The 111,597-nt window shown below is 37.3% G+C and overlaps 15 protein-coding genes and 2 long non-coding RNA genes across 21 annotated transcripts; 9 read left to right on the top strand and 8 right to left on the bottom strand.

Annotated features, from left to right (window-relative positions):
* Positions 1-1,734: 1,734 nt before the first annotated feature.
* On the bottom strand, positions 1,735-3,957 carry LOC110861809. Its single transcript, XM_035845002.1, has 4 exons — positions 3,542-3,957; positions 2,953-3,114; positions 2,508-2,882; positions 1,735-2,101 (listed from the first exon to the last, which is right to left on the bottom strand). Exons 1-3 carry the CDS (start codon positions 3,779-3,781, stop codon positions 2,670-2,672), a joined length of 615 nt encoding a protein of 204 aa, XP_035700895.1. The 5' UTR covers positions 3,782-3,957; the 3' UTR covers positions 1,735-2,101; positions 2,508-2,669.
* A 3,551-nt stretch (positions 3,958-7,508) lies between these two features.
* On the bottom strand, positions 7,509-10,633 carry LOC110861817. The gene is made up of 6 exons (XM_022110957.2): positions 10,534-10,633; positions 10,148-10,250; positions 9,905-10,057; positions 9,761-9,817; positions 8,774-9,255; positions 7,509-8,331 (listed from the first exon to the last, which is right to left on the bottom strand). Exons 3-6 carry the CDS (start codon positions 9,995-9,997, stop codon positions 7,914-7,916), a joined length of 1,050 nt encoding a protein of 349 aa, XP_021966649.1. The 5' UTR covers positions 9,998-10,057; positions 10,148-10,250; positions 10,534-10,633; the 3' UTR covers positions 7,509-7,913.
* Positions 10,634-15,656: 5,023 nt separating this feature from the next.
* Positions 15,657-16,946, top strand: LOC118433259. Its single transcript, XM_035845003.1, has 3 exons — positions 15,657-15,811; positions 15,872-16,034; positions 16,687-16,946. The coding sequence occupies exons 1-3, from the start codon at positions 15,681-15,683 to the stop codon at positions 16,921-16,923; spliced, it is 531 nt and encodes a 176-aa protein (XP_035700896.1). The 5' UTR covers positions 15,657-15,680; the 3' UTR covers positions 16,924-16,946.
* A 1,505-nt stretch (positions 16,947-18,451) lies between these two features.
* LOC118433240 (oocyte zinc finger protein XlCOF19-like) lies at positions 18,452-19,857 on the top strand. The gene is made up of 2 exons (XM_035844955.1): positions 18,452-18,517; positions 18,798-19,857. The coding sequence occupies exons 1-2, from the start codon at positions 18,452-18,454 to the stop codon at positions 19,632-19,634; spliced, it is 903 nt and encodes a 300-aa protein (XP_035700848.1). The 3' UTR covers positions 19,635-19,857.
* A 1,109-nt stretch (positions 19,858-20,966) lies between these two features.
* On the top strand, positions 20,967-22,615 carry LOC110861822. The gene is made up of 2 exons (XR_004833278.1): positions 20,967-21,212; positions 21,302-22,615. It is a non-coding gene; the product is annotated as an uncharacterized LOC110861822 (long non-coding RNA).
* A 2,679-nt stretch (positions 22,616-25,294) lies between these two features.
* Positions 25,295-26,614, top strand: LOC110861821. Its single transcript, XM_022110962.2, has 3 exons — positions 25,295-25,517; positions 25,802-25,954; positions 26,506-26,614. The coding sequence occupies exons 1-3, from the start codon at positions 25,341-25,343 to the stop codon at positions 26,542-26,544; spliced, it is 369 nt and encodes a 122-aa protein (XP_021966654.2). The 5' UTR covers positions 25,295-25,340; the 3' UTR covers positions 26,545-26,614.
* A 5,216-nt stretch (positions 26,615-31,830) lies between these two features.
* On the top strand, positions 31,831-34,876 carry LOC118433257. The gene is made up of 3 exons (XM_035844999.1): positions 31,831-32,005; positions 34,192-34,408; positions 34,496-34,876. The coding sequence occupies exons 2-3, from the start codon at positions 34,196-34,198 to the stop codon at positions 34,685-34,687; spliced, it is 405 nt and encodes a 134-aa protein (XP_035700892.1). The 5' UTR covers positions 31,831-32,005; positions 34,192-34,195; the 3' UTR covers positions 34,688-34,876.
* Positions 34,877-37,870: 2,994 nt separating this feature from the next.
* LOC118433239 lies at positions 37,871-44,779 on the top strand. The gene is made up of 4 exons (XM_035844954.1): positions 37,871-37,956; positions 38,226-38,315; positions 44,373-44,447; positions 44,607-44,779. Exons 1-4 carry the CDS (start codon positions 37,953-37,955, stop codon positions 44,777-44,779), a joined length of 342 nt encoding a protein of 113 aa, XP_035700847.1. The 5' UTR covers positions 37,871-37,952.
* A 183-nt stretch (positions 44,780-44,962) lies between these two features.
* On the top strand, positions 44,963-47,868 carry LOC118433258. Its single transcript, XM_035845000.1, has 3 exons — positions 44,963-45,206; positions 46,159-46,267; positions 47,002-47,868. Exons 1-3 carry the CDS (start codon positions 45,118-45,120, stop codon positions 47,251-47,253), a joined length of 450 nt encoding a protein of 149 aa, XP_035700893.1. The 5' UTR covers positions 44,963-45,117; the 3' UTR covers positions 47,254-47,868.
* A 47-nt stretch (positions 47,869-47,915) lies between these two features.
* Positions 47,916-51,087, bottom strand: LOC110861820. Its single transcript, XM_022110961.2, has 3 exons — positions 50,648-51,087; positions 50,010-50,178; positions 47,916-48,707 (listed from the first exon to the last, which is right to left on the bottom strand). The coding sequence occupies exons 1-3, from the start codon at positions 50,675-50,677 to the stop codon at positions 48,358-48,360; spliced, it is 549 nt and encodes a 182-aa protein (XP_021966653.1). The 5' UTR covers positions 50,678-51,087; the 3' UTR covers positions 47,916-48,357.
* A 3,285-nt stretch (positions 51,088-54,372) lies between these two features.
* On the top strand, positions 54,373-56,899 carry LOC118433256. Its single transcript, XR_004833277.1, has 3 exons — positions 54,373-54,681; positions 55,442-55,725; positions 56,587-56,899. It is a non-coding gene; the product is annotated as an uncharacterized LOC118433256 (long non-coding RNA).
* A 1,680-nt stretch (positions 56,900-58,579) lies between these two features.
* LOC118433251 lies at positions 58,580-61,538 on the top strand. The gene is made up of 7 exons (XM_035844991.1): positions 58,580-58,708; positions 58,846-58,907; positions 58,975-59,045; positions 59,120-59,868; positions 59,934-60,390; positions 60,906-61,033; positions 61,106-61,538. Exons 4-7 carry the CDS (start codon positions 59,368-59,370, stop codon positions 61,193-61,195), a joined length of 1,176 nt encoding a protein of 391 aa, XP_035700884.1. The 5' UTR covers positions 58,580-58,708; positions 58,846-58,907; positions 58,975-59,045; positions 59,120-59,367; the 3' UTR covers positions 61,196-61,538.
* On the bottom strand, positions 61,249-65,667 carry LOC118433252. Of its 3 annotated transcripts, none has more exons than XM_035844994.1 (5): positions 65,565-65,667; positions 64,207-64,424; positions 63,767-63,892; positions 62,883-63,469; positions 61,249-62,364 (listed from the first exon to the last, which is right to left on the bottom strand). In XM_035844994.1, exons 2-5 carry the CDS (start codon positions 64,236-64,238, stop codon positions 62,063-62,065), a joined length of 1,047 nt encoding a protein of 348 aa, XP_035700887.1. In that variant the 5' UTR covers positions 64,239-64,424; positions 65,565-65,667; the 3' UTR covers positions 61,249-62,062. The 3 variants fall into 3 exon arrangements, with proteins under 3 accessions (XP_035700887.1, XP_035700886.1, XP_035700885.1); XM_035844993.1 differs by lacking the exon at positions 65,565-65,667 and adding an exon at positions 64,517-64,887; XM_035844992.1 differs by lacking the exon at positions 65,565-65,667 and having other exon boundaries at positions 64,207-64,887.
* A 968-nt stretch (positions 65,668-66,635) lies between these two features.
* On the bottom strand, positions 66,636-73,510 carry LOC118433263. 2 transcript variants are annotated; one of them, XM_035845016.1, is made up of 8 exons: positions 73,374-73,510; positions 73,109-73,294; positions 70,631-71,008; positions 69,863-70,197; positions 69,319-69,451; positions 68,225-68,723; positions 67,587-67,714; positions 66,636-67,508 (listed from the first exon to the last, which is right to left on the bottom strand). In XM_035845016.1, exons 2-8 carry the CDS (start codon positions 73,241-73,243, stop codon positions 67,395-67,397), a joined length of 1,722 nt encoding a protein of 573 aa, XP_035700909.1. In that variant the 5' UTR covers positions 73,244-73,294; positions 73,374-73,510; the 3' UTR covers positions 66,636-67,394. The 2 variants fall into 2 exon arrangements, with proteins under 2 accessions (XP_035700909.1, XP_035700911.1); XM_035845018.1 differs by lacking the exons at positions 73,109-73,294; positions 73,374-73,510 and adding an exon at positions 71,654-71,784.
* Positions 73,511-87,407: 13,897 nt separating this feature from the next.
* On the bottom strand, positions 87,408-97,400 carry LOC110861754 (gastrula zinc finger protein XlCGF7.1). Its single transcript, XM_022110877.1, has 5 exons — positions 97,235-97,400; positions 88,056-88,241; positions 87,806-87,919; positions 87,548-87,740; positions 87,408-87,423 (listed from the first exon to the last, which is right to left on the bottom strand). Exons 1-5 carry the CDS (start codon positions 97,398-97,400, stop codon positions 87,408-87,410), a joined length of 675 nt encoding a protein of 224 aa, XP_021966569.1.
* A 5,042-nt stretch (positions 97,401-102,442) lies between these two features.
* On the bottom strand, positions 102,443-106,333 carry LOC110861753. 2 transcript variants are annotated; one of them, XM_035844976.1, is made up of 7 exons: positions 106,094-106,333; positions 105,880-106,006; positions 104,897-105,804; positions 103,884-104,815; positions 103,639-103,807; positions 103,208-103,558; positions 102,443-103,141 (listed from the first exon to the last, which is right to left on the bottom strand). In XM_035844976.1, the coding sequence occupies exons 3-7, from the start codon at positions 105,737-105,739 to the stop codon at positions 102,983-102,985; spliced, it is 2,454 nt and encodes an 817-aa protein (XP_035700869.1). In that variant the 5' UTR covers positions 105,740-105,804; positions 105,880-106,006; positions 106,094-106,333; the 3' UTR covers positions 102,443-102,982. The 2 variants fall into 2 exon arrangements, with proteins under 2 accessions (XP_035700869.1, XP_021966568.2); XM_022110876.2 differs by having other exon boundaries at positions 104,897-105,800.
* Positions 106,334-107,837: 1,504 nt separating this feature from the next.
* Positions 107,838-110,918, bottom strand: LOC118433245. Its single transcript, XM_035844978.1, has 3 exons — positions 108,756-110,918; positions 108,493-108,626; positions 107,838-108,378 (listed from the first exon to the last, which is right to left on the bottom strand). The coding sequence occupies exons 1-3, from the start codon at positions 108,973-108,975 to the stop codon at positions 108,265-108,267; spliced, it is 468 nt and encodes a 155-aa protein (XP_035700871.1). The 5' UTR covers positions 108,976-110,918; the 3' UTR covers positions 107,838-108,264.
* Positions 110,919-111,597: the final 679 nt, after the last annotated feature.

The raw sequence follows: 111,597 nt of genomic DNA, 5'->3' as shown, positions 1-111,597 counted from the left end.
AAAAATCGATTTTTTTGAAATCCTTCAAGTATGTGATAGAAGACCTTAAAATATGCAGAAAAATCATTTTCCCCGAATTTTTGAGATTTCAATGTGGCTGCTAGGAGGGGGTGTGGCTTCCGTTGAGATACCACCTTTTCGCAGCCGCTATTGCACGTAGGGACTCCAAATTTCACATCAAGCTACCATTGGCCAATACAATTGCGGGTCCTTTTCTCTTTTTTGGAAATTAGGTCACGGTGACCGTTTTTAGGTCAAGATTCACAAAACGTCAAATTTCTCTGAAAAGTTAAAGTCTCAAATCACCCAATAACTGGGGTATCGTTGGAAAGGTCTCGGCAAGAGGATTAAGAATATTATACTTTGTAGGGTGTACGACCACTCCCCAGTCTTCCTGAGGCTGACAAATATTTTTGAGTTTGTCCCATCTCTTTCTATGTTAGCTCGCCAATCTTCTACTGTGTTAAAATCTGGAAGCAATGAAAATTCTCATTCTACTGCTTCTGGAAGGTCAGGGGGCAGCTATATGCCGGACAAAGTATATATATTCTGAATCCTCTTGCCTAGACCTATCTAACGATGCCCCATTTATGGGGTTATGTGAGACGATTTACGAAAAAATTCTACATAACGCACATTTTGACCTAAAAACGGTCACCATGACCAAATTTCCAAAAAAGAGAAAAAGACCCGCAATTGTATTGGCCCATTGTAACTTCATGTGAAATTTGGAGTCCCTGCGCGCAATAGCGGCTGCGAAAAGGTGGTATCTCAACGGAAGCCACACCCCCTCTTAGCAGCCACATTGAAACATCAAAAATTCGGGGGAAATGATTTTTCTGCATATTTTAAGGTCCTCTATCACATACTTGAAGGATTTCAAAAAAATCGATTTTTGACATCAGGTCCATTACTATAACTCGTGGAGTAACCCTTTTGTAATAAATCGCGTAAGTACAAACATCTTAAGCATGGAAAAGAAGTCGTCACTTGATGGAACCTTGTTTGGGGGATGAAGGACTTCATTCCTTCTTCAAATGTCTCTCAAGACTGTCTTTCTGCGTGTACGACGTCCCACAGTGGTGGGGGCAGGGGTGCCGGATTTTGTCAAATTTAATAACCAACCCACATTAATTACTCACTTACTATTAGATTTTACTACAATTTTTCTATTTATATAACTAGTCTCATTCATTTCTTCGGCTGTTTAACAATCCATTCTATTCAATTTGTCGTCATCATCGTCCAAGAATTTCCACCCCTCGTTCTTCTTTGTTATGAATTCAGTAGTACCAGAATTTTTCATGAACTTGATAAACAACTGGAAATGAGCTGAATCCAAGCCCAACTAACCAGCTTTAAGTGCATCGTAGACTACGATCTACGATGCGATGAATCTCAATCCCCAATCCTTAATCCGGGATTGACCAGTCTCTGATCGTAGTTAAATAACCAACCAACCCACGCTAGTTACGATTAGTCCTCCTCACAATTCCATGTACGTACAATTCTAATCTATTGTTTATAAATATAGATATCTTCTCATTTTACAACAACAACCCACTCAAAGTACATACACACACGCTGTAAATTTCCTGATATCCGAGAAGAGAACACATTCTCCAATTTCATTCCATGCAAAATTCAAGCTGGAACATTTCAATAAAAACTAATATTTGCATATGTAAGAAAAAACACGTCAAAATATGTTCCTTAAAAAAACATGAGTTTTGCTAATGTAAAAAGATCAACGGTTATTAGAATTTACTACTTTATTGACATTATTTTTTCAATTTGTTAACCAAATCTCGTAACATTTTAGAACTTTACCAACTTAAAAAGATTCATTGGGACTTTAATTATCTACGAAATAATTAAATCGTGTTAAAACTACAGTATAAAAATGCTCACTACAATTCATTTTTTAATAACGACACGACTAATGAAAATTATGGCCTAATTTACTATAACAAATTGTTAATGATAGGTAATAACTAAACCATCCATGAAAAAACACACGTGTAAATGGATCAAGAACTATAAAAAGGTGAAAATTATTTCCTCTCCCAACTTGAGATTTGCATAAATTATTAAGAACCACCTGAAATTAACCAAATTAATGATAATTAGTTATTAAATAGGACTCGAATCACCAAAATCAACACATTTTTAATGATTTCTCGCCTCTGGAAATTTATTTTAAAATTCTGGACAACAACTTTGTAGAGCAGGTCGTTCCCAATTTTCAAAAAATATACACTCCGGAATTGACACTTCTTGAAGGAAGAGAACTCAAGTTTAAGAACCCTTCAGAAAAATTGGAACTCATCGAAACTGGTTTAGAAACTCACCGCTATTCTATTAAGCAACTTATTGAATACAAATTTGTAGTCCAGAAATTTAAAATAAGCTCCCAGAGCCGAGAAATGATTAAAAATGTGCTGATTTTGGCGATTTATCATCCAGTCCTACATTAACCTGATCTCATTTTAAATAAATAAACTCACCACCAAATTATCCAATTATTAAAAACCCCCCAAAAAATCCAGTATTCCATTCCCTTTCATCATTACGAATTCCACCAGCGCGTCGAAAACTGCGGCACAGCCTTCCAAATCCTCTTCCTCCACAGGAGTGTCGACCTGGGGCGTTGCCTGCGAGGAATGTCCTTATGCAAGCTGAACATCTGGGGGCTTCCAATCCCACATCGGTCGAATTGCCCCCTCGCAAAATTCCTCCAACCCAGAGTCCCACATTTCCGGGGAAAGCTCCGTCAGCCAGCGGCCCAGCCCAAAGTCGGCCACGCGAGGAATCCCGCGCAACAAGGTTAACCATTTAGCCAGAGGGATGTACAAATCAGAAATCATTAGCTCGTGAACCGCCTAGCAAAAAATTAAAATAAATTTAATCCTATGCAAATTAGCATGCTTAAATTTGCAATATTTCACGCACTCTGACGATCCCGAAGAGTTCAGTGTGCGATAAGTTGGCGAAGAGGTCTTCTTCCCAATCGTGGTAGCGCCACGGGTTGATGACGTCCTTCTCGGGACGAGCGAACATGCTCAAACGAAAGTATTCTCGGGCACGCTTTTCCTCTTCGATGTCCTCCTCGACCTGAGAACATTTAAACAAAATAGCGTTTAATTAATTAATTAATACTTAAAATAGAGGTAGACCCAGCGTATGGGATCTGATTTATAGCAAATTAGTGTCAATCGATTACAAATTTAGCTAGTATGAAATTTGGAAAAGACACGATCTCCCAATGGGCACGTTTGGCAGAGATATTTACATCCAAAGAGGAGAAAAATCGCATACAAAAGCCGACAAATTTTACACTTTCCAAATTTACTGCGCCTTTTCTCCTCTTTGGATGCAAACATCTCTGCCAAACGTGCCCATTGGGAGATCGTATCTTTCGCAAATTTCATACTAATCAAATTTGTGATCGATTTACACTAATTTGTTCGAAATCTAAGACTTCTATTCTTTGTAATTTAAGGTCAGATTATAGCCTAATTAATTAATTCTTTGTACATACTTGATCGCGATGCAAAGCCATAAACTTCTCGATCCACCGCCACTCAAAAGTCGTTAATCCGAACATCCTCCAATTTTCATCTTTCACCTTGTACGCCGGCAACTCTGGGGGAAACTCGATGAGTTCTTTAAAGTCGGGGGACAAATCAGCCCCAATTTCTGCACCGACGAGCTTATCTTCACCTGATAAACGGGCCTCGTCGAGTGTCATGTCCTCTTCTTCTTCCGAGGATACATCCATCACCTCAATTTTTCCCTTATCCTCACCCCCTTGACTTCTAGGCGATGACGACACCCAGCCATTCTTCGTCTTGATAAGGTTCTTCACCAAGGTCCTTTTCGCACTGTTGCAGAGTTCATTGAGCCGCCTGATAAGCTCGCTGGATCCCGCGACGACGACGGGTTTACTCGAATCGTGTCGTTATCCGAAGTCTTCACAATAATGTCGGGGAACCAGTGGGTGTGAATGCAATTACAAAATTTTTCACATTCCAGGCACGGATTCCAATATCTAGTGCGAGTCAAAGGAAATTAATAATTAATTACTAATTAAACTAATTAATTAACCCCCTTTTAACTTACAAGTCGGTCAGTGAGTGTCCCCCAGGGCAGGGGGGAATTCGCCTCGCTGGAATAAATACGCCGGTCTTCGGATCGTAAAATATTTGTCCGTCGATCTTTCCAATTTTCATCGCAGGTTCGAGCGATTTCAAAAACGCCGATTTCTTTTTTTGAAACATTGTCGCTGCACTAAAAAAAGGTGAGGGAAGATCAGGGTGGCTTTACTTTTCAAAAATAGTTATTTCAACAATTAATAATTTAACAATTTTAAAAAAACTTCATCTACTGGGCAGAAGACTCGAGTGAATTTCGCAGACTGGGAAATCTCACCAGGCGGCGGTTCTTATAGTACTCTAACTCAGGAGGAGAGCTTCACCACCTGCCCTTCTCAGATCTTGATGCCTTTTGCATATTTGATAACCCAAACGAATGTATGATAACCCTAAAGTGGTTTCATGCCATGGCCACATTTGCGACCCTCCAAAAATGTGTGAAAACCACAAAAATGGTTAACTTAAAAATCCAATTTTGCTCGGATTTATGGTAGCAGATGAAGCACATGAAAACAGGGCATTTTTCGTGGTTTTCACACCTTTGAGGGGGTGTGGCCGGCGCAAATGTGGCCATGGCATCAAACCATTCTAGGGTTATCTACATTCGTTTGGGCTATCAAATATCTAAAGGGCATCAAGATCTGAGAGAGGCATGTAGAGAGTCTCTCCTCCTCAGATCGCTGTGATGTTAACCACTGTCTAAAACCGGTTTTAACCAGTTTTGGACACAGAATTTAAAACGTCCAAAATGTCTAAAATAGAAAATCTGGCAAAATATTACAAGTTCATTATTATTAAATCTTTTGATAATCCGTTGACCTAGATGTAATCTAATCTCTCATTAATTTCTAAGCATTTTTGCCTAATACTTTTAGATTTCGAAAATTTCTTCATTTCTCAAGTAACGAAACATCTTAAAAGAACAGTTTTTCCTAATTTCATGGTATTACAAATACACAAAGACGCTCAAAATTAATGCGAGATTAGATACCTGTGTGGACGGAGATTTGCAAAAAGTCGTTAATGAATATGCATAAAAAAACTTGTTGCATTTTGCTCAATTTTCCAACGCTTTTAGATGTCCAAAATTATTTTGAACGCTTTTGGGAACGCTTATATAAGTCCAGAAATACAGAAAAATAAAATGTAAATAAAATATTAAAGCGAAAATTTTTGCATGCATTACATTTTTGTAGGATTTACCATATTTCCATAAGATAGAAAATTAGGCGTTAATAAAATATATTGTTTTCACTAATTTTACTTACAAAATAAAGTATTTCGCCAGCAATCAAAAGTTAAGTTAATTTCTTCACGAAACAGGTATTTTCGTACGACTGTTGTCTTCTTCACGTAGATTTTCGTCTTTTTGTGGGTGTAACAACCCCGGAAATTTAGAACGGAGCTCAAAATACTGTACTTTGATAAAGTATTTTGCCCACCCCTGCCAGTACTTTACGAATTATTATCTTTTATTTTACTTAGGCGGCGACTAATGACGGATTGCTCCGTCAAAGTCACCTGGACAAAAATTAGGCATAAAAGCCAAAAATATAGATTGTGCATCCCTCTGAGAGGGAAGATGAATAGAAGTTACAACCTTTCGAGTCTTTCCCAACTCCAGTGAGGACAAAATGGGGTCAATTTTTCCTCTAATTTATCTCCTACGGGAACATAATTTAACTTGAAAACATGTTTCAAACTGGGTAACAATTATTCTAGAAATTGATAGTGCATGAAAATTTTCATTTCATACATTTATCATAAAGATATTATTGTAATATTGTTTTTCCAATCCAACTTCAAGATCATAATTGATTAAATCTATAACTTGTGGTGGTGTAATATGCAATTATTTTGTAACAATGAGCTGGGTTTTATTTTCATGGAGATTGATGTCCCCACGGTCTAAGTTATCTTATCCGCGGTCATTGCCTATGATGACCACAACTACGAAGGAAATCGCGATTGAATAAAATATTTTTGGGTGGTTTGGGGAATGCTCCCGATAAGCAAGTGAATTGAGTGAATGACTATTCATCAATTGTTAAGATGGGCTTATCATGATAAGATGGAAAGGGAGACTTCCTGTAGAATTATTACTTCCTCACCATCGTCAGTTTCGATATGCAACCCGAAGCACGATTTAAGTGCGATGCACAAAGTGACCTTTCTTCTCGTCACGATGAAATGTGTCGTCGTCACTGTTCCAGCCTTGCATTGATGTCGGCACATGGAAAAATGGGAGCGAGAAGCGAGCAGACTTTTATATAAAACAGAATGTCTTTACTAATTAAAAATCGTCATGGTCAAAAAGTAACAAAAATCGGGACATGTTTACACCTTAATAATTCAATTATGCTACATTTATCAGTCGGATGAGGATAACATCTTATCATCAATTGTGCAATGAGGAGAATATAAAAACATAAGTGCATGGATAACACGTGGTCATTTTATGGGTTGTTTGGGAGGACAAATGACTTTACTCTGGGGGATGAACCTTCCTCAAATGTGTCCCCAGATTGGATTTCTGCGTGAACGATTGACCGCAGTGGGGGCAGGGGTGCCGGATTTTGAGGTGGACGCTCCTCAGATGTCGAACCATGTCACCCTTCGTCCCGAACTTCTTTCCGCACTGGAGACAGCCGATGTCCTTCAACTTCCGGTGCACCGTCTTCGTGTAACTTGTCAGAGACTGTTTTTGACTGAACGCTTGGTCGCACTGGAACGGTCGCGGATCCGCGGAGTGAATGCGCGCGTGCGATTTTAAGCTGTTATTCCGAGGGAACAGGGCTCCACACGGGAAAGGTTTCTCTATTTCGTGTGGGAGACCAGGTGAGCATGATAAGTGCGGTTATCGGGGAAGGTCTTTTGACAGAAGAGGCAGACGTTGGTCGAATCCTGCTCCGCGTTCTCGGAATGTTCGGAAAATGTTTTTCGACAAGGGATAGGGAGCGCCTTTTCCTTTACATTGCTCAGAAGATGACTTCTGAGATTGGAAGAAGTTTTGAACCGTTTTTGGGAAAAGGAGGAGCCGTATCGCCAATTCTGAGACACTTATCACAGGTAAACCTACAATCACATAACACGACAAATCAATTACAATGCAGTTCACAGAAACATTTCTTTTTAATCTTTTCAAAATACTAATCATTAGAAAACATGGACTCACCCTTGCGGCAAAATAGAATTCGAGTGCAGGATACATATTTAATAACGTCATTCGAATCTTAATCATCTCAATCATCTCCGCCGTACACGTCGTCGTCTTATCCTTGAAGATACTGACTGCGATAATGCAATAAAAGGCTAACTAATTAATAAACAACGTATTAAAAATACACAACCATGTTTTAAAAATGTTTAATAAATCCTGGTTGATTCATTTATTCACAAGTTCATTTCAATATTTCGGATCCTTACTACATAAATTTTGATTAAGAAATCACAGGAATTGGGGTTAAATTCATATCGTTAAAGAGACTCATAATATAATGCAATAAAAGGTTAACTAATTATTAATTACTACAATTAATAAACAACGCATTAAAAACTACACAACCATATTTTAAAAATGCTTAATAAATCCTGGTTGATTCATTTATTCATAAGTAAGTTCATTTCAATATTTCCGATTCTTGCTACACATTTTGATTAAGAAATCACAGAGGATTGATTGGGGTTAAATTCATATCGTTGAAGGACTCATAATTGATGCAATAAAAGTTAACTAATTGATTAAAAATACGCAACCATTTAAAAATTTTTGCAATATCTCTTCATAACTTCCGAGCCTAGAGACGAAGTTTGGTTTTTAAACAGGAATTGCTCAGCCATTCCTTTTATTTCGGCACGTTCGAGACTGCAGACGTGCTTGTGACCGTCCCTCCAGCCCTGGCGTTGACATTTTCTCGAGCAGTAGTACGCCGTCTTGCATTTAGAGCAGTGAGCATAGGAATCCCTGTTCTCCTCAATTTCAAGGCAGCCTTCCGCCTCGCAGATCTTCCTATATTCGAACATTTTCGACTTCATGAATTGGTTGAGGGCGATCTCCTCCTCGTCGTCGTCGTCGTCAATCTCGTCAGTTTCGTCGTCGTAGTCTTCCCCCGATTGGTACCGCACGATGATCTTCTTTGCTAGTAATCCAAGCACGCCACTTCCCAATTCGGGCAACCTGGGGATAAAAAAGGAGAATTTTAGTTAAGATTTAGTTAAAAGTAGGAACCTAGGAGTGGATGATGCATCGTGAAAATGAGCATTTTTTAAAATCATTTCTTCTCCGCTCTGGGAATTTATTTTAAAATTCTGAACGACAAATTTGTAATGCAAATGGAGTTGCAAATTTTTAGAAATATATACTCCAGATTTTGACACTTTTTGAAGGAGGAGATCTCAAATTTAAGAAGCTTTCAGAAAAATTGGAACTCAACTGGCTCAAAAAACTCGACGATATTCCATTAATTAACTCACTGAGGACAAATTTGTCGTTCAGAAATTTAAAATAAATTCCCAGAGGCGAGAAATGTGCTGATTTTGACTATTTTAGTTACGCTTCATCCAGCCCTGCGTTAAGCAGAGTTATAAATTCATCCTCTTTTTAAGCGTAATTCACTCACGGCAAACTCTCAGACTGAACTTGGAAGATCTTCCACCTTTTGTCGAACCTTCCCGGGTGCAACCTCCACAGAACGATGTCCTTCAACATCACCAAGAACGGGCGCTCCATCCGCTGGATGTCCTCAATCAGGGTGTCTTCAGCGAGATACTCGATAATCTTGCGCAATCCGATGCAATTATGTCGGAAGAAACGCCATCCAATCATGACCGCGGCGCAGAACGTTTTTAACTCGTCGATCTGGTTGACAAGACCCATGCGCAGGTAAGGTGGACGATAGAACAACTTCAGTAGGAGCTTCTCATACTCGTCCAGGTCCAACATGTAGGTGGGGCGGTCTTTCGTCAATGGAAGTTCGACCAAGGCTGATAAGTATTGATAGGTGGAGATGGACTTATCAAGTTTTGCGAGGTTGTCGATGTACTCCTTCTTGGAGTTGAATCTCCAGTCGGAGTCGGGGGAGAGGGCGACAAACTCGACGAACTGAGAAGAAGAAAATGTTAAAGTTAGATTTAGATTAAAGAAGGAGGAAAATGTTTTCAATGTTTTGAATCCTGGGGGTAATTCATTAAGCAAAACATGGATGGAAAAAGGGGAAAAATTGTTGTTTTTGAAAAATCGTCGTTATTTTTGGAAATTTAGAAGAATTGTGAATTGGATTTACACAGAAGTTTTAGAGGAAAAAGAGGAAGACTTATTTGTCAATATTTTGAATCCTATTTTCCATTCGTTATCAAAACATGGGTAGAAAAAGAGGAATAAATTGTTGTAAAAGATTTTTGAAAGAATTAGTGCCTAGTTTTTGGAAATTTAGGGGAATTGTTGTCATGTTTGGACCCAGGAGGGGTTAAATTTTGAAGGGATACAAATGTAAAGTTAGATTTGAATCAAAATTCGGACTACGATTTATAGGAAATTGCAGAAAAAGTCAAGGATTCGCAGGTGGAAATATTGTAGTGATTAAATTCATAAATTGTATCAATCTTACCAGCGGATTATCCAACTCAATGATGGTAATTTCACCGACCACCAGTTCAGATTGGGCCTGTAGATTATAAAATAGTTAAATTAGTCGAGTTAAATATGGACGTTAATTAAGGTTGACAGGAATTAAATACTAAATCCCACTTACTTCGTCGTTAACTTCATCATTCACCTGTTGTTCGGGTTGGGCCTCTTCGTCACAAAGTAATCCGACTAATTTGCTTACTTGTTCCTTATCCATTTTTCGAGTAGTTTTAGTTAAGTAGCGAGCTGCTCCTTATCTGCTTATTAGATAATGAATCTGTCGGAAAAGACATTAGTTTCATGGGAATTGAGAAAAAAGATAAGGTTAATTAATTAAGATAAGGGGAAGGAATTAATTAAAAATTACCAGGGTGAAATTCCTGCCTCGGAAAGAAAAAGTGACGGTTGGAAGTTTGGAAGGGACGAGAAGCGTGATTAACTTTCCGCCTTTGCTTAATCACCAGCCAAGTCTGAGAAATATGCAAATGTTCTGGGTTAAATTATGAAATTAAACTTTTTTTTAAAATTAAAATAAAATAAAACTTTAATTTTAAGTCAGTAATTAATCAGTAATTAAGTTTTAATTTAGTGATAAATAAGTGATGTAGAATTCTTGTTGTTCTTTGTTTATATTTCGATTTATTTATTTCAAAAGTTCAAACTGAAGGTTTATTTTATTTTATATTTCAGAATTTGGGTTTTTCGTAATTATGTAATTATTCTGAAAAAAGTAAGGTAAATTGTTATTCTTACCTTTTTTTACTGCAGAATCTCGGTTTTTTGTAATTAGTTAATTATTTTAATTGTTTTGTGAGAAGAAAAAGAGCGATGAGAAGATGCGTAAATAAAATTCGGCACACAAAAATTCGCTACTGTTGACTATTGTTTTGAGATGGGTGGTGAGGAGGCAAATTGAGACGGATGAGATGAGACTGGTGAGAATGAGACGTCTCATATTTCCCGTCGCATTTTTATTTCTAGTTTGCCCCCAAGATAAGTGTCGATGTGAGAAAGTGAGACTGCTTCTGCTGTCCTTCTTCTATACTAAGGATAAAGGAAAATTATTCGGAAATCGAAATATTTCATGTTAATTAAGTAAGATTTAAGTAATTATTGGTCAAAATCATTGTTAAAAATCTGGTAGAGTTACATATATACTCCTACTGGTATTGATTTGGTATAATAACTTCCTACCGCATTGGTAGTAGTTTGTTCCCGAGTGGTAAATTTTGCTTTACCATAACATTAGTAGTGTTATGGCAGTAATGTTACATTACTGAACGGTAATGCCTGTTAATACCGGTAGGGTCATATGCATCATACATATGTACTCCGTTCAGTAATAATTTAATACCATGCAGTGTTCTAAGAGTGATCTTTTATTTAAAAACTCCAGTAAAATTTGCATACATACATTTTTATCTGAATATTGGTTTTATTTATTTTACAAAATTGTATAGCTGATGCGATGACAAGAGCTTCTGATAACAAGTCGTTCTGCTGGTTGATATGAAGCGATGCTATTCGGATTGATAGCAAAAGCAGGGTTTTAGTCGTGGGCAAGGATAGGCTTTTAAGAATCACGTCCATCAAAATTGTGGACTTTGTTCATCCACAATTCTCAACATGTGTGAAAAGTTAATGCATGGATATTTTGCTTTAAACAGTGGCCGTGGAAGTAGTGGGGATTTGATTTATAGACCTTTATTAATAGCTTTATTAATAGTTATCAGTTTACAAAACTGGGGCCATGTGGAGACAATGACATTTTAGGATAGGGGAAGGATGGGTTCATTTATTTAGCAGGGGCAGATGATATTGGATAACCGTGGGGACCTTGCCCCCCTGTCCCCACGCTTCGGCCGCCCGTGAAAATTAATATCATTACCATAAATTGTCCTTCATGTATTGTATTGTCATGACCAATTTGTCGTTCAGAGTATTAAAACAAATTCCCAGAGCGGAGAGGAAATGCTTAAAAGTGTGCTGATTTTGACGATTTTAGCGATAAGTCATCGAGTCCTACGTTAATCTGATGCCATGATGACAAGATGATGATAATAATTAAGTAATTAGTTAGTAAATTGATGTCACGTTTAGTTGTTTATTTATGGTACGAAAAACTATTATTATGTAAAACACATCACATTACAGTAACAGGAATAAGAAATAAGATTAATGATTTGTTAATTCTAATCTCGCCAATGATGGCCACACTTTCTGCTGCAACATTCATAGAAATTTGTCATGGGTAGAGCAGGGAGTTGCCTATTTAAGTATTTACTAAATAGTATTAAGCCAATTTCAATGAGTTCCAATTTTCTGAAGGATTCTTAACCTTCTTGAGATCTTCTCCTTCAAAAAGTGTCAAAATCTGGAGTGCATATTTTGAAAAAAATTGGGAACTCCCTGCTCTACAAATTGATCGTTCAGAATTTTAAAATGAATTCCCAGAGACGAGAGAGAAATGATTGAAAATGTACTGATTTTGGCGATCAGTCCTATGTTAATTAATATGCTGCATTTCACAATTACATAAATATCTAACGATCTTAATAACCCGACAGTTTTCCGCGTTCTACAAATTCAGAACAAAATGCATCCAGTGTTTCGGCCTTTGGGTGGTGCAAATAAAGTAATCACTTGCAAGAAATAACTGCAAAAAAGTGGTTTCATGCAGGTAAATATTTTGACCTGGGAGAAATTCGAGGCGTTAGAAACGACGCCCCGCCGCTGTAAATACATCACACAGCGGGTGGCTTGATGGTGTATATTTATCACACTTTCTCCCAGTTTCTTGCACCTCGCATTTCTTGCATGGCTTGCTTTTGCAGTGCAAGAAATGTATGTAGCAAACCTTTAAGAAACGAAACACTGACGAAACCTCGTTAATTACTGGAGCACCAGGAAATAGTGCAACATATTTAAACTGCATCCTGCAACCTTTCCCAACCTCGAATGTTACACGGAATCCGTGTTACCAGGCACTTCTTGCATACTAATTCGTATATTCATACATAAAAAATCGTAACAAAGTTTACATCCTTATTTGCATGTGATTATTTGCATACGACCAGTTTTTTTGGGCTTGCACTCACTCACTCCGATTGCGATTGGATCACTACTTCCTCCATTAAAAACTCAGGCAATGTATTTCACCGTGTGGATGTGGAATCCATCCACACGAGTTTAGTTAACGATTGGCAAGATCTTTTCCTTGTCCAGGCTCAAATATTTGCATTACATTGAGACGTAAGCGTTAATTCTGAGTCGTATCAGTGATGTGATTACTGCAAAAAAATCATTAAATTAATGGGCTGACTTTCATTTCATTGTGCGAATGATATCTTTAATTTGGTAGCAATACATTATCTTTGAATGGAGGTCTCTCAGCGTTTGCTCTCCGATTTGGAGCAAACTAGTGGCAATCTATGTTAAATTTAATTAGTATGAAATTTGGGAAAGACATGATCTCCGAGGGCAGATTTGGCTGAGATATTTCCATACATCCGAACATACCTGTTCAATAATTTAGTTTTCAATCAAAGTTCAGCCATCCCTATTTCTGACTGAAGATTTTCATCCACCTTCAATCATTTTCTTTCAAATTCATTTCATTTCACATCATCTGTCTTCATTTCTTACTTCGTCCCATCTATTAATCGTAGGATGAAGAATGTTTGAGAGAAATCTTTCATTCACAATCACTCATCTGAAATGACGAAATCTTTCAATCATTTTCACTCAAATCATAGGAAATTCATTTTCATTCACTATCACTCACCATCATAATCACTCAAATGAATGAAAGTGAACAGGTATGCATCCGAAGAGGAGAAAACGCACAGTAAATTTGGAAAGTGTAAAGTTTGTGGACTTTAAGGCACGTTTTCTCCTCTTGGGATGCAGCCATCTCGGTCACACGTGCCCATTGGGAGGTCGTGTCTTTCGCAAATTTCATATTATCTAAATTTGTTATGGATTAAGACTAGTTTGTTCAAAATGGGGGAGCATACGTTGGGAGACCTCCATTCTTGAGTAGGTTGGGATTGCACCGACTGTTTTTATGTTAATTTACTAATTCACATATCTCTCCAGGAACTCTGGTATCCAGGAAAATGTGTGAGGGCAAAGATGTCACGCTTTTTTCCAACCCAACAATGTATCCGTCCATGCTAATTACTTATAAATTACAAGAAGCTGACTAAATTAATATTCTGCAGAATTCACCTTGATTAACCGGGGTTTGATTTTTCCCGATAGTTGTTACCAAGTGGGGTAAATTTTGAACTAATTTCCTGAAGAAGGAATATAAAAGCGGGCACATTTGCGACCATGACTTCAATACGATTCCAGTTGTCGCATCCGCATCCAATTCAAGAATTGAGTCGTCATACTACCCACCGATTTTTTCTGAATTTGTAATAAATAAAAATTTGTCTGTAAAATTCTTAATCACCAAAATCGTCAAAATTAGCACATTTTTAGTAATTTCTCCGCTCTGGGAATTTATTTTAAAATTCTGAAATATGTACAAATATGTAGGGCAGGGAGTTGTTTATTTTTTTGAAAGCATACACTCCAAATTTTGAAACTTTTTGAAGGAGGAGATCTCAAGTTTAGGAAACCTTCAGAAAAAATAGAACTCTTCGAAACTAGCTCAAAAAACTCGACGCCATGCCATCAATCAACTCACTGCCTACAAATTTGTCTTTCAAAATTTTATAAAATCAGTTCCCAGAGGCGAGAAATTCTTAAAAATGTGTTTATTTTGCCGATTTTTATGATCAATTCCTAAGTTTTTATAAAAAATTTTCTAGTCCAGGATGCCCTCCCTCGTTATTCCCAAGTATCAACCCTCCTCAATAAATGGCCACGTGGAATTTGAACTGCCCAACATTTCCCACCCATCCTTCGGCAAGGCGACGATTTCCGGGCGCTTTCCGCGCATCCAGCCGCGCTTCTCTCGTCCCGAAGTGGACCCCAAGATCATTTCCGGTCTGATCTCGAAGTACACGAAGTTAGTGGCGGAGTGCGGGATCGGGACGGCGTCGTTCGAGCGCGCGGGCGACATCACGACGTCGGTCGCGGCCGCGGTGCAGTTCACGCTGTATTGGAACCCCACCCTCGCGCTGGACTCGAAGGGGATCACTTTCTACATTTGGTTCCTCCTCTTCGCCTGGTTTTTTGATGATGCCCTCGAAGATGGCTAGTTTGCGGGGCGGTTGAACGTGCGAAGGGTGCAGTACGTGCATGAAACGTATGTCAAGATCATCTTGATGCAGGAGGTGGAAGACCCACTCCCGGAAATTGAGGGGTTGCCCGGGTTTCAGGGGATTTGCAAGGTTGGATTATGCGGAAATTTATTGTTTTTTTTATTTTTTAAAGGGGAAATAAGGTTTTGGGCGATTGACGCAGTTGTTAGTAACTTTGTAAAGGACGACTTAGATCTACGAACGTTTACAAAAATTTGTGAACTGATTTTCCTCGGAAATATTTGCAGAGCTTTACTAAAAGTTTGGAAGTTTATGGAATTTAGGGATTTTACAATGCTACAGAATATACATTATGGAAGCAATTCACGCAGTGCTTGGTAATTTTGTAAAATCCGCAAATTCTGTAAACTTATAAACTTTGATAAAATGGTACAAGCATCTCAGAGGAAATTTAGTTTACAATTATTTTGTAAAGTTGTTTCGATCTCTTTGTTTTGTAAAAATTTGTAAAATTATTTTACACAATGCGCGGATTTTACAAACAAAGATACCAATATTTTATTTTATTCGAGGTTTGCGAAACTTATCAAATTCCACGTTTTTATTTGGGAAGATTATTTTGCAAAATATTTACATTTTGCTGTAATGCGAAATGTGATATTTAAATTTCAGGTGTTGCAGCGAATGGTGGTCGCTGGGGTGGATTTTGTGGGTGACGCGGACGACTATGTCGAATACATTGAACCATTCGCGTCCACGTTCCAAGTCTGCTTCCAGAGTGACGACTGGTTCACGTGCTGCCGACTCGATAAAAGGTTGGCATTTATACATTTCCTGAAAAATTAAATTTCTGAAATTGAAATTGCCGTTTGAAGGTTCAGCCTACGAACGTACAACTCTTGGCGTCAGTGGAACGCGGGTCCGGACGTGTGTTTAGAAGGTCAGCTTTTCGTTCGGGGAATCCGCATCCCGCAAAAAGTGAGACGACATCCCATCTTCAAACGGATCATGACCATCGTCATGTCAAATGTCGCCTGGGTAGGGTTACAAAAATAATTAGTAATTGATGACAATTAATGACAATAATTAATAATTTTATTTAGTCAATAATTAATTAGATTAGTTAATGATGATAACGTATGTAGGACTGGATGGCTCAATATCAAAATCTCCACATTTTTAAGTATTTCTCTGCTCTGGGAATTTATTTTAAAATTCTGAAAGACACATTTGTAGAGCAGTGAATTACTAATTTTTGAAAAATATGCACTCCAGATTTTGAAGAGATTTCAAGTTTCAGAAAAATTGGGACTCATCTAAACTGGCTAAAAAAACCTCAGCGTCATTCCATTAATCACCGACTACAAATTTGTCGTCCAGAATTTTAAAATAAATTCCCAGAAATAATTAAAAATCTGTGGATTTTAACGATTTTTAGTATGAGTCGTCGGATTTTTTTACCTAGTTTCAAACAGTTTCATTTTTTTAACGTTTCTTAAACTTGAGATCTTCTCCTTCAAAAAGTGTCAAAATCTGGAGTGTATATTTTCAAAAAATTGGCAATTCCCAGCTCTAAAAATGTGTCGTTCAGAATTTTAAAATAAATTCCCAGAGCGGAAAAAATAAAAAAACGTGGAAAGTTTTGACAATTTTGATGATGCCACGTTAAAAGGGAGCTTATCAATTCAAGGTAAACGACATGTTCGGGGCGGGGAAGGACCTCTCGACGGCGGGCAACCATCCGGACAACGAGCTCGTGTTCCGCGTGCTGGAAAAAGGGGAGGCCATCCAGGACGTCGTGGACGACATGTGTCTCCTCATCGGCGAAGAGCTGCACGATCTCATTTACTTGAAACAAGCCCTCCTCGACATTTTCGGCGAGTCCGAAAATCTTCTCGGTTTCCTTCGGAAATGGTCGACGTCCTGATCGACGGTCAGTTCACGGTGTATGTGGACAACATCCGGTACAAGTGCAATCGCGGGTACGTCCGAATTTTCAGGGATGCTGAGGAGAAAGTGAAGATTCCCGCAGCAGTGATGGCGGCCTAGAATTGCGATAGAAGAAAATCGCTAAGGGAAATATTTGGCTTAAAATACGGTGCAATTTTATGATCGGAATTATTAGTCGTTCCCATAATTTCAGAAATTACTGATTAAAAGTTTAAATTAAATTAAATTAACAGATTAAATTAAATTAATAGATTAAATTCAGTAATTAAAAGATGAAATAATTTCAATGGAAATTAAACCACTTATTTTAACAAGTTTTGCAAAAGTTTTTTGCAATACTAAATTTGCAAGGTTCATCTGCATGCATATTATTTCGAAGAGGAATGACCAACTTAATTTGCATAAGTAAGTACTTTAATGATTGGTCAAGGTAAGGTGCTCATTTGCATTAAATTAAATGTGCATGGGGCACATTGTATGAGAAAAAGATTAAGAAATCCAGACTCAATTCGATCGCATGCAGAATTCCTTTTCTTCAACTTTCCTTCATATTCGTTTAAATGATTCATTTTAATGAAAATGCGGCATAATAAATTGTATTCTGCATGTATGTAAAGGCAGAAAGATAACACTGGCGAACACGAGAGGAAGACAGGAATTCTGATTGATAACCAAATTTGAGAGATTGTGGACGCACCCAGAGGTGGACGGCAATTTGCATTGAATAACTAATCAATGAATATCCTCACCACCGTCTTAATACAGATATTCGCAGGTGCCATTATGATTCTTAAAGTTTGAGTTAGGGAACAGTCTGGGCATCCTAGTGAGCGAGTTGACTTTTTCTCCTCGCCACTTACCAGTAATGTAAATGATTTTTGTCACTAAGACTTCTAATTTGCAGCTAATACAAAATGGATTGATTTCGTTTTGGTGGCAATAAATTCCCAAGTTTGTGCTTTACAATTGCCATGTTGCATAAATTCCATAATAAATCTCGGTGAAAAGTATTGGACTGAAACATGATATGAGTCCATGTTTCAGTTCAATACTTTTCTCTGAGATTTATTATGGAATTTATGCAACATGGCAATTGTAAAGCACAAACTTGGGAATTTATTGCCACCAAAACGAAATCAATCCATTTTGTATTAGCTGCAAATTAGAAGTTTTAGTCGAAATTTTTCTCCTTTTCTGGTTCGCGATGCCCCGTTTGGAGAGTGGGAACGGTCACTCTCAAAACCCAAAGCAACTTTTTACATGCAACTGCCTGCATTGTTTACATGAAAATCAGCTGCTCTCTTCGCCCCGCCCCCCCTCATTAGCAAAAAATCTCTCGGCACACAAGGAGACGCAACCGTCGTCTCTGTCTTTTAGTTATGAGATTTTTTCAACGTATATGCATTCTTAATTCTGTGCACATAAATTATTCTGCATTTTGTTGCCTATTTGGTGCATATAAGAGGAGGCCTGACTTGATGGGACATGCAGATAAGCGAAGCCATATGTATCCTCAGTCCGAGGCAGACAGAGATCAGCAAGCTCCCCGTCAAACGAGAGCTCACTTCCTGGTCCAGAAATTTCCCCAATTTTAAACACTTCCATCAAGTTTATATCGAGAAAAAAGAGCAGACCGTCGCAAATTGAGGACACGCGTCACACCAAAATTTGAAGAACGACTCGTTGGTAAGATTGCATTCTTAGTTTTCATATAAAATCTGCTGTTCAACTCGATACGCTGACCTTCTGCTGATATTCTGTGCAGCACAAAAAAATCGTAGCGGAGGAACTTCCGAGCAACAAAAAGATGAAGGGGAAGGTCAACCAAGCGCGGCCCCCTTCAGATAACAGCAGGTATCCAAAGCCAATGAGAAAACCTTCAAAATCTGCCTTTGTCCCTTCACCAACAAAGAGAGCGCTCGCCGCCACGCCCACACCCACCTCTCCCGCGCCGAGCTGGAACAGTCCTCAATTTTCCATGAGAAGTGCCCCCACTGCGAAAAAACATTCTTCCTTCGTCGCGACTTCACCTTGCACCTGAATGTGCACCGCTTCTCCCATTTGAGCCGCGCGGAGGGCTGGCGACACGTGTGCTACTTTTGCCAAAAACGTTTCCCCACTCAATCTCGTCTCACTCCTCATCTGCTGCGCCACACCCAGGAAAAGGCGGACGGAAGGTGTGACATTTGTCGAAAAACGTTCGCCTCCAAGTACGCCCTGACCCTTCATCGGTTCCGCCATCTCTCCGAAGACGAGAAAGTGAAGCAGGGTACGAGTCGCGTGTGTTTATTTGGTGGGAAGAAATTCGCCAACGACAACCGATACGAGTCCCACCTGGTCACCCACACGGAGGAGACGCCGTTCCCCTGCGACCAGTGTGGCAAGCGGTTCGGTCGTAGTGGAGACTTAAATTTGCACAAACGGAGTCACACGAACAACCCGAAATGGTACAGGTGTGACGAATGTGGTCAGTCTTTTAGTAAAAGACAGCATCTGACCAGCCACAAGAAGACGGTTCACCGGAAGCGGAAGGACTTCGCGTGTCCCGAGTGCGGCAAGAAGTTCGGGACGAAGAGTAACATGGTGCGACATTTGAAGAGTGTTCATGTCAAAAGAAGGCACCCCTGCCCCCACTGTGTGAAATGCCATCTTGGGAGGCATCTCAAGAAGGTTCATCCCCCGGAATAATAAGTCCTTCCTCTCGTGCTAAACGACGTCCCTTCAAGTGACCAAGCTTTACTTTATGCTTTTACATATATATTCGTGATTTCACTATCAATTACAAGAAATTATTCTCGTACGACTGATAAAACTGATATAATTGAATCATTACGGTGTAAACATGACATGAATTTTGTTATCTTTATGACCGTGACGATTTTTAAGTAAAGTCATTCTTTTTCATGTAAAAGTCTGCTCGCGTCTCGCTCCCATTTTTGCATCTGTCGACACAAATCCAACGCTTGATCAGTGACGACGACACGTTTCATCGTGACGATAAGGAAGGTCAGTTTGTGCATCTCACTTAAATCGTGCATGGCTCATATTGCAGGTTGCATATCGAAAGGGACCAAAGTGAACAAATAATTCTGCAGCAGGAAGTCTCAGTCTCCATATTATTCTGATCCGCAGACCTCACTAATTGATGAATTGTTGTTCATTTTCTTATCGTGAGCATTCCATCAAAACTCTAAAATTCCACCATAATTTTCTCACGGTTGGAAAATTTCGTTGTATTTAAGAAAACCAGGCATTAGATATTTCTATCCAATTTAAATAAACCCCAAGTTCAGTTCAGCCTGAGGCGGATGAGAACAAATCAAGCATCATAAAGATGAAAGGTTTGCACTAAATTTTCTTGATTCCGCACGCATTTTCCGTGCAGGAGTGGTCAATCAAGTAATCCAATGATTGATCAAAGTGGTCATTCCCATTAAATTAAATATTCATGCGTATAATAACGTTGTATTAGAAAACTTAGGAAATCCGGACTGGATCATATGCAGAATTACTTTTGTTGATCTTTCCTCCAAGTGTTTCGTTTCTTGTCGCATACAGTTCTTGCACTTCAAAGCAAGCAATGCAAGAAATGCGAGGTGCAATAAACTGCGAGAAAGCGCAGGAAAGTTGCGCCACGCACGCGTCGTATGAAGTGTGGACAGCGGTGGGCGTCATTTCTTACAGGTCAAAATATTTAGCAGCTCAAAAAAGACTTTCTTCTCTCCGCTATTTCTTGCAAATGGTTATTTGCCTAGGGCAGCAAATAAAAGATGAAAACAAGTTTGATTCATAGTCAAATTTGCGAGATTCTGGATGCATATGCATATTTCGTCAGAATTGGACAAGCCGTGCGTCTTAATTTGCATTGAATAATTGATGGATGATCAATTCACCAACGTGTTGCTCGTCCCATGAATTTCTTGCTTAGTTCTCTTTACATAAATTATTATCTGCATTTTTGCATTAATCTGCATTTTGTCACCTTTTTGGTACGTCTTGCTATACAAGCGAAACCATCTCTCACTCCGAGAGAGTCAGACACCAACACGCTCCCCATCAAACGAGAGCTCAGCTCACGTCCTACAAAAATTTCACAAATTTTCAACATTTCCAACTTTCCACCAAGTTCACAAGAGAAGAACGCTGGAGGAGTTGAGCATCGCTTAAAAATCGTGAAGGACTGAAAAGCAGGATTCCAAAAAGAAAAGATTTTCCTCCTGAACTGATTGGATCCCGAACACGCCAAGTTTTAAGGAGGAGCCGTTGGTAAGATTGTATTCTGAGTTTTCATGTAAAATCTCTTGCTCCACTCCACATTCTGTTCTAATACGGATAATAATTGTGTGCCGAGACAGGTTTGATTCCGAGGGTAGTTCCCAACAGAGCAAACCTTGGACGGGATGGAGGTCAACCAGAAAATGCGCAGAGGCCAGAAAGCGCTCGTCCCCACAACGAAGAAAGGAGTCATCTTTCACGAGAACGGACGACTTCCTCCTCACCCACAACCAACAGCACGTGACGATAACCAAGTGCAATCCCCTTCGTCCAGCAGCAGGTCACTAAACACCAAGAAATCACCGCAAGTTCGCAATAAGAAAATCTTCCTCTGCAAAATCTGCATTTGTCTCTTCACCAACGCAACCAGTGCTCACTTCCACGCCCGCACCCACCTCAACGCGGATGAGCTGGAGCAGTCCTCACTGTTCCATGAAAAGTGCCCCCACTGCCGAAAAATGTTCTTCCATCGTCGCCACTTTACCCATCATCTCTTCGTCCATTTGAGTCGCGAGGAGCGCGCGGCGGTGCGACAGGGCTGGCGACACGGCTGCTACTTCTGCAGCAAACGGTTCAAAACTCCATCCCATCTCAGTCATCATCTTGTGACCCACACGAAGGAAAAGTTGGGCGGAAGGTGTCCCACTTGTAGAAAAACGTTCTCCTCCAAACGAACCCTCACCAGTCATCGGTTTACCCATCTCAGCGAGGACGAGAAGGTCGCCCTCGTGAAGCAGGGGAAGAGTCGTGTGTTTATTCTGCCAAAAGATATTCCCCGATAACCACACTTATCAGGCTCACCTCGTCTCCCACACGAAGGAGAAACCTTTCCGCTGCGACCAGTGCGGGGAGCTGTTCAGTTTGGAAAGTAACTTAACCAGGCATGCGCGCATCCACAGCGCGGACCCGCGGCCCTTCAAGTGCACCGAATGCGGGCAAGCCTTCACTCAAAAAATATCCATGGCCAGGCACAAGAAGACAGTTCACCGGAAGCGGAAGGACATCACCTGCCCCGAGTGTGCCAAGAAGTTCGGCGAGAAGGGTAGCATGGTGCGACATCTGAGGGGTGTTCATGCCAAAATCCGGCACCCTTGCCCCCACTGCGGGGAGACGTTCACACAGAAAGCAAATCTTGGGAGACATTTGAAGAAAGGTCATCCCCAAGGATCAAGTCCTTATTCATCTGCCAACTGACCTTACGACACACTTCCGATACTTTATATAGTTTTTAAGTTTTTCCGGTTTCACTACATATTTATGACGAGATAATTGTTCTCGTACGATTCGTAAAAATGGCATAGTTGAAGTATTAATTTGCAAACATGACCCAATATTTGTTACCGTTTTGACCATGTCGATTTTTATGTAGTAAAGTCATTCTATTATGTGTAAAAGTCTGTTCTCTGCTCACTCCCATTTTTTCATGCGCCGACATAAATGCAAGGCTGAAACAGTGACGACGACATGTTTCACCGTGACGAGAAAATTTGTGAATTTGGTCACTTTGTGAATCGGACAAGGCTCAGGTTGCAGGTTGCATATCGAAAGGGACCAGGTGAACAAATAGTTCTGCTGGAAGTCTCACTTTGTAAATATATTTTCATGATACGCAGGCCTCAAAAATTGAAGAATGGTCGTTCCATTTCTTATCGTGAGAATTCTATCCAAAATATAAAACTAAAATTCCACCATAATTCTCTTTCATGGAAAAATATTTGACAAAAACATGCACTGTTTCGGCCGAATGGAAATAAAATCATGCTTCGGCCGGACGATGAGAAAAAATCTAGCTACACGAGTACTTAAATGAGACAGATTTTGCATGCATATTTCTTCCAGTAATAGTAACATATTTAGATAAATTCAAGAATTGAGGATCACAAAGCTGACTACGAAATTTGTGAGATTTTTTATGCATACTTCGTTCGTATACCGAGTGGTCAATTTGCATCGCATAACGTGTTTCATCCATTGATACACACGATCCAAAAGCGTCCAAAATAATTTTGGACGGACAAAATGTCCAAAATCGTGGAAATTCTACAGTAGAATGAGGCAAAATACTACAAGGTCTTCTTTATTAATTCTTAAGGTCGTCGACGTCCCATCAACTGACCACGTGTTGTCCATGCTTTATGTTTTTATATTTTTCTGGTTTCACCCTTTACGAAAAGTTAATTATTCTCGTACAACTAATAAAAATGGTATTTTGTTCTGGTCACAGGGATTTTTACGTAGTAAAGTCAGAAAACCATGCATTGTTTTTGCCGAATGGAACTCATAAACTCATGCTTCAAGAGGAGGATGAGAAAAAATCTAGTCAAATAAGTAAATGATTTACTTATTTGACTAGATTTTTTCATTTACTGTAAATGAGACGGGTTTTGCATGCATATTTCTTCCAGTAATAGTAACGTAAATCCATATGAAATCAAGAATTGAGCATAAACAAGCTGACCACAAATATACCAAATTTGCGACATTTATGCATACTACGTACACCGAGTGGTCAATGTACTTAGCATAACCAGTGTTTCGTTTTAACCGTGGAAAACTACTTTTGGACTGGACAACGTCGATGAGCGTGCAAAACTGGGCAAAATAATTTTCGACGGCCAAAATAGTCGAACATTAGAGAATTGGGCAAAATGCTGTAAGTTCTTCCTTATAAGGAAGTCCTTAATATATTAACGATATCGATCAAATTGATGAAATTGGCACAAAATTCTAATGCCAATCTTAAGGTGAAAAGATCACAAGAGGATAAACCCAGAGGAAATTCGTAACCAAATTGGAGAGATTTGCATTAAACTGCTGTTCATGATATTTAAGTGTTTAATTACCGTGTTCATGATAAAATTAATGTGCATATTTAGAAATATTTGTCATCACTCATGAACAAAGTAGTTATACTTTGGTCCTCTAATTCCAAGAAGTTAACGTTGTTTTGAGAAGAGTGAACTTTAAGATGGAGGTCTCCCAGCGGATGCGATCCGATTTTGAGCAAAGTTTTGCAAATCTATGGCAAATTTAATTAGTGTGAAATTTGCAAAAGACACGATCACCCAATGGGGTTTACGTTTGGCGCAGATATTTGCATCGGAAGAGGAAAAAACGCGCAGTAAATTTGGAATGTGTATAATTTGTCAGCTTTAAGTCGCGTTTTCTCCTCTTCGGATGTAAATATCTCAGCCAAACGTCTATAAACGCCATTGGGAGATCGTGCGTCTTTTGCAAATTTCATATAAATTTGTCATCGATTCACACTAATTTGACCCTCAAAATCGGATCGCATACGCTGGTCCACCTCCATTCTTAAAGTATGATATAACGTGTCAACTAAGCATTTTGTTCAATTAAAAAGAATGTTGTTTTATTGAAGTTTACAAACGTCATGAGAGGATTTGGTTGGATTTCATGGTATTAATTTTACTCTGTATGATGATTAAAAGTGCAATTAGACAGAAATATGAGCCCTTACATAAAAGCTTTCCAAAACAAGATTCTTACTTTGCATGAACTATTTTATGTTATCGCATTTTCTCACATTTTTAGAGTCTGGTCTCCATGGGACTTCATGATAACGGATGTAACGCTATGTTCCCAAATCCTTCCTGTCTCAGGAGCTGTCCATAAATTATGTAATGCAAAAATCGCGATTTTCTAGACCCCGCCTCACCCATACCTGTTCACTTTCATTCATTTGAGTGATTATGATGGTGAATGAAAATGAATTTCCTATCATTTGAATGAAAATGATTGAAGGATTCCGTCATTTCGGATGAATGACTGTGAATGAAAGATTTCTCACTAATTTCATTTTTCACCCTATGCTTAATACATGGAGCGAATTAAGAAATGAAGTCCGATGAAGTGAAGTGAAATGAAATGAATTTGAACGAAAATGACTGAATGTGTGTGAAAATCTTCAGTCAGAAATTGGGATTACTGACTTTTGAATGAAAACTAAATTTTTGAACAAGTATGCGCTCCCCCCCTTTAACATTTTGTCATTTGTACCATAGGCACGATATCATTGGAGCCTTAGACCCCCCCCCCTTCCCCCTCTTGCCTTACGTAATTTATGGACGGCCCCTTGTGGACACGTATTTAAAGACAATGTCTCTTCTCCAGGCTTATCATTCGTGTTTCTCAACTGGAAGTCAAAACTACACCGGAAAAATGAAGGTTATCCAGATGTCCAGCGTTCTGAAGACCTTGAGGGGCCTGGCGGCCCTTCAGGGTCCCACGCCAGCCAAGACTCGCCAGGAGATTTTGAACAGGCTAAAAATTAAGGTGGGCAAATTTTTATGTTTTCATGCTAAAATTATTATTTTTTTACAACTTCTGTAATTTTTTTGACCACTCACCTTTTTTACAAATTATTTTCAAATTATTTACTTCATTCTAGAAATTTATACAGATCCATCACAATTTTTTGATGAATTTGTTTTAAAATTATTTTTGGCCAATTTTCTTTGCTCGCCTTTTTTACAAAATATTCCAAATTAATTCTAGAAATTTATAAAGATTCAGCACAATTTTTTTATAAATATGTTCTCCTTTTTGTTTTATGACAGGAGGCGGAGCTGAAAGCGGAGGGGAAAGAGCTCCCCCAATGGGTCAAGGCTTATCGGGACGGCGACTTCGTCCGGGCCGGGACCCTGCTTCATTTGAAGTGTGCGAAAAAGGCAAAGGAGACTGTGGAGGATCAACCAAAGGAGGAAAACATGGTACGAAATTTAGGGGCCGTCCATTAATTAACCTCCTGGCTACCAATTACACACACAATTGTGTAGTAAAACTATTTCTCTTAGGTACCAAAGTATTTTTAGAAATTTTACGTTGTCCGGAATTTTTCAACTTGATAGATTTCCATTGACTACCAGAATTTTAAAAATCCTCGATATACATAATTACCCAAATTTGTGTAATTGGTACGCAATGGGAAACGATCTCGTGTGTAATTGGTAGCCAGTGGATATAATTTTGCTACACAAATATGTATATTTGGTAGGCAAAGTAATATTTTGAAAAATATTTTATGGTAGTCAAGTGATCAAAAATCGTTACACAAATCTGTCTAATTTGTTACGCAACGGAATATTCCCGAAAATTAACTGGCAGCTAGGAGGTTAATCATGTAGTATCCCGAGTTTCTAGACCCTTTTTAATAAGTGTCACACATAATTGGAGCCCCTTACCCCATCTCGAATGTTATTTGTGGGCAAAAAATTATCCCCAATTTATAAAAATGTTTCTAATTTTTGTATTTGTTTTACAGAATTCGTCCCCCTCCTCCTCCGGCTGCTGCTGCTGCTAAATATTTAAATTGAAGGGACAAACAATTTGTTGCAAGAAAATTGTAATAAAGATATCAAATTCATTAAACTTGATTATTTTGTAGTAATTGAATCAATTTAATTTAGCATAAAAAAGTTCATAATATTCGAGAAACTTTGTAATTACGAGGAATCATGGAAATTAATTGCATTTTCTTTTTCGTCTTTTTACTGGTATAAATTCCATCCATCATTTTGTGCATGCAATCAGAAATTGAGTTATAAAATAGCTTTGCAATTTTGTCTGTTCATGAAATAAATACTTGAAATCAAAAAAGGCATGCATTGCAATAGAATAGATAAAATCGATCAAAAAGTTTTTTTCTAGGTGAAAAATTCAAATTAAATTTCAAAAAATGTACTAAATTGGGATAAAAAAATGAAAATCTGATGTTGTTTGGCATCATGCAATTAATGACATCCATCAATATGCGAAATCCAATAAAAATCCACCCCTATAAAGATTTTCATAATTTCGTAAAAAAAAATTTACATGAAAACATGCATGAATAATAAAAAAAGGAAATTTAATCCACCGACAGGAACAAGTCTATTTTAAAAACTGTAAAATTTCATAACAATTGTACATTAAATATACAATATATACAATATGTGCATTAAATTTATAGAAAAACTCTCGACAATTATTTACAGAATTTAACTTCATCTCATATTTTCTTCTAGTTTATTTATTTAAAAAGTGGGGGTTTCATTTTTAAAAAGCGATTTTACCAACGAGCAGATTTACATACGTATTTTTAGTTCAGTTTGCACACTAAAACAATTACACTCACAATGGAGGCGCAAACCATGTTCAGCCCAGATATTTTTTTGACCTTATTAGTTTGAAAGAGCAAGTCTTTACAAACAACATTTGGTTCGGCACTTGGGCAGATGCGCAAATTTCAGCACGTTATGGGCGCCACAAGTTCGCAAAAATGCACGATTTTTCGGGCAATGCCCAGCGCGAGCTCAACTTCGTGCGTTTTGCGGCGCCCATAACGTGCTGAAATTTGCGCATCTGCCCAAGTGCCGAACCAAATGTTGTTTGTAAAGACTTGCTTTTTCAAACTAATAAGGTAAAAAAAATTTTCTGGGCTGAACATGGTTTGCGCCTCCATTGTCAGTTTCTCGGGGTGAGAAAAGCAGTGGCCAAAAAAGCATACAAAATTAATATTTCTCATTTACATATTCGACTCTCTAGATTTGTTCTCATCCACGATTTTAATTGTATATTTTCATTGGACAGAAATATCTATGTAAGTCCCCCGATATTTTAAAATAACGGATTTCTCCCACCGTATGTATGAAAGCATACCTGTTCACTTTCATTCATCTGAGCGATTATGATGGTGAGTGATAGTGAATGAAAATTAATTTCCTGTGATTTCAATGAAATTAAATGATTGAAAGATTCTGTCATTTCAGATGAATTAGTGTGAATGAAGGATTTCTCACTCATTTCATTTTTCACCCTATGCACGAGAATATAAAAAAATACAGCCATATAAATAAACTAGCGTATAAGCCCATCTCCCGCCGGGCGAGAGCTTATTTGATTTCCCTGAAAATTAAGTGGATTGTTCATGATTCCACCGAATTATATTTTATTTTATCTATATAATTGGCTGGAAATGTCTTTTGGAAAGGGAAATGAAACTTTCGCTACTTTCACTTCCGTCACGGAAAATTACTTGCACTTCCGTTGCAGACAAACATTTCCAGCTTATAATATAGATTAGAAGGATTTTGCATGCATATTTCTCCCAGTAATGTACATACATCAGAAATCAAGAATTGAGCATAAACATGATGAGCTGACTACAAATGTGCCAAATTTGAGAGATTTTGCGTCCAGATTTCGTCCAGGGGTGGTCAATTTGGATCGCACAAGTAGTTTAAAACTACTTTTGGACTGGACACCGTTCAAAAGCGTTGAAAACTGGGCAAAATAATTTTGGACGTCCAAAATGTCCAAAATTGTCCAACAATGGAGAATTCTACAAGTTCTTCCTTATTAACGACTTTTTTTAAGTCTATCAACAGATATGTAATCTCACATAATTTTTGAGCATTTTGGTTAGTCTGTAATGTGATTCAATTTTGAAAAACTTTTAATTTAGCATGTTTTCTTAAGAAATTTTCTAAACCTTGCCGTGTTACAGACCAAAATTCATAGGAGATTACACACACCCACGTTATCGGATTGTTGAAAGATTCAATAATGAAGGTGCAAATTTTGCCCCATTTTCTAATTTGGACGCTTGGGCATTTTGATCGGGCCAAAATTCGGTGTCCTAGAACTGGTTAAAACCGGGTTTGGATAGTGGCAAAAAAACCACAGCGAGCGAAATATGGGGCAATAAAACTTAAATGATTGCTCAAGCTGCATATTTCCTACAAATTAAATATGCACGCGTCCTTTTGCATGAGAAAAACAGTAGCCGCAGAAGTTTGAGGGGACAGAGGGACAATGTCCCCAAGGTTGTCCACATCATCTGCCCATGCCCCTCCCTACCTTCCACCCTATAATTTTAATGTCCCCATGCACAGATCCCACGGCTTCCGCGGCCATTGGTATTACTGGAGGAAATTTGCATACAAAATCTCATGTCTCATTTACTAGATTTTTTCTCCGGCTGAAACATGATTTTATTTCGGAAACAATGTCTGATTTTCTCAAACAAACGGAATTTTTCAATGAATAGGAATTATACTGGAATTTTAGTCTGATCTTTTCGATGTGATGCTCACGATAAGAAAGCGAACGCCCAGCCATCAATTTTTGAGGCCAGCTTATCATAATAATATGCAAATCGAGATTTCCTCCAGAATCATTGAGTCGCCGTTCAGATAAGCGACCCGAAACCTGCACGATTTGCATGTGCTGCACAAACTGACCCTTCTTCTCGTCACGATGAAACATGTCGTCGTCACTGGTCCAGCCTTGCATTTATGTCGGCGCATGAAAAAATGGGAGCGAGACGCGAGCAGAGTTTTATATTACTTTACTACATAAAAATCGTCAAAAAGGTAACAAAAATCAAGTCCCGTTTGCAAATTAACAATTCAATTACACCCATTTTTACCAGAATATGTATATACCCCGTCATAAATCAGGAAAATAAAAATACATAAAGCATGGGAACCACGTGGTCAAAATGTTGTTTGGCAGGCATAGGAGGACTTTATTGTGAAGGATGATCCCTCTCGACATGTCTGCAAACGTTCGAGAACGTTTTCCCACAGTGGGGGCAGGGGTGGCGGATTTTGTCAGGAACATTCCTCACATGTCACCCTTGGTCCCGAACTTCTTGGCGCACTCGGGGCACGCGAAGTCCTTCAGCTTCCGGTGAACCGTCGTCTTGTGTCTGGTCAGAGAAGATTTTTGACTGAACGCATGGTCACACTCGTCGCAACGGAATGGTTTTGGGTTGGAAGCGTGAATGATTTGGTGCGATCTGAAGGCACCATTGCAACCGAACAGCGCCCCACATTGGACGCAGCGGAAAGGTTTCTCCTTCGTGTGGGTGACCAGGTGCACATGATAAGCGCCGTTGGAGGGGAATTTCTTCTGGCAGAAGAGGCAGACACGACTCGTCCCCTGCTTCACGAGGGCGACCTTTTCGTCCTCGGAGAGATGGGTGAATCCATGGTTGGTCAGGGCTTGCTTGGAGGAGAACGTTTTTCGACAAGTGGGACACCTCCAGCGCACTTTTTCCTTGGTGTAGTTCCTCAGATGGCGATTGAGTTGGGATGGAATTCGGAATCTTTTGGTGCAGAAGTAGCAGCCGTATCGCACCTCCGCGTGCTCCTCGCGGCTCATGTGGAGGAAGAGATGACAGGTCAAGTCTGTTATCCGGGTGAACTTCCTCTTGCAGGTGGGGCTTGCGACCTTCGTGCGCAGCCACGTGGTCGATAAAGTGGTGACGAATGAAGAACGATTTTCTTCGGCAGTGGGGACATTTTTCATGGAAAAGTGAGGACTTCTCCAGCTCGTGGGGGTTGAGGTGGGTGCGGGCGTGGAAGTGAGCACTGGTTGCGTTGGTGAAGGGACGACGGCAGATTTTGCACGGGAAGATTTTCTTGGGGCAATTTCCAGGTTTTTAATGACCTGCTGGTGGTTGAAGGAGAGGACACGTGGTTGTCGTCACGTGGAGTTGGCCGTGATTGGACGGAGTGAGGAGGAAGTCGCCCGTTTTGTTGAAAACGGACTCCTTTCTCCGTTATGTGGACGGACGTTTTCCGTCCTCCCAGCAATTTCCGGTTGACCTCCATTCTGCCCGAAGGGAACGTATCGTTCTGCTCGGAATGTTCTCCCGTTTGCAAAAATCGATCCTTGCACAGAATATTATTACGTCAGGATTCCGAGTAGAAGGACATATTTTAGATGAAAGTTCGAAATGAAATCTTACCAAGCGCTGGTTTCTTAATTTTTGGCCTAACGCGTGTGTATGGACTTTCCGTGCTTTTCAGGTTGCTCTTCAGATGCGCCTTTTTGTAGGAGTGGAAATGTGCAAAATTGGTGAAATTTCTGGAGCAGGGGACTGAGCTCTTGTTTGAAGGAGAGTTTGTTGATCTGTGTCTCCCTCGGAGTGAGAGATGGCTTCGCTTATCTGCATATTTTCCATGCACCAACCAAGAGCCAAGTCTCGTATAGGCAGACCTACCAAAAAAGCGACAAAATGCAGAATTAAATATGTCTATGCAGAGAATTAAACAAGAAAATAGTCGTGAGCCCTCAATATTTTGCATGCATGCATATTTCTTCCAGTAATAGTGACTTGTAAGAAGTGAAAAATCCACTTTAAGGATGGCAAGCTGATAACAAATGTGTCAAATTTGCGACAATTTTGCATCCATATTTTACCCAGGAGTGTTCAATTTACATCGCATCGTAACTCAATGCTTGATCAAGGGGGTCATTTCCATTAAATTAAATATGCATGGGTCACGTGTCAGTCACGTGGTATGAGAAAAGTTAAGAAATTGAGACTCGATCGTGTGCAAAATTTATTTTCTTCGCACATATTGCATTTCAATGCTTATTCATTTTGATGAACCAAAAATATATGTAACAGTAGCAGAAGAACGGAATTCGGATTCGTAACCAAATTTGCGAGATGGTGGAGGGACGCATGCACGCAGATTTCTTCGCAATTTGCATTAAATAATAATTAGCGAATGGTCAATAAGCATCACTCCCACCTGTTTGAGTCAGGATTTTCTTGCTAAATTCTCCACACAGAAAGAATTCTGCACTTTTTGGTACGTCTAACTATTCGAGACTTGGCTCTTGGTTGGTGCGATATGCAGATAAGCAAAGTTATCTCAAGGGAGACAGAGACCAACACGCTTCCCGGAAAACGACGGCTGACTTCCTTTCTCTAGAAATTTCTAAAAGTTTCTAAAAGAAAGTTCGAAAATTAAATTTTTGAACAGGTATGGTCACTGGTCAAGCGTTTGTATATTTGTGTCGCCACATGGAAAAATGGGGGCGAGACGCGAGCCGAGCTTTATACAGAACAAAATTACTGTAAAAAATCGTATTTTGGTCAAAACGGTAACAAAAACGACATGTTTACAATGTAATACTTCAATCATGTCATTTTTATCACTCGTACTATTTATTCGAAAATATTTATAAGAAATCAAGCATACATGGAAAGGTTAGGTTAGTTATGGTGTCTGCATTTCTGAACTTGTCACTTGTTGCGTCTCAACTTTCTCTTTTTCCCTATTCAACTTGGCGTTTTATCCTTCCATCCAGCGACGATATGTTGGAGACAGAGTGAGATTTTGAGAGTGAGATTTTGAGGCAGAGTGAGATTTTGAGAGTGAAATTTTGAGAGTGAGTGAGATTTTGAGAGTGAGATTTTGAGGCAGAGTGAGATTTTGAGAGTGAAATTTTGAGAGTGAGTGAGATTTTGAGAGTGAGATTTTGAGGCAGAGTGAGATTTTGAGAGAGAGATTTTGAGAGTGAGTGAGATTTTGAGAGTGAGATTTTGAGGCAGAGTGAGATTTTGAGAGAGAGATTTTGAGAGTGAGTGAGATTTTGAGGCAGAGTGAGAATTTGAGGCAGAGTGAGATTTTGAGAGTGAGATTTTGAGGCAGTGAGATTTTGAGAGTAAGTGAGATTTTTGTGCAGAAATCTGCTGCAGCTAGCCGGCCACCACTGCACTGTTCCTATTGACCAGCATCTTTTCTCGGGGTGGTGGTGTCTCACTCTCGCCCGAAAACATGGACAGGACGAGCAAGTGAAGAGAGCTACCCAGCAGATTTCCAAGTTTTTTTTTCCTATTTCCAATCAAAATTTGAGCTCGTTTCTTCATCCCACCCTGGGTTTTTTCATTTTCAAGGCGGCGTTACACCCACAAAAGGTCAAAATCCACGTCGAACAGAGTCAAAGTCAGTCAAAAATACAGGTTTTGTGAAGAAAACAACTTTTTTGTGTGGAAAAACACATTGTTTTCACAATTTTTCAAAAATACAGTGCCCCAGTTCATTAAAAACTCGTAAAAAAAACTGCCTTTTATCCCATCATTTTACAAAGTTTAACAAAATAAGAAGACATCCTTGATCTGAATAAACTATAAGTAAGAATTTGTAAGTCTACACAATTCACTAATTTTTCAATGTTTTACCCGCCTGAATTGCCTTTTAACATATTTTTCACCTCTAAAAAAGTGAATTTCTTCCAAAAACCTGTCAAAATAAATACAATATTTTAATATCCATTCTTCCCACTGAAATTTAAATTTCCTATGCTGTCACACCCACAAAAAAAACGAAAATCTACCCCGAAAACCCAACAGCCACACAAAAACACATGATTTCTTCAGAACTCAACTTTCTATCTTTGCCAAACTAAATTGTTTTCACGATTGTTAAAAAAATGCAGTATTTCTCACTTTCCTTGTTAGAAAACCTGCATTTTCGTACAAACAACTTCCACCTTCTCCTCCGTGCAGATTTTCGCCTCTAACTCCTCCCACTTAATTTATTCATGATAAACACTAACAAATAAATAATATTTAATAATTAACTAAATACCGTAAAAACTCAAATAGTAGCCGGGGGCTACTATTTAAAAAATCGGTGGCTGGGACCCGGCTACTATTTGAGCAAGGCTACTATTTGGGCAAGGTCACTATTTATAAAATTATGAAAAGATGCACGGCTACTATTAGCATACAGCTATTGTAATTTTGTTTCCAGAATCAAACTCGAATTAAATTTTAATAACAGCAACAAATTCTCCTTTAGATTCGTATTAGATGACAATTTTATAGGTTATGCCTGCTCTTAATCTTAATAATTTCTCGGATGAGCCGAATTTCATGTTCAATTCGATTTTGTATAACTGAGATTAAATTGAATTATGATTTAATTACTTAAATTAGCTGGCTAGGAGATGTCTGGTTATATGTATGTACATTGGAAATTGACGAACGTCTATGATTCGAATGAGGCTACTATTTGAGCACGGCTATTATTTAGGCACGGCTACTATTTGAGCAAGGTCACTATTTATAAAATTATGGAAAAAGGCACGGCTACTATTTGAGCAAGGGCTACTATTTGAGTTTTTACGGTAATTACGTTAAACTTTAATTATTTACTTGCAGACCCATGGCGTCCTCCAACTCCAAGTCGTCACCTCAACCTGCCCAAAATAAGGGGACCACAACCCGGCCCCCAAACGGGGTCAAAGTCTTCCTCGACACAATGCGGCTCGCCGACCACGACGCCATTAAAAAGGAATGTGAGGCCATCCTTATCCGGAAGATAAGCCCGGAAAACGCGGTGTACCTGGCCCAAAACGCCCCCTCCGTCAATGCATTGGTATGATTTCCACGTCACCTTACCTTATCAAGGACCGATAACTTACCTCTGTATGATAAGTCTAATTCAGTATTATCATCCTTTCAGGCCTTGGAGGAGAAGGCAATCAATTACATTTTGGACAACGACGTCCTCGATAAGAGAATGACGGCGACTGAAATGTCCAATTTTTTAGGATTGGATCTCTTCGAAAGGTTGGGGATTGCTGTAATTTCACGAATGATGCTGCAGAACATGAGGCAGCGGATGAAAATGAGAGGGGGGAAAGGGTTCCAATGATATGTGATCCATTGTTTTAAAATGTTGTCTAAAAATTTCCTATTTTTACGTATTATACATAGTTTATCCAGGTCTAATGAAATTTTACTTAATTTTCACATCATCCATGCAACTTTAAATTCAGTAGAACCTCAATTAATAAAAATATCTAATTGATCATCATCAAGCAGTAAAAGTTTAATTAATAAATACCGGATTCTTTTTTTTAATGTTTAATCAATCTTGGTTGATTTATTTGTTCATAAGTTCATTCATTTCAAAATTTTCGATCCTTAAGGCATATTTTGATTTAGAAATTACAGGAATTGGTTAAATTCAAGATACTCATAATATGCAATAAAAGTTTAACTAAGGGATTAAATTTTAAAAAAATGTTACATAATTCTAAATTTGAACATTTTAAACTTTATGAACTGCTTGAGGGCGACCTCCTCCTCCTCCTCGGCGCCACATACCTGTTCACAGTCATTCATCTGACTAATTATGATAGTGAATGAAAATGAATTTCCCCTCATTCGAATGAAAATGAGTGAAAGATTTAGTCATTTCAGGTGAATGAAAGATTTGTCAGTCCTTTCATTTTCACCGTATGCATGCATGCTTAATTAATACATAGGGCGAGTAAGAAAGATGAAGTCAGATGAAGTGAAATGAAATGAATTTCAACGAAAAAATGACTGAATGTGACGTTTGACCGTCATGCATCAAATGAAAAAAAAACATATCCGACCTCGGTTAATTAATTAGTGAATTAACTACATCAGATTTTGCATATTACTCCTTAACAAATGCAAAACATGGCAAAAACTTGTCACGTCTGACGAGGGAACCTCTTATAGTGCCCGGAGCTCCCAGCATATCCACTATATACATTAGATGCAGTTTTCAATACTAGTCCTATGATGTGACAAAATCTCCGTGTCAAAATGACATTTGGTCAAGTGGTGACGATTTTAGTGACGCGCCGACCGGTCACTTTCTCCCATGATTTCAATAGCGCATCTACTTTTCGCCACACGTTCCTCATCTTGCTACTGAATTCCCAACTAATTTACTCACTGAGCACACTAGTACTTAATTTAACTATATATTACAATATCATTACAATTTACTATTTATAGCTTATCAATATTATTTTTGCGTTCGAATTTAAAAGTTACAACATATTCACGACTCGTAAATCACGAGCACTTTTTGAAGAACAAATCCCTCTACTTGTTTAAATTCATAAGAAGTTGCTATATTTTTTCCGAATAGTTTTTAAACTCAATTATTTGAAAGGAAAAAAACAATATTGAAAACTTGTAAATGGTGAATAAATTGTAATGATATTATAAATATACATACATAGTTAAATTAGATGCCAGTCTCATGGGTGAACAAATGAGTTGAGATTTCAGTGAGATGAGCGGGGAGCGTGTAGAGAAGAGGTGAAAGTGTACCTGCACTACTAAAAGCATGGCGACCGTGACCGTTCCGCGCGTCACTAAAATCGTCACCACTTGAGGAAATGTCATTTTGACACGGAAATTTTGTCACATCGTCGGACTAGTATTAAAAACTGCGTCTAATGTATATAGTGGATATGCTGGGAGCTCCGGGCACTATAAAAGGTTCCCTCGTGAGTGAGATATGAAACCTGACACTGTCTCGACTCTCATGAAGCTGCTCCAGTTTTATGCACATCCATCCACCCAGCTCGAGATAAGTATGTACTTTCATGAAATTCTTCTCATGAACCAAGTCAACACAAAGCGTGTATAAAAAACGGTAATAAATAACTCATGACACAGGTTTGCTACACTGGGAAGCAAGAAATGCGAGGTGCAAAAAAGTGCAAAAATAAGTGCCTTGCATTTCTCCCAGCTCAAAAATATTTCCCTGCAAGAAAACACTTTCTTTTTCCCCCCTGTATAGGTATTTCACAATTTTCTGCCCAAAACCTTTACGTATGTAGAGCAAATTGTAGTCATACCTGTTCACTTTCATTCATTTGAGTGATTATGATGGTGAGTGATAGTGAATGAAAATGAATTTCCTATGATTTGAGTGAAAATGATTGAAGGATTCCGTCATTTCAGATGAGTGATTGTGAATGAAAGATTTCTCACTCATTTCATTTTTCACCCTATGCTTAATACATGGGACGAAGTAAGAAATGAAGTCAGATGAAGTGAAATGAAATGAATTTGGAAGAAAATGACTGAATGTGAATGAAAATCTTCAGTCAGAAAGAGGGATGACTGAGTTTAGAATGAAAACTAAATTTTTTGAACAGGTACATATGATTGTAGTGCAGAAATTAGATGTCCCTTAACTTCCGCGGCCACTGGTTCTTTCCTTCAACTTATGGTGCATTTAATTTGCTGGAAACGATATGTCGTTACTTAAATGTGTCCAGATTGTGTCTTCTTCATATCTTAACGTTTCTGGTTACTGAGTATGTAGTAATTAAAAAAATGCTTACTCTGCTTTATCAAAGTTCATGACAAATTTACTACGAATGAAACTATGTATGTCTTGCTCCTGTTAAAGTTGCAAATTTTCTCGTCCATGGAAATCATGGGCTTTGATGGGAGACGAAATTGGATACTTTTATTTTATGCATCAAACAACCAGTGTTTCGAACATATATTTGGACATATATGTCCACAAAAGGTGTTCAAAACTATCTATATAACACAATTTTGGGCGTCCAAAATGTACAAGATTGAAAATGGGGCTAAATGTTACAAGTTCTTTATTAACGATTTTTTTTGCAAATCTATGTCATTTCTCATTAATTTCGACCATTTTAGGGTGTCTTTAATACCACGAAATTTGGTAAAACTTTCCTTTTAACAAGTTTTATTACTTTTCTTAAGAAATTAACAAATTTCCCCAACCGTGCCGGATTGCATTACAGGGCAAAATTCTCAAAATTATTTCGAGATTAGAAATCTGTGCATACATATATTTGTAAAAAAAAGTCGTCTTGTAACATTTCACTCCATTTTGAATTTTGCCCAGTTTTTTTACATTTTGCCCGTCCAAAATTTCTTGTCCAAAACTGGTTAAAACCACGGCGAAACCCTGGAAAAGACGAATGCCTTACTGGGAAAAAAGATATGTGCTGATGTCTCAAAATGTATGCATGCATGCATAAATAACTTCATCCACTCGTCACTTGTCACTTATTTAATTCTCTCTCCAAGGATTAACTTTGCTCGAGATACATAAATCTATATTTTCTTAAAATTTCAAAATTTACCAAGGTTACACAAAAATGGGTAAATACTTTTTATATATTTTTTACACGCACTTTCTACCGTATTTTTTAACTAAAAATATTAATAAGACGCCTAAAAACTGATATTTTAATTTCTTTTGCAACCCTCACTAGCTATTCCAAACTTTAAGCTTTAAATTCTTTTGTAAACATTTTTACATATATTTTAGTACAAAAAAATATTCATAAAAAACATTTCTGCCAGTTTTTTCAAAAATACAAATTTCCAGGCTTAAAAATATTTCTGATAATGATTCGAAATATTTCCAGCCAAACGATGTCCTTCTGCCGAATCGGGGAAAACGTCCCCGGCCCAACTGCCAAATCCGACCACGCCTCCCTCAGTTCAGGATGAAATCGGTAAGAGTTTGGGCATCCAAAATCTTTAGTTTTTCCGATTTTACAACTGTTCAAAAACCGGATTTTATACACACTCAAAACCCAGTTATCGATTTTTAATAAAATAAACTATTTCGGAGCTAATTGTAAATATTTCTCATTATTGAAATAAAAATTAATTGTTCCGAAATGCCTCATTACCAAGGCAATATTTAATTTTAATTTTGCATTACATTTTTAGTTATTACAGAGCGTGATTCAGCCTTTTGAACTCACTTTAGTTTAGTTTACTACAGCTTTATTTTTGCACTGTGAATTTTGTCAATTGCTTCAATGAGTAGCCCATTAGTTTGCCTAACGAGGTGCGATCGCTTTTTCCACGCCATTATCACCTTTGACACTTTTTTGGAGTGGTTTTGTTCCACCCGCCGTTGAAAAGTTTTCCAAAACCCATTTAACGCCCAAGCCGTCAGCTTGAAAATCTCTGCTTCAAGTACTCAAATCCAAAATAATCAATCAGAATAATGTCAATTCAATCAATTTACCTGTATTCAAGTGTTAGTCACATTCAGACTGGTTTACAAGTTATAACACAACATGTGCATAAACATCTGTCTATACTAATCAACTAAACCTATATTTCTCAAAAATAAATAAATTCATTATCTCTACTCTTCACCAAAAAAACCTTGCATTTTTCAACAAACTCATTATACTTAAGGTCTTTTATGGTCCATTCCCTTGGAAGGGAGTTCCATAATTTTATGCTGCGACAATTTATATTATTATTAGCGAAAGTCGTATTACATGCAGACACTGGAAAAAGAGGCCAACTTCGTCCCTGTCTACGAGTCTCATCATGCTTGTACAAATTAGCAAATGCATATTTTAACAAAAACAAATCCCTCCTCTCCTCCAACGTTAATAAATTACATTTCATTCTTAGATCATTAATATCAATATTAACCTTAAATCGGCATTTCTTCTTACTCTTTCTGACCTTCTTACATATAACCGGTAAGTAATATTGTGTTAAAAAAGTGTCAACCTTTGCTTGAAGTGGTGCTAATTGTGCACGCGTCTGAACCGCCCAAATATCACTGCAATAGTCAATTATCGCATGTACATTACAATTAACCAGAATTGACACAACATTTTCCGTTAAATACCTCTTTATACCATACAAATATTTTAAAGCACCAGACACTCTACTCGTTACACTACACAAATGATCTTTAAAATTAAGGGTGGAATCTATAATAATACCTAAGTACTTAAAAGTAGACACTTGTTACCATTTATATTCAGTTTAAAATTAACAAATTCTTTGGGGATCTTATCCTGGGGCTTGAAATGATTGGAATTTGGTTTTACTGTAATTTATAGTCATGCTATTATCCTCATACCATTTCTCAATCACTTCAGCCTGTCCCTTAATAATTTTAAGCATTTCACTGACATCTGTACCATATATATAAATTACTAGATCGTCACAATATAACAAGAATGGTATATTAATAATTTTACTTATGTCATCCTGAAATGCTGCATAAAGAAGTGGACAAATCGCTGCACCCTGAGATAAGCCTGAAGGGTTATCATAATATTTTGAATCACCTTTCATTAAAATACAACGATTATTCAAATAGTTATTTAGCAATTTAATGTAAACAGGGTGAAGTTTAAGCTGTAACATCAGTTTCCTCAAAAGCAATGATCTGTCAACACTATTAAATGCAGATCTAGCATCGTAGTACACAGCTATAACCTTTCCATTCGGTTTATCAAGAGAGTTGTACAAATAATTGGTAAATTCAATTAATGCCGTTTTACATGACATATTTTTTCTAAAGCCGTGCTGTTGTTTACATAATTTAGCATCTATTCTTTGTTGTATTCTATTAAATAATAATCTTTCGAATAGTTTACAATATACAGTAAGACAACTAATAGGACGGTAGTTATTCGGGTCTGTCTTTTTACCTTTACCTTTATACAATGGGGTAATTATAGCCGATCTAAAGCTTTGAGGAGTGAAATACGATTTAAATATCAGCGAAAACAGTAAAGCTAACTGAGCAGCAACAATTACTTGACACAATTTCAAGATCTTCAGTGGTACATACATATCACTTCTCGTGTCTTTTTTCGATTCAAACATCACTTTGTCTACTTCCTCAGTACTCACTTCACAAATCTGAGCTTCGGTCTGAAGGACTGAGTCATCATTGTTGTAATTTCGACAATAGTTGTTGATTTCTAAATCTAAATCATTTGCCGGTAATTTTGAAACCTGACTCACAATAAATTTCTCCGCCAATTTTTCATTAATCCTCTCTGGGCTATCAATAACCACATTATTCGGCAGCACAAGTTTCGGTATGGATATACATTGTTTCTTTCTAAATCCTGTTAAATTATTTACATTATTCCATAAACTAACAGTACATTTAGCACTCTCTTTAAATTTAACATTATAATAATATTTCTTAGATTGCGTAAGTTTAGTATTGTAACGATTTCTGATCCATCGAAATTTCTTGAAATCACCATCAGATTTAGTAGTGTGAGCTAGTTTATGAAGCTTATCTCTTTGTTTTCTTAAATTTGATAACTCAGAAGTATACCAATTATTGATTTTTGGCTTAACATAACGTTTCTTAACTGGGGCATATTTATCCAACTGAGTTAGTACACAATTATTAAAATCTAACATTTGTTCAGAAATGGAAGCACTAACGTCAAATCTATATTTTGCAATATCTGTAGAAAGAAGAATTGGATCAACATTTTGGTAATTCCGATAAGAAATAAGCATTGGTTTCATTTTTTGTCTAGAAACCTTCCTGACTACAAATGTTAAGTCATGGTCAGACCCACCCCACCCATTTTGAATAATATTAACTTTTCTGTTAGTATACATATGATCTAATAAACTCTGACCTTTAAAAGTTGGACCGTCAATTAATTGCCATAGACCAAACTTTTTACAAGCAAAAAATAACTGGAAGGTCTCTGGACATTTCTTAAGTAAGTCAAAATTCAAATCACCAATTATAAAATATTCTAAATTTTGAGAACAGAGAAAGGAGTTGACATTCCTAAAGAACACTACAACATTTTTCTTTGCAATATTTGGGTGTATGTACATACAGCAAATTAACATTGGCTTAGCATTAGCAAATTGCAACTTCAATATGTTACATTCTGAATGTTCCGGAATTGCAAAATGTGTATCCAGAAACTCAACATTGTAGTGCGACTTGATATAAAATAGAGTTCCTCCACCTGAATTATAAGTACGGTCAAATCTATATAAACTATAACCATCAATTAAGTACATATTACTTTTATCTCGTAAAGGGTCTAGTTTACTTTCAGGGGACTCGTCAAGAATAATTTCAGTTTAGAATTTATTTCTGGAAAATTATTTTTCATAGAGTTTTGGCGAAGTTGCTTTCAAATTCTTGATGTAAGACGGCTTGGGGGCGTGCATCGGGTTCTCCTCCGTGTTCGTCACATTAGATCAGAGTGAATCATACTTTCCCACCACCCACCCGCACGGCAAGCGTAGACCTGCATACGGAAAAAATTGGACTTAGACGCCTTCGGCGACCTGCAGTGTAAAGGTGGACTTGCAGTTCGGCGAAGCCGACCTGCAGTGCCGGGCGTGCACGTCCTGCAGTGCACGTCCAACTATCCCTCGTCACTTTATGCATAAGAAACTAAAGTGCTTGAAGGCCTCATATCTTCGTCATGGAGTGTTTAGTCTCAAGCCTTGCTCAATGTTTTGAAATCCTATTTCTAAAGCGGAATTCATTTTTGGGGAAATTTGAAATTTAATGCGAAAAATGGGAAACGAATTTTTTTTTCATCGACTTGTTTGTAGTACCAGAAATTATGGACTGGTCGCTGAAAAAAGTGTCAAGTTTCCCTCAATTGGTTCGACCAGTTAAAAATTAATTTTTCATATGTAGAAAGCATTAAAAATGGCAAATTTAATAAGCTTTCTAAAACTGAAAACAGAACTTGATTTTCTCATTTCGTTAAAAAATGACAGCACAAAATTTGGAGGAAGTGGAAAATTTAGTTTGCCACTCGAGTGCACTCGTGCGAAAAAATGATTTTCTCGGATCGTAAAAAGGCTCGTGACCACCTCATTTCACATGGGATGCACCGGACAAAATTTATCATACCCTATACATATCTAAGGATCGTGAAAGTGCAAAATATAAAATTTGGCCTTGTCAACCTGTCCGCCGGGAGACCAATATACTTACGCGGAACATGAAAAAATCTTTTCGGGGCAATTCCAACATATCCTTGGGGGTCACACCTAGCCAAATAAGAATTTCAAAAACCTGTCTCCGCAAGAGCAAAGCCAATATAAGATGGGCTTCAAAACTCAAGAAAACTTGAGTTTTTTCCCATAAAGAAGTTTGAAGTTTCCGTTTTCCTTTCAGTTGGGCGATGGTTGGAATTTGTCAAAATATTTAAAGTCAAAGATGAAAAATGGGTGATTTCTCCCTTAAGAAGGGAATGGGAGTGGGGTTAGCTTAATCCGGTTGGTAAAAATATTTTGTCAAATTCGAACCATCGCAAAGTGCCCCAAGAAACGCTACTTGTATTTACTTGGACCACATAATTTTAAAATTACGAGAATTTTAAAACTAAATCGGAGGGTTAGTGATAAAAAATTGCTTAGGAAACACTGACAATGGAGGCGCAAACCATGTTCAGCGCAGATAATTTTTTGACCATGTTAGTTTGAAAGAACAAGTCTTTATTTGGTTTGGCACTTGCGCAGATGCGCAAAATTCAGCACGTTATGGGCGCCACAAGTTCGCAAAAACGCTTGATTTTTTAGCAACGTCCATCGCGAGCCCAACTTTTTTCCGTTTCTTTCGCTCGCTCTCTCACTCCCACGCGAGGACATTGACCCCGGAGCCCTTCATCATCCGAATTTTTCATCAATAATTCCGGATTGTTATATTTGTAACTACAAATTTTGGAATTATTCATACAATTTCGTAATTTTGTAAGATTTTTTTCATAATGGAAACCATCAATATCACTTTTTCTGTCTTTCCTGTTGTCAAATATTTTTAACCCTTGTTTGGAACACGACCATAATGAGAAAATCCTATAAAATTACAAATTGTGTAAATAATTCCAAAATTTTGTATTTAAAAATATAACAATTCGACATTATTTATTGATGATAAATTCGAGTGGTGAAGGGTCAATGTCCTCCCGGGGGAGTGAGAGAGTGATCGAGAGAAACGGAAAAAAGTTGAGCTCGCGATGGACGTTGCTGAAAAATCAAGCGTTTTTGCGAACTTGCGGCGCCCATAACGTGCTGAAATTTGCGCATCTTCCCAAGTGCCGAACCAAATGTTGTTTGTAAAGACTTCCATTCCATATACAACGACCGACGGTCAAACTTTTTCCGTGTGTTCCTACTTTTTTACAGATCACAAAAATTTCAAAATATTTCAACAAATTTCTATTTTTTCAAACATAAAGATAAATATTATGTTGTTCAAAAATACATATTAAGAAATTAGACATAAAAAAACCTAGGCATTAATTTAAAAAATATTAATTTGTGAAGATTCTGATTTCGTTTTTTTGTACATTTTTCGTGAATATGTTTGCATTTTATGTTTAAATAGACATCCGCCCTCAAGATGAATCAATTCGTTTCCTCTTAGGCACGCGGCCGTAACGTGGTCAACGAATTAATTTTTAATTATTTTCTAATTTGTTTTCCAATAAATGACAATGAAGCCCGAGTCAGGGGATAAGTAGTTAACGATAAATTCGATATCACGTGCATTACATATTTTACGTATGTATTTTTTATTATGTATTTTAATTTGTCATTTAATTTCTGCGTTAGTAAAATTGTGACGCACAAGCGTTTATGTAAAAGTGTGAATCTGTGGAGTTTATAGCCAGACAAACAGACAGACAGACACATGGATACACAAGGCTGGATATTATAATATCCAGCTTTTCAAAAAAATTAAAAACTCATTCATCCAAATATCATCTCATTTATCCAAATATTTCCAGCTCAACAATCTCCCCTCGTCTCGTCGCCTGCTCAATTGCCAAATCCGACCACGCCCCCGGTGCAGGATGAAATCGGTAAAAATTTATAATTCGAAATATTTTCTAATTTAACAATAATTTTGAAATATGGGAACCCTCAAACTTGTTTATATCGAGGCAGAGTTGAGTTGGGTCCCCATTTTTTCGGGTTATTCTTGGCCCGATCCGTTTTAATCGGATCGGCCTTTTTTTTAGTGTCCACAAAACGGATCGGATCGGCTTTGCGGAAAATCAAGAAAACGGATCGGGTGTCAAAACGGGCTTTATTTTTAACCCGAAAAATCGGATCGTATTTTCAAAACCTAATCCCTGACTCAACTCTGATTAAGAGGTGGGTGGGTTTGGGCCCCTTATCTTACCCGTGTTAAGAAAAACATGAGTATGGGAGGATTTTGGGTGGGAGGCGATTGGTAAGGGAGGTTAATTTCCTCAGGAAGCTATTGGTCGGAGGCCATTGGCAAGGGAGGCTTATTTCCTCAGGAGGCTATTGGTCGGAGGCCATTACTGGGAGGCGATTGGGGGGAGGCGATTTTCCGTAATTCATAGATGGGATGGGTGGTCTAAAAAGATGCCTTTTTTGATGACGTAATATATATATGGATGACCCCTATTTACAGCCCAACCAGGTCCTTCCGCCGACACAGGGACCACGTGGCCTTTTAAATTGCCGCCGCCGCCGATTGAGGACCCCTGCCCGTTCCAGGTTATGAGGACGCTGCAAATTCTGAGCACGGCGATTTCCTCAAAAAGACAACAACAAAGACTACTTGGCACGTATTCTGAGACATCGCCGAGGTGGGCAAAATACTATACGAGCCCAAAATATTTCGACCTATTAAAACATTTAATATATGAAATATGGGACCATCCATAAATTACGTAACGCGGTCTTACTCTAATGATATCGTTACACATGTTAAACGTGGGTCTGGAAAATCGCTATTTTTGCGTTACGTAATTTATGGACGGTCCCATATTTCATATATCAAATGTTTTAATATGTCGAAATTTTGAGCCCGGTTCTTCCCAGGGTTTGGATTTCCGGGGGTTCCGGTAGTCCGGCGACCTACAACAAAATGACGAAAATCTACACCAAGAAGACAACAATTCAATTAGTCGAAAATACAGGTTTTGTGAAGAAATTAACTTCTTATCGCTGCAAAAACACATTTAGCGTATTCACGTCAACCTTCCTATATCTCGCAAATTGAACATAACATGCAAATTGCAAAGTTTTGCGAGATTTACAGTTAAAATTTTACTGGAAAACCATGCGATTTTTTTTCGTAAATTTACCCAGCATTTGGGCATGTTCTTATTTCGCAAAATTATTTCATAAACTCACCCTCTCCCCCCCCCCCCAACAGCAAGAGAAATTACAAAAATCCATGGAAATAAGCATTTTTAATAGATTTGCGAGATTGGTTAGATTTGCCAAGTCATATTTTGCGAATCCCATCATGCACATAAATATTTTGATTTCACAAGTTTGCTAAAAGAGTTATGATGCGAAATAACGCTCTTTTTTCTTGTTTTTTCAAAATTTTTCAAAAATAACGCATTTTTCCACTCGTAAAAAGTTCATTTCTTCATTAAACCTGTAGTTTCGTCTAACTACCGTCTTCTCCACGTAGATTTTCGTCTTTTTGTGGGTGTTCTACCCCCCTGGAAATACAAACCCTGGGAAGAACTCGGCTCAAACTACTGTAAATTTTAACAAAAGATATATTTTACCCATCCCTGCCAGTGTGTCAGTTCCCTGTCCCAAATGTCACACCCAGGTCGTCGTGACCTCAAAAATTCTGGAAGACGCCAAAAAGCCGAGGAACAAAGGTTTACAAAATATTAGAAACGTGGTGAGTTATCCAGTGTAAAGAAATCACCTTCAATGCACAATAACTACTAACAATGGAAATTTCCCAACGTATGCTCCCAGATTTGGACCAAACTAGCATCAATCGATCACAAATATAATTAGTGCGAAATTTGCAAATGGAACTGTCTCCCAATGCCCAGGTTTGGTGGAGATATTCGCATCCAAAGTGGGAAAAATGCGCAGCAAATTCGGAAAGCGTAAAATTTGCCAGCCTTGGGGGTGTGTTTTTTCCCCTTTTTATGCAAATATCTTCGCTAAACCTGCGCGTTGGGAGATAGTTCCATTTGCAAATTTCATACTAATTCCATTTGTTATTGATTGACACTAGTACAAATCTGTGAGCATCTTGGGAGACCTATATTGTTAGTCATGAACTTGAGGCACATGGTATTTTCAACCATTGTTACACACTCACACCCAGAGATAAATTTGAACTGAAATAGTACAAATTTCAAATGAATTCAAAAGTCTTAACTTTTATATTTTGAGACTAAACTGTTCAACGGCCGTGAATGAATCGGAAACAAGCTGCTGGCTCAAAAATTTGCAATTTGAAATTTTTGAATTTATTTGGGATTTGAAAATTTGCATATGAAAACATGCAAGAAGGGAAAGTTGAGACACCAAAATTTTATTTCAAAACCCGCATGTAATGCACCCTTAAAACTGAAAAATTAAAGATTTCAAACCTTTCGCTTATTACTTTTTTTATAGGAAATCGAGCTACGCGCTAGAGGCCAAGAATTGCCCGCGTGGATGAAGGCTTATCGCGAAGGAAAAATGATGGACGCGGCCAAGTTGGTGCACGAGCACTACGTTGCGCGCAAGAATAGCGCAAGTACCAGCAACGTCGCGGTTCAAGAGGCCACCACGTCGTCGTCGGAACAGGGGCCGCCGTCCACCGTCGGGCCAGAGGAAAACGGGCCCACGCAAGAGAAAACCGAGAAGCGTTCCAATTCGGAATAAATTTGATATCTGCGATTTCGAATTTCACGATTTTTTAAAAGTTTCCTTAAATTTCTTAAAAACTTTAAGTGTGCATTTTTTAAAGTAATTTTCTCAAGATTTTTACTAGATTAAATCTAAATATATATTTTAATTTTACGAGTTCTTCCCCAATCCTTAGATTTCTTAAAAATTTGAATTGTGTATTTTTTCAATTAATTTTTTTGCTTTTTATCAGATTCTAAACGCGTCAAAAAACTATCTCAAATTGCCAGAAATAGAGTCAGATTTAAACTCGGTAAACTATGGTATTGATTTTTTGGTCATAAATTCCTACCGGATTGGTAACAATTTGTTACCAAGTCCCTCCCCACTATATTTCATGAAGCGATAAATGTATAAAATTTACATATAAATAATCTTTCCTTGGCAATCCTATTGCTCGTTATGGAATAAATGATCGCAGGATATTTTCGCGCGAAAATCACGTGCCCACTTGATTACATTGGGAGCGGGGTGAAATTCAATTTAAACCTGCGATCATTTATTCCTTACTGTCCAATATCAAGCTCTTTTATATTTATTTTTTTTCTGTGCAAATTTAATTCAAAATTCCTTCGTGTTCTAAACATTGTTCCGGCATGTTTGTCAAAGTTAATGAATAAAAAGTCCAGACTTTAAAATTTTCTTGTCAGAGAAACATTGAATTTTATTTTTTATTAAGCACAGCATTTTTTCATGGATACAAATCTTATAAGCAACGTATGTACATATGTTAAACTTTAAACCAGCTCCAATTTGCGAAATGATATGATCTGTAAGGCCATATCAAAGCACGAAATGCATCGTGAAAAAATTCTCTTTAAACCAAAATTTATTAACTTTTTCTATCAATTAATTTCATAATTTTACTTTTAACGTCATATCAAAATACAAAATGCATCGTGAAAAGTTTGTCTTTAAACCAAAATTTTTCTTTACACCAAGATTTATCAACTTTTTCACTTAATTAATTTCATAATTTTACTTTTAACGCGATCACAAAATTCATTATAAATTTTTTTTCTTTAAACCAAGATTTATTAACTGCTTCAACTAATTACTTTCATAATTTGAATTTTCTTTTCAACGTCTCCTTCTTGCCAATTCGTTATCCTTCATCACCTTCCGTATCACGAGCCCCGTTCCAACGCCGGCCGCCACCAAGACCGCGGAAGCAAACCCCACCGGCCCCAAAATCGCGAACCCCCCAAGCGCCCCGGTCGACTGGAGGGAGGCGAATAACGACCCCGCCGCCACGCTTCCGATTCCCGACTGAATCCCCGCCGCCATTGAGCCCGCCGCAATTCCCGCGCTCGTAAATCCCGCCGAGGTCAGGGCTGCCGTCGCCACGGTGCGGACCACCACGCCCGCCGCTACGCCAGCCCCGGTCGTAATTGCTGCGATTTTTGCGATACCATTGTCCGATTCAAGTTCTAGGGACGGGAATTTTCCGTGGGTTCGATTTCTGAAATTGTCCGGGAATCGGGGAAAAATAAAACTCGGGTAAATTGGGGCCAAAAAAGGTTCCCCAACGGAAATAATCCCTTCCAGAGGCATGTCTCGGGTTTCTTACGAGTGTTCTCACCAACAAATTCGTAAAGTTTGCTCAGAAACTCGGAAATTTCTGGGAATTTTCCCATATTTTAGAGAAAGCTTCGAACAGGGCTGTGGTACTTAATTACTTTTGTACTTAATTACTTACTTAATTACCGAACTTGAAGTAATTGGTAATTGATAATTGATTTCAATTACTCCGGTATTTGTCAAAGTAATTAAGTACTTAAGTACTTGAAGGACCTGGAGTAATTAAAATTGGAAGCACTTAATTACTTGGCCAAGTAGTAATTAGTAATTGAATACTCAATTACCTTGATCAATTACTTAATCGAACATACTTGGAATGAAATACGACAAGTCTCCCTCTCCCGAAGAACTCGAATTATGTAAATATTTACATATCTTTTGTTGTGAACACTTTGGTCATCATTCCCATTCAGCTTTTGCACTTCAAGCTAATTACAATTTTATATTACAATTGTTTCAGCTGGCTATGTTCCATGGGCTGCAAAAATTACCTGAGCAATCTCGTTAGTCAGAGTCAGGTAAAATACAATAGATAGAAATGTACGCATTAACAACTTTAATGTTGTAATTATGGAAAGAAAATGCCATTATCTCTCTGGAGTAAAGATCCACGGCAATTTTAAACTTTTGGATCATATAAATGAACTGTTTACTGTACCAAGATATTTATAAAAGTTTTATCCTGTTCGAAAATGATTTTTTTGGTCGAAAGTTAGCCTTTAAATAGCGTTTAATTAATTTGAAGTATGAGTATTAAGTAATTAGTAATTAAGTAATTGCCTTTCAATTACTAATAAGTAATTGGTAATTGAATTCAATTACATGCTTGCAAAGTAATTGTAATTGATAATTAAGTTCAATTACTGGACAAAGAAGTATTTGTAATTAGTACTTAATTCCAATTTTCGCAAACGGAGTACTTAAGAATTAGGAATTAATTACTCCCATTTGTAATTGAACAGCCCTGGTTTCGAATATTTCTGGGAATTTTCCCATATTTTAGAGAAAGTTTCGAATATTTCTCGGGAACATTGGAAAAATTTCTCTTCGTGGCTCAAAGTGTTCTCCAGAAAATCCCCTCATGCACCCAGGGCTTTGGAAAGTTACCCGATTTTCGCCCCGGAACCCGCCATTTTCACCGGGAATCGAACCCTCAGAATTTTCTTCGGAGTCGTCTTCGGCGCATATTTGTGCCACTTTTTGTCCCCGAATTCTGGGTGTCACATAGTCGCCAATTTCTCGAATTACGTCCTCATAGGGGACACTTATGAAAATTTCATGTTCTACAAGTCTCCCATTTCCATCTGGGACTTGAATAACCTGCAAGTTTTAGTTATCAGACAATTAAATACAGTGGCCGCGGAAGCTTGTGGATAGTTATTCGATGTCCCCATAAATCATCTCCCCTATAAATCATCTCCCCGGGTTATATGAATCCCTCTCTCCCCTATATCCTCCTACAACGCTATTGTCCCCACCGCTTCCGCGGCCACTTATTAACTAGATATGCTAACATACAGGGTGGTTAAAATGTCACGATAAATTTTTCGATGAGAAAAATTCGTAAATTTTCATTACTTACTTACGAAATTGTGCCTCTGAAATTCAACATTTTAAGAATTTCGTCATCAGTTTTGATAATAATTATAAAAATCTTAATTCAAAATCTTATTGAAACTAATGGAAATTTATGAATTTTTCTACAATCGAAAAAGTTTCCATTGTAACCTAACATTTAAACCACCCTGTATGTATTAACTTATTTGCAATAATTAATGATAAAAAATACCTTTTTGACATAATAAGTTGTCTTCTCCATTCTGCTTTTACTTTATTTCATTCAAATTTTCACCAATTTTGGTAATACTTTCTTTTATTACGTCGTACTAATTGTAAGAACCCCGGGTTCCGTTGTGTATATCGATGTGTAGATAAATATTTAGAAATCTACGATTTTTTTCGAATTTATTTCCTTCTTTTCTCTCTCTCGCTTTGGCTATTGACGATTTTAGAAATTGATTTTGTGAGACTGCTACATCCAGTTTTTTTCACAAATTTTCTGTAACCTTGTTAAACTTCTGCTGCGATACACTATTTCAATTGTATGAATAAATTAAATTAAAATAAAATCGAATCATTTAGTAATTTAGAAATATAAAAGTTCACTATTGTTGCAGTAAAAATGTGGTTGTTACTGCTGTTTTTACATTCCAAGATCTGTAATGTGCATATGTAGGATTACGTAAAAAGCGTGTTACTATGATAAATAGTAAGGCCATCTTTCTGCGATGAGAAGGTGAATTGCCCTCAAGCATGACGATACAAATGTCTTGAGAAGAACATTCTCCAAGCCTTTCTTTGTCTGTTAAGGTGGCATTGTGTTCTGTGCTATGGTCGAGGAATTAAAATTAAAGACATTTTTACATAAGAAATGCAGGTAAAACTGGCCTTAATAATCCCGATTTTTCCCTACATAATTTATGAACTTAAACAATTTCATATTCTGGTTTGAAATAATATTTATTATTTCCTTATTTTCATAGATATTGGAACTATGTCGACAACTTTGACTTTGAAAATTTCGGGCTATATTTATTAGGTTTTATCCTCAAACTGAAATCAGTAAATATTTTGTACAATTTCAAAATTTTTTTTATTACATACTGCAAAATGTTTATAAAGTTTTATGCTAGAAATAAAGTCAGTTTTAGAAAAATAGTAATAATAATGCAGATTTTTTGCACGGTTATTTACATATTTACTTTATTTGCATACTTACTTAGGAGGGGAGCTTCATCACCTGCCCCTCTCAGATCTTGATGTGCTTTGCATATGTGGTAGGGTCCCATGAGTGTACTATAACCCTGAAGTGGTTTCACTCCATGGCCACATTTGCGCCCGCCACACCCACTCAAAGGCGCCAAAAACACGAAAAAAGCCCTGTTTTCACTTGTTCAAACCCTCGCCAAAAATCCAATTTTGCTCGGATTTTGGTAAAATTTACATTTTTGTAATCCCAGATACTTGCTTGATCATATCCAGTAGCAATCTCAACTTTTTTGAAATTTTAGGGAATTTTCGGGCTGATGAATTATTTGAAAAAATTCAAAATTTCAAAAAAGTAGAGATTGCTACTGGATATGATCAAGCAAGTATCTGGGATTACAAAAATGTAAATTTTACCAAAATCCGAGTAAAATTGGATTTTTGGCGAGGGTTTGAACAAGTGAAAACAGGGCTTTTTTCGTGTTTTTGGCGCCTTTGAGTGGGTGTGGCGGGTGCAAATGTGGCCATGGAGTCAAACCACTTCAGGGTTTTAGTACACTCATAGGGGAGTGTCCATAAATCACGTGATCGACAAGAGGGGGGGAGGGGTCTGAAATTTGTCACCTATTATCACCAAGGGGAGGGGGGGGGGGGTAATGGCCGGCAGTCACGTGACATGCCACGAAAAAATTTTCTTTTAACTTCGGATGTAAATAGTAAATTTGATAATATGTATTTACTTACATCATTAACCTCTTTTATCTTAAATCCGAATACGCCGGCTTTTTAAATTTTTACTTGACAATCTTACGTAGGTCTGGTTTGCGTATATATACCACTCTTCCAAATTTCAGTGCACATTCATAGAACTCTAATTATTCTTTCAGATAATAAGTTTACACAGTTGTCCTTAAGATGTCATGAATGTTAAATTACTTAATATACTTACTGATTAGTGTTACATAGTTCTTTCAATAATTTTAAAATTTAATTTAACTGCGGATTTGAAATGGCCCAGGAATATTATTTTTGGGTTAATTTGTGCCATGTGTTTTCCTGTCGGAAATAGGTCAGTTTGGCGAAAAAACTTTTTGCGAAAAAAAAATCCGCCACAAAAAATCACACCTGGCGAAAAGTTGGTTTAATGTGTATCCTGTCACGTGACCGTGGGGGGGGGGGGTAATGAATTTATCACCATCGGTCACCAAGGGGGGGGAGGGGGTCAAAATTGTCCAAAAATCGATCACGTGATTTATGGACGCTCCCTAGGACCCTACCACATATGCAAAGCACATCAAGATCTGAGAGGGGCAGGTGGTGAAGCTCTCCTCCTTAGAGATGGTAACCTAGCAACCAATAATGACGTACTCACAACTCACAAAACAAATTACTCTTTATTTTATTACATATTCACATTTACGTTGAATTTCTGAGGGGACAATGTCCCCCCGCTTCCGCCGTCACTGCTTGTCACGAAGTTATCTTTCAGCAGTGACGGTGGAATCGTGGAATTGTCCCTCTGTCCCGATTATTATTCTATGTCCGCATCCCCGTCCCTCCGCCATCCTACAATGTTAACGTCCCCACGGCTTCCGCGGCCACTGGTTTACACGTGCTATTTCATATTTTGGCATGCCATTTCCAAGATGTAAAAATTGGAACAGCTTTTCTGCCGAAATTTGGCCCAATTTTGCAGAGAAATTAGAGATGTCCCCACAGCTTCCGCGGCCTCTTCCGCATTTCCTTCCCTTTATTTAATTCCTGTTTCGCTGCCACTTTAATCATGTCCAGATTTTTAAGCGTGTCTTCCTCTTCACATTTTAACGTGTCTGGTTTATTACTTACCGAGTAGCAATTAAAAAAATGCTGACGCCACTTTATCAAACTTCATGAATGACAAATCTCGCTCGAAATGAAACAATGTATGTCTTGCTCACGTTAAGGATGTAAATTTTATCGTTCAAGGAAACCATGTACTTTGATGGGAGACGTAATTAAATACTTTTATTATTCATTAAAAGACTTCAGACAAATGCCCAGGGTTTCGTTTCTTCTTTCAGGTTTGCTACACACATTTCTTGCATTGGAAAGGAAGCCACGCAAGAAATGCGAGGTGCACGAAACTGCAAGAAAGCGCAAGAAATATATGAAGGCGCATATTGTGCGCCTTCATGCCACGCGCAGTACGACATAGCGACCAGAAAGTAGATTCTCGCGCCGCGCATTTCTTGCAGGTGCAAAATATTTACCTGCACGAAACCACTTTCTTGCAGTTATTTCTTGTCAGAGTCTCTTTTCTTATGAGTTTGCTCCATTTCTTGCAGTAGAAAGAAAACAAGCAATGCAAGAAATGTGAGGTGCAAGAAACTGCAAGAAATGTGCGCCACGTAGCCACAGATGTATAGCGGTGTCGTGGAGTTTCTCGCTCCGCGCATTTCTTGCAGGTGCAAAATATTTGGCTGGAAGAAACCAATTTTTTGCAGTTATTTATTAAGAAACACAAGAAATGGGAGAAATATGCGCCATCCAGCCACGTGCGGTATGAAGTATTTACAGCGGCGGGGCTTCGTTTCTTGCCTCGTGCATTTCTCCCAGGTCAAATATTCCCCTGCAAGAAATCACTTTCTCCCCCTTATTTCTCCCACGTGGTCAAACTTCCACCCGAAACCCTGCCAATTCCTTGCTTGGTTGGAAATATGGATGTGCTCAAGTCTAAAAATTCATAAACTAATAGAGTCTAGATAATCATCCACATCCGTCGCCAACGTTATTCTCACAACCCGAAAGATTTTCATCGCACCCTTTACAATTTTTTTTAAAAATCCGTCACCTTTTTAAAAATTGGGAAAAAATATCAAGTTAAAATTTTGTAACGAATTTTTCATGAAAATATCAAATTTTACCACGTGCTCACTTCAACGTTTTATTACTCACCAACCTTGCATTGGATCTCATTTAATAATAATTTTTTCATATTTTCAGCCCAACCATCTCGTTCCGTCGGGTCGCCTGCTCAACGGCTAAATCTGACCACGCCATCCGTCCTACATCAAACAGGTGAAAATTAGGTTAAAATTGTTTCAGAAATTTTTTTATGCAAATCAATTTTTCACGTAACCAATTGCAAGAAAGTGGTAGATATTTTGACCTGCCAGGAATAAATTCAAGGCGCTATTATAAAAACTTATTCGCGTGTCTGGATGGCGTATATTGGTATTTCTTGCAATCATCAATTTGCACTTCTTGTAGTTTCTTGCACTTCTCACTTCTTACAAAATAACTGCAAAAATTGGTTTCTTGCAGCGAAATATTTTTCACCTGCGCGGCACGAGAAACTCCGCCGCTATTAATACTTCATACCTGTTCTTTTTCATTCATTTGGCTAATTATGATAGAAAATGATAGTGAATGAAAATGAATTCCCCGTGATTTGAATGAAAATGAGTGAAAGATTCCGTCATTTCAGATGAATGAAGGCTTTCTCACTCCATTCATTTTTCACCCCATGATTAATACATGGGCCGAAGTTAGAAATGAAGTGAAATGAAATGAGTTTGAATGAAAATGACTGAAAATCTTCAGTCAGAAATCGGGATGACTGAATTTTGAATGAAAATTAAATTTTTGAACAGGTATGCATACAGCGCGCGGGTGGCTACATGACACATATTTCTCCCACCTTGTATATATTTCTTGCATTTCTCACTTTCCATCCAGTCCGATAATGAATTTTCTTCAAATTTTAAGTCCAACCTGTGAGAAACGAAACAGTCTAAAATTTTACAAAAATCACGTAATAATTTCATCATATTTCCAGACCAACAATCTCCTTCCACCTCCTTGTTGCCTGCTCAGCGCCCAAATCCAGCCACGCCATTAAGCGCCGACGACGAGGAGCCCTGCGTTGGCCGGGTCATAGCGATGGTCCACTTTGTCTCGCAGGAGACGCGGGTTAGGCGACGCGCCCTGCTCGCGGCCGCATTCCCCCCACCCCCGGCGGGGACGGATCTCAGGTCCGCGGAAAAAATCCGGCGGGAGAAGGAACTTCGCGCCATGGAGGCGAAAAGGATGAATAATCTTTCCGAGAATTTAAAACTCCTGGTGAGTCGTGAAACTCGATATTCTTCTTTCTTAAATTACGTAACGCTTTCATACCTGTTCAAAAATTTAGTTTTCATTCAAAACCCAGCATTAAGCAGGATTTCTGAGTGCAGATTTTCATTCACATTCATTTTTGTTCAAATTCATTTCACTTTACTTCACTTCATTTGACTTCATTTCTTACATGTATTAAGCATAGGGTGAAAACTTAAATGAGTGAGAAATCCTATCATTCACAGTTGACAGTCATTCGTCTGAAATGAAGGAATCCTTCAGGATTTTTAATTCACATGACAGAATTTCGTCTCATTCACTATCATAATCAGTCAAATGAATGAAAGTGAACAGGTATGAATGCTTTTAGGAGATGGTGCGGGTGGAAAATTCCGTTACTAAACGATCATGAAGGCGGATTTGAGGCAAACGTTACACAACGTTTTTTAGTCCCTCCAAAATGCAAATTTCACAAATTAAGTACATAGTTTTACACAATTTATTTGCAATTTTACGATTTTTAGCATACCTTTTTATTCTCCTTCTTCAGCTTTATTTTTAAAATTTAAATATTCACGGCGTTACGAAAGGTATAAAAAAAATCACATTAAAAATAATCGTAATTTTACAACGTTCCATTTTTGAAATGGAGACAAATTTCGTGGAAAGTTGGAAAAATTATTGGAAAATTGGAAAAATTATTGGAAAATTGGAAAAATTATTGGAAAATTGGAAAAATTATTGGAAAATTGGAAAAATTATTGGAAAATTGGAAAAATTATTGGAAAATTGGAAAAATTATTGGAAAATTGGAAAAATTATTGGAAAATTGGAAAAATTATTGGAAACTTTTTAAATTTTTTTTAGGAAGCCGAGTGGCGCTCGCGGGGGATGGAGGCACCCGCGTGGGCGGTCGAATTACGCCGCGGGAATAGATCCAGTCTGGATCATCCAGAGCGGCAAATCTGTTTCATAAAAGCTTTCCGGCACGAATGTAACCCGCTCCAGCGAACTTCAAAATTTTTAAATTCATTATTAACCTTACGGAATAATTATTATTGTATTTTTTTAAATTGTACAAATTTTTACCACAAAAACCCCCAATTTCTCATGTTTTTTAAGAAAAATTAAAAAAAAATAAACCATTTTTTTTGCCGGGGTTTCATCCCTTTTGATCAAATTTGTTTCAGTTTTTACTTTTTTTTAAATCGGATAAATAATAGTAAATAAAAAATTGAAAATAGAGTAATTTAATAATAGTTCAGCTTCAAAATAAATTTTCTAAATAATTTTTTTACCAGAACTGCGGTAATAAAAATGCACATTCGTTTATTACCGAACGGTTGGTAAATAAATACATACTTACTTTCCCGTGGCAGTAATAAAATTGTTTACCAAAATTCATTATAATGAAAAAAACATTATTTATTATTCCCTGTTTAAACGATGAATGAGAATACCTTATTTGTTGAGAAATTGTTTCCAAAAAATTAGAGCCAGCTATTCCCATACATACAGGGTTTCGATTGGTAGAAATCAAATTGGCCAGGGCAGCGGGAAAAAGTGGGAAAAAGGCATTTTTACGACCCACCCAAAATGGGTGGGAAATGGGAAAAATGGAAGAAATGGGAAAAACTCTGGTTTTGGGGCAATCCGAAACAACTTCTTTAAAACTGAAGATTTTCAAAATTTGACTTCATATTCGTATTCTCCATCAAATTCTGAGAAAATTAGTTGGTAACACGGTTAAATTCGAGTAATGTTTAGAATTAACATGTATTCATATGGGAAAATTGGAAAAATAATTAAAACTGATCAAAAGTGCCCGTATTACATATCAAAATTTTCAGAAATTCGCGGAGATCACGAATATGAAGTCCAATTCCGGAAATATTGATTATTAAAGAAGTTAGCTTTCCCCATAACTAAATACATGGGAAGCCATATTTCCAATTGTGGACGGTAAAAACCGTTTTTCCCGGTTTTTACCACTTTTTCCCACCTGCCGTGGTAAAAAATCGTTTTTGACGGGAAAAACGATACCCTGCGATACATATTTACAATGACAACAGGACCTGTGCATGTAAAACAGGATTTTTGTCTATATAATTCTCCATATTTATGATTCTTTCAAAGTTTTTAATCTCATGTTTTTCCACACAACTTATTTATTCTTATGTAAATACACACATACAGGATGCATACCTGCCCAAAAATTTAGTTTTCATTCAAAACTCCTCAGTCACCCCGATGGAAGATATTCATTCACATTCAGTCATTTTCGTTCAAATTCATTTCATTTCACTTCATCTGATTTCATTTCTTACTTCGCTCCATGTATTAAGCATAGGGTGAAAATTGAAATGAGCGAGAAATCATTTCATTCACAATCATTCATCTGAAATGACGGAATCCTTCACTCATTTTTAACTTAGATCACAGGAAATTCATGTTCATTCACTATCACTCACCATCATAATCACTCAAATGAATGAAACTGAACAGGTATGCATACATGCATCTCTTTTATTGTAAAAGTATGCATTTGTGTGTACACACACACATACCTACTCAAAACTTGTAAGGAAGTAGTTAAATAAATACATGACTTATGTATCATCTAATAGTAATAAAAAATAAATATTTACAACAATATTGATTAGTCATATTCCTAAGGGTTCAAATTTTTATGACGATAAAAGCTTATCTTAATAGCTTACCTAGTAAGAAATCAATGATTCGAAACGCTATAAATATTAAACAATTTTTTTTGCACATTCCTATAAAAGCTAAATGTGTAAATAACGTCAAGTCAATGGAGACATTTTCATGCAAAATTGTCGCTCGGGCAACAAAGAAACCGCGCAAACAGGCAGCACACGAAATTTACATATTTAATCAGCCGGGTTTGCAAATTTTTCGCTTTCTTTCCTTCCTTCCTTCCTTGGTTATTTAAAATTTCTAATTGTACAAGTTTACATTTTCGGTGGTGAGCAGTTAATTAACTAATTGTCCTGAATTAAATATCTTTAATTTATAATACAGATTTTGTATCCGATTTAAAATTAAGCAGTTATTTGTCATTAAGAATTTAGATTTTAAGATTATATTTATTTCTGATTTTAGACCTAGGATGCAGTTCCAGTTGCAGTCATCATCTTCTTCGACCCCCACTTTTCCCAATCTGAGTATGTCGTCGTGTATCCAATATTTCATGTTAATTTAAAAACCAAGCTTCTACTTAATTAATTCCAGGCACGGCAGCAGCTCCCCACAATTTGTCAGACGATAATACCCCCATCTCAAAAGCTTTGAGCAATCCATTGGTCAGTTATAAACAAAAATTCCTAAAAAAAATTTAAAAACCTTTTTCCCTAAGGAAATTCTGAATTTCCACCAGATTCGTGACCTCATATTTGCCCAGCTGACCGTCTCCGAGCTGAAATCGGCTCGCCTCGTGTGTCGCGAGTGGGCCGAGGTGGGCACCAGTTTTCTCGGAAACCGCACCTTTCTCAACCTCACCCAATTTTTCCGCTACGTCGCCCCAAACTTGTACGAAGTGACCCCCGTGGCTCAAAATCTGATGCGGCACGTCACCATCACGGATAAATTTCACCCCTCCATCCCCCCCAAAAGGAGGCTGCCGTCATGACTCAAGTTTTCGAGCACGTGTCCCAATCCACTCGCCAAATCCACTTTGACATCGAGCAGATTAAATTCGTCACCAGCTTTGTCAACGGGATGAGGAAGCTCGGAGATCTCCCCAATTTGGAACATATTTCCATATCCGTCTTCTGGATGGGGGGGATAGGCGTTTACCCAGCCTATAAGAAGCTACCCCTGCTAACTAACCTCACCTCACTCACTTTCCACCTTAACGGTCACGTTCAACAGGCAAGTTACGGATTTCAGCCCCTCCTCCAAATCTTGATCGACTCGGCACCTAACCTCACCTCTTTAAACGTCCGCTCGTCTTCCTACCCTAATCTGGAGGGGTGCAAAAAAAACCTTAAAGTTCTCAAATTCGTCTTGGTCAAGCCTGCCCCTTCCTTTCTTCTGGACTTCAACCCTGCCATCAAAATGTTGGCGGAGGTGAAGGATTCTCTAATCGAGATGGAATTTAGGGATGAAATACCGGCCATGCTACACGTAAGTAAAAATTATATAATATTTTACGGGTTTTTTTAATAAGTACGATATATACTTTGCCGCAGAGCCATAATCTGGAGGAGTTGGACGTCCCCGTGATGTCGAAAATGACCTCTGTCACCATCCACCCGGCAGCAACGTACTTATTTCCCGACTTCTTTAACGAGGACCACCTCCCAAGACTGGAAAGTCTATTTCTCAGCGTCACCAATCGGTCAGAGGGGTTGGCTTTGTCACCCCATTTAAACCTGTGGAAGCCACATGGCGGAGTTAAATCTCTCAAGTTACAACTCGGTGAGGTCGATGCAAATGAGATCGGGCGACAGATTGTCGCACTATTTCCCTCCGTTACGAAATTTGAGCTAATATCCTCCCTCGGGTGTAACAATTCCGTCCTTGGGATAAACCAGATGATGCCCCCGTACCAAAAGTGGGACCTGGAAGAAGCCCTCGTTTCCTGGGAAGGGGTTCATACAGCCGATACGTTAGTGGCAGTCCTGAAAAATATGGCAGCTTGGAAAGGTGCGGATTTAATCTTTCTTGTACTCATACATACCTGTTCAATTTCATTCATGACTAATTATGATACTGAATGAAAATGAATTTCCTGTCATTTGAATGAAAATGAGTGGAAGATTCCGTCATTTCAAATGAATGACTTCACTCCTTTCATTTTTCACCCTATTGGGGCGACGTACCTAACAAATCAAGTCAGATGAAGTGAAATGAAACGAGTTTGAATGAAAATGACTTTCAAATCTTCAGTCGGAAATCGGGATGACTGACTTTTGAATGAATATTAAATTTTTGAACAGGTATGCTTGTACTGCCTTGCAAAGAGTTGTTCGCCATGCATACATATGTATTTTCACCTCACTGTAATCTTGTTTATATCGCTTTATTATCAACCAGCTTGCTTGCTGCAAGAAAATATGCCTGCAATTAAAAGAACAATTTATTCTTATAGTTTCTTAACCCTGTTCATTAGAATGTCATGAAAAATGACAATTCAAAGTGTTAATAATATTATATTTCAGGGGACAAAAGTATCGAGTTCACGTCCACCTGGGTCATGAAGGATGACTTTTTTCCCTCCATTAAAGATCTCATCGTACACAGTACGGGATTTAAAAGTGTCCAAATCTCCGGTGGTTATTGGGGTGTGGTACGTCAGTTTTTGAACAAATTTTAAAAATGCACCTACATACTAATTAATTAAGTTTAATCATAAATTCAGGTGCCGGAAATTCTGGCAGTAATACAACCAATACTTGAAGGTAGTGGTGCTCCAATCCGTATCACGGGAGGGGTCGTTTCCAGCGCGTAGCCAGGGATAAGTTGGAAAAGGCGACTTTAAACCATACTTCGTCAAGATTTTTGGCATTTTTTATTTTTTCTGAGACTCAATTTCAAGGGCAACCATTTCCATTCTTTGTATGCATAAAAGTTACATTCGAATTATTATAGTTCTAATTAGACATTAAAATTAATACAACATTTTGTCAACATTCTAACTCTGAATGAATTATGTACATAGTTACACATATATAATTAATGTATGTACAAATTAAGAAACAAATATGTAAGTTAAGAGTATCAACGCCACACACAACTACATATGTGTAAATGTTAAATTTAAATGTTAAATAAACTTTGTAACAATAATTTAACCCCTTTGTCGTATATACATTGTCTTCAAAATTATTATCTTTCCTTGAGATGTATGTATGTATATAACGGCCGGCCCAGTTTTGTAATGTCTCACTAAACAAGTTATTATCATTTTCATAGTGGAATTTCAACATATAATTTCTAATTTGGAAAAATTACCGTAACCTCTAAAGTGCGCAAAGTGTCGCTGAAAATGTGAAAGTATGCAAAGCAACTGGTCGAAATATGCACAGTTGGGGAGACCAATTGTACAAAAATTTGACGCACTAGAAGAAATGACGATAGACCACGGAAACTCTTTAGAAAGAGCCTTTTATCGCGAAAATTTTTCGAAAAATTCAGCAAGTTTTAGTAGTCACTGGTCGCTAAAATGAAAATTAAGGCTCCACAAGTTTTCCAAGTTTTACTTTAAATCAGGAAAAGTTACAAATTAAAGTAGCTAAGTCAACGCAAAATAAATTAATTACCCGATTTTTTTTACAAGTTTAACTCTTCATTTACATTATTGAAATACACGAAACAATTAACAATTCGCAAGTACATAAATTTGCACTTTACGAGAACCTGGAAATTCTCGCTTCTGGAAAAGATTCCAAACTCGATCCATCATTTCATCCCCCGGCTCCTCCTCCCTCTCATCGAAGCAAATCCGGGCCAAGACCGGAAATCTGGCCGGAGTTGTGTGGGCGTCGAGTAAAATCATGTCCCTCATTAAGGCCACGCTTATCTCGAGGTAGCCCAATTTCCCGAAAACTACTCCATCAGAAGGAGCCTCGATAACCACGCCGATGACAGTCACACCAATCCCGTAAGATTTGTAGAGCTCTAAAAAGATTAAGAGAATAATTAGGAATCATCAGGGACAAATTTCTAAATACTTAGCTAGCGAATTTTTTGTGATGTGTGGGACAATGCGACGGTGTCAAGCGTAACGCTCCGATTTGGTTGAAATTTCGAAATTACGTGGTCCCCGTCAATACAACCAACGTTTCTTGTGCAATGGTCAGAATTTGCCAAAATATTTGAGGTCAAAGTTGAAAAACGGGCGATTTTTCCCATGCGGAGGTAGCAAACTCATCTTCCCGTGCTAAAAATTGCATATTTTTCAACTTTGCCCTCAAATATTTTTCCAAATTGTCACCATCTTACAAACTCCCTCACGAAACATTGATTGTATTGATGTGGACCACATAATTTCAAAATTTCAACGAAATTAGAGCGTTACGCTTTACACAATCGCATTAAGTATAAAATTCAGCCTCAATCTTCCTTTCAAACAAAAGGGTAAAATTATTTTTTAGAGTGCGCATAACCTAAAAATTTAACAACCCAAACCCACTCACCTAACTCTACCAAATTTGGCATCACCGGAATATTAAGAACTCTTCCATGGTCATTCTCTTCATCAAAAATACGCCCCAAATTGATCACCAGCTTGCTTAACGATTTCTTAAAGTATTTCAGAATCCCTTCCCCCTCGGCGCTATTCATATCATCAATATTCAACGTTAGGCTCCTTAAAGCCCCCAAATTCCCCTGAATCCGTTCAAATACGGGGGTCACGTGGAAATAATGCGGCGTGAAGAGGAGTTCCTTCATCATTTCCGGTCTTCCCGGAATTTTTTCTAATTCTTCAAAAAACAATTCCGCGATCATGTGACACACTCCGTTGTTGATGCCGGATCCTTCGAAACTTTCCAGATTTTGAGAAATTGCAAAAATCCGTCGTAAAAGAATCCGGATTCCTTCTTCACCCTCTTCGTTCACTTCGTCCGTCGAGAGTCGAAGTTTCTTCAAGCTTGGGAGCTGGATGGAGGGCAGCGCCGCGACGAAGTTGACGTCAAGACCACACCAGTTTTTGAAGTCGATACCTAATTCGACCAAATTTACGGCGAGAGTCAAGATTTCACGTGATTTTGAGAAGAAATTCCTGCAATATTTTAAAAGAAATTCAGGAACGAAATTGGTAAATTTTGGAGAAAATAGCGACGGAATTCATACAATCCTTGGTAACATTGTTAAATCCATAAATTCTGAAACTTTTACGAAATGTTGCAAATATTTCTAAGGAAACTTATTATTTTTGTGAATTTATATACTCCTCGGATCAATGGCGTCTCTCTATTTGGTAAAAGTTTGTCAAACTATTTTACAAAACGCACGGATTTTACAAAGTTACGAAGTGAACTGCCTCAAAACGTATCTATTAAATTAATTGCTTGCTTACTTTGTCATTTCTACGTGCATCTTGAGAAATCGAACCTTGTCCCCCCCAATTCGCCGCACTATTTCCAAGGCCACGTTACCAAAACGTTTCGGAGGGGAAACAATAAATCCGGTAGTTGCATCGTACCTGTTCAAAAAAACTTTTTTCATTCAAAGGTCACTCATCCCGATTTCTGAGTGAGGATTTTCATTCACATTCAATCATTTTTTTCGTTCAAATTCATTTCATTGCACTTCACATCATCTGACTTCATTTCCTACTTCGCCCTATGTATTAAGCATAGGGTGAAAAATGAAATGAGTGAGAAATCCTTTCATTCACAGTCATTAATCCGAAATGAAGGAATCCTTCAGTAATTTTCATTCAAATCACAGTAATTTCATTTTCATACTCTATCATAATCAGTAATATGAATGAATGTGAACAGATGTGTTGCATACGTTCTTAGAGTGCCGATCGTCATTTCGACCATGGCCCTGGTCGGGATTCGCCCCCCTTTTTTCAAGGTTTCGAAATATTCCTGGAAAGAGTTCGAATCCAAACAGATTTTTGACCTTTTGTCCAAAAGGTGGGTCGCCTCCGAGTGGAAAATTGAGTTCGTAGGGGCGCAAGCCTTCAAACCGTGAACCGACAGATTTTCCAAAATCAGGTGGACCAACTTGAAAAAAATTAATAAACAATTAAAATGACGATTTTTTAATCAAAAACTTTGATATATTTAAATTGGATTGAAATTTTGCATTTTTGTACTAAATAATTTGAGGTAGGTAGGTAGGTTTATTCAAGATTGATATAGCGCAAGCTCTTACAATCATCATCGTTCATTCATTTCATACAAAAGTTCATTCAAATTACATACATAGTTTCATAATGATTAAATCTAAGAATTAACAAAGTATGTGCTCAGTTGTGGGCATAATCCACAAGTAGCACACGGCATCCCAATACAGGCTAATCACACACTATGATAAATTTATAAAATCTAATGATAATATGTATGTAGCAGTATGGGTGTAGAGGAAAAACCGGAGATGGTCTCGGAAAACCTCTACATGTATTGGGAAGTTGGCCCAATACACCATTCGGCCCATTACTGCTGGACACCAGGTAGGAAAATGAATGGCAGGGATACATAGGCGGATTCCGTGGGGTGGTGGTGATATTCAAATGAGGGTGGCGTCTGCATGCGGAAGTAGACGGTTGAAGGTTGTTGGGCGGGGGCTGTCCACGGACCGCGGGATCTTGCCCACGTCCCCCATGGAAGCCGGGGCCGACGACACCCCCACTTGCCCCTTCTCCCATCACAACACAATCAGGTCATGGGACCCCCGTAGACCCGACTATGCCGCCCTCCGACATGCACGACCCCCTCCTCCACTCTTCAACCAACCACTCCCCACGGTCACCACCCCGATATGCCAAACAAAAACCTACCTGGGGGAGCCCCTCCAAGGCGTAGATCCTCCTGTGCACTGGGTCCTGCGAATCCATCTTCGCCTGTTGGCTCAGCTTGTCGTTGCTGGGACGGGTGTGGCAGGGGGTGTCACTAGGCACGCAGGTGGGGGGTGTGAGTGGACGAGGCTCACGTGGCGAAAAGCCCTTAGGACACACTTTACTTGCCCTGGCACACCCGCGACCCAGATGGAAGAGGATACAGATGCAGAGCGAGAGAGAGATACGTCGTGCACGGAGGAAGCCAAAGAGGAGGTTGTATACCAAACTTTTGTATGAAATGAATGAACGATGATGATTGTAAGAGCTTGCGCTATATCAATCTTGAATAAACCTACCTACCTACCTACTAAATAATTTGAGAAAACGAGTTCTTCCGGCGTGCCATTGACCAAGACTTGGACCTCCCCCACTTCTACTGTCGTCATATTTTTGTAGAATTTGTAGAAATTTTAAGTTTGGAAAAAATTAAAAATTTAAATAAATGTTGGAATCTATAGAAAGACACGAGTTTGTTTTGCATTTTTAATTTCCCACGAATCAAAGTCTGACTCAGGGTGTCCTGAAATGCAAAATATTCATGCCTATACCTGTTCATAAATTCAGTTTTCATTCAAAAGTCAGTCATCCCAATTTCAGACTGAAGATTTTCAGTCATTTTCAGTCAAATTCATTTCACTTCACTTCATCTGACTTCATTTCTTACTTCGTCCCATGTATTAAGCATGAAAAATGAAAACCTTCATTCACAGTCACTCATCTGAAATGACTGAATCTTTCACTCATTTTCATTCAAATCAAAGGAAATTCATTTTCATTCACTATCATAATCAGTCACCTGAATGAAATTGAACAGGTATGATTCATTCGCAATTAGGGTTGCCGTCTCAATGAGACGGTCTCATTGTGAAGATGAGTTTGAGATGAGATGAGAACTCACGTGAGACAGGCAAAAGTTGTGAGATGAGATGAGTTTTTTAGTGAGACGAGATCAACTCATTACCAAATATAGGTCATTTTTCTGGGTGTTTTGTGTTTAGCTAGTTTTATCTGAGAAAATGTGTCGTATTATAAAAACAATGTTCGGATAATACACATGTTGTCTACAGCATTAGTTTATAAGAGGGGCCGTCCATAAATTACGTAACGCGAGAGGGGGGAGGGGGGGTCTAAAGCTCCAATGATATCGTGCCTATGTTACACATGTTAAAGGGGGGAGGGGAGGGGGGTCTAGAAAATCACGATTTTTGCATGAAAACAAAATATTGGCTAAGGTTTCAACTTTTTCCGCGGAATGATTAATTGGTATTGTTGTAATGCAAAATGCTATGAACGTGGCCAAGTTTCCAGGAAATTTTGAGATGTACAATTAAGATTTATGCAAAGTCAGTTATACTAATTAGTTAAACACAGTTAATTATTTTAAACAGGGTTTATTTAGCCTTAACAGGTTGCTTAATAAAAATTCGTACAAACTTTAAAAAAACGCAGAGATCTTTAAATTTCCACAAGGCTGGGATTTTCTAATGTTATAAATATTCTTACTTACATCTATACTTTTAGTTATTCCACATATAATATTTTAACCATTATTTTTAAGAAAATATATAAATATTTTAGATTCTTTTCAAAATACATAGCTTTTCATAACGATTTCAACTATTTCAAATCCAGAGTAAATTACGTTAAACAGTATTTTAACATCAATTTTCCCACAATTCGTACAATTTTTTGTTAAAGTTTCGTTCACATTTTTTTATAAATTTCTAACTAAATTGCTCTACAAACTCGAAAATTACAAAAAATTTGTCCAGAGCTGAGAAGAACTGAGTAAAAATGTCTTGATTTCATAAATTTTTAAAATTATACACCCCAGATTTTGACACTCTTTGCCGAATCATATTTAAACTTCAGAAAATCTTTCCGAAAAATCGAAACTCCCTTAAAAAATCAACTCACTCACTACAAATTTTTGGTTAAGAATTTTAAATTAATTCCCAGCGTGGTGAAATTATTAAAAATGTTCAAGATTACATTAACGTACAAAAGGTTTACAAAATAAATCTAAATTTTGGTAATTCCTCATTCATCCTGTCCTACTTTACGTTCACGTTACATAAATCTAAAAAACCTAATTAATGAATCTTCTAATTAATCATTATTCAGAAGATTAAAGTTAATATAAATCCCGACGCTTGCTCATCAGGGACGAGGCACTATTCGTAAATATCACGTTTCCTTTATGCTTCGCCACATAATTTGTTATCCGCGGACCACTATCGCCACGCAGCTGGAATTTCAAAGATGACAATAACTTAGCAAAAATTGTATTTCATAATTTTATCAAATTTCAAAAAAAATTGCTTACCTTAAATGTAAAGTTTTCCAAAATAAGGAGTCCGATGACGGGAAACGTTACGTCTTCCGGCGGGTCGTCACTACCATCATCCTGAGTTACCGTCTCGTTATAGTCCACAAGTTTCAACGTCTTGAGACCTAATAATAATCGGATTGAATTACGCAGTGGCCGCGGAAGCTGTGGGGACATGTCCCCGTGTCACCACGGCTTCCGGGGCCACTGAATGAACACACTAATACTGAGAAAACCTTCTTATTTTACATACATAAAACTCCACTACTACTTGTCGCCGAAATGGTCAAAATCCTCTCCCAGAATTTTAAAATAAATTCCCAGACGGGAGAAATCATTAAGAATGTGCTGATTTCGTCACCTTTGGCGATGAGATGTACAAACTTTTTCGCACATACGTACAGAAAATAGTTTAAAATTTAAGGGCAAATTTAATGGCAAATTTTTAAAGGGAAAAACCTCCACTAACTAACCCGCTACAAGATTTTGGATTGAAATTTCTACCAATTATTATCAACTAAAACCAATTTACTAAAATCCTTGATAAAACCTTTCATTTCATTGACAAAATTCCCTTAACTAATGCAAACTTAAACCAGCTTTGCCATTTCAACATATTTAATTTACTAACTAACCATCCAACTCGGGCAGACCCGTCGCATGCATAACTTCCTGCATCGACTTCACCCAATCCAAGCGGACCACGAGATTCTCCACCTTATCAAACATGGCCACCAACAATTTCAACAATTCCGCGAGTCCCCCACTCTCCGTAGGCCCGTCATCCCCCAACCAGGTGTCAATAGTGATGAAGAACGACTTCAGGTTCGGGAAGGCGGGTTCAATCGGTGGGAAATTATCCAAGACAAGGCGTGATTTCGCACCGATGAGGAAATTCGCCATCCCGAGTGTTTCCACGTGACTTAAATGGGTATCAACATCCATAAAAGTTTGGTAGAGGCGCCCATTCCCGTCAAACTCGGGGTCTTCCCGCAACCATAACTTCTTCAGGGATGGAAAATGCTTCTTGGTCAGCCTTTCGAGCCCTATCCCATAAATGTTGACGGCATTGAAGTAAAATTCCCCCAGTTTTGGGAAGAAGGGGAGCCGGAAATTAGACACTTGATCGACGACCTGTGTAAACAATGGGAAATACACAATATTAAAGCATACCTGTTCAAAAAAACTTTTTTCATTCATCCCGAGTTCAGTCATCCTGATTTCTGAGTGAAGATTTTCATTCACATTTCAAACTCATTTCATTTCACTTGACTTCATCGGACTCCATTTCTTTCTTCGTCCATGTATTAAGCTTAGGGTGAAAAATGAAATGAGTGAGAAATCTTTCATTCACAGTCATTCATCGGAAATGACGGAATCTTTCAAGCATTTTCACTAAACTCCCAGGAAATTCATTTTCATTCACTATTCCATCATAATCACTCCATCATACTCCATCATAATCACTCAAATGAATGAAAGCGAACAGGTATGACCAAATAAAGTAAATTTTTAACAATTTCTTTCCCCTCGGGGAACTTATTTTTCAATTCTGGACGACAAATTTCCCCTCTGTGAGTTTTTTTTACCCAGTTTTCCTAAACTTGAGATACCTTCGGCAAAAAAAGGTTAAAAATCTGGAGCGTGTATTAAAAAAATTGCTCTTCAAATTTGTCGTTCAGAATTTTAAAATAAATTCCCAGAAAAGGATTTTGAACAATTTCCATACATTTACGACGGTTGGTGTCTCCTTGAAAAGCATCTTGGAACTCGACGACCCCAACACAAGCTTTTCCAGCCAACCCGAAACTTCTTCCAACATGCGAAAGACCTTCACCAGAGAGAAGTCTGGCCGAATATCTCTAAACACAGAAAAAATAACTTTATCCAATATTTCCGAAAAAGTATGTACGAAAAGAATCAAAATTTCCCAACAATCAACTCTCTCAATCTTTGTGGTCCAATCCAATCCAATGTCTTTGAACAAAGAAAAAATTTTCACGTACAAAATACCTCAATATTTTTGAAAAAAATACCTACTTATTTTGTAAACATTTCAGATATCTTTTCAAAATTGGAAAAACAAAAATTTTCAAAAATATCCACATTTTTTCAAAGAGTATTTAAATGTCTGAAAACAAACGTAGAAAGATTGAAAGCTTGACCCACGGTCGGAATCAAATAAAAAAATTGGAAATAAATACATACATATCTCCCCCCTCTACAAGTTTGTTAGATAAAAAAGATATTCAAAAAATTAAATATTTCCGAACCTATGGGTATCATCATCCTCATCATTGTCTATAAGCTCAAATCCGTACGGGTAACCACTAAAATCCACAATTTTCAACTTGCTACATGTCGTCAGAACAGGATAGAAGTTATCTTCAATCTTCAACTCCTCCAAATTGGGTGATTTTTCAATAATTTCTTCCAAGAAGGGATGAAATGTAGACGCATTTCCGGCGTTTTCAGGGTTTTCGATGCTCCCTTCGGCTCTACAAAACTCCAGCCTTCGAATATGTCTCATTATCTCCGGAGTTTCCAGGGCTTCCGGCATTAAAGGGGTGAAGGGCCCTTCGGGGTGGCGCTCGTAAAGGGACAGGACCTGGTCAAACAGAGGGAAAATTGCATGAAATTCCCAAGGGCCGAGATATTTGCATCCGAGAGGAGAAAACGAACAGTAAATTTTGAGAGTGTAAAATTTCTCCACTTTTTGAATGCAAAATATCTCGGCCTAATCGTGTCCTTTGCAAATTTCAACCTAATTAAATTCGTGATCACGTGAGAAATTTAATTAGTGTTACAAATTTTGGCAACTTGTAGAGCAGGTCATTACCAAATTTTTAAAAATGTTGACACTTTTTGGCCGAGGAAATCACAAGTTTGAGAAAAAATTGTAACTCGGCTTCAAAAACTCACCACCATTCCATTAATCAACTCACCACCGACTACAATCCACAATTTTTAAATAAATGTCCACCACGTGTTCAAAATTGAGTAAGAAAATGTCCTCATCTTATCACCACAATATTAAATACCTCCAGGTTGGGAAAGAATCCGCAATCCACGATAAGGTAGCGTAATTTCGGCAAAAAATAGGGGTCCATCTCGACCTTCAGGTCCCCCACGAGGACGCCTTTTTCCATCAAGAACACCGCAAACTTATGTCCAATACTGTCCCATTTGGCGAGATCCTTTTCCTCAGCGTGGTCATAATCGAGGTAGATCCGTCCACAGAACCGGTCGTCGCAGATGGGCATCAATTTGTGGAGGGGTCCCGACCCACAAAATTTGTTCAGTGAGAGTCTCGAACATTTTCCGAGATGAAACGTGGCCTCCCTCTCCCAGTCTTTACAAACTTGGCGACACGCTTTTAACGCGGATGGTGGCAAGAATCCGAAAATGGCGGATTGAACCTGTCAAGATTAAAGGAAATTAATTTAGCAAAATATTTGTATTCAAAATTCCTTGGGAAAATGTATCCTATTTTGAGCTCGGTTCTTCACAGGGGGTGGATTGGATTTCCAGGAGTGGTACAGCCACAAAAAAAATGAAAATATACATATGGAAATGCAGGTTTTTTTGTGAAGAACTGGACAGTTAATTGTTGTCAAAATACTGTATTTTTAAAAAATCGCAAAGAAAAAGATGTATTTTCCCACCGACAAAAAGTTAATTTCTTCACAAAATTTATAATCTCGTATGACTGCCTTAGCTCTGAATTTGTTCGGGTATTTTAGACGTCTACAAAAAGACGAGAATCTCCATCCAGAAGGGAACAGTCGTATGAAGAAAATGCACATTTTTTGTAAAAAAATGGACTCGTCACAACTCAAGTTCTTAAAATACTTCTTATTTTGATACTCGCTATAAAAAAAGGTTAAAAATGCATATTTTCATAAGACTACTGCCTTCTCCGCGTAGATTTTCATCTTTTCAGCCCTTAAGGAAATCCAAACCCTGTGTAAAACAAAGCTCAAAATATTCCAAATTTTAAATCTCCCCTCTTCCCAGGGCTGTTACACCCACAAAAAGCCAAGAATCTACCCCAGCAGTCGTACCAAGTTACACATTTTATGAAGAAAACCCTAACTTTTTACCACTCTCAAAACCCTACACATATTTTAAAAAATCACGAAAACAAAGTATTTTTCCAACCACAAAACTTATATAATTTCTTCACAAACAAAACCCTTCCCTTGTCCACGTAGACTTTCTCCTTTTCGTAGGTTTCACACCCCTCAAAATCCACACCCTGGGAAGAATTGGGCTCAAAATAGGGTCCATTTTCACATCATACTTTCATCATTCCTAATTACACATTATTAAGTAGCTTCAGCTACTTTATGTGAAGACTTTGTCTGTCTGTCTGTCAGCAGGATATCAGGAGAACGGATCGAGATAATCGAAATCGGTTTTCGCCATCATACATAGGACCCCAGGGGGAGGATCCTATCAACTTTTGGGGGCAACCGGACCACACCCCCTTTGGCGACAGGGGGTGTGGTCGGGGCAAAATGAGATTTTTAGTGCAATTTAATCTATAGGTGAAATAGAGTAAAATTATGTGTTCCGGAGTTGTGCCACACCCCCTCGGCGCCAGGGGGTGTGGTTGGGGCAAAATGAGATTTTTAGTGCAATTTAATCTATGGGTAAAATTAGGTGAAATTGAGTGAAATTAAATGAAATTAAGTGAAATTAAGTGAAATTGAGTGTTTCCCCGATTTTGCCGCACCCCTTCGGCGCCAGCGGGTGTGGTTGGGGCAAAATGAGATTTTTAGTGCAATTTAATCTATAGGTGAAATAGAGTAAAATTATGTGTTCCGGAGTTGTGCCACACCCCCTCGGCGCCAGGGGGTGTGGTTGGGGCAAAATGAGATTTTTAGTGCAATTTAATCTATGGGTAAAATTAGGTGAAATTGAGTGAAATTAAATGAAATTAAGTGAAATTAAGTGCTTCCCCGATTGTGCCACACCCCCTCGGCCCCAGGGGGTGTGGTTGGGGCAAAATGAGATTTTTAGTGCAATTTATTCTATGGGTAAAATTAAGTGAAATTGAGTGAAATTAAATGAAATTAAGTGAAATTAAGTGAAATTGAGTGTTTCCCCGATTTTGCCGCACCCCTTCGGCGCCAGCGGGTGTGGTTAGGGCAAAATGAAATTTTTAGTGCAATTTAATCTATAGGTGAAATAGAGTAAAATTATGTGTTCCGGAGTTGTGCCACACCCCCTAGGCGCCAGGGGTGTGGTTGGGGCAAAATGAGATTTTTATAAAAAATTAATCTATAGATGAAATAGAGTGAAATTAAGTGTTCCCGAGTTGTTCCACACCCCCTCGTCGCCAGGGGGTGTGGTCGGGGCAAAATGAGATTTTTACAAAAAATTAATCTATAGGTGAAATAGAGTGAAATTAAGTGTTCCCGAGTTGTGGTGGGACCGTTTGGGGTGAAGTACGTCTGAAGCTACTTCCGTATGCGCGTTTGCGACGGTTTATATAATACTTAATTTTTTTATACCAGTGGATTCAGGAGAGCCGGATGATTTATCTCCGTTTGCGAACCGACGGAAGATCCGCTTAAAATTTCGGAACGTTCTTCGCCCGGCGACAGGGACATGTTCTCTTCAACATCGACATCCATTCGGGAATCCATTCTACGATTTTGAAAAGGTTGACTTCAAATGACCCAAGTCAACTTAAAAAACTGAAATAATAATAAAAAATGTACAAATTTATTTCACCATATATTTACCTGTGGTTAGGATTCAAAAAAGTATTGTCACCTTCCGTGTGGAATTAAAATTAATTATGATAGGGTCAAGTAATTTCCAAAAGATTTCGTAAAATTTTCACCAAAAAATTCGATCTGCTGCGGCTGCTACTGTTTTTTTCTCACAAATCAGAAGAAAAAATTGCGCACGGACTTCAACCTACTTGTCCACGTCACCCCGTAAATCGTCTCAAGTTCTAGTCAAAAAGCGATTATGAAATCTGTCATAATCATAACTGTTCAATCTACTTCATGTGACTGATTATGATGGTGAATTAAAATGAATTTTGAATGAAAATGATAATGAATTTTGAATGAAAATGAAAATGAATTTTGAATGAAAATGAAAATGAATTTTGAATGAAAATGAAAATGAATTTTGAATGAAAATGAAAATGAATTTTGAATGAAAATGAATTTTGAATGAAAATGAAAATGAATTTTGAATGAAAATGAATTTTGAATGAAAATGAGTGATGTGAATGAAAGGATTTTCTCACTCCTTTCATTTTTCATACTATGCTTAATACATGGAGCGAGTGAAGTAAGCAATGAAGTCAGATGAAGTGATATGAAATGAGTTTGAAATATAATGATTGAATCTGAATAAAAATCATCAGTTAAAAATGAACGAAAAAAGTTTTTTTTTTGGAACAAGTATGGTCATAATTTACATATTAGGTAACTTAAAATAATATTAAATTTTAAAATATATATTTCAATACAAGTCCTTTATTGAAAATGCATTTTGCAAAAGATTTCACAATTTTTAATTTTTAATCCAAACTGAAAATATGACCGTTTGAGACTTAAAATATAAATATGGAAAGTGAACAGGTATGGTCAAAATATATTGTTTTTTTAAATAAAGTAACTTGTTAAAAAGTTACACACTTAAAACAAATAAACCCATACCGAGTAAAAGTCAATCCGTAGAGTGGTAAAAAGGGCGACGACGCTGTACAGGGTTAGCGAGCCCAAAAGTGCAAAGGGGTAACCAACTTTACTTCACGTTGAGTTGGCTATCAACCCAAAAACGGGTTATTCTGTTTTACCCTATTATGGGTAACCTTTACTCAGAAACTCTGCAGCGTTTTAACGCGGGCCGGGTTACTGTTACTTTTTTATGGGTTACAATACCAGATGCGCCAAATGCAAATAAATAAATATTTTTAAATTATTGATGAATTTATATTTGATTTATAATAACGTTTAAATACTCTCAAAACACATAAATTACATAGTGACATTACATATTAATTGACAATTTATAATAATCATAATTTGATAAATTTAATTCAATTAAGCCGAGGAATTATCTGGCCAATTAGCGCTTGAACAACAGGAGTCAGTGTGAAATTCTCGCAAGGTTTTCCTGTAATTCCGTGCTGGAGAAACTGCCAAACATTTTTCGATTCCACTGGGGGTGGTAAATAAAATACTGTGAAAGATTTTAGGCAAGTATCCAGCGCCAGGAGAAAACTTGATCCACATGGGATGGCGAATTTGTCCAAAATTACAAAGAAAGATTCAATTCTCAAATCATAGGTCGATCCTAGGGCCAAAATGAATGGTGCAGCATTCCTATTTTCACTCAAAATATCCGCGACGTGGGTATTTTTCTGAACAAAGTATCAAAACAAAAGATATTAAAAAAATATGGACAAAATATTCGGTAAACATATAATACAACACTTCGCAGAATTTTGTATAAAATTCTCACCGATCGGAATAGAATCAAGCTATCTCGAGCATCAGAGTTTGATGCTTTGACAGTCCGAGCCCTACGAGGTTTTTGAGCCACTGGGCGTTGCTCATTTTCTTCATCCGAAGAACTGCCTGCAATGCCTAATCTGCTTCCTGTAACACCCGGAAGTTGCAACCTCGCCCGCGTTGCTCCTTTATTTTGCCCACTTGTTCCTTCTTTAACGGAGTTTAAGCCAGTTGAAATCTTGCGTGCGCAGGAAGGCAGCAAATACGGAAGAAGTGAATAAGCCAACAATGAGATGTCATCTGTCAAGACATATTAGCCATCAATAAAGGGTTAATTAGGATCGCACATTGATAGCGTCAGTAGTCAAAATAATTATGTTTTCTTTACCCTCAGACAAATCTGATTTTGGCTTATGAAGTCCCAGGGTTTTCTTATAATCGATTGAGCTTTCTTCGGCGTATCTAATTAAAAGTTTTGAAGCCGGCCATCGCTCATAAACGATTAGGTTGAGCTGAGGGTGTCGCAGATTAAAATCTTGAACGATCTGGAAAAAATGAATAGAAAACCATTTAACCACATTAAATTTAATTGCTCGTGCAATTCATAAAGAAGTTTTTTGTGTTTATTTATTGTCTTCATTTTTCTTAAACCAATGAAGGGTTCTTACCATTCCTTCAACATCAAACAAACGAGGAATAATTCCAGGTATTCGACGAAAACCAGCGAGGTTGTCTTTCATCTCATCTCGAATAACTGTTCGGCGCATAAACACGGTGGATTTCATTGTGTCAACAATATCTGCACCTCTATTCTGTCTTAAAAATTCCAGCATTTTTTCATCAGGTTCGGGATTTTCTGTATAAACGTAGACAATAAATTAATGAGCGAACTGATTTAATGAGATGTAAGATAAAGAAACACCTACCCTCTTCAAGTTCAGAATCCCATGATAGCGAGCTAATGTCATCCTCGACCTTGTTTTCGATTGCCTTCTTCTTGGTCAGTTTTTTTCGTTGGTTTTTAATTCTTTCTTCCAAGAATCCCATAGGTCCGCTCGAATGTGCAGAATTAAAATACCACATTTCAGCCCCCAAATTCTTCCTACGAGGATCTCCAAGAAGTGGATATTTGTTTACCAAATCAAGGGCCAGCTGCTCCATTGCCTGCTTACTTGGGCTAAAAAACAAGTAGTGATGAGACTAAGGATATTAATTCGAAATCCCAAAGCATGACAATGCAAAATAATTTAATTTGATTTTCATTATGTTTACCTTCTACCTAAGTTTTTAATTAATGCGTCCACGAGCGCATTACAAATAGCTTGGCGATCTTCACGAATTATGAACATGTTGGCAGGAACTTTATCCAGGATAACCCTTCGTGCGGCCTCGCTTTCTAGCAAGATTGATTCCAAATTCAGTTTCAAGAATAATATTTAATTGTTGGTAATAAACAGTAACTATTAATTAATAATTGGCACATTATATTATACACACTTGGCCTGATAACTTACAAAACTATAATACTTTATTGATGTCGAAGAACAATCACCATGAAGAATCTCGCGAGTGTTAGCCTGCCGATTTTCTGCAAATGTATGAAGCACTTGAGAATTTCCTGGCGACAAAAGGTCAAGCTCAAACTCCACGCTCTTGGAATTTGGACCAGGTGGACTTCCGAGAATTTGTACACTTCCCTTTGATACAAATTACGGAATGTTTATATAATAAACGCATAATGTATTTTAGATGCGTTGTTCCGCAATTTACCTGATGATTCATCTGCACCAAAGCTGTTTCTGGTAAGATTTCGCAGACATTGGAACAATGGGGGCCAACCTTTGGGGTGAATGATTTCCGGAAAAGACCTGGCGAAACTCTCAATCCTCGTTCTCTCATTTCCTGTTCACCTAGCAATGCACCACTAAAACCGGATGACTGAGAGTCCTATTTTCAATAAAAAACAAAACCAAATTAGCTCATACATTTATTGGTTTATTTGTCGTTAAATACTCTATACAAACAATATATACATAAACAGTTTCAATAATCTTAAAATTTAACTTACATAACTATACAAATTTTACGGGTAGTATGATATACCTTTCTAAATCATTACAGAATGAAATTGACGGATAAAAACACTGAAAGTACTTAACGTCATTACAATCTAATATAGCTAAATTACCCGAATCAATTAGCTTATAACCACAAAAATGCTCCACATGTTCTGAACTAAAATGTTGCAACACGAAATAACATTCGTCTTCCTCATTAATAATTGATTTAATTAAACCGAAAATGGGATATTGAGTACAACGTTCCACCAAGACAAATCCACCCACCTCAAAGATGGAACCATTTTTAATTATTTTATATGAGACAGACACTTTTTCGGAAATTTCTTTGCAAAGATAACTTGCAATCATACCACCACAATCCATATCAGACAAAAAATTATCTTCCGTATCGGAGCATTCAAATGTGTGTGGGGTGAATTTATCTACTGCTAGTAATTTAAAACATCGAGCGAGTTGAAAACGATAGGCCAACGACTTGGAAATGTTTCTAAAATTTCCAATCACATGAGCCGTTGGTTTAAAAAATTTGTGCCTAGCTTCGAACGCCATGCTCCAAAACTGTCGAAGTGGACCTATCTGCCTAATTGCTGAACTATAATGAATCATGTGGTGGTGCTTAGGTTTTAAGGGTTTTCTAATCAAACCTGTGTAGGAATTCAAAAATTCTGAAATCAGCGAATCCAAGTAAATTAAGCCACTTTTACTGATCTCATTCGAAAGCAGAATTCTAGCTATTTCATTTAGCAAAATATAAAGTGACCACACTTTATGTTTTTGATCAATTAAATCACCTAAAATGATTGGCAGAAATAATAGTAAACAAATATTTTCGGAAGCATTCTGACCCGACTTCGTGTCACCTTTCAAAAAGGACTGCTTAATTTGGGAGGGTCGGCTTCCACAATAATGTCGACCAAAATCAAATGATTCTAAACGATAATTTAATTTATTAATAGTAATTAATTTTTCCGAAACTAAACTACTAATTAATGCATGAAAAAGATCTGGACCAACTCCCTCAAACAAATCATACATAATATCAAACACGTAATTTTTTGTGACATGAAAATATGGCAAGTCATTAAAAATTGACCGAAAACTAATTCCTGTCTCGCGTAAATTATTAATTTCAACATCCTGCTGGTAATTAACTTCTGAACGAAGCTGCACTTTTTCTTCGATACACTTAGTTTGACACTCTCTTTTCTGCATTTTACATCTGCGACAAGGATAGTTTGCATTAAATCCCTCTGAGAAGCCGAGAATAGTGTGCAATCCTAAATTGTCCCCTGATAGCTGAGCTAAAACGATTTTAATATTAATTTGTTCACCATTATGATGAATAGCCACTCCCTCTTTCCATAACTGCAACAATTCGTTAACAATTATTCGAATTACAGCGTTTGGAGAACAAAGTTTAAGATCTTCCGTTTTTAGTGAAGCAACCAAAATGATGTTTTCAAGTTTTGAGTTGTAATGCTGTGGCAGATTAAGGATTGAAAAGTAAAAATTAGCCAGCTTATGTTTTCCGCTTTTCGATCCTAACGGATTGGCAACTTCCGCATCATCATAATATAAATTAAGAAACAAGACATTTTTATCAGATTGAAATTGCTTAGCCAATTTACCACTATAAAAATTTGAATAAACCTCACCATTGTAACTAGAACGATTTTGTAAGATCGAATAAAAACCTGGTTTCTTGAAGAGTTGGGCAATTGATAACTTGATTGGGATATACTGCATTACTACCGATTCGTAAACTTGACCTCGAGTCCTTAAATTATGTGATTTAAAACAAATATCACTGTCTAACACAATTTCTTTGGGGGCTATCATAAAATCATTTTTAATTAGAAACTTGTCCATTTTATATTTACTACTAAACTTATTGAACATTTCCGTCAAATTATGGAACGAGTTAAAACCAATATCTATTCCAATGCTATTTTGTTCAAGCTCTTTTTTTACTTCACCTTTGCAAATATTTATAACTTTATCCACCGTTTCTTTCACTACAGAGATGATTTTAAGGCATGTCGACATTGGAATTTTGCCGGATTCTAAGATACAGGCATAAAGTTTCGATACACAATATTCTAGCTCTTTGGTTGAATTCTTTAGGTATTGAACATTGGTCTCCTCTTCCTCATCATTTGTCGTATCAAGGACTGACAAAGAATTACGAACAAAATTTTGCTGCGGGATGTTAAAATGCACATAGCCTTGTAATAAATCTGGATGGAATTTAAAAAAATTTCTATAATGATTAAGGTACGACCGTCGTTGGAAATGACCCTTGCATTGTGGGCATACATACTCACTGTGTATCTTTAACTGGTGAGAATCGGTCAAATGTTTCGATAAGCTATTTAGATTTTTATATTTAGCAATGCACTTGAAACATACATATACCGAGCCAGCGTTAATTTTGCTAATCGCGTTGAATAATTTTGTCCTGTGTTCAATGCTCGGAATAAGTTCTGCGAGGTCCTCCTTTGAAAGTTCCAGTAAATCTTCATCAGTAATATGATGCTCTGGAAGAAATTAATTATTAAAAATTAACTACAATATTTGATTATGATTTGCATGCCAAATAACTGAAGTAAGAATGTTTAAATTGCCTTACCTTCAAATTTTGTGATATATTCGGCCAATCCACACTGAGTGAGAACTCGATGCACCTCCGTTTGACTCATGTCGATCAATTTTGAATAGTTAAATTGATTAAGAAACTATTTTCTCTAAAGTCCTGCATCAGCAGGAGACGTACTTGAAGACTGAATGAGCGGCATGGTCTGGCTTGCGGAATCTAATTACCCGCTCCACTTTTTACTTGAGATAAAAAACCACAACTCCTTATGAGGTTGTGGCAATACGCCCACGAGTAAATCGGTGGCTTTTACCTGTATCGAGGTTATTTTGTATGCAATGTGGCATGGGGTTATGAATTTTACTCACCCACGCATTGACTTTACCCCCGACAGTATTAACCAATTTTTAACCCAAAAACAAGTTAAAGTCATTTCTTAGAGTGTAATTTCTTTACAAAAAACGGAATTTTTGACTCATGCACTGCTGCATACACTCTTTTATCCAGATCTTTATCATTTTGTGGGTGTAACAACCTTGGAAATCCACCACGTGAAGACGCCCTTGGTGTGAGCCAATTTTCCAAAAAATATGAGTTCTTCCCAAAAAAGAAGTGCATACATACCTACGAAAGAAAACGTACAAATATTAGCTTTGCAAAATCATTCAAAGCTCAGTTTTCAATCCAATTTTTTACCAAATTTATTTCGTCTAAATCTTGGCAAATTTTAGGTATACAAATGTGGTTAAAAAATACGTATGCACACAATCAAAATCCTTATTTTTTTCATGATTTTGATTTTGACGAACAATTTTATTTATTGAGATCCAAAATTATACCCTTCGCTTAACCTAGATCGTAAAAACAACCTGGCCAAAGCTACAGTTTCTGGCCGCTTTGAAGCCAAAATCGAAGGGGTTAGTATTTTGCATTTCTTGAAATTTAAAAAAATAGTTGGAAATTATTTTAGTACAGCATCTCTTTTTGATTTCGCGTTTTGGCCCCATTTTTGCAAAACTAACTTATCCTTAATCTCAAAATAAAATTGTAATAATTGTCCAGAAAATTTTGTATGTATATCAAAATTTACTGAATCTCAAACATAATCTGTTTTCCCTTCAAATCAATCCTCATTAAATGTCCGAAGCTAATTAATAAAATCCTTACGCATAATTTTTCATATCATATCATAACCATATCATAAATTCGGAAAATAATTTCACCCTAAAATTGCATCCATTCATACGTATGAAACTAATCCCAAAATTTAGTCTGTGCCAAAAAATTCCACCAAAAAATGACACGTTACTTACATACCTGCAACCTCCAATTACTTTTACATTCCAATTCAATTTCTCAGTATATACATACATATTTAGCTCGTGAATGAAATACACATGCATATTTAAAAAATAGAAAATTAAATATTGAAATAAATAGATATTTAATTATTTTATGTATCTTTACATGAAAATGACCCGACAAAATTTATATATATACATATTTAGCACCCGTTAAATAAAGTGACGTAATATCCGTCCAGCTACACTTTTAAAAATCTGGTAGAGTCACTCCGTATTGATTTGATAATAATTTCCCACCGGATTGGTACTAAATTGCTGCTCCTGAGTGGTAAATTTTTCATTACCACAACATTACTGAACGGTAATACCAGTTCCGGTAGAGTCACATATGTACTCCGGTCTGTAATGATTTAATACCAGTTTTCTAGGAGTGTACGAGTGATATGTGATGACAGGACACATATTTTTAAGATGCTGCCCCACGAAATCTACAGATTCATTCAGGCAAGCAAGAAGAATGAAAATGAAATCCCTGTCATTCCGTCATTTCAGATGAAAGACTTTTTCACTCTTTTGATATTTCACCCAATCCTTAATACATGAGAAATGAGAAATGAAGTCCGATGAAGTGAGATGAATTTGTATAAGAATGACTGAATGCGAATAAAAATCTGGATGTGAATAAAGCTACCCCGCAGCCCGTACCAAGCTATCCCGCACCCCGCTGGTCCGTCACGTCATCCGCACCAGGCACCCCGCATCTAGCTACCGCGCAACGCGCTAATAAAGATACCGCACCACCCTCACAAATTACTCCCAAGGAGGTGTGGTCAGAGTTGGTGGCTAGAGTAGGTAAACGTATAAATCACCTGCTGGATGATTTTTTGTTGATGATTCAAAATCCTTCCCATTACTACACCTTATCAACTCCCCCCATTTAATTTATCACTTGTCAGCACTAACAACTTTTTTTGCAATGTGGTCTTCCACCTTATCACATGAGGTCATTCCTGCCGGGGACAAGTTGAAGCTTTGGACCGTCTTTCGCAACGTGGGAGTGGAAGGGGAGGGGATTTTGAAGACGGCGAAATTGGTCCATGTTCACGACAAGGAAGGATTTGTCGTCACCAACATGGACGAAATGTATCACTTCAGTCAAGAGCTTGGCGATATGAAAATCATCGCGATATGAGATATAAGAATTCCTGAACTGTGCCACGTTCGGGTGAAAGGTAGTATCCATTTTTGAGGAAGATATTAATGAAAACTAGTTGTCTAATTTTCGTGCCTGCTATTATGTTTGTCATTGGATCAATTAACCTCGGAATTAATTAGGAATTACACCTCTACTCTTGGTGCAGTGAATCCCGCACAACCAAAACTGATACACCAATTAAAAAGGAAATGGCCGCTGCTTTTATTTCGAGAAGGAAAGGTACACGCCAACGCAGGTGGTGGGTCTGAGGAAAAGGGAGGTACGGGAGGCGGCGTTACAAACAATGGGGATGTGTATCACTGGGGTACAATTTGAGGCAATGTTGATGGACAAGGAACAATGAAATTTTAAAATAGGCAAGGATTTCTGGAAGGTTATCTCGATAGGCTGTAGTTTTGGGCTAACTTTGGTAAAATTAATATAGTTTAAATTATAATATAATAAATAAATAATAATATGGATAATATAATACAGTATATAAATAAATCATAATATAAATAATATAATGTAATATAGTACAGTATAATAAAAATAAAAATATAATTTACAAAACTTAAAACAGTCTTCTTAATTATAATGTACCCTGTATACTATGTATAATTTTTATCTGGAACCATAATTATTAATAATCTCACCATACATTCTCGAATTGGTTACTAGTATTAAACTGATGCAGAATAAATTAAAATTGATGATGATCTTTCGGCAAATTTGTCCCAATACACTTCTTGCAAGTTAGGGTCAATTTTGATACAAAATAATTTGTGTGCTGATATGATTAATTTGTACTCATCATTCATGGGAGTTCATGAGTTTGAAATATCATTCTGGTTGGAGTAGGGAGACTGCTACGTACATATTCTATTCCATAATTGACAAACCAGATGGATGGGGTTCACAGGGTAACCGCGTTTAGTTTGAAATATTTGAATGATCTGGTAAAAATAATAAAACCGTTGCATAGTTATTTCTTGGAGATATTCCTTGTTTTTATTTATTCGAGGTTCTTCCAAATTGGCCTCTTAAATATTAAAAGAGTTGATAGATACGTATTACATAAGCGGATCATGGCGTTGTTAAAAACTGAACAGTATACTTTTCAACAAAATTAAAATTACTACAATTCGTTTTAACCAAAATTTAACAATGACTTGTTCACATATCAAATTAAATCAAATCCGGTAGCAGAAAACTATCGGTGACTTGCTGCTGCGATCACCAATTTGCGGATGTTTCCTTAGCCAAGTAAATCGAGCATGTCAGTGAGGTCTTCAACTGAGGTTTTATCGATGAGCCGATTGTCCAAAATTAATTTGATCACGTCCCCCTCCAAATACTTAAGTGATAATAGAAATACGGAATTATACTTTTGATAACGTATGAAGGGAAACTACAACAGAAAATCATGTACCGAAGCGTTTGCTAACGCAGCCTTTTGCATCAAAACGAATGCATTGTCCGCGCTGATATTCCGCATCAGAATCTCCCCACAGGAACTCTGAGCTTCCTCGTCGCAATAACAATTCGCCTACTTCATAAGGTCCAAAAAATAATTCTGCACATTTAATACTTCAATTTTAAATTGCCACAAATTTCGAAAAACGTTGCATAAATGTGTATCCATTTAACAGATTTTGAACCCCGGAAATTTTGACCTGTGACACGTTAGTGACCGTTTCAAAAATTTTGAACGGGCAAAACAATATGATATGATATCATTTTAACGTATGAAACACTTCTTTTACACCTAGGTTATATTCGTTGTAACGTTTATATACGGGGATAAAATAAAATGAACTTCTGTATCAAAATATTTATTTGTTGATGACTTCATTTCATTTATTTTAATTTATTAGGTAATTATAATTAAATATGGGCTTTTCACAGATAAAAAGCGTTTTCTTTTCCGATTGAAAACTTATAAGTAAGTAATAATTTTGTTTACGGGTTATTTTTTTGAGAAAAATTTATGATTATGATTTTATACCAGTATTCGTTTTAAAATTTAAGATATAGTTTGGAGGAAGAATTCTTATCAAATTTTACATGATTTCCTAGGTTTGGTTTAGGGTTTTTTCTTAAATATCTAGATTTTATCAATTTCGTCATACGTTGTTTGAAAAATGTAATTGTTTCAGCTATTATTGTTTTCAAGACTGAAACAATTTTCTTCAAGCAAATATGTACAAAGAATTTCATGAAAAAAAATTCCAAAAGTGAATGTTTCTTCCGTCCTTTTGTAAATTTATTCGTTTTTTTCATGACCAAATATCCGCCCAATGTTACGTGCAATAATACCTACATGACACGTGTCACCCTTTAACTTTAAAATTAATTGAGTAATCCAATTTCGTGTTAAACTCAATTAAAATAAGGTTTAACATGCCACTTAAATAGGTTTTGGTAGGAAGATAAAAATAGCTTGTGTTGAATGGTTTGGGATGGCATTTGGTGCCGTAATTTTGTGTACCTGACGCTGTATTGGATCAATTATTGATGACATGCAAAGGATGGGCTGGATTAATTATTCTAAATTGTGTGCACGCACTTCAAATGATGCAGAATAAATTAAAACTGATTATGATCTTTAGGTAAATTTGTGCAACATATGATATACGTAATGGACCAGTGGGGTACGGGATAGTTTGATGCGGCTGGGTGGTAGCTTGATACAGGCTGCCGGATAGTTTGATGTGGGGCTGCGGGGTCCAACGCCTCCAAATTTATATGAACAAAGCTACCCTGCACCCCGCATCAGGCTAACCGGCAGCCCGGATAAACCTACCCTCCAGCCCACATTAAGCTAACCGGCAGTCCGTATAAAACTACCCCGCAGCTGCATCAAGCTATCCCGCACCCACTGGTCCGTTACGTATATTGTATATTGCACAAATTTGCCTAAAGATCATAATCAGTTTTAATTTATTCGGCCCCATTTTAATACTAGTAACCAATATGAGAGTGTATGGTGATATAATTAATAATCATAGTTCCAGATAAAAATTTAATAAGAAAGGCACATAGTAATTAGGAAGACTATTTTAAGTTTTTGTCGTTTTAAGCTTTATAAATTATATTATTGATTAAATTTAAATTATTATTTATTTATATTTATATTATATTATATTATTATTTATTTATATTTATATTATATTATATTATTATTTATTTATATTTATATTATATTATACTATATTATTATTGATTTATAGTTGCATTAGATTTTACTATATTATATTAATATATTATATAATATTATATTATTCGATCGGGGATTGCTAGGAGGGAAAATGCAATTATTTTGCAAAGTTAAACATATTGGGAACCTTGGATCGAAACTCGAGGCAGCGCCAAATTCTGGTCTAAAATAATTTAAAATTATTTCGAGCCATACTAATGCAACGTTTTAGTCAAAAGTTTAATTTCTTAAAATTAGCAAATAATTCGCACATTTTGGCTCTGATCTCGAAAACTTCTGGCGTCCCCCCTAATTTTATTACGGATTATTGATCTACTCAATATTACGCAAATTTTAACCCATCAAACTCGAAAATCGTTGGAAGATGAAAAAAACACTATTTCATTGTATATCTTATAACAAGTGAAAAGTTTATGAGCTGGGCAAAATCTTGGAGGTTCATGTCATGTTGTATACAGCATCATTACAGATTAGTTATTCTAAAGATATGACGATAGCATATAATGTAATAAATGACCCTTATCTTGACGCCTTATCTCACGAGTCCTCAACTCTTCTTCTCGTTTTTTACGATGCATCTCGCCCACAGCAGCGATTGCACAAGCAGCATGCAGTCTCTGCAAGGGAGAATTCAATAATATTTACGTGTTTAAAATAAAACTAATTCGAGCATTCTTCATTGGATCAAAATATGTATCTACTCACGCGATACTTTTGTTCTTCAAACCGTCGAGTAGCTTCAGCGGCCAATTCCTCCAAGGGATTCCGTGCTTTTGGAATATATTCCATTTGTGCTGGTGAAATGCAGTTTTCTCTCTCAAAATCGTCATCTTTTGGATTGGCTTCATTGTCATGTAAGTGACAAGACTCTTCATCGTGTGTCTCCAAATCGTGGTCCATACCTATTGAGAAAATAGGAGCTCCACCGACAATGAAATCATGATTAACATCGTTCGGTCCGTTTAGCTAACAGAGTTGAATACAAATAGAGGAAACGATATAAGTATGAGAATGTACACGGTTGGATGCCCCCATGACGGTGAAAATCATTCAACTCATAATACTAATTAAAATCTCCAAACATATAAGGTCCAATTAAGTTTAAATTCTTATATATTTAAAAAAGAATGAAAAATATTAATTTGATGCACTCGACTGGAGTGCTACATCAATGTGGCGGCCACCATCCGTGTCATATGAATCGTATTAATGCTGTATGCATTGGTTTAACTCTTCAAACCCTGCTTGAGTTTCTTTCTCATGGACAATGATTTCCTCAATCTCTTCATTGCGTCTCCCCATGTCGTCATGCATGTCTTCTGGGAACATCGACCGAGCTACACTACAACGATAGCAACGATAAGGCAATCAGGATCATCTTGCGGTTAGTAAAACTCTTCAAACTCAGTTTGAGTTTCTTTCTCGTCGACCAAGATTGCATGTATATCTTCTTCTATATAGGGTGATATTACTGATATTTAAAAAATACAGTCTATTTCGTATTACATATAAATTAACCCGCACTATTAAATAAATTATTTTTTCCTTACCAGAATTTTCTGATTCAATATTTTCTTCCTTATTGTCTCGAGGAGAAGGCTGAATCGCAGCCTCTGCATTTTCTGCACCAAGATCTTCCTGCAAGATCAAGACCGGAAGGGAAGACGGAGTTGGGGAACAAGATTTGAGATTGTCATCGGCTTGGTTGCTGTTAAGATGTTGCTCAGCCATTTCCACATCATCGTCACGAGGCGAAAAGTTGTCCGTAATAATGACTTCTGGCTCTTTAATGGTGGGGGTTTCTTCAGGGATGACATTCAGCGTTATTGCTGGCTTGGCTCTCTTGGCAGACTTTTTTGTTGGTTTTGTTTTCTTCGAGGACGATGGTTTCATGCGTTCTTGCTCAGATTTAGCGGTTTGTGGGCCATTCAACGGTGCTTTTCAAATAACATTCGAGCTAAATGAAAATTTTAAGAAGTCATTAGTGAACATATTATCTCATATAAAACTAAAATTAAGCTCTCTCGTTCCTGACTTGTCATGAAATTTGAATGTCTTGCAAACCATAAATGGGGACTTACATTACTGCTGAGTTGATTTTAGAAGCAGGAACTGGCGAGTTAGCATTTATAACAAGGTACTCTGCAGCGGCTAAGTTCGACAAATGATCCGCCGTTTCTTTTGGTTGGTTGTGGGTATTCTTTATGTGACGGTCAAGATTGTCCTTACGCCGAAATGTCGTTCTACAAATGCAACATTTAAACGGACGTTCACCTATGCAAATATAAACAAGCCAAATATTTAACAGGCGTATATCAGTATTATTTTACATTGCATACCAGAATGAATGACGAGATGTCTTTTGAGATTTTTGCTGTTGGAGCTCGTGTACATTGATCGCATGCATGGGGTCGTTCCCTGGAATGCGTTCTCAAGTGAAGGTCCAGCGTCCACTTTAGTCCAAAGCATTTTCCACAATGAGTGCACACATAGGGACGCTCCCCTTTTTTGGAAGAAGAATCAATTTGATTAGAAATAAGGATCATAAGAAACATTAACAGAAAATATATATTGCATTCATTAACCAACCTGTGTGAGTAATTATATGCTTCTTTAAGTTGGTCATTCCAGTGAATCGCTTGTTGCAATATTTGCATGCAAAGGGCTTTTCGCCGGTGTGGATCAAATTGTGGGATGTCAGGGCTTGGGCGTTGGCAAATCCACGTCCACATTGATCGCAGACGAAAGGTAGATTAACCCGTCGGTTATACACATCTATACTATATGTAGATACATATATACCTATGTATCTATGTACATATGTCCATATGTGAACACATAGGTACATATGTAACCTCGTGTTTTGTTGAAAATTGGCATTTTTTTAAATTGAAAATTTTATTAAAATTCGATTATTGGCGGTGATCAAAAAAAACTTTTTGTAAGCTAATAATAATTCATATTAGGCTGCTGCAAATCATGTAATCATGTAATGCGTGTATAAACCTAGTTAAATTTATCCACATTTAAAAATAATAAACCCTTACAACTAATGCAACCAAGCATTTATCCGTCAACTGGAACATAATATTGTGTTTGTCCGTCAAAAATCTGTTAAAATTTAATAATAATATTATATATAATATATTAATTTAGTATATTATTAATAGTATAATATTAATATATTAATAAAATATAGTAAAATATAATATAAATATAAACCAATAATAATATAGTATAATATAATACAAATATAAATAAATAATAATATAAATTTAAACACTAACACAAAAACTTAAAATAGCCTTCTTAATTATAATGTGCCTTTCTTATTAAATTTTTATCTGGAACTATGATTCTTAATTATATTACCATACACTCTCATATTGGTTAGTAAAGGGTGTTAATAAAGTCCGATCCCATGAATTTTTTGGAGCGCGGTTGTTACAAATTCAGCTGGAACTTTTGAACCAGTGAAGTTATTTATTTCAAATTTTTACCATGGGAGGAACAACTAAACGTGTAAGTCATGAGCATCTTAGAGTTAAGATACAAACATTGCATCAGCAGGGGTTTAAACCTGCAGAAATTGTGCAAAAATTGGGCTGCAGCCGCAGAACTGTTTGGAAATGGAAGAACAAAAATTTTGTCCACGACAAAAAGCGACCCGGGCGACCCAGAAAGGTGTCACCTACCACAAAGAGAATGATTAAAAACAGACTTTACAAGAAAACCGGTAGTTCATTACGTAATTGTGCAAGGGAGTTAAATGACTCAAAACGCTATAAAGAGAAGAAGAAGCAAATTAACTATGTGACCGTGCAAAAATTTGTGAAATCTACGAGGTGGGGTCACACAGCTTACAAACTAACCAAAAAACCTCTCATGTCACAAAAAAATATCGATGACCGTCTGAAATTTGGAGAACTCCTTCAGAAAAATGGCCATTTGAGTGAAAAAAGACTTGGTGAAGAATTGCGCAGTCACATCCTTTGGACTGACGAATCTATTATTGAGCTATATCCAAAATTGAACCAACAAAATGTTCGTTACAGGACAGAAAACAAATCGGATGTACCATCAAGAGCAGTCCCAAAATTCGGGCTTAAAGTTATGGTAGCGGGTGGATTTTGTGCACGTGGCGTGACTCATCTACATATCATACCAAAAGGCCAAACAGTCAATGCAAAGTATTATATGGAAAAAATATTACCTATCTATTTCGATAGCATGGGGAACAAGGAAATATTTCCGAATGAAAGAAAAATAGTTTTCATGCAGGATGGTGCTACAGCCCATACAGCAAAAGCGAGTTTGAGTCTCATCAAGACGCAAGTTTCAACGGTCTGGAGCAAGGGGGTGTGGCCCGGAAACAGCCCAGATTTGAATCCCCTGGAGAACCTGTGGTCCATACTTAAGGAAAATGTATACAAAGAACCACAACCCCGGACGAGGGAAGAGCTAGTAAAAAAAGTTCAAGATGTATGGAATTCGATTCCCACAGACACATTGGAAAAATTAGCACAGAGCCTTAAACAAAGAGTTGAGGGCATGGTTAAAGTAAATGGTAACAAGACCAAATACTAAGGTAAATATGTCGAACATTTTTTGTAAGTATCACGGGTAGTTTTTTTATACTAGCCTTCACTTTTTTATAGGAAAAATGGGATCGGACTTTATTAACACCCTTTAGTATTAAAATAATGCCGAATAGATTAAAACTGATTATGATCTGTAGGCAAACTTGTGCAATACTTAATTATTGGAAGAAAAGAATCAAAACGACAATAGCCTAACTTTGTAAACCTAAAAATTATCGATTTTTAGGTGCATTAAAATCTTCATATTGGAAAAAACTCACGGAAATGATTAGGTTTCAAAATCGGCATTTGAATATATGCAAGAAGGGAAAGTTGAGACGAAACAATTCAAGCTCAAAACCCGCATACTATACCACCTTAAATATAAAACATCAATGGAATTACTAATTAAATTGTATTATTTAGTTCGGACTGTAGAAGTTTAATGCACTCACCAAAGAGTTTTAAAACACTGTTTATTCCGTTTCCTCCTCCTATACCGACAATTCCGACAGGAACAGTGGCATTGCTGGGGTTTTGGGACTATGGAGGCCACAACTGCATTTCCACTCTTTGGATCCATTGCCGATAATTGAATTGGTTTTCCTCAAAAATTTAATTGATAAAAAAACCTTAAGCACGAGGATAAAAAAAAATCTGCCTAAAAAATTAAAAATGGCGAAAACCATTGCCATGCTCCTCCTCTACCAGTTTTGCAACCTAAATATAGAGGTCGAAAACTTCGCTTCGAGAATTCAACGCGAGAAACCGAACTGAAAATGAGACGACCAAAACAAACCAAAACCTAAAATTTATTTGAAAAGCAATTCAACAACTTGAATATCATCTTTGTTCAAAGGAACACATTTACAAAATCAATGTAAAAATTATCAATTACAATTGTAAATTAATTATTAATTACTCCAGGCCTGCTATTATTTACATATTTGTTGCAAAATGGTTTTTAATTAATGATACTGTTTTTGCATTTAAACTAAGAAAAATTCCACACCATCAACATAACAAGACATTAAAGGTTATATACTTGCGTCACCCCTTTACATACATGCATTAATTATATTTAGGTATTTTTAACAATAGATAAGTCATTAAATCGAACGCAAATTGTGTTACACAATCAAATCAAGACTACACAGGATTTTCATATGTATCAAGTTTATCAAGGTCGAGTTATACGTTATTGACTGCGACCAAATAAAAAACTTTATTCTGCATTGACAAATTGTGCGGAGAAGTTAGGCTATTGATAAATTATATAAATGCCATTGATAATTAAGTTTCAATGGGCAGGGTACATCCACTCTTGGATATTACTCCTTATCATCTTTGTCCAGGTTCGAAATACACACAGGGTGATATAATATTGTATAATATATTAATATAATGTAGTAAAATATAATATAAACATCAATCAATAATAATATAGTATAGTATAATATAAATTTAAATAATATAAATTTAAACAATAATATAATTTATAAAACTTAAAATAGTCTTAATTATAATGTGCCTTTCTTATTAAATTTTTATCTGGAACTATGATTCTCAATTACATTACCAAACACTCTCATATTGTTTACTAGTATTGGTTAGTAGTATTAAAATGATGCCGAATAAATTAAAACTGATTATGATCTTTAGGCAAATTTGTGCAATATAAAATATATGTAACGGACCAGTGGGTTGCGGGTTAGCTTGATGTGGGCTGCGGGGTTAATTTATCTGGGCTGCCGGTTAGCCTGATGCGGGCTGCGGGGTAGCTTTATTCACATAAAGTTTGAGGCGTTGGGTACGTGTATCTGACTGTACTAATTTTTTTATATGTATCACCACTAATTAAATGGTGTTAACTTACATATTAATTTGATTTCTAGAACTGTGCAAGATTATGATTTCATTTAAACGTTAGCAACTACATGCAAATAAAAGTCATCAGCAATGGCAAATTCGAAAAATTTTTGTAGTAAAAGCAATAATTGAATGAAATTCGAAATAGATGGATGTCTTAATAAATTTTTCCATTTTTATCTAAGCTACCTAAGTACATACGTACTAAGCGAGTATACGCAGTACAAAAAAAATTCCAAAAAATTTTTTAAAAGTCTGAAAAAAAGTTACAATTATTATCTCATTAGAGCACGTGCAAGGTTGAACAAATTTATACAATTGGCTGAATAAACTTTATAATGCCAGATTTTTTTCCCATGATTTAAACTAATTTAGATTGTGGAATAAAAATTCAATGAATTCAGAAAAAAACATATACGTTTTGACGTACAAAGTGATAAAATCAGTACAGAATTGTTAATTAAAGGGTGGTTAAAATGTTACGCTACAATGTAAAATTTTCCGATGAGAAAAATTCATAAATTTACATTAGTTACCGAAATTTTGTCTCTAAAATTCAACATTTTAAGAATTTCGTAATGTGTTTCATCATAGTTTTATAATAATTATAAAAATCTCAATCCAAAATTTCGGTAACTAATAGAAATTGACGAATTTTTCGCATTGAAAAATTTTCAATTGTAGCGTGACATTTTAACCACCCAGCAGTAGGCTTTTTTCCGGAGATTTGATACCCCAAACCCACAAAAACTCGGGGTAGCGAACCCTGCCCACCATGCTTTGTTAGAATTGACTAAGGCCCCAGATAAAGGGCTCATTAATGTTTACGTGTAAAACTCATATTTGGCGCAGTTGCATGGCGCCACATTTGGATGTTTTTATTTTTAAAATCTCAAAATTTTCAAAATTTCTTAAGTGTGCAAATGAACAATAGTGCGGTTTTGCACCATTTTTGGGAATAAATATCAATATTGAAACGACTCGGGGTCAATATTTTTTTAAGAAAGAGTTAAGTTAAATTAATTTGCATGAAATTGAATTAATTTCCATGACTTAAGTTACACTAATTTGCGTGGATGAACAGATCCAAGGTGGAGGATATTAAATCTGTAAATAATCAATTTCCAGCGTGAAAATATAGAATATGTAGCTTAATTTCTGAGCATATCACCCTGTTCCCTGCTGAATTTTTATGGATAACTATTTAACTATCCTATTTTTCCCAGTTTCCTACTCATTTTAAGAGGCAAATAATTCCGATGACTTTTACATTCTCGAACCAATCGACACATTTACCTGTCGTCCAATTTCTCAAAATTACAAAGGTAAAAGTGGTCGAATTTTTAGAACGTGCATGGTCTTTCCAAGATCTTTGTTACCGTAAATGCTGGAGACTTTGAGATTTTTATATGCTTAAGTGTTTAATATACGTATTTACATGAAACTGATTTACGGCTAAGGTAGAGTGGGGTGTAAAAGTGGGTGGAGCTATTAACAAGATAATCAGCTTTCTTCGAAATTTATCATTTAATTAGTAAGTTAATGAATAATAATAAACTTTAATGCTAACGTTTTCGATAATGTAAATGCTAAATTTTTTTGCAGGTATATATTTACATACGTAAAAGTGGGTACAACCAAGACAATTAATCGTATTCTAAATTTAGGGTGACCATATTTGCCCTGACTAAAACGGGGACATTTTTTGAGAAAATAAATTTCTAGTGCTTTTCGCAAAAATTTGCACAATATTATATACTGCTTGGCGGTTCAGATATCACTGAATTTTTAGAAAAAGCCAGGAAAAGCAATGAAGTAAATATTACATGCACTTTCATTTCATTAAAACACATTGATAAAGTAAATTCAAATTCGTAGAAACTTGTTTTGAAAATCTGGCATAACATTTACACTCACCAGAAATCTGCCGAGTGTTATAATTTCTCGTTCTTATCAAATAATGATGACGGCCCGACGATCACGTCGAAGAACAAGGAAAACTCCACGACCTAATCATTTGACGCCAATCTCCTATTTTTCGCCACTTGGTCGCTGCTTGAGCCATGCTGACTTTGACACTCACTTTTATCATCATCAGATTTCATTAATGCAAAGATTTTGTGAATACCAAAAATAAATAAGCCTCCTGCTGCAAGATTAATATAGCGTCATTCTCATCCAAGTACCAATTACAACCAGCCCAATTAAAAAAAAGTTTCCAAATGATCATTATAAATACGACGATGAGACGAAACTGTCCAAATAATGCAGCCTCTTCTTAATAGTGACGATTTGTAGAAACAGTGCAAAATCAAATAAATAAATCTCATCAGTCAGCATCTCAATGATTGATTAAAAGTACGATGCCGTTCTCACACTCAAAATAAGGTAGTAATGAATCATTACCATGCGGAATGACTATATGTCTCTACCACGTCGGTTAGGATTTGTCGTACAAATGGTAATAATAAATTCAGGGAAATTCAAATTCATTACCAAATATTAAGGAAGTGAACACCATTATGTATTAAATTTGAATTTCCCTGAATTTATTATTACCATTTCTACGACAAATCCTAACCGACGTGGTAGAGACACATAGTCATTCCGCATGGTAATGATTCATTACTACCTTATTTTGAGTGCAGCTTCGTCTCACTGCAAGACTCATCGTTATCATTTCAGTATTTATTTATTTATTACTTAGCAATCTGCGCACGACAGGATAAAAAATACTCGATCGAGAAATTGTCTCTCACTTTGACTCAAAAAGCAAGATTGATTCATTTCCTTGTAGGAAATATACACAATAAAAGTCTCACTTTTCCTAACAAGTCTGTATGCATGCTAAACCCGTCTCAAGTGTATGTACATACATACATATATGTTTACCTAATTTTCATGCAATTATTTAAGTGGTCAAGAATTTTATGATACAATTTTACAAAATTGTATCACTTCGATTTTTGGATGATTTTGTTAGAAATATATTTTTTCTTAGTGAGGCAAATACCTAACAACGAAAAAATTATTCTTAGTGAGGCAAATACCTAACAACGAAAAAATTATTCTTAGTGAGGCAAATACCTAACAACGAAAAAATTATTCTTAGTGAGGCAAATACCTAACAACGAAAAAATTACTAAGTATGCAGTTAATATCGTTAAAAAAAGTGACATTTTACGATATCTCAGCCATTTCTTAACCAATTTGGATGAAATTTTGCACAGATCATTTTGAGACAATTTAAAAAAGTTTATCAATTCGACTTAGCGAATTTTTGATTTTCAGCCGACTTATTATCAAAAATGTACCCTTAGAAACACGTTTATATTTATAGTTAATTACTGGCATATCTCAGCGAAAATCCAATTGCACAAATTTTAGAGCAAATTTTTGTGCAAATTTTAAGGGTAGAATAATCCAAATCGGTTGATAAATGACAAAGTTTTTCCTATGAGAGGTGCAAAAAACTGGATGAATAAAATAGCAACACCATTGACAACAAAACATCCAAAAAACTATTAATTACAAATATTAAATAATCAAAGTCCCAAAAAGATGGAAATCTTGGTGAGGCTAATTCTCTTCCGGAAAATATATTTAATATCTGTAGTTGTACCAAGCCTCACTAAGATTCCCATCTTTTTGGGACCGTTGCTTGTATCATAAATCCTCATCCATAAATATGGTGAAATATATGCCTCATTTATTCGAGACACAAAAACCAAAATTAAAATCTTCAATGTCATAAAATATACATTCCCTTCAACGCAACGATACGTTCTCACAAAATCCGAAAAGAACCCAGACATGAAAAAAGAATCCCATAAATAAAATTTATAAAAACCCTGTGAAAAACAAGTCTACTCCCCTAATCCCATCCCAATTCTCAACTAAATACCAACTGTTGTACCTAAAGATTGAAAAACTTGGGTATACTCATCAGTAGTAAGTATTGTACAAAAATTTCATTACATTTGATTCATGCATTCAGTTTCTGCAGGCCTAAACGTCCTAACACTTACAATATGTGGACACTTCTTACTAGGGGTCTGAAAAAAGTTGATTTTTACGTTACATAATTTATGAACGGCCCCTAATGATCGAATTAATAGGCGATTACGTCGGATAAAATCCCTTCTGGACAATTCCACAACCGCGCCACAATTTGATCCCTTTGAGCCAGAGGAGCTCTACAAACTTCATGACGCTGCGTAGCCAAGAAGTCATTTAACCAATTTAAAATATTTAGAATTTTTTTGGGGGACTTAGAGCGAAGCTAAAATTTTCTTGACTTTGTCCAACTATATTTTGATTATCGCCCAGATAAGGAAAACCTGCGTAAAAATTTCACTATGCTGCATGTATCCCAAAAAAAAGAAGGTATTTTTTTTATCTATTTCTCCTGCAAATTATCTATGTACTAGGCCAAATTTACTGAAGTTAACATGGGGAAAACACATTAAAATTCGCAGGTCAGCACATGCACGGCTACCTGCTTGCTTGGAAAACGCGTGTCCAATCAAGACCCCTAGTGTCACTTGTACCCATCCGAGAGCCCAGATTCAGTCCATAATAAAACGACCAACAAAACAACTCGACTTTTAAAAAATTGCAACATTATTATACCGGTTTAGAGAAAGGCTGGTGTCATGGAGGATTTTGCTCCAGTGGAGCAAAATCCAGACTATGAAAAAGTTGTAATAAAAATTAGAATCAAAAAGTACCCCTTTTCACATAATATGTAAAAAGTATATTTCAAAGTTTCCGTTCAAAATTTTGTACTATCACAATGTCTGCTCCATTTTTTCTTTCTATGCACATGCTTCCATTAACGTTAACTGTATTTTACTGCGTTGGTATTTTACTACTTGACTAATTGTCATGGTATGTATGTACATATGTACAAGCTGCGAGGACAAGATTCGAGGTGAGTGGGGAATCCCCACTGGGGATTCGATGGTTATATCGTGTCCGACTGCGGGGCCGTTGTGCAGAGGACGCACAACTACACCCATAGTTCCCCAACGAGACCTGCCACGCCGTCTTAGACGCCGGGGTTGACATTGAGTACTACGCCTACAATGGTCCCTTCTTCACCCGCTACTTGGGAGACGCTGTGGCCGAAGGGGCAGTCACCCCGACCTCATGCGCCTCGGATACTTTGAGAAGAATATGCGACCCGTCCCTTCACCGACCTTCTCCCTCCCATCGTGGATACCCAACCCCATCGAGACGCCGCCGCCGACAAAGCATCGTCCTCCTTAAGAACTCCCCCGCACTTGGGAAGGCAGGAAAGGCTCCACTCCCCATTACCTTGGGGACGAAAAAATAAGGCACGATGGCCTTGATCGGACCACACCTGAACGCCTCCAGAGCCTTCTTGGCCAACTACGATGGAATTCCGTCCTAAATTGAGCGCTCCTTTCCCAACGTCCAGTACGAGTTCGGCTGCGACTTGATATCCACAACGAACCCTCATTTGCATGAGGCCGCCGGTCTCCTCCCCCGTCGTTCTCTTTGTCGGGATCAACGCTGCACAGTTTGAGGAGGAAGGGGTCGAGTATGAAGGGCATGACCGGTTAAACCTGACCCTGACAGGGTTGCAGCCTGAGCTCATCCGAGCCGTCTTGGCCGCCGCGAAAGAGCCCGTGATCCTCTTCGTCGTCTCGGGTGGACCTCTCGGAGTAGAAGGACGACCCCCGCGTGGGGGCCATCCACTAGCGGAACTATAAATTTGGGGCCGGTAGGCACGCGTTCACTGGGGGCCCCTGTCCCTGATAGATTTGGCAAGACTTATAAAAATAGGAAAATTTTGTGGTTCTTAGGCAAGATAAACTTGATTCAGTGCAAGGTAATTGCGTGCTGTTTCGTTAACGAAAAGGGCCTACTTAAAATATCGTTTCAATAAAATCACAATTTCAGAAACTGAGTGTAGAACTGGCAGATTGCACCCACAATGCGAAGACTTCTGCGGTCTCGCTCCGATTTTGACGAGACCATGATAATTAGGTAACCTTACCTTAGCATTAGATAAATAATTAAAACCATGTTTCAGGATTTTTCATAATGCTCAGTTTAAACGAAATGATGACGAAATCCATGAGCGGGAATTTCTATTTTACTCGCGAGGGAGAAAAATGCAGCTTCTCGCTTACGGAATCCATCATCGGTGGACATCAATCGTTTTTTTTGTTTTAAATTTACTCGCACACCGAAACTAGCGTACTTTAGCGTTTTCATGAAGGCGCGTGTTTCCAGAATTTTTACTATTCACATTTTTAGTCAAAAATTTTGACTCAAAAGCAGGATTTTTTATGACGTTGTAAATTTTGCAATTTTAATGCTATTTCAAAAGCGAAAAACCATGTTTGCTTACAATTATTTCCACAAATGCATGGAAGTACTTTTAAAGTAACAAGAAAGTTTTAAAAATTAAAATTTTTATAAGTACAGATTTATCATAAATTACTCAATGTAATTCTATGCAAAAACGTTCTTCCATTTTTGAAATTGGATAAAAATTAGACAATTTACAGCATTTTAAAAATTCATTATTTTGGCTTAAAATGTATTCAAAAATTCCGCCGCGTGGAAACGTGGTGAAAATGCGTTTATCGAGGGAAATGGAAAAATATGGGTCCGCTTATTTCCTTATTTCCTCAATTTAAAGCTGTCTGGTCAAAATCGTAAGACACTTCATGTCCACGCATTTTAAGTTCAAGCGAAATCATGGTGGATTCCGTAAGCGAGTACTATATTTTTTACGCAAAAGAGAAAAATGTCACGGTAAACATGGAAATTCTCACTCATGGATTCCGTCATAATTTCGTTTAAACTGAGCATTATGAAAAATCCTTAAACACGGGTTTAATTATTTTATCTAAGGAGGGGAGCTTGCGAGGGTGATAATAACAGATCTTGATGTGCTTTGCATATGTGGTAGTGTCCCATGAGTGTACTAAAACCCTGAAGTGGTTTGACCCCATGGCCACATTTACGCCCGCCACACCCACTAAAAACTGCCCAAAAAACGCTTTCACTCCAGTTTTCACTCACTCAAATCCACGCCAAAAATCCAATTTTACTCGGATTTTGAAATTTCTTTCACCATTACACTCCCAGATAGTTGCTTTCTTCAATTCAATAGCAAACTCAATTTTTCTGATGATTATTTCGCAGGCATAATTTGCGTTGTTGATTACTACAATAATGCTCATTCAGAATTTTAAATTCTAAAAATTCTAAAAATTGTGAAAAAATTGAGTTTGATATTGGATTGAACAAAGCAACTATCTGGGAGTGTAATGGTGAAAGAAATTTCAAAATCCGAGTAAAATTGGATTTTTGGCGTGGATTTGAGTGAGAGAAAACTGGAGTGAAAGCGTTTTTTGGGAATTTTTGAGTGGGTGTGGCGGGCGCAAATGTGGCCATGGAATCAAACCACTTCAGGGTTTTAGTACACTCATGGGACACTACCACATATCCAAAGGGCATCGAGATCTGTTTTATCAACCTCGCAAGTTCCCCGCCTAAGGTTACATAATTATCGTAGTTTCGTGAAAATCGGACAGATTAATTGAGTTAAATAACCCAATTTATTTTTCATTTTTCATCAAATATGTATAATCAACGCCAGGATCATCCTGACAAGATGTGTGTCATTTCCTCGTGTTTATCGGGCTTAATTTGCTATATTTAAAATATTTAAAATTATTAATAAAGTTCGGAGACGCGCGCAAGGCCTGTAGAAAAATAGTTAGCTAACGTTATAGTGGAGACTACCATCTCAGATTTTTAATTTGGACTAGCTTTGATTTTGTTAATGGCTTTCTGCAATGCCTATCCCTAGCTTCGCCACGATTCGACATGTAACAAATTTTAAAAAACTCGAGGCAGCTACGGGGCCCCCACTCCGTGGGGCCCCTAGGCCATGCCTACCCGGCCTACCCCTAGTTTCGCTAGTGGGGCCATCATCTGGGCGGGATACCTGGGGCAGTCGAGTGGGGACGCGATAGCAGACGTCCTCCCCGTCGACGTTCCCTCCGTCGGGACGCCTGGCACAAACGTTCTACTCGAACAAAGTCATCACCCAGTTTGAGAAGTACGACATGAACATGCGTCCGACGGAGGGAACGTCGACGGGGAGGACGTATCGCTACTACGAGGGGACACCCGTCTATCCATTCGGATTCGGATTGTCCTACACAACCTTCGAGTATAGCATTCTGAACTTGCCCCCTATCCTTGAAATACCCACGATCGGAGGAGGAGTGGACCAAGACTGCGCAGTGATGGTCACTCTGGCCGTGCGGAAAATCGGGGTGACTGCGGGGGATCACTCCGTCCTCTGGTTTCTCGCCCCACCCAACGCAGGACAGGGCCCTTATCATATTTGGCGTAAAGGGTTTACTCAAGCAAAATACAACAAATGATATTTTGGCCCAAGCGAGATCTACGCGAGATCTTTTACGGGGCAAGGGATCCATTTTGGAACTGGATAAGTCTGACGACGTCAGTTCATCAGCCTCCTTTATTTTTTGGGGCATCCTCGTGTGCAGCTAAAATGACTGAAAAATAAGCAATCAATCAAAATAATTATGATAAACCAATCAATACAAATCAGAAATTAAATATAACAACTCACCGTTGGATTTAAAGAGGGCCAAAAGAGTAATAAATCTCTGCAAAAAAATGATGAAATTTTCTGAAGGATAAAACCAATCAATCTTTAAATCTTATTTTCAGGCCCGTCGTCACTGCATACATATACACAATCCCTGGCCAGCCACAAGAAGATTGTTCACCAGAAACTGAAGGACTTCGCGGGCCCCGAGTGCGGTAAGAAGTTCGGGAGGAAGGGGAACATGGTGACACATCTGAAGGGTGTTCATGCCAAAATTCGGCACCCTTGCCCCCACTGCGGGAAGACGTACACGCAGAAAGCCCATCTAGGGACACATTTGAAGAAGGGTCATCCCTCCGAGTAAAGTCATTCAGCTGCCAACTGACCCCTGTGAATGTGTCACATTGGATAAGAAAAGAAATCCAGACTGTACATATTTAATTCTTCTTCTTGAGCATTCCATTTCAATCTTTCATTTTCATGAAACTGCGGCATAATTCTGATTCGGAGGTGAATATAAAGATAACACTGGCCGCGGAAGATGTGGGGACATTAAACATTGCAAGATCAGGTTTATAAATAAGATGATGCCGACATCGAACAACCGTGGGCACATTGTCCCTCACTCAAGCTTCCTTCCGCGGTCACTGCTAGTACAAGAATTCTGATTCACAGCCAAACTTGAAAGATTGCACGGCATATTTCTTCCAGTGCTAGATAAGCGTCTCATTTTGCATTGAATAATTAATCAATGAGTATAAGGACAACGGCCTTCCTTTTGCCAAGATTTTCTTATACTTTACAGAAATTCTTGTTACCATTTTGGTGGACTATAAGAGATTCAGTCAGAGGTTTGCATCCTCGTGGGATCTACAGATAAGCGAAACCATATCTCACTCCCAATACATAAGCGTGAGAATCCCGGCCCTGGTGAAATTTAAAAACCCCCGGCCCCATTTTTTCGTTTTTTTTTTTTTTTTACTCGGGAGCACACACCCAAATTTTAGGAAATTGGCAAGACTGCATTCTAAATTTTCATAAAAATCTGTCCCTCCACTCCAAATGCTGACGTAATAATATTCCGTGCAGAGGAAAGGAGCAGAACGAGAGGTTGCCGTTGGACGGGATGGAGGCCAACCGGAAGTTGCTCGGAGGACAGAAAAAGCTTATTGTCCCCAGAGGCAATAAAGATGACCGTTTTCAACAGGCTGGACGCCTTCCTCTCAATCCGGCCATGACGATAACCACGTGTCCTGGCCTTCAGCTAACAGCAGGTCATTGAAAGTTAAGAAATTCCGGCACGTTGTCAATGAGATAATCTTCCATGTGCAAAACGTGCCTGCGTCCCTTCACCAGTGTTCGCCGACACGCCCGCACTCACCTCTCCCGCGACGAGCTGGAGCAGTCCTCACTTTTCCATGAGAAGTACCCCCACCGCGAAAAGGTGTTCTTCACTCGTCACGACTTTACCGACCACGTGAACGCGCACGAAGGCCGGAAGAAGCACGTCGCCCCGTTTGCGACGTTAACGTAGAATTCGATGACTCATCGTCAAAATCCGCCCATTTTTAATCATTTCTCGGCTCTGAGAATTTGTTTAAAAATTATAGATGATAGTATATCAAATGGTTGCCAATTTTCTAAAAATTTGCACTCCAGATTTTGATCGTTTTTGAAGGGGGAAATCATAATTTTAAAATAAATTCCTAGAGCCGAGAAATACATAATTAAAAGTGCATTTATTTTGATCATTTTGGGATGAGTTATGCATGGAATTATTTACATACTTTATATTTTCGTAATTTTATGCCTTTGAGTAGTTAATGTATGACATTTACATAGATATTTCTGTGTTAATTGAAATTATGAGTATGTAATCCAACTCGATGCGTACAATGTAAAGATTGTTTAACACGTTGAAAACTTACAAGTTTATTTTTAGGAATTGTCACTAAATATTTACAAAGATGTCAAAACAGATAAATAAAATATTTACGTACAAAATTCCTAACCTATGAAAATAATACGTTTAATAATTTAATTATAGCGTAAGTCAAAAAATGACTGAGTGAATGAAAATCTTCCGTCAAAACTCGGGATGACTGATTTTTGAATGAAAACTAAATTCAGGTCCAACTATGAACTTACTTATCAAGTAAAATATCCTCAAACACCGAACTAAGTATGTAATTATACTACAATTTTTACAATAAAAATCCAATTTTTCTCACGATTGTGTACAGATTTTCCTCTATTACATCTAATAGCAAACAGTTTCTTTGAAATTTTATGTCGAAACTGAAGTGCATAGTACAAAAATGCGTCAAATATTAAAAATCGTAATCAAATCTTTCCTAATTATTGATTGGGTGGACTGCATGGACGCTCAATGTTTAACTTTATCTACATTTATCTCATGATTTCAAATCAAGAATAACTTATTTCGTGCTTTTATACCACTTTTCAAATTCTACAGCTAAATCTGAAATGAAGACTTTGGAAGTTTTAAACTCCTCTATCGTCGAATTCAGCCAGTCATCAGTTGGTTGTTTAGTTTTCAGCACCACTGCCTTTGTCACGGGAAGAAGTCGCACATCCTAAAATCAGAAAGAGTCCAATTAATTGTACAAATTACTTAATTATTCATTAAAATGTTGCCATACCGGAAATGGGAGATGTAAGTTTCCTCGAGCAGGAAAAGTTGCGCAAGGTTTTCCATAAGGATCTGTCACCTCGGTCACTTGTTTTCCCACGGGTGTCATAATTGTGTGAAAAGTTGGCATGCCTAACTGGACCTTCATATTTTGGCCGCAAACCATCTCAATAAACATTTCCCTCTCCTTGTCCGTCCAATCAGCAGTATTTTCCTTTTTGATTAGAGTCTTATCGTGAAATTGGAGATTGCAATGAATCGCGAGCGCTCGTATGGGTTCGCCAAGCTCTCTCGGGAGTGGGGCAATTTCGTCAAGTTTGACCCAAAATAGTCCCCCGTAATCGAGTTGGCGAACTTTGACCTAAATAAAAATTAATGCATTTGTTTCGAATAGTGAACATTTTTAATTTTTACACAAGTTTTTTAGCCAAAAATTATTACCCCTATGCCGCTTTCAGGATTATTTTCATTGACACATGGGAGAGAAATTACGACCACTCGGCACCATACGTTCTCTTCTGGTTTAACCTTTGCCAAGACTAGAGATCCGATGGTAATTTCTTCCAAAAAGTTGAAAGGTAACTCACAATTACTGTGGGTTGCTGGGTTTCTGAAGAATAATTAAAAAAAATTAAACTGTAAAAAAATAAATAAACTATAAATATTTGTTTAATTATCTTACTTACTCCAACTTTCTTGTTACATATCGCAAATTTTCAAAGTCTTTGTGCAAAACGACGTAAAAGCTGGAAGGGCTGATAGCATAGGAACACCGACAATAATGGGGGCCATGAAGGTCGATAAAATCCGAGGAGAATTCAATCTCCTCCACCTTCCTCATGATTGGTTTCAACCCGATCATTTGAGCTTGATGTTTCTCCACCAGAGTTAAATTTTTCATTCGCGATTTTTCCAGTTCCACCATCCCCGGGTCTTCAGTTTGGGTCCGATAAGCTTCAAAGTTTTGGATCGCGTTGGGAAAATGGGTGAGAATGAGGAATGTCTTGGGCTCATAGGTGTCGCCTTGTCGATGGAAATATTCCACAAAGGTTACGTAACTCCGGAGGGAGGACAGGTAATCCTTGACGAAGCTAAGGGTGGACGAGTACCCGAGCGCGAAGGGGTTGATGTCGACGCCAAAATGGGACCAAATCAAGGAGGGTACTTCTTCCACATGGAGGAAACCCGTATCATTCAAGATAACCGTCATGACGATAAGGTGGGTAAGTCTGGCATCGAAAATACGACGAGTTGCGATTAAGCCTTTGAACGCGGCGGGGAAGAGGAGCGTCTTTCCGACCCCACCGATTATCGGTCGGGACGCGTGAAAAATATCGGGCAGACTGACGAAGAATTGTTCAGTGTAGTCTTCCATGTCTAATTCGTCGGAGGTTGTACATAGATCAATATTGAAGGTCACGTGCGAGCCGTTCGTACGAAAATATAAGTCATTCAATGCGTCTGAACTTATCCCCAAGGGGCACTGGTGGATAAGGCTGTTGAGTGTGCGGCACAGTTTCAGAGGGGTAAAGTATTCTTCATCTTTGGAGACTTCGTTCCGGTTGGATACGTTCTTTGGAAAATTCCAGTATTTTGGATCGAACACGGCCAAATTTACCTGAAAATGGAAGTAAGTAATTTCAATTAAACGGGATTAACTTTAAATTAAATGAAGGAACTCTGATTGTTATTATTATACCCTTAGTAATTCCTCTTTTCGTTGGGGGTCACAGTTCGGGTTATCTAGAACGGGTAGAGATTCGGCAAGGAGGTCACGCTCGGGAGGCCACACATCAGGTTCGAAAGCTGGAGTAGAGTCGGTACTTGGGACATTTTTGTCTTCTTTCTCCTCGACGGGTTTCGTTTGAAGATTCAAAGCTATAAGAGACACGGCTTTGGATTCTAAATAAGCCTGACCCCACTCTTCCATCGGGCGTGGCAAGTCGAACCATTCTGCTTTACTAAGGTTACTTCTCGGGTCGAAATTAGTGTACATTTCGACATCCACTTTGTTCTCGATGACCCATTGGTCCATCTTCTTTCTTACTTGCTCTACAGTCTCGAAACCGGAAATGTTTCCTGAGATTAACTCTTCCCTCTCGGCTTCTTCGAAGATGGCGAATTCTTCTTGCATGGTTTCCTTGAATGAGAGAAAGAGAGGATCGAATTTAGGCGATTCGTCGTCCAATTCTCCAAATTTTTGCAAAATTTCGAGTCCCACATCCTCCTCGGTTATTTCAGTTTTGATTTTAGGCAGTGTTCCTTTAAAATAAGCTGCGCGGATTGCATCGGCCCGTTGTGCTTTCTTCAGGAGGTGGTTGAAATTTAGCATGTCCATGTAGATGAGCTGGTCCAAGGGGGAAGACTCTGGAGAGTGTTTACCTTTTCGGTCCGATGTGTTATTGTACTTTCTCTCTTGTTCTTCGATAACTTCTAATTTGCGGCAAATACAGTACTCTACTTGGTCAGGGTCATGTTCTAGTCCAACTCCAGCGGCGGCAGGGGCGGGGGGTGGGTGCGGCTGATAACCCGTATCCGTCATTCTGTACTATCTGCTATTCAAATAACTTGATCTTTGTGGTGTGGGTCGATGTACTGCACGGCTATCTAAGAAATTTCAATTTTATATAATAAAAACGCCAATTATAGTAGTGATTTTTTTTAGTATTTTTGAATTATTACTAGAATTATTTGTTTTTGAACTTTAAGGAACACCGACGTCCTTCGTCTTTGGTGTGTGACTGGCCGAAAGTCACTTGTTTTTATGAATTGTTTTAATTAATGTTCTAACGGCGACAAGCTAGGATATCTGAAAGTGTTAATATATATATTGTTAAATGAGGAAGAATTAGTGTTTTAATAAATAACTAATGAAACGTTTATAATTTTGCCTTACCAAAAGTGCAGGCAGGAACTTTTCATTTTATTTATTAGTCAAAAGTTTTGACTCAAAACATACACTTAAAGATAAAACTGGATAAATAATAGAAATCTGTCAAATTAATTAATTAAAATTAACTATTTATTTAGTTCTTATTTACAGATTTATAATGTATAATTTAACAATTAATTTTATATTCACCAACTTTTACTCGCTGCTGCTGACTCAAATCAACAAGCCAGTCGGCACTTCGGCAGTCAGTAACAGACTGGTAAAAAAAATGATTTGCCTCAAATCTCAATGGTGAAATGCAAATTAAGACATTTTATTACTCTAGACTTCTTTTCTTACTTTTGACGTAAATGGTTTACAAATTCTCATTTTGTCTCAAATTATTACTTTCCTCGTACAAGTTACCTAGTAATTCTTATCGAAAATAGTGATGTATATCTTCATAACTTTTCACCCCCACTTCCGGTTGCCAGTCAATATCGTCGTCCTCCTCATCTCGTGACCCTGGCGGCACCCCGTCCCCTTCGGTCGGACAATTTTCGACATGGTTCAATTTGTTAAATTGCTGTTCGTCAATTGACTGGTGATAAGAGTAGTCGAAATTTGACACGATTACGGGAAGGGCATTGTTAGCACATCAGTGACCGCGCAGAGAGACCCCACCATCTTGCACGGTTTGAGGCACCGTTGGGGGCAGGTCACATGCAGATTTATTATTTTCTCGTCCACCGACCCCCTTGTAATGACTCATGATCAGTGGCCGTAGACAGAGGGACAATGTCCCCACTGTTATTCGATGTCCTCATCATCTGCCCATGTTATATAAATAAACCCATAATTGTGGGTGGCTTTTGTGGTAAATAATGAACAACGATACAACACGACGGTTGCCAATCGACTGATTATTTATTGTCAACATGCAACATGATTATATAGACATCATGAGTAATAAAATATGTATTAATAAATGTATGAACCTGTTCCTCACGACACTTTCCGAAGTATCTGACCTAAATAGAAAGGAAGTGCTAAATCCTTCTCCCAAGAATGGGAATGCTAAGAATGAGCTGACACTGTACAAAGGTCCAATAAAGTCGGTGCCATAAACATCCGTTATGAAAAGCTACTTGAAATAGCTAACCTAAATACCTAATATTAGATCATTTTATCCAACAGCTTTTTAATAAATAGATGTGTCATTCGATGGGCGACCGCCGTGTACAATGGGAACATTGTACTACTTAAAAATAGGAAAATTAGCACGTTAACATAGAACTTGATGACTTATCGTTAAAATCAACCCATTTTAAAAATCATTTATTGGCTTGGAAATTTATTTAAAAATTTATAGATCAGGTCTTTTCCAATTAAAAAAATATACACTCCAGATTTTTACAGGTTTTGAACGGAGAGATCAGAGTTTTAAATAAAATACCAGAGCCGAGAAATGATTAAAAATGCATTAATTTTATTTTGCCGATTTTGGGATGCGTTAATTCATGGAAATATTTCAGATGGAATGTCATACATATGTAGATATGAATGAATGTAGTATGCAGATGCAGGTGTGATGCAGTTTATATATTTAGATAAGATTTGTATTTGTAAAATGTACTTTATATTTTCGTAATTTTATGCCTTTTAGTAATTAATGCGTGACATTTACGTACTTCTTTTATGAGGTAATGGAAATTATGCGTATGTAATCCACCTCTATGTAAAAGTTGTGTAATACTTTGAAAACTTATAAGTTTATTCTTAGGTGATTGTCACTAAATATTTACAATGTCAAGATATATAAAATAAGTACAAAATTTCTAACCTATGAAATTAATATGTAATATGTCTAACAATTTAATTATATGGTAAGTCAAAAAATAAAAACAAGCACGAAAAAATAATTCGATTTTCACGAAATGTATACAAAGATGGCAAAACAGATACTATCTGGTTTGACATCTTTGGAATTTAGGATAGGAATTTTGTATATATTTTGTAAATCTGTCAGATATACAAAATATGTACAATTATGTAAAATTATGTATGTAAAATTCCTAACCATGAAACCAACATGTTTAATAATTCACTTATAGCGTAATCAGTAAAAAAAATAGTAATAAAAAAATAAAAACAAATACGAAAAGATTAATACGTAGCAAATAATAACTAAATAACTAATACTCGAAATGACTAAAATTTGAATAAGGCATCAAACTCTCGCTAATTTTCCACTGGGCCAATTTGTCATCTAAGAGCTGGCGACACATTTCCGTCTCTTGGAGGTCCTCCTGAAATTAGTCAAATAAAAATACATCAAAATTTAGATTTATTTATACTCTTTACAAACTTCTTCGCTGACAAGAAATGATCTCAGAAATCGAAATAAATACTTAAATACTCACCCCAATGCAAAATCCGGTCAGATTAAGGACGCTCAACGACCTCGTGCATAACATCCCTTTGACAATGTAAAGTGGCAAGTTGAATCTTGACATTGGTGGCATATCGTCCAAGATAAAGTCGAGCCGCTGCAGTTCTGTAATTCAGAAAAATAAATAAAGTTTCCATTAAAAATTATTCTCAGTTTTTTCGTTCAGATTTTTCAACTCAATTCAACATATATTATACGGATGTATGTATATGAAAATAATAGAAATTATCTTACCAGAAAATTTGGGCAAATAATTCGCCAATGCTGCCTGAAATGAAGCCGCAACCCTCTCAGATCTGAGTTCAGCACACTGCATAAACTTGATCTTGAGCTTCTTGACCTTAGATTTGGCCAAGATGTCCAAAACTTGACCCACGTACACGTTCTGATACGCGAAACTGATAGTGAGCTCCAACTCTTCCACATTTGGAAACATTTTTAGCAGTTTCTTCATCGAGCCCAGATTTTCATACGAGGGGACAAAGACGACATCAAGAACCACCTTCTTGACATGGACGTTGGCGTAATTCGGCGTGATCTTTTGTAAATGTTCGGACTGAACATGGTCCCCCACACGCGCTGTGGACACAGCATCATATCTCCCAACGAGGGTTGAAAGTCGCAAATCACCAACTCCCCCAAATTTGGCAACCTTTGCAGAAAGTCTTCACTCCCAAGTCGCAAGCCTTCATAATTCTGATGCTCGAACACCTTGAGTTTGGGCATGAGGGGGAAATCCATCGTAAATCCCTCCTCATACCTCGCCATTCTCCCCTGCAACCCATATTTCCCCCGTTTGTCGCCAAACATGACAAACTTTTGCAGCGTTGGGCTCAACTTTTGCAAAAACTGGACAAATTCGGTCTGCACTTGGGCCGTCATGAGGGTATTGATCTTGAGCGAGGTGAGTCTGAGGAAGGTCATGGAGTTCAAAATGTTCATCGCCACCTTATCGAGTGGTCCACCGCTGAGGGAGAAGCTGGTCAGTTGGCCCGAAATCTTGGAGTCTCTCAACGTCATGAGAAAGTAGGTGAAGGTTTCACCCCCACAAAGAGAGAAGTCGGTGCCCAGGGTGGTCGCGTTGGGGGCGATGGACGCTCTTTCGGACAGGAAGGGGGTCGAGGTGTGGTGGAGGTTGTAGGTCAAGCTGGCCATGGGCAGGATATCGGTGGGGGTGAGGGTTGAGAGGAAGGCGTCACTTCGGTCGTCGTGGAGGGGGCCTTCAAGGTGGATCTAGGAGCGAGATCGGAGCAGAGGGGTGGCCATGACGGACCAGAGAGAGGATACTTGGCTGCAGGCTTTCAGGGAGGCGTGGTCCAGGTGGGGGAAAATGACTTCGAGGACCTGCGAAGATACATAAATTGGAGGATATTAGTTATTCATAATTACATTATTATTACCTATTAATAATTATTCGTAAAACTCGCACAATATTGTGAGCAGAGCACGACGAGTATTGTATAGAAATATTGAGCAAGTGATTCCATTAAAGTAATATTAAATATTTGAGAAAATTCAATTATCATAATTTAATTGTGTATATAAGTAGTTGTCTCAATACACCTCTTTTTTACATTTTACAGCGATAAACCATTACATTATTACGAATTGGATGATTTTATATACAAATCATCATTGTATGTCTCAATCTACCTCACATTTATCCAGATTTTTTATTACCAATAACTCAACTTTTAACAAATTAGAAACGACTTCTTACATATACAACCAACAAAATACTTATGAAACTTTAAGTTGAATAATTCCATTAAAATCTCGTATGTTTTAGACAACCATTTCAATTCAATTATCGAATTTCAAAATCCAACATAAACAAATCATGCAAATACATGTGTTTTTATTCGTAAGTAAATTCTTATGAGGTGTGTGAGTTGTAAATTCACGTTGGTTAATTTATGAGTGTGTGTATGTTAAGTGTAGCGCAACTTGAATTAATGTGCACCAGTTTCTTGGCATAAAGCTCTATGGTATTATAAATAATTCCGTAGTTAGCTTCAATTGGTTAATTTTATATTAATACTAACTGATTTATTTATGGTTCAATTAATAAGTACATACAGACTGTGTATGATACTATTGCTATTATTCTTAGTTGATATGGGGTAATGTGATACAACTATTTCTGATAGGTAACTTGATACAACTACTTTGGTGGGTAATTTGATACAAGTAATTTGCAATCTCAATTTCCCATTTGGGGCAATCTAAGATTTGCGATTCACTCTTGTGCAGAACAACCCTCTGTTACAAAAAGATTAAATGGGCGTTACGCGGGCTTTGGTCCGTGGCTAGCTTTATACTGCAGAGCGGACGGAAAAGCACCCGTGTATGCTAAATCTCACAGTTCATTCCAGCTAAAATAAGTCTATTTCCGCATTATATACATAAACACAATACTTTGTTCATCATTGAAACAAATGCATGCATACATTACATACTACCATTTCTACCTGTTTAGCAAACTACAAAGCTGGACAACTCAGTCTGCATAAGATGAGTTTGCACTCTGCTTGCCATCACTGCCAGTGTTCTGTGTTGCAAAACATTGATTTGCATGCTTCGGTTTGCTTCTACTGCAAAACCAATGTAAATTGCGTTCAATCTGCATCTTAAATGCAAACTGAACACAAAATGCAAACTACACATTACAACTCCAATTGCATTCATATTCCTACATATTAGGAATCTGAACAACATGTTCAACAACTGTAATTCAATATTGTTTTAATTATTTGCCCAGAGAAACAATTAGCATTTGCATGGAATACTTATAGGATTCATAATATTACTTTGCTAAACACACCACGTGCATAGTATGCACGTGGTTGGTCTGTTCTGTATGCACTGCATACAGAATAGGCCAACCTTTCTAATTTGAGAATTTTAAAAATATATGTGCTGCCAAATGTGGCAAACAAATCTGACTCATTTACAGCAATTAGATATTATTATCAGGGAATATGAGACGGCGTAAACAATCTCATCATGAAATATTTTTTGTACTATAAAATCTCAACGTACATGTATGCAAATTAATTACTGCAACCCAGATTAA

The sequence above is a fragment of the Folsomia candida genome, unplaced genomic scaffold (genome assembly GCF_002217175.1).
Source record: "Folsomia candida strain VU population unplaced genomic scaffold, ASM221717v1 Fcan01_Sc045, whole genome shotgun sequence".
Taxonomy (NCBI): domain Eukaryota; kingdom Metazoa; phylum Arthropoda; class Collembola; order Entomobryomorpha; family Isotomidae; genus Folsomia; species Folsomia candida.
Note: the sequence above shows the minus strand (reverse complement) of the source record. Positions and strands in the feature narration are given on the sequence as shown.

What these genes read in the sequence shown, in the direction of transcription:
- LOC110861809 (XM_035845002.1), bottom strand. Translation starts at nt 3,781, where the DNA reads ATGGATGTATCCTCGGAAGAAGAAGAGGACATGACACTCGACGAGGCC. An exon ending in TGGCTTTGCATCGCGATCAA is followed by an intron (nt 3,115 to 3,541) that starts GTATGTACAAAG and finishes AAATGTTCTCAG; the next exon opens with GTCGAGGAGGACATCGAAGA. An exon ending in AACTCTTCGGGATCGTCAGA is followed by an intron (nt 2,883 to 2,952) that starts GTGCGTGAAATA and finishes ATTTTTTGCTAG; the next exon opens with GCGGTTCACGAGCTAATGAT.
- LOC110861817 (XM_022110957.2), bottom strand. Translation starts at nt 9,997, where the DNA reads ATGGATAAGGAACAAGTAAGCAAATTAGTCGGATTACTTTGTGACGAA. An exon ending in ATGATGAAGTTAACGACGAA is followed by an intron (nt 9,818 to 9,904) that starts GTAAGTGGGATT and finishes TATAATCTACAG; the next exon opens with GCCCAATCTGAACTGGTGGT. An exon ending in TTGAGTTGGATAATCCGCTG is followed by an intron (nt 9,256 to 9,760) that starts GTAAGATTGATA and finishes TCTTCTTCTCAG; the next exon opens with TTCGTCGAGTTTGTCGCCCT.
- LOC118433259 (XM_035845003.1), top strand. Translation starts at nt 15,681, where the DNA reads ATGGTGGTCGCTGGGGTGGATTTTGTGGGTGACGCGGACGACTATGTC. An exon ending in TGCTGCCGACTCGATAAAAG is followed by an intron (nt 15,812 to 15,871) that starts GTTGGCATTTAT and finishes TGCCGTTTGAAG; the next exon opens with GTTCAGCCTACGAACGTACA. An exon ending in TCATGTCAAATGTCGCCTGG is followed by an intron (nt 16,035 to 16,686) that starts GTAGGGTTACAA and finishes TATCAATTCAAG; the next exon opens with GTAAACGACATGTTCGGGGC.
- LOC118433240 (XM_035844955.1), top strand. Translation starts at nt 18,452, where the DNA reads ATGTATCCTCAGTCCGAGGCAGACAGAGATCAGCAAGCTCCCCGTCAA. An exon ending in AAACGAGAGCTCACTTCCTG is followed by an intron (nt 18,518 to 18,797) that starts GTCCAGAAATTT and finishes TTCAGATAACAG; the next exon opens with CAGGTATCCAAAGCCAATGA.
- LOC110861821 (XM_022110962.2), top strand. Translation starts at nt 25,341, where the DNA reads ATGTCTCTTCTCCAGGCTTATCATTCGTGTTTCTCAACTGGAAGTCAA. An exon ending in TGAACAGGCTAAAAATTAAG is followed by an intron (nt 25,518 to 25,801) that starts GTGGGCAAATTT and finishes GTTTTATGACAG; the next exon opens with GAGGCGGAGCTGAAAGCGGA. An exon ending in AACCAAAGGAGGAAAACATG is followed by an intron (nt 25,955 to 26,505) that starts GTACGAAATTTA and finishes TTTGTTTTACAG; the next exon opens with AATTCGTCCCCCTCCTCCTC.
- LOC118433257 (XM_035844999.1), top strand. Translation starts at nt 34,196, where the DNA reads ATGGCGTCCTCCAACTCCAAGTCGTCACCTCAACCTGCCCAAAATAAG. An exon ending in CCCCCTCCGTCAATGCATTG is followed by an intron (nt 34,409 to 34,495) that starts GTATGATTTCCA and finishes TCATCCTTTCAG; the next exon opens with GCCTTGGAGGAGAAGGCAAT.
- LOC118433239 (XM_035844954.1), top strand. An exon ending in CTCAGTTCAGGATGAAATCG is followed by an intron (nt 38,316 to 44,372) that starts GTAAGAGTTTGG and finishes AAATATTTCCAG; the next exon opens with CTCAACAATCTCCCCTCGTC. An exon ending in CCCGGTGCAGGATGAAATCG is followed by an intron (nt 44,448 to 44,606) that starts GTAAAAATTTAT and finishes CCTTTTTTTTAG; the next exon opens with TGTCCACAAAACGGATCGGA.
- LOC118433258 (XM_035845000.1), top strand. Translation starts at nt 45,118, where the DNA reads ATGAGGACGCTGCAAATTCTGAGCACGGCGATTTCCTCAAAAAGACAA. An exon ending in TATTCTGAGACATCGCCGAG is followed by an intron (nt 45,207 to 46,158) that starts GTGGGCAAAATA and finishes CATCCCTGCCAG; the next exon opens with TGTGTCAGTTCCCTGTCCCA. An exon ending in TACAAAATATTAGAAACGTG is followed by an intron (nt 46,268 to 47,001) that starts GTGAGTTATCCA and finishes CTTTTTTTATAG; the next exon opens with GAAATCGAGCTACGCGCTAG.
- LOC110861820 (XM_022110961.2), bottom strand. Translation starts at nt 50,677, where the DNA reads ATGGAGAAGACAACTTATTATGTCAAAAAG. An exon ending in CAACTTATTATGTCAAAAAG is followed by an intron (nt 50,179 to 50,647) that starts GTATTTTTTATC and finishes TAAAACTTGCAG; the next exon opens with GTTATTCAAGTCCCAGATGG. An exon ending in CTCCGAAGAAAATTCTGAGG is followed by an intron (nt 48,708 to 50,009) that starts GTTCGATTCCCG and finishes TCCCGTCCCTAG; the next exon opens with AACTTGAATCGGACAATGGT.
- LOC118433251 (XM_035844991.1), top strand. Translation starts at nt 59,368, where the DNA reads ATGACTCAAGTTTTCGAGCACGTGTCCCAATCCACTCGCCAAATCCAC. An exon ending in AAATACCGGCCATGCTACAC is followed by an intron (nt 59,869 to 59,933) that starts GTAAGTAAAAAT and finishes ACTTTGCCGCAG; the next exon opens with AGCCATAATCTGGAGGAGTT. An exon ending in CCGGTGGTTATTGGGGTGTG is followed by an intron (nt 61,034 to 61,105) that starts GTACGTCAGTTT and finishes TCATAAATTCAG; the next exon opens with GTGCCGGAAATTCTGGCAGT.
- LOC118433252 (XM_035844994.1), bottom strand. Translation starts at nt 64,238, where the DNA reads ATGGTCGAAATGACGATCGGCACTCTAAGAAC. An exon ending in ACGATCGGCACTCTAAGAAC is followed by an intron (nt 63,893 to 64,206) that starts GTATGCAACACA and finishes TTTTTTGAACAG; the next exon opens with GTACGATGCAACTACCGGAT. An exon ending in ATGCACGTAGAAATGACAAA is followed by an intron (nt 63,470 to 63,766) that starts GTAAGCAAGCAA and finishes AAAATATTGCAG; the next exon opens with GAATTTCTTCTCAAAATCAC.
- LOC118433263 (XM_035845016.1), bottom strand. Translation starts at nt 73,243, where the DNA reads ATGGATTCCCGAATGGATGTCGATGTTGAAGAGAACATGTCCCTGTCG. An exon ending in GATTCTTTCCCAACCTGGAG is followed by an intron (nt 70,198 to 70,630) that starts GTATTTAATATT and finishes CTGTTTGACCAG; the next exon opens with GTCCTGTCCCTTTACGAGCG. An exon ending in AGACACCAACCGTCGTAAAT is followed by an intron (nt 68,724 to 69,318) that starts GTATGGAAATTG and finishes TTGTTTACACAG; the next exon opens with GTCGTCGATCAAGTGTCTAA.
- LOC110861754 (XM_022110877.1), bottom strand. Translation starts at nt 97,400, where the DNA reads ATGAGGGTTCGTTGTGGATATCAAGTCGCAGCCGAACTCGTACTGGAC. An exon ending in CTTATTTTTTCGTCCCCAAG is followed by an intron (nt 88,242 to 97,234) that starts GTAATGGGGAGT and finishes CATATAGTATAG; the next exon opens with ATGTGTATAACCGACGGGTT. An exon ending in GCATATAATTACTCACACAG is followed by an intron (nt 87,920 to 88,055) that starts GTTGGTTAATGA and finishes TTTGGACTAAAG; the next exon opens with TGGACGCTGGACCTTCACTT.
- LOC110861753 (XM_035844976.1), bottom strand. Translation starts at nt 105,739, where the DNA reads ATGACGGATACGGGTTATCAGCCGCACCCACCCCCCGCCCCTGCCGCC. An exon ending in GAAAAGAGGAATTACTAAGG is followed by an intron (nt 104,816 to 104,896) that starts GTATAATAATAA and finishes TTCCATTTTCAG; the next exon opens with GTAAATTTGGCCGTGTTCGA. An exon ending in ACTTACATCTCCCATTTCCG is followed by an intron (nt 103,142 to 103,207) that starts GTATGGCAACAT and finishes TTCTGATTTTAG; the next exon opens with GATGTGCGACTTCTTCCCGT.
- LOC118433245 (XM_035844978.1), bottom strand. Translation starts at nt 108,975, where the DNA reads ATGAAGAAACTGCTAAAAATGTTTCCAAATGTGGAAGAGTTGGAGCTC. An exon ending in TTATTTGCCCAAATTTTCTG is followed by an intron (nt 108,627 to 108,755) that starts GTAAGATAATTT and finishes TCTGAATTACAG; the next exon opens with AACTGCAGCGGCTCGACTTT. An exon ending in TGACCGGATTTTGCATTGGG is followed by an intron (nt 108,379 to 108,492) that starts GTGAGTATTTAA and finishes GACTAATTTCAG; the next exon opens with GAGGACCTCCAAGAGACGGA.